The sequence below is a fragment of the Nasonia vitripennis genome, chromosome 1 (genome assembly GCF_009193385.2).
Source record: "Nasonia vitripennis strain AsymCx chromosome 1, Nvit_psr_1.1, whole genome shotgun sequence".
In the NCBI taxonomy this organism is placed as follows: domain Eukaryota; kingdom Metazoa; phylum Arthropoda; class Insecta; order Hymenoptera; family Pteromalidae; genus Nasonia; species Nasonia vitripennis.
In genome coordinates, this window is record NC_045757.1 from 36150424 (window position 1) to 36272319 (window position 121896).

The 121896-nt window shown below is 43.5% G+C and overlaps 5 protein-coding genes across 14 annotated transcripts; 2 read left to right on the plus strand and 3 right to left on the minus strand.

Moving 5' to 3' along the window:
* Positions 1-4862: 4862 nt before the first annotated feature.
* On the minus strand, positions 4863-8262 carry LOC100679684. The gene is made up of 8 exons (XM_032595801.1): positions 7388-8262; positions 6540-7318; positions 6380-6474; positions 6142-6318; positions 5854-6071; positions 5564-5781; positions 5241-5488; positions 4863-5165 (listed from the first exon to the last, which is right to left on the minus strand). The coding sequence occupies exons 2-8, from the start codon at positions 6744-6746 to the stop codon at positions 4952-4954; spliced, it is 1377 nt and encodes a 458-aa protein (XP_032451692.1). The 5' UTR covers positions 6747-7318; positions 7388-8262; the 3' UTR covers positions 4863-4951.
* Positions 8263-9082: 820 nt separating this feature from the next.
* Positions 9083-11282, minus strand: LOC107980910 (glutamate receptor ionotropic, NMDA 1). Its single transcript, XM_016984100.2, has 7 exons — positions 11061-11282; positions 10894-10988; positions 10644-10817; positions 10348-10568; positions 10063-10280; positions 9730-9983; positions 9083-9655 (listed from the first exon to the last, which is right to left on the minus strand). Exons 1-7 carry the CDS (start codon positions 11265-11267, stop codon positions 9367-9369), a joined length of 1458 nt encoding a protein of 485 aa, XP_016839589.2. The 5' UTR covers positions 11268-11282; the 3' UTR covers positions 9083-9366.
* An 836-nt stretch (positions 11283-12118) lies between these two features.
* On the plus strand, positions 12119-16895 carry LOC100123816 (leucine-zipper-like transcriptional regulator 1). The gene is made up of 10 exons (XM_001607496.6): positions 12119-12528; positions 12606-12914; positions 12991-13105; positions 13175-13341; positions 13415-13616; positions 13688-14480; positions 14545-14723; positions 14803-15087; positions 15160-15345; positions 15442-16895. Exons 1-9 carry the CDS (start codon positions 12422-12424, stop codon positions 15277-15279), a joined length of 2277 nt encoding a protein of 758 aa, XP_001607546.2. The 5' UTR covers positions 12119-12421; the 3' UTR covers positions 15280-15345; positions 15442-16895.
* Positions 16896-17021: 126 nt separating this feature from the next.
* Positions 17022-121552, minus strand: LOC100123819 (pleckstrin homology domain-containing family G member 5). Of its 10 annotated transcripts, none has more exons than XM_032595857.1 (22): positions 121243-121552; positions 111788-112127; positions 109991-110466; positions 99380-99461; positions 98429-98516; positions 94833-94953; positions 49997-50257; positions 46464-46567; positions 35227-35366; positions 30438-30514; positions 25055-25352; positions 24175-24320; positions 23560-23871; positions 23336-23485; positions 22999-23259; positions 22675-22926; positions 22226-22443; positions 21541-21756; positions 19759-19991; positions 18804-19030; positions 18184-18690; positions 17022-18120 (listed from the first exon to the last, which is right to left on the minus strand). In XM_032595857.1, exons 2-21 carry the CDS (start codon positions 111975-111977, stop codon positions 18685-18687), a joined length of 3858 nt encoding a protein of 1285 aa, XP_032451748.1. In that variant the 5' UTR covers positions 111978-112127; positions 121243-121552; the 3' UTR covers positions 17022-18120; positions 18184-18684. The 10 variants fall into 10 exon arrangements, with proteins under 10 accessions (XP_032451748.1, XP_031777178.1, XP_032451747.1 ...); XM_031921318.2 differs by having other exon boundaries at positions 111788-112218; positions 121243-121470; XM_032595856.1 differs by lacking the exon at positions 121243-121552 and adding an exon at positions 113811-114839 and having other exon boundaries at positions 111788-112218.
* On the plus strand, positions 86583-89308 carry LOC100123823 (arylsulfatase B). Its single transcript, XM_008217795.4, has 8 exons — positions 86583-87001; positions 87133-87292; positions 87356-87582; positions 87655-87916; positions 87993-88153; positions 88231-88522; positions 88586-88863; positions 88937-89308. Exons 1-8 carry the CDS (start codon positions 86894-86896, stop codon positions 89162-89164), a joined length of 1716 nt encoding a protein of 571 aa, XP_008216017.2. The 5' UTR covers positions 86583-86893; the 3' UTR covers positions 89165-89308.
* Positions 121553-121896: the final 344 nt, after the last annotated feature.

Sequence of the window (121896 nt, forward strand, 5' to 3'; positions counted from 1 at the left end):
CAATGCCATCTACCCCGAATTCGTCGTATGCATGCATGCAGAAAAAAAATCTGACTGATTTAATAAACATTCGACAGTAAAGAAAGAACATGATTCCATATTTGGTGAGAGATAATATGAGTATATATTTTGAAACAACAAAACTTACACAGTGTACTGCACAATGTAATTGAGTATTGTCCCTGACCCAATAGTAATGGCTCATATTAGGCTTTTAAGATGCTGTATCGAAAACAGAGGCTTTTTATTCAGCATCATTTACATAGCATCGAATTAAAGTTGTTAAGACTTCACACAACAAATATAGGTGAAAGAGACTTCCTAAATGGAACAACTGCTCGTCGCACAAAATCAAAGCTCATTTCTATTATCATATGATCATATTGCACGAAATTTAGAAGAGAAAGAGTTTTTTTTCAAAGAAAGACCTTTCAAATTTTAATCACAGTCGTAGATACTTATCTAGCCGTTTCAATATTGATCGAGTTGCGGGTTGGCAAGATATTTAGAAATATTTGGGTACCATACAACTCGCTCGTTAATTGCATTTGAAAACTTGTCATCTTTATAAAGCAGTACATAACATTAATTGTCAATTATGCTGTTTTTAAAATAGCAAAGTAGTCGCGCAGTTTCTCGGTCGAGGTCAGATCGCGTATGAATAGTGGACATTGGAAAGGGCTATGGACTTTTCGGTATAAAATCCTCTCGATTATGCCGTCGCTCAACGCGGGCCTAGTCGCGTCTGATGTAATGCGTCTCATTTGCATAATGTAGGAGGAAAATCATTAATACTGGTCTAGGCTTATACGTGACGATCTTCGAGTTTGGGACTTTTTTTCACAAAAAGTATTTATTTTAGGAAGCGGTCCAGGCACACGTGCGACCACATTTAAACTCGTACAAAAAAGAAAGTAGTAAACGAATTTAATTTTTTTAAGAGGATGATTTCGTCATTTATAAATTTTGTGTACATCAATAATGCTAATAAATATGTTATAACTATTTAAAAAAATATTTTTAAGGATTGATTTTTGATTTTGGGAAAATATTTATGGATTTTCGTAAACTTATGTAAGAGTTTGAACTAGCTTTAATTCTTCGTATGAATATTATATGATGAGAAATGTATCAAATATTACCTATTTTTGCTTAACTTGCAAAATGAGTAATGGAGAACGATGATATCATTGGGCCCTATACATGGAGGGGCGAACTTTTTATATTTAGAAAACCGGGCGAAGAATGCTTGGAGTACGTGACTGCAAACACGGGAGACTATACGTGTTGATCAGCCGAATACGGGAAATATCACGGTAAACAGTTAGGGAACAAGTTCCAAGAAGCTTATTTTATTTTCATACAAATCCCTGTAAACACTATCTTACTATTTTTAGTAAATTTGATTGAACTAATGAATAACTTATTTACCCCTATAGTAACGTATGATAAATGAAAACAGAGTATTGATGTTTATCTGCAAAGCAATGTGAATGAAATCTGTGAGACTTGAATAATTAGTGACGGAATCATCATTTAGTTAGCTTGATGGTATCGAATTAATTTGTAGAATGCAAAATACGATCTGTACCTACTTATGCAATCAAATGTATTGAAAAACGGTTCCGTTATGTAAATTTTTTCAAGCACGTGCCGAAGAAAATCAGTAAACAATTTAATTGATGAGGAGGCATTTTAAGTTTTATTTTTAATTTTTTGGGAATAAATATACTGTAGGATAGCTAACATCCTTGGCTAAAAATAGACTTTTAAAATATTCATCTGATACAATACGAGTTAATACAATCACAAATATTTTTGAATGACGTTGGCTGAAACGTGATTATATATACTTACGTCACTTTCGCACAGCTTGTGGATTCTAAATTTTTTGTTTTGATCTCGCATCAAAATTAATTTACCCAATATTGTGTACTCTACGTAGAGATTTTTTATTTGACTTATCTAATAAACGAAAGTACTTTTTACCATTATAATACTATGAAATTTGGTTGTCGCACTCAGGTTGAAAAAATCTCTCATACAAAACATAACCAGCGCATAATAATTTAACAATTTCCACCCTTACTTTTTTTCGTCAAAAAATAGACAAGCAATTCCACAAAAAGTATAAGAAATGATAAAATAGTTCCCATCAAAAATACTATAATAATCATGTAAACTTTTTCAAAAGTGATGGGTTCGAAAATATTGTTACTATTAGATTTATTCAAACCTATTAAGCGATGTTTTAATGCATTCAGAAGGCCGGATTCAAATAGTTTAAGAATGCTGAAAAGCCAATTTCTATAATTAAATTAGATTTTTATACATAAAACCATTTTATAAGTTATTTTTAATTTTTCTTACCCAAGATCAATAGTTCTTTTATACGGGGTAAAGTTTTTCCTGACACCACCCGCGACGAAAGTATGAAAATATCCTTTTCCAAGAGCTTTAAAAGTACAACCATATTTTTCAACATTTTTTTTTAAATGTTCACTCTCAAATAGAGCATAATTTTTTTCAGTTGTACATCCTATTCTATACATGCGTTGGCGGGTGGGACAAAACATAATACGTTTTGATCTTATTATATTCCTCAATTCATGATTCGGTTCTAAATCCTTTAATGATAATATTTGTTTTTAATGTTATAGTTATATGAATTATAAAGCATTTTATTGAATTAATAATAATAGATTACCTCATAAGTTTGCAAGAATTCATATGATAAATGAACTACAGAATCCTTTTCTGATAGAACGAAATAATCACTTTTTCTGTACAAACTATCCAAGCCATCAAATGGTTGAAATCGTGGTCTGTTTAGCAATACCAACAATATTTTTGCACTATAAAAATTTAAAATCAATACAGAGAACAAACAAGCGCTGCTATTTAAAATTCTGCGCGATTTTTGCATATGCAGTAAAAAGTAACCTGTTAAAAAAATGTTTTATTATTAAGTAAATATATTATAAAAAACATTCAATACTTAAAAAATGCATACTTCTTTGAGTAAATATTCCATGATAGTAAAGCATATAATCTTTGTAGCTAACAATAGAACGTTTGTCTTTTTCGTACTTTACTGTACATAGTTCTGTAAAAACACTTGCTACGAAGAATAATATATGAATAGCTCCTATTGCAGTCCAAACCTCATAAGAAAATAAATCTGATATCCAATGTAAATTTTCTTTATATGATAATTGTATGAACAATCTATAGCTGAAATTCGTATTCGAATTAATTACATTTTGTAAAATATATTTTAATGGAAGCGATATCTTGTACGTGTTACCGGTCATTCCACAGGGGTAAGAAAAAATCAACTACATCCGACCAATACTGATATACTTCTATTCTTGCAATAATATCTGCTTCCGCATGCTCAATATATCTTAAAAGACCATTATAGCTTGATGTAAATGACGGCCTGATGCCGATTCTTTTTTCAGGTACTTTTTTGATGACCAAGCTGTATACCCAATTTAGTGTTAAATAATAAAAAAGTATGATTTTAGGAAGGGTAAGAAAGTTTTCAAGGCTTACATACGTGAAGTTTGCATGTTTAGCCAGAAATGTCCATATTTCTCCAAAAAATCCCGTAACTCCGCTGTTATTATTTATTGCTGTTATTATACCTGAATCCTGTAAAAGATTGTGAAAAAATTTAAATTGATTTATATCTAATTTATTTATTCGACTAATATAAAAATATTCTATGTGTGAATCAAGTCTATATCTCGATTGCGAAGACAAACTGACTAACTTACTTCATGAAAAAGAAGTCGAATAGGCTGCTCATTAAAATTATGCTTCTCTTTTTCGTACGATTCTTTCAATGCTTCGTTTTGTATCCTATTGAAAGGTGCCATATCCATGACGGACACAAAATTTTTACCCTTATTATTGAGTTTAAGACAATTATAACCACACGAATATTTTGTAAAGAATGAAACAAAAAAAATTAACTTATACATCATGAGAAGTTGATGAAATGGCAGAAATCAGAGTACTGAAAAATATTTACAAATTCTTTTCATTGAAACTAATGATTTTTAATGCGCTATTTTACAACAACATTTACAAAAAATTTATTGCTATTGCATATTCTATCTGTATCTAATCTTCGTTTTTTATAATCCAACATAAAAGTTATATCAAACATGCCAGCGTATAATCTCTGTAATTGTATATGGTAAATGGAATTTAATGAGTTTTATATAATTCAAAGTTTAAAACGATCCCACATAAAACTTAGTAAAATATTGAAGATGCGTAAAAATAACTTTGTAAATACTGTTTATTTAGTTTTAGTAAAAACTTAAATCTACCCCTTGATTAATTTAAAATGACGAGGTAATGAGAATTTTTTTTTGTTAAGTCATATTTATACAGTAACCTGTTTTTATAATATATTCTACGTTGCATAAATTAAATTACTACTTTACATTCATTTCCATTACTTTGGAAAATATTTTATTGTTAAAATATATCCATGAAATAATACTTTGCATGCATCACTAAATTCAAAACGAATCTGTATAAAAGTATAACATTTTATACACATAATTATTTAGCATGCATAGTTATTGAGTGAATTGAACTTTTTCGTAGAAATACAATATACTTGAAAGAATCTAACAGTGTTTTAGTGATGTAGAAATTCAGAGAAAACTGTTTTTTCACGTACGTGCTGCGTGCTACAGAGATTCTACTATAGCCCACAAATATGACATAGCTGTCATGGGATCATTCACACTGTAGACTTACATATGGATTTATTTGAATTTTTTAAATCGTAAGAATGGATTATTAAAAGTATATTAATACAATAAGTACACATATATTGACGATAATCTGTTTGGCTTTATTTATAATAACAATATAGAACGTATGAAAAGCATATACAAATCAAATTATAATAACGGTTATTTTTTTATTATTTGGATTTTATATTTCTGAAATATATTATTTTTTCTATTATTATAACCAAAATGGTTGTAAGAAAACCAAAAAGATACATGCTAAAAAGTAAAGAAACTTGATCTAAGGTTATTGGTGAATAATATGATGCAGTATTTGGTAGATGTTTTAATTCTAACCATCTAGTTTTTAAGCGTTTAATTATGCCGTATTCATGTAATCTTAAAATTCTGAAAATTATACGAGTCATTATTACGCTATTCATGTTTAGTTTCAATTTAATTTTAAATAAAAATATACATTACCCTATATTAATAGATCTTTTGTATGCAAAATTTTTGACAATTCCGCCAACAATCCAAGTTTTAAAGTACTCTTTGCCTACTGGGTCAAGCTTACAACTTAAATTTTCATCCAACTTTAGGTACTGACTTTGTAATACAGTGTACTGCTTATTTTCTGAACAAGCTAAATTCCACATATGTTTAAAATTAGAATAAAATTTAATTCGACCTGCTTTGTTAATACGCGTGTAGATTGGCCTATAATTTTTCTGTAAAGAAAGCTACTTAAACAAGAATGGACATCATTGTAGAATAATTATACAAAGTATTTATTCATTGCTTACCGTGAAACCCAGGTGCACGATTGAGTGTTTTTCTGCTAAAATAGTGTAATCAGATTCATCCATTAGTGTTTCAAAATCATCAAATGGTGGAATTAGAATAGTTCGTGTCATATAAATAATGAGTTGCGAACTAAAGGATGTTATCAAAAACCAGGAAAACATACTCATACTAAACGACAGAATTTGAAAATTTTTTTGAAATAAATAAAGCACGTCACCTGAAATTAAAAAAATTTGGACTATTTAAGAAAAACTATTATTGCTTCGTAATAATTACATTATAATAATACCTTGGTTACAAAGTGCACCGAAACTATAGAATAAATAATCTATTGATGAGCGTATTACGTTATGTGGATAGTTTTGGGCGTTTAACTTATGTGACAATATACCTATGATACTGAGCAGCAAATAAAAGATGACAATAAGACACCATATTTTCCAAGAAAACAGATCGAGCATCCAAAAAGTGTTGAACTGATAAGAAGGTTTAATAAAGAACCTATAACTACATAGTACATTTGATAATTAATTCTATAGGTTGTGCATTAACATTTTCTTGTACATTGAAACCTTACTGATCTTTATAAAAAGTAAAACTGAAATCAACTGCTTCTAGACGAGCCAAGTAAGCTTCCATTTTGGGTATTATGGTATATTCTTTTCTTTCTAACATACCCAATAATCCTGTAAAATTTTCATCTGGCCTAAGTTTTGTTCCTAACTCTCGATCATATGTCTTTTTTAAAACCATTCTGTAAAATCATTGGTTAATAGTTAGATAACATGCATTAAAAATAAAGAAAAGTAACCTACGTGAAATTTAAATATCTAGATAGTATTGTCCAGACATCACCGCTAATTCCCGTTGCTTTTGTGTCATTATCATAAAACTCAAAATAGTCAGGATCCTAAAAAATCTAAATTATAACTCAATACTACAATCAGTACTTAATAGAACAAACTTATGTATTACTTCAAAATATGTGAAATGTAATTCTTGTCCACCAAAATTGTGCACTTCATTTTGTCGACTTTTGTTTAATATTTTATCATGAAAAAGTTTAAACTGATTAATGCTAAAAATAGGCACAAAGTTTTTCTGTTCTTTATCCCATATGAAACCATTACTTCCAAAACAACTATTAAACCCGTAAAAAATGACAATAATTAATACATTCATTGTTCAAATTTCGCTTTTATGAATAATTTTTGAGAATCACGTTTTTGATGTTAAAAGCTTCAGATGCTAATGCATGTTTCTGAACGATTATATTTTTCAAATTGTAAGCTTGTCACATAATAATTAAGAAAAAGCACACGTGCAGAACATTAACTACACGATAATGTTAGTTCGTGTTCTGCTATCAACCATGCTATTTGAATTTTATGCATTACGTTACATGCACGATCAATAAAAATTCTTTTATTCTCTACGATTTATGCTTTGATTACTTACATGATATAAAAGTACATTTTATACATGCTTTATTTATACTCTACGTATGTCACTACAAAAGAAAATAGAAGATTTACTTAATTTTTTCACTTTTCTTATAAATAATATTTTCAAAAATCACTGTGAAAATTGACGTGAAAAATCCGAAAACGTATATGCAAATAACTAAGGCCACTTGATTGATAGTTACAGGAGCGTACAAACTACTCCGGTGTTTTCGTTTTTGTTTAACTTGAGACTCAAGCCAACGAGTCTTCAAAGCATTGATTATTCCACATTCGTGCAGCTTTATAATCCTTCAGCAGAAATCAACGTGTTATATCTTGCTGTTTATATTTGTTAACATAGATAATAGATTTTGTTACCCTATGTCAAATGCTCGTTTGTACTTAAATCCTTTAGTAATGCCAGATACGATCGATGTTTTGTAATATTCTCTGCCAACAGGCGCCAGGGTACAGTCGATGTCATCTCTTTTATTGTGTATGCTGTCTAATAAAGCGTATTTTGCATTGTCATCGTAACAAACCAATTCGTTTATTTTCTTGGCAGAAGACAGAAATAGAATCCGGTTCGAATTTATTAGGGGACTATAGATCGGTAGAAATCTCATCTGTACAGTAGAAACTCGAGATCTTAGTTTGCGCATATATTAAGAAAGTCGTATAAATCGCTGAATACATACGCAAGTATCTTTGACTTTTTTATTGGGAAAGCAATGAATGCCGTGATAAAACTCGCGACATGCGTGAAAATGAGTACAAAAGTTCACACGTACAAAGATGAGACTATGAAAGTGTATGAATATTCAATCAATTACGCGGTCGTTTGCAAGCTATTCATTATGAGTGATGCTTTTCAATACGATGAATCAATTTCTAACATACCTTAAAGCCAATATGCAGAACTGAATTTTCCTCTGACAAAATAATATAATCAGTATCGTATAAAGTTTCCAGACTGTCAAATGGAGGGCTGAAAACTGTTCTTGTCATCAAAACTAAAATCTGGGATGCATAGGAAACAAGGATAAACCATGATAACATAGAAATAGAATAAGTCAATAGCTTCGAATTCTTTTCGCAGTATTTGAAAATTAAATCTCCTAAAAAATAATGAAACATGAGTAGGGAAGTTCTCATTAGAACACAGAATACAGCAGAATGGATTAGATAGTTGAAACCTTGATTGCAAAATATTCCAAAACTGTAAAATAATATATCCGCAATAGAAGAAATAATGGAACATGAATTTTCAATAAGAGAATATCTACGAAAATAAATGCATAAAGAACTGAATAATATGTAAAAGAATACGAGTAAGCACCATATTTTCCAAGACAGTAAATCAATCATCCACATGACTTTATATTGATAATGTGGATGAACGTATAATCTAAAACTTATAGGAAAGATTTTATTTTCAACATTTATGAAAAATTGAGAAATTACATTTTTAAGACTTACTGAGTTCTCCATAAAGTTATTGTAAAATCAACTGCTGCAAATTTTGCCAAATAAGTTTCCAGTTTTGGAACAACAACAATTGTGGATTCTCCTTTATGCAACATTCCGATCAATCCACTCTCGTTTCCGGTAGAATCATTTGTTATACCAATTGATTTGATTTCGGATTTTCTTAGAACCAATCTACAAATTTAATTGTATATTAATAAACGTAGCCATGATTCAACACGTTAGATGCTGACTCACGTAAAATTTAAATATTCCGATAGCAAAGTCCAAATGTCACCACATATCCCCGTAACTTTTTCGTCGTTGTCATAGTATTGAAAAAAACTATCCTCCTGAAAAATCAGCAATTGTAGATGATTTGTAAATTTGATGCAGAATGTATGGATTAGAATAACTTACTTCGAAATATGCGATATGCAATCTATCTCTATGAAAGTTGTGTTTTTCAACTACTTGATTTTGTAAATCGTTTTTTTGTATGAGACTAAATTCTTTAACACTAAAAATTGGTAAAAAAGTGTCATTGTTCTTGTTCCAAATAACGCCGCTTATACTTGAACATTCATAAATATTAATGAAAACTACGTATAAAAGTGTAAGCATTTTATTAAATTAAATATTTTCTAAACTCTCGTTTCCATAAAGGCGGAGAAATACATGTCTGCTATCATATGTCTTATATGATAGAGGAAATAGTATGAACGATATTCGTAATCATGCAATTGTACTTTTTTATGTGATTTTTTACGACTTTGAATTATAAGCTATGTAGTCACGGTTGTGATTTGTGTGTAGGGCAAGTTTTTAGCAATAAAATATAGACATTTTTATTTCTCATTATACGTACACATAAATATTTGCTCAAGATATCATTTTAACATAAATGTTATTTTCTTTTTCTCATTTTTTTTCACCTCCATTTTGAAGGGATATTTTTTGATGCATGTACGACATATTTTGTATCGAAAAAATATTACATATTCAATCAATAATAATAAAATAGACAGAGTAAACCCGACGAACAATATAGCAAATATCATATATACTTGACTGATATCAATCGACTGAAAAGGTTTGTCTTCATTTTCCGTTAATTTCCAATTCATCCATCGATCTTTCAGTCCGTCCAAAATGCCTGTTTCTGCTAGCTTTAAAATTCTTTAAAACAATAATGATTTTATCAAAATTTTCAAAAACTTAATTTATTATGATGCTCATTTTTAATATTTTACCCGTTATCGAAACTGCGTTTGTATCGAAATCCTCGTTTGACTGCAGACGCGATCCAAGTTTCGAAGTAAGGATGCTCAGTATGTACTAGTCTGCAAAAGTATTTTCCGTTTGCCTTGTGTAGATCTTCGGAGTCAAAGGCAGCAAACTTTATGCTGTTTGAGAAGCAGACTTTTTGGTACAGTTCGAAAGTGCTAGATGTATACGAAACTCGAGTTGCGTCGCTAGTACGTTTGTAATATCTGGACACTAGCTTCTAAAAGGTTTTCAAAATTGTTCATGTATTAAAAAATACGTATACTTCTATGACTTAAGAAACATGTAGCACATCTTACATCAAAGGCCTCGTGAACCATTGAACCACTGAAGGCAATGACCTCGTATTTGCTTTTCTGAATCAAGCTTCTTAAACCAGTGAATGGAAGAATATATTTTTTGTTCATCATGAGGAATATAGCGTTGGAGCTGAAAGCAATGAGGATAAACCAAGAGAACATGGTTGTGGTGATATACACAATTTTTGATCTGCAGTAATAATGACTGGGAATACCTCCTAAAAAGTGTTAGTTAATTTTATCAAAGGATTGCGCGAATAGGCCAGATTTGGTTGCATATCGTACCTCGAGAAGAAGCAAGAGCAACCATGTAAAGAAGATGATCTTGAAAGTTAGTTTGATGCTGTACACGAATTCCCTTGAGATTTGTATATTTTTCGTATAGGTACCCTACGATGCATATCACTAAAAACGATAGAAGTATCGAGTACCAAAGTTTTACAGTGAATAAATGGAATATCCATGCTTCATCATGCTTCCACTCGGGTCTTATGTATAAATAATATCTGCAAATATGAAGATGTACCGATTGAAATTCAATTTATTTTATAGAATATAATAAAGAGGTATATCTACTGTACCGAACTGTCCACAATGGCAGAGTATAATCCAGTAGTGACAGTCTATTTATGAACACACCAGTTCTGGGAATAACAAGAGCTTTGTTTTGTTCGATCATTCCTAACAATCCCTCAAAACTACCGTTTTTCAACTTCGTACCGAAACGTTTGTCTTCCAGCCTTACCGGAACCAATCTGTAAAAATTTAGTGTGCATCATTACTCAATTACGCTATTTCACTACGCGGGTATGCACTGACTATTATGCATACGTAAAATTCAGATAATCCGACAGAATCGTCCAAAGATCACCGCATACGCCACTTATTTCAGTGTCATTGTCGTCGAAGCTCACTACATTTCTTTCCTGCAAAAAATAAACCAATATACCTGCATCAAACAGTTCCACGCATCCAACTATACATAATTGTAATCTTACTTGATAATATGCCACGGTGATTCTAGCCCTTTGAAAATTGTGATTCTCCAAATCTCGAATCATCCTGGTTCGTTCATTTTTCTCGCTCAAAAAAGACGAAACACTGAAAATCGGTATAAAGCGTTCATTTCCCTTATTCCAAATGACGCCTTCGATCGCGTTGGAAATTTCCGGAGCGTTAAAAACGAGCATCAGAGACAAAAGCATTTTGCAATGACATTTCTGAGAAGCAAAAAAGGGAATGAAAAATTACGCTACGTTGTTGGGTCGATCGCTGTCGGGAATATCACGCCAAGTAAATTACTTCATAGCGTGAACTGCATTTTTTTCGCGTTATCTGATTTATCATTGATTATAAGGGTGTTTAGCGTTACGCCCTCTGCGATGCGGTTGTTTTTCATTTAGGCGTCGCATAGACATGATAAATTTACCAACATAAATTAACATATAAAATTATATATTATTCTTTTTTTTCAAATACATTTCAAATCTCGCGCGTTCATATGATGGCGGCACCGTCTTGTCGCCTTTGCCGTAGATATGAATGAACGTGCCCTCCCACGCAGCTTTGTGAATCGATTAATTTGCGCCCGTCGAAGAAGCTTGAAAAGGGGTTGGAAATTCTTCTCTCTATGGTTCCAAATGACGTCTTCGACCGCGTGAGAAATTCTGAGACAAAAGCATTTTGCAACGGCATCCGAGAGAAAGAAAACAGAATGGAAAGTTACGCTATCGTAATCCGGTCGATCAACAGTCGCGAAAATATCGCGTGGAGAAAATTACTCCACAGCGTGAACCGATGTGTTTTTTTCCTTGTTATCTGATTTATATCGTTAATTGCTAATGTGCTCAGCATCACGTTCATATGAAAACAGTTTTTACGCTTGACGATTTCACGTTTATCATTTTGCAATGATATATCTGTGGTTTATAATTTTTTATAGCATTATTTTACTCATAGACACGAAGATATTTCAAATTTCCCGCCAGCGTTCACCTCACGCGACTAGATGGCGCCACTTGCCGGTCACTTCTGGTCGATGCACTCTCTGTAGAAATGAATGAGCGCTGGCCTCTCCTCCGCTCGCGATGAATCGATTAAGCTGCACGAATCCGCACAGCATTGTCAAAAGTTAGAGCCGAGTACTGCACGGCTATAGTGCCCATCAGACAATAAACACAAATGCCGGATCTCGTCGGGAAGTTCGCGCCCGTATCTGGGCAGAAGATTGTCCGATAGTGCGGACGGAAATATGCCTGGAATATCTTCGTGAGTCGCCCTTTTTGACCGGAGTCCGTTCGATATCTGTTCTGCTCTTTTTCTGGTCTTGGGGATTCATTGAGGAAGTCGATCAGCTGCAATGGATAACATCGCAGCGACCGAGTGTTTGACCCTGGATTTCGGGCCCTTCGAGACTGTGCACCGATGGCAGCGTATGCCTGAATGCTGTGAATTCGTTGGAGCCAGGTATGTTTGTTGTTATTGTGTTAATTTTTTATTTAGATGCTTTGACATTGTAATTAATTTTATTTATTTGTCATTAGGCGAAGTAAGCACACAGTAGTAGCTTATAAAGATGCAATCTACGTCTTTGGAGGAGACAATGGCAAGCAGATGCTGAATGACTTGCTGCGATTCGATGTGAAAGAAAAAGCTTGGGTGAGAGCATTCGCTACTGGGACCCCACCAGCTCCTAGGTATCATCACTCCGCTGTTATCAATGGCTCTTCTATGTTTGTGTTTGGTGGCTACACAGGAGACATTCACTCCAACTCCAATTTGACCAACAAAAATGATTTGTTTGAGTATCGCTTCCCAAATGGACAGTGGACTGAATGGAAGTTCTTTGGAAAGTAAGTGTAGTATGAGATTTCATTCAATAAAAAGTAAAGTTGAATTAGGTAATTTATGTTTGTCAATCTACTTTAGAACACCAGTTGCCAGATCTGCTCATGGAGCTGCTGTTTACGACAACAAATTATGGATATTTGCTGGTTATGATGGAAATGCTCGTTTGAATGACATGTGGACTATATCATTACTTGTAAGATATTTTCAAATTGATTAATTCACAGGTTAATCAATTATTTATCAACACAATATTTGCTTCTAGCCTGGGGATCAAAAAATTTGGGAAAAGGTAGTTCAGTCAGGAGATTGTCCACCTACGTGCTGCAATTTTCCTGTAGCAGTAGCTCGGGAATCTATGTTTGTATTCAGTGGACAGAGTGGTGCCAAAATTACCAACAGTTTATTTCAATTTCACTTTCGAGAAAGGAGGTAATTTTATTACTTTATACTGATAGAACGAAAAAAAGTTGAACAGCTTGTCATTAAGATTTTAATATTTTAGATGGACAAGAATTTCTACTGAACATATATTACGTGGTGCGCCGCCTCCACCGGCACGTCGCTATGGTCATACAATGGTCAGCTTTGATCGGCATCTTTACGTTTTCGGTGGTACTGCAGATTCTACTCTACCTAATGATCTTCACTGTTATGATCTTGACACTCAAACATGGCATATTGTCACTCCATCTTCTGATAGCGAGGTATAAACCCTTGAACTTATAAGTGATTTTTTCATTTTTGTTTGTCTTATTCTTGTTGTTGTTTTTTTTAGATTCCATCGGGACGTCTTTTTCATGCAGCAGCTGTCATTGGCGACGCAATGTTCATTTTCGGTGGTACAGTCGACAACAACGTGAGGTCGGGCGAAACGTATCGATTCCAATTTTCTTCTTATCCTAAATGTACCCTACACGACGACTTCGGTCGTCTGTTGAATTCCCGTCAGTTTTGTGACGTCGAGTTTATCGTGGGCGAGGACGACACAAAGATCCCGGCTCATATAGCAATGGTTGCAGCTCGATCAAAGTTTTTAAGGCAGAGGATTAGACAGGCTAAGGAAAAGCGACAGGAATACCTAGAGGAAGTTTATGGTGGTGAAGAGATTCCAGTCAAAGACCTTCCAATACTTGAAGTGAAACTAAAGGATGCAGTGCCAGAGGCATTTGACATGGTTTTAAACTACATTTACACTGACCGTATCGATCCAACGAAGAAGATCGAAGATCCATTGAGCAACAGAATAGTTTTGCTTATGATGGATGTATATCGTTTGGCTGTGCAATTCAACATGAAACGCTTAGAACAGCTTTGTGTTCACTACCTTGAAGCTACAATAAATCATGCTAATGTTTTAGAAGCACTGCATAATGCTGCAATGCTTAAATTATATTTTATTAAGGAGCTTTGCTTGAGTTTTGTTGTAAAAGACAGCAATTACAATCAAATAGTCATGAGTCAGGAATTTGAGTCTCTGGATCAGCCATTGATGGTTGAAGTTATCAGAAGAAAACAGATGCCGCAAGCTAAAAATTTCTTCAAGCAGTATGATTTAGGAACTGATATGGGTAAGTTGTGTAATATGATTTGGAATCCAAACTTTCTTACTGATTTCTGTATTCAAAATTATAGGAACAACACTCGAGCAAGACATGGAGGCATTTTTAAAAGGCATAGGGCAAGAATTTTGTGATATTACTCTATTACTTGATGGAGTGCCAATACCTTCGCATAAAGCAGTATTGGCAGCTCGTTGCAGTTACTTTGAGGGATTATTCAGATCGTTCATGCCCGAAAGTAACACGGTTAATGTACGGGAAATATTTATTCTATCAATTTATCGAATTATCCCGATTAACAACTATAATTTAATGAATAAAAACTTTTCAGATACAAATTGGCGAAATGATTCCATCATCAGAATCATTCGGGTCACTATTGCGATACATATATTACGCCGATGTTTCCATGCCTCCAGAGGATTCTCTATACCTCTTTACGGTCCCAGTTTTCTACGGATTTACAAATAATCGTCTACAGGCTTTTTGTAAGCAGAATCTCGAAATGAATGTAACATTTGAAAATGTGATACAGATCTTGGAAGCAGCAGATCGAATGCAAGCCGTCGATATAAAAAAATACGCCTTGAATCTCATCGTTCATCATATTGGAAAAGTAATTAATGAAATTTGATATTAACAAATAGCTCACGAATGACATTGTTTTTTATCTTTTATCTCATCGCAGGTTGTACGATTGCCAAGACTGAAACAGCTGACTCGTGAACTTTTGCTAGACATCATAGAAGCCATGGCAGACGAGCGCAGCGAAGCGCGAACTTGTCAGGATATGTCGAATCACTGCTGACGCATCTCTTTCACGAGCCAACATCGTTCTCGTGATTGGAAAGTTTCAACGCCCACGACTTTTCAAGTTAGTCTTTTCTAATGTCAATTTATATTTGTTAACCGGACTAATCTCTCAGTTCTGTAAAATAAAAATTACATGTCTGTTCTTTACGTCACCTAGGAGCTCTGCCGAGTTAATTTTACGTTAATCGGCCGCACGATCCTGTTCGTTGGCGATTGCTACTTGGATCAAGCAACGCCACTGACGAGCTGCTTCGTGGATGCTCAACAGCAGACGCTCAACATGGCGAAAACCCCAACGTCCAACGACACACAAAAACAACGTCCTCTCGGTGCTAAGCGATCACTGAGCGCACAACGATGCTCTGATAGGCAAGGAACTCTTAGGCGCACACTTTACGCTTTGCCCGACCTGGGTATCAGAAAGTTGTTTTTGTAAGAAGATGACAGTTCTCAAAGGTCATGTTTTCTATCTTGAGAATTTTGATCTGAATCTATTTTTTTCTCAAAAGAAGGTAAAAACGGAACTACGTTTTTGCTATTTTAGTATAGTTTGGAAAAGCACGGTTATTATTCAACTAGAAAATGAGTATTGTTGTTAAATTATATTTTATTACTGTTAATGTTATACATTATTCGAAAACTTTGCAAATCATGATATTAAATTTTTGACGACTGAGATTTAATTTGTTTAAATATATGGCGAAAATGTAATTATGAAGGAGTTATTCTAGTAGAATACTGCGAATGAAAAGTAATTTAGATCAAAAGTCTTGATATTAATCAATGAATAAGCAAACACCAGAAACGTAATTTAGGTAGACTCAATGTTTCTGTCTTTTTTTATTTTTTTACATAATACCTGTATGTATAATTAAAGTTTTTACGAATCATAACTTTAATTTTTCAAATAAATTGTTTATAGGAAAATATTAATTTTATAGTTATCTTTACTATATTCTGATCGTTATTACGTTTAAAATTCGAAAATAGTTTTTTTTACGTCAGTTCTTATTGTCAATCAATCGTTTTGCGTTAATCTCAATGGAGGCATCTCAATGGAGTTCAAGGTATTGCTAGAAAGTGGCTGTGAAGCTTTTGCTGTTTAGCTTTAAATTATCTTATACTTTTTCTAGCATTACTAAAAGTAGTTATTTAAAGGAATAACTAATAATTTGTGCGAAATGCAATATTTAAGTAATATATATATATATAAACTAAGTTCGATAGAATATGAAAATTCATAGACTTCAAAGATTGCTTACCGTTATTGTATGTATTATAATCTATATAAAAATGTTGAATATATATATTAAGTAAAGTATCTGTAAAGAATTTACCTGTAGAAATTGAACTATAGTAACTCAGTTCCTTTGAATATATTCAAAAGTAAAAGGAGACATCGATTTCTTAATTTCATCGATCGAATTTTTAAATGTATAAACTACATGACGCATCCGTTGCAATGTTTTACTTGTATAAATGAGTAACTTTGTTTAATAAAATGAATGGATAAAATTGTATTTTGAAAAAATGTTATAATTGTAATATGTTTAATAACGAACATTTTTTATGAAAAGTGAAAAATAAAAAGTTTTTGTTCTTGCCAATCGATATTTGATTCGTCTACTTTTGTTAGATATGAAATAAACTCAGAAGTCCTTTATACTCAGTACCTACCTTCAATGGGAAATCAAAAGGAAATAATGAAGCAGATTTTTTTTATTAATAAATTATGCGTTATATTTGCAATCTTTATTTGCTCACAATCTTACGGTCCATTGTTCATGAAACATTGATTTCAATAATCGTTAGGTTGTGCAAGCGTATTTCCTACATCTGTTACAATCTCTCACTTTTTCTTATTTCTCTCTCACACATTTTCTCTATGGCTCTCACGGAATAAAAGAACAAAAGCCGCAGCCTCGGGTAAAAAAAAATTCCTTTGGCACGCGCGGACTTTTTTTCCATTTAAAAATGAACCTCTGTTTGCTTTATTTTCGTCACATCTTTTCTACGTAGTAGACATAATATACATACGCTCAAAGTACCAAATATGACATTTCTTCTAGTTTATTTTTTATCCGTGACATAGAGCCTATATATTCATTCCTCTTCATAATCAAATAATTTTTTAATTGTTAAATAATCTGAAATATAAATATCGTGAACAATGTGTGCGACGAGTTGTCGCAATACTCCAAGGAACTCAATTCTTCGATTTGAACATAAATATAGGTGTGTAACTCGTGATATAATACATATATCGTAATAATCAGCGACTGGATAAATATATATAGATTATATATCGATCATTAAAATCACAAATTCAAAATGAACATATTACTTTTTTATCATATAGTAACAGACTTGACTTTCTTTATTTGTTTAACTCTTTATTTGACGATCACACTCGTAGTTCCATTCGCTATGAAGCATAGTTTAAATTTCTCTAAGAGTTTCTCTAGGTTGATTTTTTTATTGTTATAACTATGTGTAAGATTCGCGTTCGCTAGTTATTACACAATAAATTATGCTAAGTAGGCCTTTTGTTCGTCGCTTAAGACTTAAGAGACTAAGTTGCTTTGTTTTTTCATTAAATTTTACGAAGAAAACCTGCGCTTGACGAACGATGCAAAAAAATCGTCTTGAGCCGAGCTTAGTCCACGTTCGTTGAAGTTGCCATCCTCGCGATGATGATCCCCCTCGTGCGTTCTTCGGAAGAGTTAGAAAAGTGTTATCGTTCGCAGCGCTTCGTAAAATATTGTAATCGTTATATTGTAAGTAACAGTATAAGAGCTGTCTTAAAAATTTAACGTTGTCTTCGAATGGCCCCAATCTGAAAGACATGAAGTTTGAGTTTGAATCAATGATTAATCGACAAAAAATTTAAAATGTTTACCGGTTGTGGAATTCCTCTGGTGTATCGCAGGTTCAAAGAGAACAAGAGACTATACACACGTGGCAATCGGCATTGCGCCGCCGCTGGCGCTGCCGATCGCCAAAAAAATCGTCGTTATATTTCGACGCTCGAGCCGACCTACCGCACGTCCCCGAGGAATCACCACCTGTTAATCGTCGTCGCCGTCGTCGTCTTGAATCTAGACACGTGGGTGTGTGCAGCGCCCAAAATGTTTCGATTTCAATGACGACGACGACGATGACGGAGGATGAGGAAACGAGGATCGTGGCGGTAGCTCTCGCTCCGCTTCGTTTATTTCTGTACAAACACGTCCAATTGTCGAGGATAATTGTTGGCGAATAAGCCGAGGCTGATAAAAAAGATCGTCGACGCGGAATTAGCCGCGACGAAGATGATGATCGGTAGCGATGACGGCGCCGATGAGGCGCGGCATCTTCCAAAAACAAGTTCTCCAGACTATGTACTCTTTGTCAGTTCTCTTCACTTCTGTAAAAAGAAAGCAAAGATTCGTTGTAGTCTCGTATATTTGAAGAAAAAAATCGAAATTAATTTACGATTCTCATTTTCACGGCAGTAAATTAAAAAAAGTCTCGCAGCACCTTTTCCTCCGCGATGCTGCTGGTCGAGGCCATCCTGTGCGATGGTTCAAGCCTCCTGCGGCGCTCCTCGATGGCCTCGGAGTCGAGGCTGATGGTCGTCTGCAGAGTCTGCACGACCGAGGCGTTCACGTGCCTGGTCTTTATGAGGGGCGGATTGCGCGATTGTGGAATCGCAAAAGCTCGCCTCAGGGCACCCCTAGGCGGCGACGGTGGCGGATACGAGATGCCTGAGGAAAGAGACGGGAAAAATGCCGTTTTGCGTTATTACCCGAGTTTTTAGTAATACTGGAGGTGCGAAAGCTTTACGGAAGGCCACGGGGTGACGAATTATTTTTTTTATTCTTTTATACAGTGTTGCTTGCTTTGCTTTGAATTTGTAAGAAGCTCGTGTCAAATTGCTGGTGTGTTTGCAATATTTGTACGGAATGTTATGTTTTATCGTATTTCGAAGGGTATGCGCGTGTGTTTTCATTCGAAATGCGTAAAAGCCGACTTTTCCGGTAAAAAAACGTGAGCTGTATTCTTCAAAAATTGGGTTTATTTGCACTCGCAAACATTTATGTACGCGCATACCTCGTGCGTGTACACAGTCGGCGAAAAAGTATTAAAATAAATACGCTCGAACTCACTGTATGAATAATCATCAACGACCAAGCCGAGAGCACGAGAATACTTTAAATATTGAAATAAAAGGATTGGATAAGAATTTTCGTTTCTTTGTTGAACAATATCGGATCGAGAATTACGGCTGCATTCCATTGTCGGCTCTGCCAAGCTTGGCTACTCTAATAACTACCTTACATTGCAAAATAACTCTTCTCTTCGCCATTGCGTGCAAAATAAGCGATATCACAAACCTCGAGTCGGTAAAAAATCGACTTTTACCCATTTAATCATACACATAGGTAAGAGATAGAGCGTGTAAAAAGCCATTAAAAATCCAAAATCGTATTGCCTTTTTTCTTAAATGAAAATTCACCTCGATGACCGGGAGACAAGAGGGTGTCCTTGCTCTTAGTGATCTGGGGCACGATGAGGAGCGAGGATGGCGGCGTCGGCGAGACAGTCGACGTCTGCGGCGAGGTGGCCAGTGTCAGGTTGGGCAGCGACTGCCCGAGGCACGAGTAAGCCGGCACCTGCACGCTCAGTGTGTTCGGCGTCGGCGACTTGTTCAGTAGAGAGCGTCTGCTGTTTCACGTGGTCACAACAAATTCATTTTCACCTGCTTTTTCTTCCTCTTCAATGTTTTACAACTATGCGGTGTACTCTGGTTAGGAGAGGAAAGAGATCGTATGTGTGCGTTTGTAATTTAATTTAGTCGGACTAATTGAATCGCTGTCGATCGAGATTCGAAATAAAACGGCCAAAGGCGGTCTAATTTAAAATCACGCAGCACGTAAAGCAGCCTGATTGATGATATTGAAAGGTGGATTCATCGAATTCTGTGTGAATTCAATTCCTTTACTTATCGCGCACACGATATTTTTCCTCGTTTTCAATTGCGTGTTCATAGCGAAATCAAATGCAAAGCTTTGCTCTTTATATATTGTACGTGAAATCGAATGTAAAAGTCATGCTTTCAAACAAATAGAGGTCTTTGCGAGATACTTTACTTACATGCAAAAGTCGAGTGCACTTAGATACTATAATAAAATATCACTCGTTAGAATGAAAAAGTAAGGAAACGTAAGCTTAATAGCATAATAGTAGAATAATTTATTCGAGAGTAAAATACGACGTGTTTGATAACAATTCATATTTACAATTATATGATACATCGTTTTCACATAATATCTACAATAATATAAGGTAATGGTTATACATAAAAAAATGTTACGCTATGTATTACTTTGTAAACTTTATAGTATTAAAATAGATTATGCATCCTATGACTAAACTGATTATTTACGAGTAAGTCAATTGAATCGTACACATTTTTCAACTGGAATAACAATAATAATACTAATGTAGATAACAGCGTCAATAATTAACAAAAAATATATAGACGTACATAAATAAAAATGCGTTTGCCCGCGATATTGAGTGCAAATAAGAAGAAAAAAAAGTATACGCATCAGTATACTTTGATATATAAACAGGAACGTACATAATATAGGTAGAGGAACATCGATATTCAAGTAAAACTAACACCCTTTCAAATAATCTACCGATATAGCACAATATCCATATAAAATACTTTGTTCGTCCGTTGTTCTAGTTCAATCATCACAAACGTGCATAGATGAATCCATTAAAAGAAAACGACTAATCAACGTTATCGCGATACAATAAGACATTATAAACTTTTGTAATTGTACACAAAGTCTTCAAGACTTGTGTCGATCACCGCTCAGAGCATAATATGTGATGTTATACGTAAAAACTAATACTCGTAAATTTTTCGTCTCTTTCTTCGACAGGCGCAAAAAGAAGCCACTTCTCAAAAGCAACTACGAGAGCATCCTCGAGTACAGTAATGAAAAAAATAGCTTGCCAACTACTCCGTATTCTCTAAGAATCTCTAATATAATCTCAACCAAAAGAAAAAGTAGGTACACGTCCTATTCGCAACAACTAAAACGGAAGCTTCACGTAACGGTACAGCTAAATGAGGAGAAAATCTAAGACAAACGATAGTAATGATAATAATGATAATATCAAAAAAGAAAAGAGAAGAGACTAAGAAGAAGAAGAAAAAGCTCAGGCCGAGTGCGGAAAGAGTCGCGACCGCTGTCACCTGATCTGCAGCTGGCGATGGTTGTGTCCGGCAGCGGCGGCGGCGGCGGCCACAGCAGCCGACTCGGTTCCTTCCTCGGACGAGACACTGGAAGCTCTGGGCGGCTCGGTCGTCTCGACGCTCACATTGCGGCTGGGATTGTAGGACGGCAGGAAGTTACTGCCGCTCGGCGAGGCGCCCTCCATCTCCATGCTGCCGCTGCAAAGGCACAAGCTGCTTTTTAAGGCGAGGGGAGGCTGTCTCGCGAGCTCCGGCTTACGATAACGCGAACGCGCGCGGGGACAGGGTCACTATAGACTAAGGGAGATTAGAGCGACTTTCTCGAGAGATATGCCAGCTTTTTTGCGCACACTCAGAAAAATCAAAGGGCTTGCAGATAATCGGACGGGTGCAGTGTGATGTGCTTGTGAGGCTCTCCGTGTGTGGTCATGGGGCTCGTTGGGCTGTGTGTGGGTGTTTTCTACTCGATTCATGCTGGCGAAGCTTCAAAAGCTTCGCCTCGTGGGTGCAATCTATCGTGTGAACTACGTTCGATCGTTTGGCATAGCAGTAATCGGTCGATTGTGGTCGCAATCGAGGGAACGTGCATCGAGTTTAGGCATTCCGTGAGTCAAGTGTGTTCCCGGCAACCGAAGATATTGAAAAAGTACATGGCATGAGCAAACGTGCTCGGCGACGAACGAACCTGTGGCTGTGCGCGAGACTGCTGACTCGGGAGGCACGACTGCTTCCGCGCGGCGTCCTCGGAATACCCTCGCTGAGCTCGTCCATGTCGAAATCGCCGTCGCCCAGGTAAGTGCTCGCCTGACGGCTCACCGAGCCCAGTGTCAGCGAACTGCCCAGCGGTGGCAGTTTCAGCATCGTCAGCTGCTGCTGCGCCTTCCTTATCGACTCCATCCAGGACTGCGGGTGGAATGCAAATGAATCGTGTATAAGCAGTATGTTCAGATTGGATAAGGACGAAAACAAATATTTTTCCAAAATTAGGCAGTGTACTCTCCCCATACAATAAAGCCAGCCTCCGGAGGAGCATCAGCAATGCTGCCCACACACGTGCATCGGGCGACCGCAGTTTACGCAGCAGTGGGTATACAACGTATATATGGCGGGCATAGAACAATGCCGGAAACGTACCTTGGCGAGCTTGGGCTCCGGTGCGCTCAATACGAGAGCCGCCGATGCGGCGCCGTACTCGTTGAGGTAGACGAGCCCGAGGCTCGACTGTTCCTTCAGCTCGTGAATGCGCACGCGGTCGACGACCAGCGGTTGCCGTACTATCTTGAGACCGCCACCGGCTGACCCCGAGCCGCTGCTCGACGAGGCTTTCTTCGTCGATTGCTTGCAGATCAGCAGCATGTCCGTCAGCAGGAGCACGTGCACCTCCATCTAGCATAATATTATTGTGCGTATTGTTTACGAATCGGGACGGATCGTATGTGATTGATCCTTTTTTCATACCTTGCTGGTCGCAGCGTCGCGGAGCTTGAGGTCACCCTCCCTGAGCAGCGTTCTGAGCGCGTCCTTGGGACAGCCGGGCATCGGCGCGGTCATGATGTCCAGGTTGCTGTGCAGCTTGATGAGCTTCTCGAGTTCCTCGTCGCGCGACTCGACGACGTCGTAGCTCTCGAGTCTCGAGGCTGCCGAGGCCAGTCTCGCCGTTTCTTCGCTCCGGCGCATCGCCGCGTTCACGGACGCCACGAAGGTGTCCACCGATTTGATCTGCGGGGAATATAGGGCTTTACGTACTACTCGAGCATCGAAAATGACTTTTTAAATCAAATTTCGCATGTTTTACCATGATGGTCAGCTCGGCTCGCTGCTCTTCGTGCTCCGTGTTCTTGTGCACGGCCTTCAGCAGAAGCGAGTATTTCGTTATTCTCTGCATCGGCTTGACCAGAATGTCGAGTAGCCTCAAGCGGTTGCAGTCTTTTTGCGTTTCGCACCACTGCACAACAGAGCCGACGTTAAACCAACCGCAATACGATCACCCTCCTCGGATACATCTCTAATAATACTCACCACGAGGTAGGCCGTGAACAGGTCGTTGTCGTTGAGACGGTCTCGGCAGTATTGCTGGCACTTGCTCTGCTCGGAGCAGTACCTCGTGTAGGGGGCGAATATCTTTTCGAAGCTTTCGAAGCCTTGGAGTAGGTGTCCGGGATCGAGCGGCTGCCTCGTGCTTCTCGCCGCGTCCAGCATCGCCGCGATGTGCTCAGTCCAGAATTCACGATTGGCCGCGTAGATCTCGGGTATATTGCTGAACAGCCGCGTCCTGTCGACCTCGCTCAGGATATTCGAGGCCTGCAGGCCGCACAGACAAGCCATGAAGAGCTGCGGAGAAGAAAAAGTCGCTGATTTACGCTCGTACATAATATCGCGCTTATGCTATACTCGCAAAACTGCTTAAACTCGAAAGTGCCGGCGTGTGCGGAAAATGAGACGAGCTTTGCTGACGGTCGAAATTCCCGAGGATGTAAACAATGAAACTTTTGCGCGACGCTCGATCCTCTGGAGCGTAATTAAACTAACACTCCGGGAAAGTTCAAAGTTGCCGGGACGCGCGATGATTTTTCGCCAGTGTGTATAGCTGTGTGTGTATGCGCCAAAGTGTACAATAGTTTCGAGAGCACTTACATCGGTCACGACTTTGAGCGTTTTAATGTAAGCCGCTTCCGTCTGCGCCAACTCCCAGAGGGCCGTTTGCTGTTGCTGTTGCTTCTCGCTCAGGAGCTCCGAGTTCTCGACTATGTCGCGCCAATCGTTCTCCAGACTGAAGAGCGCTGTGGAAGATACAAAGATAGTGGCAAATTCAATTCCAAAATATTATTATTATTATGAATAACATTCCATATATTATATCTCCACATCGTTTTCGACCCGATGAAAATAGTCCGCGTGCGCGAAAAAGAGGGCTGATGCGGCTGCAATTACACGCAGAGGCTGGAGCTGCGCTAAATCGAATAGAAAAGAGCCTCGGTCGACTGCATTCTCGAAATTGCATCGGATTTCCTTGCGCCGCAGACCTGAGGCGAATTTTAATGCTTGTATTTTTACTCGACCGAGAATCATCGAAGTATTTATGCTTGTAAGGAGGCTTTCAGGAGAACAAGCCAACTCGCAGCACTTTACGTATTTCTATATACGTTAAGAAATCCCGTTGGAGATAAAATCATCTCTCGCGGAGCGAAATTAGATCGTCGAGACGATCGGACCCGTGTAACAATTGGAATCAATTTGGAACGGAAGCCTTGTCTTTCCTACACTCCTCCGCAGGCAATCGCTGATAAGTACTACATCGTTAAAGAAATTGACTTTCTCGAACGTTGATTACGCTGAGCAGTGTGAGTTAACTTCAATCCATTAGCCTTCGCAGACCTTCGCCTTCGTATAGACCCAATTGCAAGCGAGTGAAATACAGGATTTATTGTTTTATTTACTTGCTACGCCGAAAGCTCGAGCTTCAAGGTTTTGGGAGAGTAATTATTTTTGCGACCAAAAAATTCTTTCGTCTTACCTTCCTCGTTGGCAGCTAGCTCGTAGGGCAGCTGCGACTCGGGCAGCCTCGGCACCCCGTGTTTCGTGTAGCCGTTGAGCTGCTCGACGAGGAGCTCCATCTTGGTGCCCTTAGTGTTGGTGAAGAAGCCGCTCCAGCGCTGCTTGCTGGCCTTGAGTCCCGCAGCCCCAGCGACACCCTTGGCCGAAGCGAGCGCTGCCGCGGCAGCTGCACCCACCTCCGAGTCCATCGACGAGTCCTCCGTCGAGACGCTAAAGAATCGGCTGCTTCGGCCTCTGTAGCTCTGAGAATCCGAGGGCTGTCGTGAGTATTCGCATGAGTTAGTTTTTGCAATTTTTTATAGTACACTTTGACTTATTTTGAAGTATAGCTTTATTTCATGGTAACATTGTTTCATCGTTGAACTTGACTCATTAGTCGGCCTGCTTATTGCGTCTACGAAAAGGTCGAACCTCCTTTGGACGCCCTTGCGTAATTGTACTTAAAAGCTTCGCCTAATAGAATCCTAATTATTACGCCTCCGCGATAAATCTTTGACTGCGAGCTGGCGATGCTTTTAGTTCGCGTAATCGGCGCGCCTGAATATTTCAGGAACACTTAAGACGCGCTTTCGTCTTTGAACTAAGCCGATAATGTTGTTTCTGACTTTCCACATTTGCCTTGGAATAATTATCCTGATTCAGACTTTGTGCTTTCGTTACAGAGCCAAGGGTGTTTCATCTTACATTTGAATCGTTTGACCGAATATGTTAATTTCGAAAATTTGTCGTCAGCTGGTAACACATTAATTTATACGGCATCAAACGATCGACTATATAACACCATAAAAATCCACCCGCAATTTTGTGGATGTCGCGGAGAAACAGGCCTCCGTCGAACTATCTCCTTAATTAATAGACACAGCGGTGGTACAATCGTAAAAGAGTATAATCGACGAGTGCCATAAAATTATGATTCACAGCTCGTTTTACTCCGATCGTAAGAAAGAGCATTAAAACTTTATACTCGCGCGCGAGATTTCGAATTCGTGGAAGCGTAAGCCACTAATGACTTCTTAATTATACCCTCCTGCATCGCCTCGAACTATGTTTCCAGTAATCTCGAGATTTCTTACACGGAGTCTTTTATCACGATGCAACACAACTAGTCCTTCCAACGTCGATCCACCTATATATAACTACAGAGAGAATATTTTGAGGACGAAGTTATGGAACGCGAGATCGATCGAGTACAGTCAAAGTCTCGCGTGATTGCCCAAGTTTCGCGGCTGCTCGCATAACTCTCATTAAGTCAGGAGGCCTGACGCTTTAATGGGCATTTAAGTAATTATAGCTCGATAATTATTTGCGCAGCTATAGCGCACGATGTGTCTTATGAATGTATAATATGCGAGAGGAGACGAGAAGAGGATGTTCAATTTGAGATCGATGGTGGAGGATTTCCAAGTACCTACCTCACGCTATAACAAATCAAGAAACCGATCACCCGGCTGAATCAGCCCAACATAATACCAATCCTTTATCCGCCCACCTTATTAGCGAATTCTCGCACTTCTCAACGAGTTCTTATCAATTTCCCACACTCGAGGTTAGAACTTGCCTCTCCGAGGGGGAAAGTGACTCGCTCGCAGTTTTTCCAGCATTATCAGGAAATTCCCGACGCCCTCACTAATGCAGGGACACGCGTAAAATCGAATTATGGGATGGCGAAGTCGTTGCATGCATAATGCTCCCAGCTCATACGTCGACGCAGCGTTTTATATAGGCGAACTCGCTCGCGAGACTTTACAAGGGAAGAAAGTTTCAGTCGTGCCTACGGTTAGCTTCGTGTTATTCTCTACGAGCGAACTTTACGCTATGCAGGGAGAAGGAGACTATGCCTTGTACGTGAGAATTTTTATTCTCGCGGAAAAGACGACTTGTTTAAACGGTCGTGTGTTGCGCTATATCGAGGCTCGTATATTTTGTGCGGGAGACGGGAACGCAGGACCGCGTTTGATGAAAAAGCCAAGTTTCGGTGCTGTACAGTGCGGATTTATCTGTTTCGAGTTTCGAGGAGGTTCGGCAAGAAAGTCTTCGATTATCGGACCGTGCGGATTTAAGAGGAATAACTGCATTAAGAATGAATAGGCTTCTTAAAACTTTTATTCCACATTGAAGCGCGTAAAAAGCCTCTCAACGCTGTACTTCGGCGATCGAGTCCATCAATAATTCTCCGTAGCGCGTAAAATCCTTGCATCGAGATTGCGAAGGTGCAAAAAAAGCCTTTTACCCGGGCGGAATTTACGGTGTATAAATTTGATCTTTTACGCGGGCGTAAATTCTCGAGAGCGTTGATTTTTACGAGCAATCTGTATCGCGCCAAGAAGACGGCTCTTACTTACTTGTAAAATATGCACGCCGTAAAGAATTGATTAGTAGCCGCTGTTGTTTTATATAAAAAGCCAGAATATTGTAACTCGGAAAAGTTGATTAATCATGCAGTTCTATCGGTTGTATCGCACCATGGAGCATCAAAATTTTACGAGATTCAACTGCACCCAGTAATGAGGCTAATCCGGGATCAACACGTTAATACACAGTGAGCCATTCAATTATTTAGGTATTATGCGCTCGTAATTAGGCGAGTATAGTTTGCGCGCGTAATTTATCAAAATTACGTTGCGACAAAGCGTGCAAGTTTGACAGGTTGGTTAAAGTACATAATGCTTCAACGACAGTCTTTATCAGTTTGGATCAATGACTTAGAAAATCATCACCCGAATCAAAGTCGTTCAAGGTTTCAAGCGCAAAAAAAATAATAGAAAGGAAAAAAAGTATACCGAACGAGATATCGCGCTCGTTCATAAGAAAAACGTATACGCGCGGGTGGAAAGTATTCACGATCGATTCTTATCTACCTCGAAGCTGCTGCGCGTACATAATTCACACAGGGGCGCGTAAATATAGAAATGATCGGCTTCGCGCGCGGTTGTATCGGGGGAGGAAAATTGGCTTCGTAACGCGCGCTGATTTACCGCGAGTTATATGCGGTGCGGATCGATTGAAAAGGAAAAGAAAAAATTAGCATCAGGGTGTGCTGGGGTGGCTGTGAATTAGGGCTGGGTGATGATTACGGAGGAACGCGGCGATCGAACGAAGTGCTTTTGAATTGAGCTCGCTAGGAATTGTGAGGGTGATAAATGTAGTCGTATTTTATTTCTTTCATAAAATATAGATACTGTGGAGAAATACGTAATTTTTAGGTAGCGGAGATTTCGAGTTTCTATAAATCCAATTAAGTTCTTGGTGCACTTGTAAGCATTTCCTATTACGCGAGGGATTACGGAAGAATAGCTTGAGCCTTTCTAATCTACTTGGTTCGAATCCATATTTCAAGTAAAAAGCATGATATAATCTTCTTTAAGAATTTCAGATAAAAGCTTTTTTTTGAAAAAAGGATGACAATTGTGCGACCTCAAAACTCGTTTAATGCGTCAATTACAAGCTCTCATTCGTTCATCGATCTCCCAGCCACATCATCAAGAACTTTAAAAACAGATTCCAAAAGCATCGTAAACACTGCGATCCCTCGCAAAAACTAAAAGCTTTCCTGAAATATCGGCAGAAACGCGAAATTCCTCTCCTCTCTATAGAGCCCCCGAAATAATAAACCTGCACAGCCCCCGACTCGCAAAAAGCTCGCCTCCAGGAAAATCAATTGCGCCACATAGAGAGCGAGAGAGAGAGAGAGAGAGAGAGAGAGAGAGAGAGAGAATGAGAGAAAGTTTATCGCGCGCGGCAACTTCCGAGAACCGCACACGAACTCGACTAATCCGCGCCGCTGAACAGATCCCATCTTTGCACGCGCTTCGGATAAGGGATCTCTCTCCGCAGGCGCACCGACTATATATAAGCGTCCAGGCAATTAACAATGGAGACGCATGCGGGTTGTTGCGCCGGATTTTTCACTCGGTGCGAGTTGACTGGCGGCTCGTTCGCGATAGGGGGTGAAGGTTGCGCGTTTGTTTTCTTCTTTTTAAGAAGATACTTTTTTCCGGTACACGTCACGCTCCACCTTATCTATCTAAAAATAGCGCGAGTTCCGATCCGAAGGAACGCGTACGTAACGAGTTTGAAATACACACTCGTGACGGCATACGGACAGGCGGGCGTGAATTAGCATACGTATTTTTTGTCATTACAGCGGCGTCAAGCAAGTACCGAAACATTTCCATATGTATATATTCGGCGGAACAGCGAGAGCGAGATAACTTGGAAATGTATTCGGAAATCGCGATAGCACGAGGCGGCGGGGAATTTTTGCATATTCGCATAAACAAAACTCTCTCGGCATTCTTCTGCAATTTTATCTCTGTCCCGAGAGTAATTATACTCCCCTTTCGCGTCGCTCGCGTATATCGATCGCAGAGTGTTTCGAGTAAACAGCGAGGACGACGAGGTATAGGGACTATACGCGTAACTTCCATCTTACATCAGAGTCTGACATGATCCCGGCTCTTACTACTTGGGAAATCCATTTACGGCTACAATGAGCATCCGGCTTTGTCTCTGAAATATCCGCGAGATCGCAGAAGAAAGTCGCGAGAACAATTAACGTTCGCAATTAAAAGAAGCTTGATAACTGCTGGCTGGAGTTTTTCAAAATCACACCATCCGCTCGCGTGTCTCCGCCTCCTAACTCTTGGAAGACCCTCACGTGTGACCTCTTCCTCCTCCGGCACTTCTCGCCGCGTGAAAACTCCTCACGAAAAAGGTCTATATCGAGAGAAAGCGTCGACAGCTCGCGGAGCACTTTCCTTTTGAAGGTCAAGGTCTCCAGCGTCTCCATTAACCCATTAATTAATGCTCGAGTCGAGCTCGCTCGCGAGATAATTGGGGAAGAAAAATGGCCTTTTAGGTTTAGGGAGTTCTAGTTGAGAAGCTTGTGCTTTGGAGTTAAAAATCGCTGGTGAACTTTCGTTCTCAACTGTGTACACACGTTTTAGATGTCCCGAAAAACAAGAGCGTCAAAAACTGGGCTCGCGCGAGATGCTCCGGAAATCGGAGCATCGGTACACACACCCTCGAACGAGCTAACAATGGCGTTCCATATACCCGACTCATCGCGCATAATGTTCTCTCGCATGTTATTCTCGCGTGCGTTCTATATTCGGCCGATTGACGGCTGATTCTGCCGCTCGTTTTAGATCGCGTGTCGTGTGTTTTGGCTTTTCTTGGTGCGTCGACGTGACTGATAAGATTTAGGGGAATGTGGCGGCACACCTTTTTTTATCGGCTGTCGGAGGGTAATAAACTCTGTTTAATGTAATATGGCGAGCTATTCTTCGAAATAAGCCGATAGATCGTTTCGGAATTTATCATTACGATGGTCAAACACTTACCCCTCCAGTTTTTCGAAAGGAGACATTCTGACTGCTTCTCTGGCTGGCCGATCTCGAGCTCGACTTTTCGTCTTTGGCTGTAACAGAAAGCGATAACCGGAGTTATGAAATCTGGCCCAACTGCTACACAGTCCTATACACAAACCGCAAGCACGTAACGAAAATTTTTTACGTACACAATAAAAGCCGATTCCCTCCCTCTCTCTCTCTCTCTCTCTCTCTCTCTCTCTCTCTCTCTCTCTCTCTCTCTCTCTCTCTCTCTCTCTCTCGGCCTAGATTCGAAGATAAGCGTAACATCCATCAAACTCAACGATCCGTTCGAGCCCTGGATATCCGTCATCCTCTCGCGCATATACCTCCGTCGACTCTCGCTCTCACTCATACATCATTAAAAGCACGTCGCGCTCGGGGTCGTTAACCCGTATTCGGTCGCCGGCGCGCAACAATAAAACGAACGGCTTATCGGATCGACAGCCGTGTGGTTCGACGTAACTTCCGCGTATATATAGCATCGGCAGGTGTTAATTCGCGCTGGCATGCAAATTCTGAGCAGAGCGTTGTGCGTTGTTTAAGACGAAGGACTGGTGATGGGAGGTGTATACGAATCGATTCGTTCCGCTTTTTGTCTCTGGATGTGTGGGCTGGGCGGAAGAAGCCTAGTTTTTTGGTGCTTTGGTTAGTGATCGCGTTGAGGTGAAGGTTTGCTTTGTAGCTTATGCTGTATATTGATTCGAATAAGTATTGTATGGATATGTTTAAACGATGCTGTTACAGGAGGATAATTAAAATTTATAATTTACGCTTGACCTCCTTTCTCCCCATAATTATAATTTAGACTTTAGGTAACATTTAATAGATATTAGAAAATTTATATCTGTTCTGCACCGAAATTCGCCATATGGTTGAAATTAAACGCTGAACTAATTTTGCGTTATTATTATGCTAGCATAGGTATTACGACCGTTATATTCAGCCGTGTATGTAACAGGAATTATTGTCGTAAGCAAACTTGAAACTAGAGCTCAAAACATAAGCAGATAATTAAATTAAATTGGCTATAGCTGTATAATTACTGCTTCGAACTTCAAATTGAGTCTCGTATTTACAAGGTAGTTGAAACAATGACTAATTCAACACTTGAAATACAGTAGACAAATTGAATTTATCTTCAAATCATGTGCAATATACCCCATCCTACTTTCTACAGGCTGACCACTATAAGTGTAAACACTGCAGATACGCTCAACATGAAACCAATTTATTTATGACAATGCAATTTCGTCCAACTAAATATACGCAGTACATTATTCCGCACAATGGTTAAACCATCCCGTATCGTACTTCGACGGAAGCGCGCTTTTATGTTAATGCTCGGGGGCAGGCGCGGCTATACTTTCGTCCAAATCCTCTCGTGATTCGTAAAGCTCTAGTTGAAATAATCCTACGTACGATATAAATTAATATTTCGCTCGCAAACATTTATCCACTGCGTTGAATCTCCAGATCCTTCTGCAGCAATTAATTATTCGAAATACCCACTGCGCCGTTTTTTTACTTTCTTACTGCGGCAAAGCCTAAAATTAAATTTTTGAATCGCGTTACCAGCAGCCGCACGAACGACGCGATTAATATCGCTGCGAAATACGCGGCGCGATTTGGCGCCGAAAGCCCGTGAACGAGTTTAGCGCGTGCGAGAAAGCAGTGGTGCAGATAAGTGACTGCTCGGCCGCCCGTACTGCGCCACTTTTCCCGGCTGTTTACTGGTCCGCCAGTTTTTAGGCTGAAGCTGTATGCGAGTTTTTTGAGATTATAAATTTTGTCTAAGTGTAGGCAGTAGGGAAGTATCGTAGTAAGCTGTTCATTTTTTTACTGGAAATATTGCTAGGGATGGATCGGACTTGTTCGGCTTTTATTGTTTACGCTATGAGGGTTGAAAGTCGAGGATAACTGGATATTTCGAAATCCTCAAAATCCTTCTCGCATGGTATGCATACTGCGCCGCGATGTTTCCAGAAAAATTGCTCTACATTGTTTTTCACGCCGTTTTTTTATTTTAGCATTGTCGTCCTTTATCCGATTGCACGTAGCTTTTATACAATACCCAATAACACTTTTCATCCATAGTCTCTCCCAACTCCCAAACATTCACCTGCCTCTAATTGGGCCTTTCAACGAGAAATATAATTTCTCCTCGTCAGAATTAAAAACCTCCAAAAAAAATAAAAAAAACTAAAAAGGCACCTTAACTTCAAGCTCTAAAAAGCCAAACTTCAATAAACGCACACGCCTTTCGACCCGGCGCTAAAAAGAAACTATAAACATACACACATTTGATTCGAGGGGAAAAAATCGCGGCTCAGAGCCGATGAGAAATCTGGAGCGCGAGCGAAACGAACGAATTACGCAGCCTTGACTCTTGCCTCTGCATTAACGACCTCCAAACTCACGAGAAAAGAAAAATCCATGTGGAGCCCACGAGCGTGTACGCACGAGACGAACTGGTCTTGTTTCCGTTTTCTTCCTCTCTTCTTTCGCCTCGTCTTTTTTGCAAGCATCATACAGTGAGATTGCTTACAAGGGCACTCGCGTGTGCACCGGGGAGCTTTGCTCAGCCTTTTTTCCGCGGAGCTTGTCGGTGAGAGAGATTTGCAGAGACGAAGCTTTTGAGAGGAACTTTTTTTATCGGCGAAGGATAAGAAGCAGTCAATGTGGGCATTTTTAATTGAGGATGCTCGCTTGTGGGAAATAGGAGATTTATAAAGAGCGAGTCGTCGGCGGAATTTGTATTTACGTAAAAGAGCTAGGAGATGAATAAATGAATACTTTGCACTTGCTATAAATGTATGCTTGGCCTCAAAGAAAACCCTTGCTTTACTTTATACCTATCGTGTTTATTTTGGTACTTTCGTTCGAAGTACACGAGTAAGTGAGGATTGGCTAATAATTTGATAGAATGTATTTCGCCAAAGAGCTTTAAATTTTGTACAATTTTTGCATTATTCAGACTACAACGTGAATCCTTTAAATTGATGAATATATCAAACCCAATTTCGCAGGAAAGGTAGCTTGACAAAACAGAGACATAATAAATCCAGAAATGAATTGATTCTGGCATTGAATCAGTCCAGCGTAGCGTGAAGTCACTACCTACACCAGGGGTGTGTATCGACGTGTTATCTATTATACACATACTAGGGTTATACTCTGTATACTGTTACACGCGACTGAAAGGAGTTCATGACGGATTTTTATTACCGGGACATAAATGGTCAATACGGTGGCAATAAAGCCTCCCCGTTGTCTCGTAACGTTTTTATCGCGACCTATAAATGGACAATCGCTCGCAAGATTGATACAATTTGTAATGCCCCTGCAAAAAAAACCCGTTTATTAAACTTATATTTAATATAGTGGAAAACACGTTTACGACGTCGGCCAACCGAAATGACTTTACGACACTTTTTCACGAGGTGAAGAATGTTTCGGCAAAAAAACGCAGTCTCGTAAATACACCGTAAACATCGATAAAAAAAGTGTAATTTCATCAGCTCGTCGATATACACGTCGAATGAACCAGCCTCATACGTCGGAGTAGGAAAGAGGAAGTCGAAAGGCTGCGCGTCGCTGGGGAAATCAGTGCGAAAACGCCCAGAAAATCGCCAGCTGCCTCAAGAAGCTGCGAAAATTCTCGCTACGCGTACATCGAGTCCCTGAAGACGCGCGGGCTTTGATTACCAAAGTTCCTTCCTCGTGTGCCTCAAAATAACGTTGTCGTTCTATCAATTTCCTTCGATCGCTATTTTGAACAAATACATTGGTATACTATGCCAGGTAGATGTAAATCAGGTAAATACGTATTTTTGCGTGTTTTTCCGCCCTCTTCAAGCCTATACAGGTTAGATTATTTAGTTGAGGATCTTATTCTAAGCCGGATGATCGGATTTTTCGGATACTACTGAGCAAGCGCCTCATTAACATCGCAGAGAACGAGTCAGCTAATTAAGACCGGTGTAGGGAAGACAAATTTTTTCGGAGCGTTAACAACGATGATCCCGGAGTGTGTATACTTGAGAAAGCTCTCGAAGACTCGCTAACAAGCCGTGGCGAAAGTAAATCTTATTACGCGCTCTGTGTAATCCCAAGCATGAAATTCGTTGATCAGGATGCAACGACCGGAAAACTGTCAACATTTTTGTTAACACGCGGACAGCTGATTAAAATGTTTTCAAAAACTTTTTATATCGAACTGGACCTTTACCATTAAACAGACATTCAGCAAACTCCAATCCAAAGTCCGATTGCTGAATCAACGACATTATAATCTCGATTCGTTGACTCAAGGCTGAACAAATTTAGACGACTTGCGACGACGAACAATCTAAATTATCGGTCCCTTAAACTTCGGGATTTCGTACGCAGTCGTCACTAAACAAAGTCGAAAGTCTTCTCAGACATGTACTTTACCTTTTTACGCCCCGCAAACTTGACTTTAGTTGGATAGACGGGATAATTAAATCTGTCAATTAACCGAGACGGAACGGGATATCGAAAGGCCGCGATTGCAACGCCGATAATAGATCTTAATTTAAAGCTGGGATATATAGGAAGGAGGACGACACTGTTGACTTCTCTTCCCGACGACTTTCAGCGACTGCTCGAATTACGCGATTGCACTATTGTCGCCGTCAATTTTTTACAATGGAGAATCTTGATCGACGATGAGATATCGATTGTACGTGTGGCTCTAATTTAATTGTGCGGGTTAATGAGTGAACGAAAGTCGACTTACCAGTTATTCGTAGATGCTTTCCACCTAGGCAGGAAGTTTCGGTTGTGTGTAGGGGTAAGGGGGCCGCGAAGGAGTCGAGGAGCACGTCCACGCGCGACAAATCAACGCCTCGTCGCTCGCAGGCTCCGCTTAACACCTCCCTGAAAATTCAATAATTTCATCGATTAGTACGAACTTACAATGATTCAAAGAAAAATGTCACTGTTTCAGGGTAAACATGTGAAAGGTTCAATCAAAATATGGATCCAAGCCAATTACGGGCCATCATTGCGATAAGTTCTAACAAATCAGACAAGCGTCAAATCTCGACGAAAGTTAAGAATGACAAGATCAACCATTTCAAATCCAGCGGTCACAATTAGAATTTATAACCCTCTTCCCTGACATGAGTCAATTATCCAAATTTGCACTCTGTCTCGGCAGAAAATTGCCCTCTACCACTAATACTAGTACTCTCCGAAACTAACAATTAATTAGCGGCACTTATATCAAAAAGTTGCGCTTAAAACCGCGCGTCAGTGCGGCCATCGTAGAGGACAAGCTTCATTAAAACTCTGGGAGAGTAGCAGCATAGCCATTGTTGGATTCTTAATGAATTCGCTGAAAATAAAATGCAAAGGTGCGATAGGAAATAAAATTCGAAGAAAAAAATGCATAACGAGTTGATTCACGGGAGCAAAACGCGCTTGCTGACCTCGATTGTATTAACGAAACTGCACGTGACGCGTTTTGGGACGCGCGATGGTGAAACGAATCCTAATTTGAGCATGAGCGCGAGTTGTAGAGCTTGCGGGAGTCCGGGTTAACTTGCTTTTGTTTTAGCCGTTGCTGAGGCAGGTTATGTTTGTGCGCTCTTTTTTGTTGCTTTTATTTTTAATAAAATTTGATAGGTGCTTTGGGTTTAATTTGTTAAAATGTTGTATTATGCAGGGATATTTTTAAAAACTTGATTTTTAATGGGTGCAGTTTCAGCTTAAATATTTCTACATAGTAATTTGTGATTAAAAGTTGATGGAATTAAGTAGACCAAAATACACTGTATCGATCTGTGTTATTATTACGAATATCTAATTATGAAATCGCTGATGCTTGACAGAATATTATTTTAATATTATCATTTATGCATTGTATGATAATTATTTATAATTTGACTATCTAGCCTTGAACGGATTGGTCAAAAAATAATCCAAAATAATAATCGCAACTATATAAAAAAACGTTTGTTTTTTGTTCCGTCACAAATGAAGTTCAAAGTGGACAGCAACAAGCTTCAAAGCCTTTATCCGTGAAATTTTATCTACGTCTCGCCGTGTCTGAAAGCTCTCTAGAGACAATTCACTTTATGATTTTTCGTAAAAAGGAAAACAAATATACGTCTGCTAAAAGGCCGTCAAACGCTCCTTTAAAAGCTCGTCAAATTTCTCTTCAACGCGCCGTAATACCCCCGAGGATGAAAGAGAGGGGAAAATATGAGCGGGAAAAGCGCAGGCGTGACATTGTTCGCCTCGTTAATGTTGCATTGTCGACCGCGCGCGCGCGTACGTGTCGTTGAATTTCTACAGTGCTCGAATTCCGCCGCTTAATCTTCGCGAGAGTGACTCAGCGCAAATCGTCCAGAATTTTCTGCGCATCCTCCTGTTTTTCGCTGAGTGTTACAGCCATACACGTGGGATTATAAGAGCGGATTCAATTGAGTCTCCGGATGACTCTATTGCGTTTTCGGCTTAATCCACCTCTTCACCATCGTTTTATATTATTAATCCGAACGTTTCTCCTCTATTTTCAACAAACAGTACAAAAGCGGTATGAGCGTTATTCTTGACTCCCACAACGAATCCATTATCCAAAATCTGAGACAGCGAGTAGTGCGAATCATAGCCCCCAGTACATCATCAAGCTCCCATCCAGCGTCAGAGCTTGCGACGCCTGCAACGAACGTCCCGCGAGTTATGCGTTCATACGCGTGCATATTCGAAGTATCGCTCGAGCGCGCGCACATAACGACAAACAATTCGAATTAAATCGCCCCCGGGCAGTAGTGGCAGCCCAATGGAATATGAAACTGTGACGTTTAATTCGCGCGCTCGCTACCCGTGAAAGTTGCCTGCGCGCTCTCAAGCTTTATGCTTGCGTCGTCGGACTGGAATTTTCGACATTCGGTACTTTTTGCGTCGGAGGTGTACGCGTGGAAAATTGATTGCTTTTCATGGGGGATGAGTTCTACTTATTTTTTTAATTTTACTCTGCGAATCAGAATATGGAATTAGTGCTGGCGAAACTCTCAGAGAAAGCTAAAAGAATAATAATTAACATTTGCAGTTGCAGCATGAGTGGCAGCCCAAGTAGCAGGCCCAACAAGACAGTTTTGGTAGAGGCGACATACCTCTATGTATGCGTTGGGTTTCGTAAATAAGGATGAGGGAAATCAAAAAAGGCCTGTGCGCCACCTATTTTTGCTACCCAGAAACTTCAAGCGGTACACGACGGGTATGAGGCCAGTTCAACACTGGCGCTGCTTCGACTGATTTCGATTGCTCGCAAATTGTTAACGTAACGAATTTTGTTCGAATACGTTATTAATGAACACGTTTCAAACATGTTTGTATCGCAATAACGCATCATGATATATTGACTATAAAAGCACATTTAGTGTTCAGTATAATTAAAGCACTTCAAATGGTTGCAATATGATTTTAACTTCGTGTCGTAATCAATACTGATCAAAGTTACATACGTTCCTTTCAACGTATTGTATTATTGATCACTTCATAAAGGTGAGTGCAATGAATCCTCTCTTAAAAAAGTGATGGGCTTTGTTGTGAAGCATTTAATTGAGAATCAGTCGCCTGGTACAAGAATTAAGGAACGCGAATCAGAAATACGGATTTTATTACATAACCTACAAATGCTTCAAACTGTTAGCGCTAAGCAGGCAGCAAAATTTAAATGTTAATTATGACATGATAAGGAGTGCGCGAAGCGCACTTAAATTTCCTAGTTCGAGTAAAAAGCTCATGTACAATGGCTTCAGTCATTAATCGAAATGAAAGCAACACAGCATAAAGTTTTTCATTTTTTCCATTCAATTGAAAAAAAATCTAAATTATTTTGTTTCCGAAAAAGCTCGTTACATATTCGACCACCGCCAAAGATTTACAATGCCTTATAAATCTCTACACGAGATGGCGATCATCCTTCGCAAACAACAATCGTGAAAATCCTGAGCCCAGATAAGTATAAGACTGACCAGTTAAAAGAAAAATGAACGAGGCATCGTTAAAAAATGAAGTCCCAGTCGCGCGCATCGCTAGTTGGCGCAGATTTATGCACATGTGCACGCGATCCTGGCGTCAGCGCACGCGGCTCCGTCAATCAAGAGCAGAAGGGCCGCAGCCTTTGTTTAAACTGATAGTGCGGAGGGTGTAACAGAGGATGTGGTGTAGCAACTCTTTTTAAATTTAAAAATGTAAATAGTATGTTCATAAACATCCCACTCTTGTTGACAAATTATTCGTCCAAATTTTTGTCAACTCAAAACTTTTACCTGCTTCTATTTTCAGTGCACAATTTATCCGCGCTCCTGTAAATTCTAGCCAGGCAACATTAAAAATAAATAAAACCGTCAACGGCGCGGCGCACGCAGACTGGAAACATTTACAAGCTCACTTATCCACCAAAGGGGGTAAATGTGCGTTCCGCTAAATTTGTCGACTCGCGCGTCGAGCTTAAAATAGAAATAGCGATTTAACCATCAGGAATCCGGTTCTGGACTTTACGCGCCCGACAATTCAAGGATTTTCGCCTGATAGTCGGATAGCACACGATGATTCTTTATTTGCGCGCGACTAGAAAAATGTACAGCTACGGTTTCCTGGTATATTTTAGAGCGAATCGAAATGGTTGAATTATTTTTTCGGTATCGATCCTTTCAGAGGATATGTGATTTAGTAAGAGGGAGATTAGATTAGATTAGATTAGTTTTATTTTGCGTACATTATATTGTACGATTATAAGTTTACAGTGTTACAGTTAGAGAAGAGAAGAAAAAAACACAATACAATAGATAATAGATTGAGGCATGTTTACAATATGTGTAGTGAGAGAGTGAGGCGATAGTGAAAGTGGAATGAGCGAAAAAGTAGGTGTGTGTGTGCGTGGACTGGTACGATTTATGTGTTTTCGAGTTGAAAAAAGTGATCCCTAGCAAGTTTTTTGAAAGTGACGGTGGATGAAGTGTTTCCGATGTGTGATGGCAGGTTATTCCATAGGTATGAAGCGCTGATATGGAAAGAGAGAGAGAGAAAGAGAGAGAGAGAGAGAGAGAGAGAGAGAGAGAGAGAGAGAGAGAGAGAAAGAGAGAGAGAGCGGATCAGAGAAGAGCTTCAAAGAGAGGTTCCAGCAGGTTACACGTCGGTTTGCTTTTCATCCTTTGGATTTCGCTACGGGTTTTCACGGACAAGCCGATGTTCAATTTTCCGGAAGCTCTTTACGCTTTTAACGGAATATGTATGTACGCGCGTACGGAGTTATTGACTTAGCGGGCGGTCGAAAAGATGGGAAATATTTACTTCGGGCTTCGCTGCCAATATTGAAATTTCGCATTATTGAATGGCGAGGTGTATTTCTATGTTTTCAAATGAATATAGAAGCATTTAATGAAATTGAACGACCCTTTGAAAATACGCTTTCTCGTATTTTTTATTAAATTTTCGTCGAACGAGATATTGCATTTTAGTGCATATTGCAGATCACACCCTTATGCACAGAATCGCATCCGAATAAATCAAATCTATCAAGATTCAGACTTGCGAGAAGTCAATTTTCGAGCAAAAACTGGGTCAAGACATCCGCGTATCTTCGAAAACATAGCGCCACGCTCGCTCCTATCGCGCTATTTCGAATAAATTCTCCGCGTTTATCGCGTTTTAATGCGAAGCGCCGAAATTATTCCTCTCGCTCGTTGCTGGCTGCAGCAAAAAAAGGAAAAGGGAAGAATACGGCGCTTTAAATCGCGAAAACCGAGTGCCAGCGACACGTTTTTCACGAAATTAGATCACTCGAGATATCGTATCTTGGCAAACATGTCGCGCGAGTTTCCAAACACGAGCATTAATATCCGGCTGTGCTGCTCCTTTCGAGATCAGCACATCTGCCCACGAGAGTATCCTTTCGAAACTCCGGGAAATCAGTTCTGATTATCTTCTTCCTTTCACGTCGTGATTGATAGCCTCTTACGCTCGGTGTTTATCACTTCAGGTGAGTCGCTTTGAAAAAAGTGCGCGCGTGGGAGGACGAGAGGATGCGTGGGATTCAAAAGCTTGTATGTGGGAGGGACGACGAGCCGCAGCATAGCTGGTCCGTTTCATGTTTATTGAATTTCCGCGGGCATTAAAACGCGATAAATCACGTGGCGTGACATGCGCGCGGGTTCGTTTAAACGCGCGCACGCGTTGGTTGCAAGGCTTCTCTTTTCCTTTCAGTCGACCCTGCGCGTTTTTATATCGCTCGAATGTTTTTCCCTATTTATCTGGCTTTTTGCCCCGCGATTTCGCCCACGCTCGGGCTAATTCGATAGCGCATCTGTAGAGTTGAAAAATTGATTTTTAGAATACTGCAGTGCGCTGTAGATTATTATCGAGATCTTGTGAATTTCACTGTCGTGATCAGCCAAAATTTGTAGGAAAAAGATATCGAATCTCGGATATAACCATGAAGTAAGGCTCCGACATATAACCGATAATATCCCTTATCGTCATCGCCATTATCACAGTAAACATTCCATTAAGCAATGCCCAACCATCCTCCCCTCGGCTCATCTCACGCAACGCGCCCCCCATCAATTACTTCTACTCCGGCTCGCAATAATACTCAGCCAACTCGCCATAAAGTAAGCGCGTTTCCGTCTCTCCGATTCGTCTACTTTTACACGTAGCTTGAAAAATTCAGCTCACGTTCTCGAAGTCCTTATTACCTCGTATCCTTCTCTCTTTCGCGGCGATACAAAGCCTTTGTCTCCCGCCGTGCTCCTCTCTCTGCATATCGCACGCGGCTCCTTTCAAGCTGTGCAAAGCCGGCGATATCCGTCGTCGTCGAAGAGAGAGAGGCTCTCTAACGAAGCTCGTATCGTAATACGAGCGCCGGAGCTTGGCGGCTGCCGTCGCGCTGCCATCCATCGCGATTAACGCGTGCGCGTTTACAGGGGTGCCGAGTGACTGGTTGTTAGCCGGAGGGACGAGCCGGACAGTGACGTATTGGAGCCGAGTGTGTATTGTTCGCTACTGGCCGAGGAAAGATGACGCGGAAACGGGAGGAGAGTGGATTTATAGAGTGCTGCTTTCATTCTTTTTTCTTCGCCGAGGCCTGACTACATCTCGCTCGTGCTACTTGCTGGAGTTTCGGTTTTGTGGTACACGTTTAGCCGAAGATGGATCTCGAAAATTTTTCAAAGTTTCGATTCCGATCGGATCCTCGAGTTCGCGCGGCGATAACCGTATATTTTTATTTCCACTTTTATGGTCGCATTTGCGAAGTGTTGTATTTCACACTTTCTTTCCGAAAAGATCGTCCTTTTGTCGTTGTTGCGCACCTTTACCAGGTAAATCCATACACAGTTTTCGTATAAAAATACATAGCGCGTTCGCCTTTGGCAGTCCGGCGATAAATGTAAAAAGTTCTTTTGTGCGGAGATTTTTATGACGGCAATAATTCAATGTACAGCGCAAATATTTTCAAACCCTGTCGAGAGATATGAAATAAAGTTGAATTAAAACCACTTCCCTTCTTCCCTAGTCTTGACTGTATTTTAATGCAGTTTCCGTTTTCTGCAAACACAAAACGCGATTGTTTTTTCAGCGCTGCTTCTCTTTGGCCGCTCGAGTTTCAGACAGCGCTGTTCAGTCATCGCAATTCAAATCTCTTTGTTGTATCAATTTCATTAGGAGAAAATGTCGCTGTATATAACAAAAAAAAAATTCCTGTTTCGAGCAACGTGATCCCGGCACCAGAAACAAATGTCGCAGAAGCAAACCTCGCAGCCCCGATAAGCCAACGTTCTATTTTCGCGGTCTGCGAGCCGACGTTTTAAATCCATTATGAGAGCGAATAAAGAAAGCGCTATAAATGAAACGACTGCGGGGAAAAAGCGTATCATGAATCTTCGCCGGCCGCAGTAGCTTTTACTCTCTCGAACAATAACCGTGTTTACGGCACTCGGAGCTCGATGACTCGTTTGAATCTCGAGTCTATATAACCCGCCCCTTTCTATCTTTCTCTCGATCGTTAAAGCCATTCGCGTGGAGGCACGTGCCTTTAAAAAGCCGTCACTCGATATTGAAGAGCGCGCGTCGGCAGAAAAAAAGGATGTATGAAAAGAGTCGCGGGAACGGAAGCTCGCGCGTCGATGAATGTGCTTCTATACGGCTCGATTCCACGAAATAAAAAGGGAATTCCCAAGTCTCTCTCCACGCGAAGAGAAAGCTAACTTTCCGCGGGGAATTTTTTTCCATCGACGTGTAACTGTGGATTTTTTTTTTGCCCCAGCTGTCGAAGACGCCGAAACGTATAGCCGAGTGGAAGAGATGTTCGGTATCTAACTCAGCGTGTAACGAGAACCGCGTCGCAGGGAGAAAACGGGCGAATCGTGATTTACGAATATGGGAGGATTCCTTTTTGCCCTTTTCTCGCAGCTCTGCGCGCCGTTGGAGTACATCTGCGCGGGTGCCACTCTCTGTGTCTACTACCAGCCGGGAAAATCGGATTACCGAGCTCGTTTTAAAACTTTAATTAGCCCGGCACTGGGCAATTATTTACTCAGAGCGAGCTGCGAGTGATTAAGGCGGCTTAATGAGGATTTTTAATAAAGTGCGAAAACTTTTCTGTTTGTCGATGTTTCAATCAGTCGAAGCCCGCACTCGAGCCGAAGCGACAATCCAATATCCCTCGTCAGCGTTTTCCCACTGCAGCAAGTTCTCATTGGACTGTACACACAGTCGTAAAATCCTGACCACACGAGGCGGCTGATAACGATAAAGCACTCCGCGGCATCGAAAATCCACGGTTCGATCCCCTCCGCCGAATCCAATTTCGGCTTCTGCCGGAAAGATGTATTCCCGATCCTGTGCTGCAACGATGCCGGAATTTATCGCGCGAATACGTAACGGGGAGAGGAAAATTTTTAAGACCGGCTTTTTACGATATATGACTCGCAAGCTTCCAAGTTTTATGCATCTTGCAAAGTACCGGCGCGCGAGTAGAGCCGCTCGGATAGCCCGAAGCTTTTAGCCTATTTCACGCGAGTCTTGTGTGACACGCCCGACTTGTTTTACACTGCGGTGAGGGATTGTGATCGAAGAGCTGCTCTGCGCACTGCTTCGCTGATTATTTTTCGAGGGACGAGAGGGAGATGTCTTGTGACGGATGCTGTCGTGGATGCTCGAATTCGTGTTCAAAGAATTTTATTGGAATTTTACTTCGCGACTGAAGTTTCTCGTCCTATCGATGATGGCAGAAGTAAATGTCAAAGTGATAAATGCTACGAGATAGTGTTCATAAAATACATGTCGGTTATATCATTGCAATTTTCCGAACATACACATACATCAAAGACTGCGAGTCACATGAGGATTCAAATGACTCCTGCGTAACTTAGTATGGCATTTATTCGGGGCTATCAAGTCGTTAAGACGTCTTTCTGTAAATAGGAAAATCGAGCAGTTTATGCACGACTGCGCAGTTGGTTCCTTGTGCATTTTATATACAAATGTTGGTCTTCAGTTAAATATCACGAAATTTTTTCAATAAAATATTCAATAAATGTTGGGGTCATCGAACATTTTCGTTCTAAAATTAAAATCTTACATACATTTTATGAAAATTCTCAGAATGAAACAAATAACTCACTGGTTTCCACGTCTATATCTCCAGAAAATTCGCAGAAAAAAGTATATCATCTGGGCGCTCAAGAACATGATTGATACACTGCATCAAGAGGCATATCGTTCTCTCGTAAGGACCTAGATACGTAGCGGGCGAAGAATGAACAAGAAGGCGATGTTGCGCTCGTGAGAAAGAAAAATTACAGAAACGGAGGATGAAAGAAGCGCGAGCTAGTGTTGGACTGTATACTTATACTTATACAGCAGCAGGAAGAGAAAAAAAACAGCTAGACGGTTGGAAGTAGAAAGTTAGGAAAGATTGCGAGAGAGATAACTGAAATGATATCATTGATTCTTTTCATTAGTACTTCGAGCGGAGGATTTCAGAGTTTCTCATCGGTTTTACAGTTTGCCGATACTTCAGTTTCCTCCTGCATCTTCCTTTTTAAATAGTTTCATTTATAAAAATCGCTTTTCTTCCGCGAACTTTCGCCGAGAGAATGGACACACGGCATACATACACGTTTATCCAACTTTTCATCGTCCGTGATTTATGAGTTTGGTTCTTCGTTTAGCAGTAGCAAATAGCAGTACTGCAACAACGAGTCATAAATCAGCTGACTTCGTGTAACGTCGACAAATCAAAATTGCCGCGAGAGGCCGAGTAATTGTCGACTGCGCAGACGGCTTTCGAATTGATAACCAGAACTTCATTTTACGGGATGCCCATCATTCGATTAGGCGCACATGGCCGTGTAATGCGATCATTACGTCAATCGATTGATCACGTCAGGATTGCCCCACACACAGAGAGATAGAGAAAGCCGAATCGGATTGCCGCGGGATACGCTCGATATCGATTTAAAACTCCTCTAAAAATAGACCTCAGCTCTAATCGGGTACGATCCTCCCATTCGCAGGCTCCAATCGATTCGGTCACGTTTTACTTGTACTACCGCTGACATAATTATTAGAAACCAAAAAAATTGAAAGCAAAAATCTCGTAGAACAAAACTCGCGAACGCGAACTCTCGGCGGTACCGAACACGGCGCAAAAAATTGAGATCGATGAGAAACGTGACAAAATAAAGAGCATCACATCCTCGGTTGCGAATCTCCGAGGCAAGATAGAAGGAGACGAATCGCGGGGTCGGGAATAAAAATGACAAAAGCCGCGCCAGAGAGGAAAGCTCCTCCTTCACCATCGAGACCCAGACGAATACAAGGCAGAGAATGTATATATGTACGTATCCGCGAAGTTTCAAAAGCCCCGAGAAAAATAGCCCATCGCTCGCGGTTATGTACGTCGAGGTGTCAGGTAATGGGCTGTCGTGCGTCTATTCGATGTGACCCATTTCAAAGAGATATATACGAAGGTAAGAGTTAGTGGTATCGCTGTTGCGGCCAAAATGAATTTGTCCATTTGGTCTGGTTTATGCGAGCCGTTGGAAGAGGCTCTCGTCTATATACTCCATCGTAATTGGGTATCGAGAGGAGGTTAATGTTTCTTTATTTCGCGTTTTCGTACAGGCGTTGCGCCAGTGATTTATTCTGATGATCTGCGGTAACTGGTACGGACTAGCTCGCTCTGCAACGATAATTCACGGACTGGTGAACTCGTTTCCAGCGGTAATGTGGCTATTACGTTGACTTTGCGTCCGCGTCGTTAGTTTGCTTATATTTAGCCTAGATGACGTTTTTTACCTCATAAGCTTGAACTATATATGTGTACCGTACTATATCGGTATAATCGCTTAGCAAGTCACCAAAATCCATCCTAAAAGTTTGCATGTACTGGATGTAATCGAGTATAAGTAGCCTGAGAACCTTGAACTCGTAATGGGCTGAAGTCTTCTCTGACTAAACGCTCAATCATCCTTTTTAAACGCGAAATACAATGTCTGCCCATCATGCCATCTACTGAGCTCCCATAATCCGAGAAAGCATTTCAAGATGTTCGACAAGGAGCCGCAGCGAGGCATCATCCCTCTTCAACCGCTGTACGACCGGCTCTATTATAATTAGACGCATAGCATAGCTCTCTCGACTTACATCAAGTAAGTCACCGGCTCGTCGATTTGTGATTTTAGAAAGTTTGATCTAGATTATGGTTGAAATTCGCAGTTAGGCTTGAAATAGGTATAGCCAACGAACACGTGTTGTAAATCAGGAGCCTGGTATTCATGCAAACGCTGACGTTACAAACGGCTCTTAGCAGGTGTTGTGGTACTCGTGCCGCGAGTTGACAGATTCATCAGAGTAGTCATCATCCAGTATCTTTCTCAAAGTTGGACTAAGAACAATTTGAACGAATTTCGGTTTGGATCGACATTTTGAGGAGGTACATATGAATCATTTACTTACGCAAGATACGTTCCCTTCGTAGCAGGTAGAAATTCTTCGCGGTCGATGGTACACGTCTCGTCTCCGATCTCGAAGCTCACGCTGAAGTATTCGCTGCTTGATACCTGCAACAGAATCGAAAATGACGTATAGAGCGTCGAACGATTTCATACCAGAATTTTCAAATCAATTAAAACCATCCTCCAGAAAAAACAATCGAATCCCCCAAAGAGAAAATTTCAAGCCCCCACTTGAAATGCGAAACTCCCGCCGATACTCCAAAATCTATGCAAAAAAAGCGCTGTCTCGAATTCCTGCATAATTCGAAACGGATATATGCAAAGCGTCGCGCTAATACCATGAACTCTCGACCCTCGAGCATCATCATTGCGGCTCGCGAGTGCGCGCGTCATATCGATTTTCCTTTTGTCTGCGGCTCGCCGAGGACGTTCCTAGAAATGGAGCATCCGCGCATACACACGCAGAGGCGTCCCGTAGGACGTCCACGCGCGGGCATAATTCAAGTGTCACGGGCAAAACCCTTATCCCTGATCCATTGCGCAAAGTACCGGCCCTTTCGATCATTGTGTTTGCGCGTGTATGCATACGTGCGGCTGGTAATGCGAGATGGAATGCGTTGTGCAATAATTAATTCGCCATGGAATTCGCGCGATGCGTTAGCCTTAGCGAGAGAGCTGACGAAGTTAGTAAACCGCTGCGCAATGGGGTGAATCACGTGCGGTTGATAATTCGTCGAGGGGAACGTAATAATTGTGTGGTTCAACTTTTTTTAAAAAAACGAGCTTGCAAAGAAAATTAATTCTTCCGAAGCTGATGCGGAACTCCGACCGAACAATTACAATGGTCGTTGAAGTCTCTTGAAATGAGGGGAGAAAGAGAAGAATCAATCAGCGGAACCTCGTCGATAATCCATGCACAGGACGACGCTATTAAAATTCAAATCGCTTATTCCGTCTATTTCTGCTCGCTCATCAAACGACCTCTTCAGCTCTGTATACCCCTGCGCACGAATCAAGTTATCGGTAGTTATTTATCGATTCGAAGAAAATCTTTCAATGGCCTCGCGGGACAGCGAAATTGCCGCCATTTCCGCGAGGACGTGGCGAGCGCGGAGCTTCTTGATTTTAGTTTCGAGAGAGCGAGAGACGTTCCTCGATAATCTTTCGGGACCACCTGTTGTCGTCGTAGTCGCTCCTTCGAGGACCGACACACTGCAGCCACTTTTGGAAAGCTTCTCGAATCTTTTTCTTCTTTCGAGAATTAGCGGACTTCTCGCGCCGCGTTAACTCGCCTAATGGGATTTTAGATTAAAAATTTGAATACGTTTGCGCGACTGGTAAAATCGTGAATGTAGGCCAGGAGAAAAAGTAGAAAATACGTATTTTTCAGAAGTACGGAATTCAATCGGCGAGTGCAGCTCGCAACAGGAAAAGTGAATGCAAAGCCGGCGCAGGACGAATGCGCGGAAAAATAAGCGATAACTCGTGTAGCTCCGTTGCGAATCCTCGATGGATTACACGCTCGATGACAACGGACTCCGGGGTTTATAAGCGGAATCTGCTCGTTCGACGCGGCGCTTTAGCAATTCAAATGCGTCCCCGCAGCACGCAATCGCTCGGCCCATATTCTCGCGAGCGGGATTTCTTGCTATTCTTTCGAACCGCGCGGTTTCGATGGAACGTAGACGCGAATTGTCCATTTACTCGTTGAGAGGGGCTGAAGGGCTTAGCTTTGGGTCGGTGAGTTTTCATTATGTTCTTCATCGAGGTAGCATTAATTTATTCATGATAAGATTTCATTTGTAGGATTTGTGGTCTGCTTTTAAATTCATATAGAGATGAGCGTTGCCAGTGAATTCTCAAATTTCTGGACAAATGTACGTTTTCAATCCAAACTTCATATCCTAGCATTTGGGAATACATGTGCCCACTTCTCTTTCGATACATTTCAATAACACTTTGCAGATTTACTCTCAACATATTGGATTGCATATAGCGTGCGTTCCTTCTCGCTGTAAAAATGTTCAAACACAAAACTTTATATCCGAAATAAAAGCGAAACTATGTACACGTGTATTCTAGCATTCTCACGCGCAACATTTCAAATATATTCATCCCTCGTATCAGACGGAAAAAGCAATCTCGAAGCCAACAGTCGTCCAACGCAACTGCGCGCGCGCATACACACACACGCACACACACATAAATATAGCTCTCTATATGAGCAACGTTGAAGTTGGCCGGTCAATTAATACGTCCTTTAGCAGCGTCTGAGTCCCCACAATGTGTATACGCCACTTTACGCGAGGTAATAAGGTTAACGACGCCATGTATTAGCGGAACGTATATACCTATCGTGGTCGCACACTTATGGACACCGCGAACTATGTAACGACATTTCCAACGGAATTTCTGCTATACGCGGACTGCGCGAGTAACGCGTATTTGTCGAAGCATTGTTCTGAAGCAATAATCGATTCCGTGTGCTCTCGCAGGAAATGCGGCTAATTTCCCTTTCGCGATTGCGTCACCAGTGCTATGACTTCATTCGAAGCATCGGAATTACGTAAGAATCGAAGTGACAACTTTTCGCTCGAGAATATCCTGGCGAAGGAAGAAAAGCTCGCGAATAAAAGCGAGATTAAACAGATCATAAATCGGATCGGTCGCGCAACAAAGACGATCTTCACATTCCTTATACCTATACGTATACCTCCGGCGGCGAGCTTTGGTCACATATCTCGAGCGATAAAATCCACTGCGCAGCCTCGTACATCTCGTATCGGGCGTAATTTTCAAGCAACCCGTTACCCGGAACTTGACTGTTTTACATTCCAGGATCTTATATATTCCAAGAGGAGAAGTAGAAGAAGCAGAAGAAGAGCGCCCACGTCATAAAACTCGCAACGTACAGGTGTACGCTTAGGAGGCAAGTCGCGGGATCCATACCGCGCGCGACCTTATAAATTTACTGCTACTGAAACTCATAAATTCTGCTTTACCAAGACTCGACGTTCCGTTTCGGTTCGCTTTTTTTCTCCCTTTTTTTCTCTCTCTCTCTCTCTCTCGTTCGCAATGATACCGTCTCGATATTTTACCGTTTTATAATCCGCAGCCGAGCGCGGCATATTCGCGGAATACTAATGCGGCTATGCGCTGAATTTATTTTGAGGGTATCGAGTTACAAGCTCACGTCCCGATGCAAACGACTGAAACCTACATGTGCCTGTTTGCTCGCGCGCAATTCCGCGAGTTTTTTTGTTTTCGGATCGAGCGAGCTAATCAAAATGAAAAATTACCGTTGCACGCGCATTTGCATATTTATGCGCTAAGGCTTTGTTACGCGAGCGCGGCGCGCGATTATTTTGGGTTTTTGAAACTCGCAGATGGGCCGAGAACGGCATTTGCATGAAAATTTCAGACTCGCGCGCGGAATTCCATTTGCGATGGGCGAAAGCAAACGTTTTTCCAACCGCAACGCTGCAGCGCGTCGAAAATGAAACGAAAATGGATGAAAATCGAATTCGAACGAACCTGAGATCGGGAAAGCTTGTGTCTCGTCCTGTTGGGTCTGGCGCCGTCCGTCGACGCGGCATTGGGCACGAGAAATCGCGGGCTGCACTCGTTGAAGTGGTGGTGCGTCGTCTGGTGGTGCGGACTGTGTTGTTGCTGCTGCGATGACTGCTGCTGCTGCGTCGACGCCCCACCGCCGCTACTGCCCAGATGGTGGTGGTCGCCCGTGTCCAGCATACTGCTGCCGAGGGCGTCGAGCTGCGTCAGCGACCGCGAGCGCACCTGCAACACAAGTTATGGGATGATTAGATTTTGCAGGGAGAGCAAATCGCCGTGAGAATGAGATGTTTATTTTGGAAGGAGCGAATTCAGTTATAGGAGGGACGAAGAGTCTTTCGAACTTATCGAATATATTGGATTCGGCACTCTATCGATTGTGTGTTTCTGTAAATAAAAGAAAGCTCTCGCAGTATAAACATCTAATTTAGCGGTAACAGATCTATCCCATCCCAAATGAAATCCCAAAGCCGTCACAGACGCGAAATCAGTCCTCGCACATCCAGTAACGTATCCTCTTGAAGCCTCGCGCGTCGCGCACGAGCGCTGCATCAACACCGGTGTCACGTCGTTGCCTCAACAGCGGCCGCGCACGTGCAAGCCGAGTCGCGAAAAAGCGAAGAAAGAAAATATAGACTGGAATTTCATCCTCTTGCGGAAATACGAACTCTCGACAATTTGCGTCGCCGTGACTCCGGCTAAATGACAGTTAACCCACTGCGCGGATAACGAAAAAACAGCTTCCCTGCTTGGGAGAAATAACGCACGTACGCTGCAGTTGGTATAACCCTCAGGGGGTAGGTGTGGGTGTACGTTTCTTATCTTGTTATACGTTCGTTTGGCAAGAGCAACCGGGCACTGCTGTGTTTGTCGGGCTTTTTTCGCGCGGCTGTTTGCTGCTGCGTTAGGTTCATGTGGGAGTCGACGGATGAGCTGGAATTCGTGAGCGGCCTGCGTAAGAGTGATACTAATTCCCTGAAATAACGGCTAAATTGCTCCGGATATGAATTCTGGAAATTGCGTTTGATATTATTTCACTATGCAGGAGTCCAGGCATTTCCAGAACGTAATCGTCCGTCGCGTGCACGTTTTATTTTCGAGAATCCGCACTATTCCGACTCCAATTAGAGCGGAGGCATTCGAGAAGATACACTTTCGCTCCTCGAAAGCTTGCAAGATCAACATAAAGAAAGTCAAAATCGATTGTGCGCGAGAGTTATACGCTCCCAGCCGCGCGTTAATTAAGAATCAATAAAGAGAGCTAAACTGCGCTGAGGGGCTGGGACTTCTTGCAATTTCACTTGGGAAACTGCGCGCATGTTTTCTCGCTCAAGACTCGCTAATTTGTTTATCGAGCCGAACTATACCGTGCGCACGACCCTGAAAATTGTATAAGTTTCGCGCAGTCGACCGTCTGCGACGACTTAGCGCGGTAAACTAAGTCGAAGAAATTTGGATAGGGACTCGAAGTTCTCGAGTGGCTTCCGGATTTTTAATCCGATTGATAGGAGATTTAATAAAGTCGATTCTACGGAAAAAGATGAGGAACGCGGCGAATCGCGCTAATGCACCGGGCGAGGAAACTCGAAAAAATTTAATCTACGATGCGCGCGATTTCCATTTACACGATCCTCCAATTGGGACAAAAATACGAAGGAGGTGCTCGGGATCTCCAGGAGGGAACGTGTGATTAACGGGAAGACGTACAAGACGGCGGGACGAGCGAGCGAAATTAGAGGGGGCGTCGAAACAAAGAAGAGCGAAGCCGAAGAAAAGACAAATGGCGCCGCCTCGCGTACAGAGAATGAAATATGCAAAAGGATGATAAAAGACGTCGGCGGCGGCGCAAGACGTAAACGTTGGGACACAAAGGAGTGCGAGAACAATCGCGTGAGAGCTGCTACGTTTAGCGAAAATTGAATAAACAGTGCGAGGGGGAGGGCTTCAAGAGGCGAACGTGAGTTACGGGATGAAATTTCTTCGAATTAGTTGCAGTGTTTACGACGATTCAGAAGTGTGTGAAATACAGTAGTGGAAATCGCTCAAAAGCGAAAAACTTTGAAATTGATTCCAGGCAGCCGAGCAGCTGACGTCCCAAAATATATCTAAGAAGGCATAAGGAAAGCCGCGCGCGGCGGGGGAGAAAAATGAAAAAAGTTCGAGCCCGAACTTTCACCACTGCAGCGCGGGGGAAAGTTTAATTCGTGAAATACTTGCCACTCCGAAGTGCGAATTACCTTCGCGGGATAATAAAAGTGCCTCTCTTACATCATACAAAAATCGTCGCGGCTCTATTAGCTGGTAGAGAAACAGTCATCGAAACCGAAACACACTCGCGCTAATGAAAGCCAGGTATAATGGCTGCGTCTTCAGCGGAGAGATCGTCTATTTCCCTTGGCTTTGTCGTCACGCATCGTCCTACACTCGCACATGCATATGTACGTGTATCGATTCAGAGCTGCTGCAGCGTTCCCTTATCGCAGCTGAATGCGCACGTATGTAGGCTTATTCAAATCCTTCATTATCGATTCAGCGGACGAGCCCCTCACGTGAGCGTACGTGAGCCGTGATAAAATTAACGAAATCATTCCAAGACGGCATTTGCGGAGGATTTTTTTTTCCTTCCAGGGGGGATGGGTTAGATGTGGCTTATCGAGTGCATCAGCGCAGCAGGTTGTTCGGCGAAAATTGTTTGTCCTCGATAGAGCGTTTGCATATTGACGTAGATTTTCTATCGGTATAATGCACACCCAAGGCCATTTTTCGCTGTTTGAATGAACGAGAGGGGCTCTAATAAAATTCGATCATCTTGATACGACAGATGTGCACGTCGAAACAGTCCAAAAGACACACACGTATATCAACTCCTCAAACTCGCGAGAACAAACAAGACTCTCACTCGTGCACACCGTCGTCACAAAGGCTCGTTAAAAATCATCACCTACTCCAGTCGCTCTCTCCTCAAGTCCTCTTCTCAAGCTCCCCTCTTAAAATAATTGCTTCACTTTTGCACGCCCCTCGTCATTATCATAACAATGTGACTAGCTGGCGTTTCTATACTCGCTTTCGTGCATTTAATTAATAATGCCGCCGCAGTAGTGCTGCAAGCTTTGCTGTGTAAGAAAACGGCGCACAGCTCGAGAGAGAAACTGCAGTGTTGCTCTTTACGTTGTTGTTTAGGAAGCCGGGCTAGATTAGCGCGCTTGGGGTTAACCGCGCGGATTCGCCGATTTCGCGCGTATGTTGGGTTGCTCGAGTTTTCGCCGAATTAGGACAATTAGTCACGCTTGACCGACTCCTATTTTTATTTTAACGAGCAGGGCTACGAAGTTTTAATGCATTCGCTGTAAGTGGCTTGAGCGGCAACTCCATTAGGGCGAATTTATACTCTGGTCGAGCATCGACGCATCGATTCGTCGCTTTTAAGATACATAGGGAGTAACAACAAAAGCCTCTCGCGTATACATCTCGGGTGGCCGGAATCCAGAGGAAAAACAGGTCTGTGGGGCGTAGGCAAAAAGTGTTGACGAAGGCGCGCTTAATGATTCTGTTTGCGATGTTTTACGCTGCTCCGAAAAGAAGCCGCGTTGGGGTGGCCAGTTTGCTTTGGAAAGTTTAATGGAACTTTTTGAACGATGAAGAATATATAAGCATGTATTTTTCGGTGGAGCTTGCTGGAGAAAAAGTTTTTCGTTTGTGCGAGGTAAATACTTTCATAGTTTGATTTTTCGCTGTTTTATTTATGCTTGAAAATGCGTTTCACTGGAAAAAGCAATTATTCCGTGCAACGTTTTTACACAAAAAGTTTAACTTGTCTGTTTACAGCTAGATTGTTCTGTTGGATCAACAGAAAGATTTCACGCTGATTAAGTTGACTACTCGATTGTTTGACTTCGGAACAAACGCAGTAATTTTAGAGCGAAAAATCAGGTAAATGAAAAATTTTAAAAGATCTCGATATCGATATAACAAGACTTGAATGAAATAAATCTCAAAACGTCTCTCAAAGCCTCGCTCACCTTCCAAGTTTGTTTTCTCTTTTCCGCCCGACACGGGCGTAAACTCTTTCGGAGCATTGATTTTCAAAAGGGGAACAAAGGACACTCGTTACTCTTCGTCGGCCCGAAATATCCGTCTCTTTCGCGCTCCTTTCCCTTTCTTTCGGGCCCATACATCCTTATTTTAATGACACGTCGTCGCGGCGCGGTGCTCGTTCCACTTCAAGGCCCGTTTCCTCTTTCCTCTACCTTGTCGCCCTGCAAAATCGCAAAAAGACGAGTTTCTCTTTAGTTTTTTTTCGCACGCCTGGCGACAACATTTCATTTTTAAAGTTGCCTTTGTTTGTGCGCCTCTGTTTATGTAGTTTATTTTCACCTTTTTACGAAAAATTTCTTCTTTTTTCGTCCAGGAGCAAAATTCTGATAATTTATGGACTGGAAATACCGATCTTAATCGCGGGGTTGATCGATATGAATTATCATATTACCTCGACAAACTGGGGGAGAAGAGTCCCGGAAATACCGGAGTATATAATTTGCGAGTGTGAGGAGGGAGTGTAAGAAATTGCATCATTTGCATTATATCATGATTTATGAATCCATTCTTATTACGTCGACTCGCTTCAGCGCACTTCATCAGCGTATCGATGACATAACGAAATTCATTTCAATATTCGCGTGCAGTTGTCGCACGAACTATAACAACAATGACTATTCAAACAAATTCTAAACCTAACGATATTATAACTAGGCTTCCCTTTTTCCAAGCGATGCTGCGTACTCCAGTCTATTCGCGCGCAAGCAACAGCTTCGCTTGATTAATGGCGCATTATTGTTCGATATATTATCCTGCCTTTGTTGCTCCTAATGAGCTCGAAACCGCGCGGAATTTCGCGTCGGAGGCCTAGCTTCATCGATATACACGCGGCACGATGATTAATTGACGATTTTTTTTTTCATTCCACCGGAAGGCCGGAGAAAGAAGGAATTTTTTCACCTCGAAAATGAATATGCTAATTAAGATGAGGTCGGGAGGTGAACGATCGGAGCTTTCGACGGGTCGGTTGAGAAATTTAATTATTGTTGGTAACTCATTAGTGCAACAATTGTGTATAGGCCAGTAACGAGATTGGTAATTATTTGCTGGGCCATCACAGCGTGTAGAGCATCGTTGATTATTCAATACAAAATTGGGTGATTATCGTGTTAGGGGGCGATTACACAGTAGGAAATGAAACTCAACTATAAATGCTTTATTCGCCACTGCGAGCCGCATAATTGATCCTAATTACCGGTGGATCTGTAATTACGGTGCTTCCTCGCTTTATACTCAAATTCAAACATTACGATTCAAAGTTCAAGAATGCTCGACGCAAAACTCACTACCCACTCGATCCAAAAATAACCGAAGACAGCATTGTCGCGCGCGCTTAGGTGCAATATAAGAAGAGAAAGACACGGCGTTCAAAAATCACGACAGCGGCACAAAGAGTATCCATTGGCGGCTCGCACTTGTGCCCTGACCTCCTCCACTGTATCTCCCAAGCAAGATCACGAACAATGTCATATACGACGGCCGGTGTCCATTCACCGGCCGCCTCTTCGTCCTCACACGTCGGGCCAAACAAAGCGTACAGCGAGCCGAGTCAAAAATAGGCATCGACGTCACCTCCTCTATTATCGAAGGGCTTTGCGCGTCTCTCGAATGATTAATGGTAGCGAGAGATATCATTCCCGCTGAGGTCGAGAGGATCGATCTTGAGAGCGATCTTTCTTCAAGCTGCAGCGGAGGAGGAGGTGATTTTTCAAAGGGCTTCAGTGGAGAGACTGCTGGACGATTTTAAGCCGTGGATTGCGTCCGGATAGAGGAATAATAATGGACGCATTAGCGAGTACTTATTTTATAAGCTCGGTGCGATTTCCTTCTTTAACGGCGTACTCAAAGCGTTTTTATTTCTTTGGTGATAGAGAGTGAATAAACGATAGCGATAATTAAAGCGCCGCCTTCTGTCGCGTGAATATTTATATCAGGTTTGGAAAGATCACACCGGCTTTTCATCGAGGAGGACAATGGAGATAAATTTATTCAACGATTCCAAGGACGAGGTGTAATTATATATTCTCCGAAGACACAATGCAACATTGTTGACGGTTAATAAGTACAACGCTTCAGTTCAGCGAATCGCTCTCGGTGTAAAATATTAATTGACATACCTCCGAGATACGGTAATTGGCGTCGTAGTTTCTGTGTAAAAGTCGTCGATAGGACCGTATAATTGATTACATCAATTGAAAGCAGGAAAGGCGCGCGGTCCGTTTAATAATATCGCGATTCCGCTACAATTCAACAATAAGCTTTGTTTATTAAACAACGGCTCCCGCAGTTTTTCCCGCTAAAAAAGCTTTCCCCCCACCTCGCGCCAGGAGCTTAAAGCCAAGGCTTCGTTACGCTCGCGGCACGTAAAACTTGTCAAAAAGTAATCACACGAGAATACCTCTCGCGCGCACAAATACCGCGCGAAATCCTCGCGTTGACTGACAAAGGAAACGACATGCCGCTGACTTATCGACAAGTCGGTAGGAGAGAGGGAGTGACGCACCGGAGGCTTTTTTTCGCAACCTACGTGCAGGATGGAAAGCTCTCGCGTCTTGGAGATGCCGGATTACCAGGAGCAGCCGGTTTTAAAGAGTTTACCCGAGGCTTAAGAGGGCTGGGATGTATAGAAAGCGCTGACCTAGATCGTAGGACTGTGTGGCCAGTGGGCGATATTGCGGGGTCGCCTTCTTCTCATCGCTGGTGCATAATTGAGAATGAAAAATTCGGATTAGAAATGCCGGACGTTGATTAGCTGCGTGTTGAGGACTTGCGGAGATTAGATGATTAGCGTTGATGCGCGCGTGCCGCTGACGTTAATTTTGACTGATGGCTCTTGTGAAATTTAAGCTGCAGTGTGTGCAGCTCGTTTGCGTAGCGCATGTATCCGACAGACAGTGTACAGCTTTATTAACAAATCTACGTTGCTGTGAAATTGTTTAAAAATCACACGCGCATTGCTTGGTCCGAGTCTTCCATCTTCGGCGTGATAAAAAAATAAGCTCGCAGGACGACTTTTTCACTCCCGCCTCTATTTTTCTCCCAACGCGGGGGCGTCGTAGAAGAGAGAGAGAGCGAGAGAGAGAGAGAGAGAGAGAGAGAGAGAGAGAGAGAGAGAGAGAAGGGGACAGCCACTACGGTGCGTTATTGCCATCAGGGTTGAGGAATACAGCGTCGGCGTGAGCAATCGCCCTCTGGAGTTAATAAATGCCCGCCTGCTTAGAGTCGGGGGCTCGGATTGCAGGACGCGTTCTAGATGCTTTTCTATTTCTTTCGCTTGTTCAATCGTATTTCTCATTGGGAAATCGGCTATAAACCAACTCCGATCAGCATGTCTGACGCATGCGGGACCGTCACTACTTATCCGCCCTTCTGAACATCGTCAAATTCCGCGAAATCCCGTGAGAGCCAAACACAAATCCCGCAATTTTTCGTCAACGAACAACAAAGCAACTTTCAGAGCGAGCAGTATGATGTCCGGGTTCCGCAGGTACATCCGCTCACGTAATAATAATCGTACCGACGCCAGCTCGGTCACGTTCACGGCTCTGCGTTGCAACACACGCGGCTTTTACGCCGATTTCGTCGTCGCAGTCACAGCACAATACGCGTCCGTTCGTCTCCTAAGACCAGTAGCCGGCCCAAGTTATGACCTCCGAGCGCCGAAAGTATATATAACAGTAGGTATAGAGGGGTGCCAGAGGAGTGGTGGGGGGAGGGAGTAAAGTTTCCCGAGCGGACGATAAAGCCCGGCGGCGTCGAAAGGTACGACTGCCGCGATAATGCCTCGACGTTGGCTCTGGCCTTGAGTTACTTCCGCTCCGGGACTTTGGGAAGTTATAGAAGAGAAAGTAGCTGAGTGATATGTTTGGAATCCTCCGAATTAACATTCTTTCGTGGGGAGAATAACGCCGTGCTCTGTTTTGTTGCGGAGTTTCCTGTGCATCCGGCCGAGGATGAAAGCCTTGTCTTGTTGAATTTACTGCGTAGGCAGTTGTTTATTGAGCTCGAGTTTTATGGCGAGGATTGAGAAACAGCGGGATGCGGCTTTTCGTTTATTTCTTTATTTATATATTTATTATGATATTTATGAATGTAATTTAAAAATAAGCAAATGAAGATGCAGCGGACGATTGCATTGGTCACTTCCTCAAACACTGCTAGGACAGGCTCGACCCCTCTGTTTTTTTCCCCTGATTAGACATATACAGCGTTCGATTAACAAGCGACAACTTCCGGAATAATCAGTCGCGATTTGCATATTCCCACCCACTAATCCCCTTAAAAATGCAAAGTCCCGAGCGAACTTTCCTTGGCAAAGAGAAACGCAGCTCTCCCGACAGGAGTAAAAAAAAAATTGATCGCGTCAAGTCACCGACCGACAGCGCGTATAATTTCGCAAAGAGCAACTGCAGCTTCTGCTCGTCAACAATTAATAAACTCGAAATCGACGTATACGCATCCCGAGAGGCTTTCGCTCGAGCTCGACGTTGACGAGATCCCTGTCTCCCGCGGGACTAGTTACTTTTCATTCTCCCTCGCACTTCGCTAATGCGTCCTGACACTTTTCCGGCGCACGCGCGGATTTTTCCGCGTCGGATCTTTATGCACGGCAATTTTTTTTGCCCCCCTCCTCCTCTCAACCTACTACTACTGGCCGACGCGAGATATTTATTAGCCGGAGGGATTCGAGTTTTGCGCGGCAGCAGTTGTTTGCCTCGGTGCAGTAAATATTTTCGGGGTCGAGAGCGTTTTGAATGCGGGGCTATATGCGGAGAATGGATTGTCGGAAGGGGAGAGGTGTCGTTTATTACTTTAACTGAATATTTTTCGGGGTTGTTAGATTTTAAGGCGAGGGCCGTTGATTTAGTGCGTTGTTCGGTCGCTGCGCAGTTCTCCGAGTGTTCTCGCGCTGTTTTGAATAATTTAATCGGGATGCATTAAATCGCTTATAATATTCAGTACCGGTCACCATTGATCAATTTCAAGCTGCAATATTTATGATTAACATGAAGGCGCATAAAATAAGTTGAGGACGACGTTGCAATGAATTATGTTATCACGATATCACGATGGAAATTTAGCACACGCACGTGTCGACGGTCTTGTATTTTGCGCACGCGGCTAAAAACGTACAAAGCGGAAGGGCACATAAAGTATATCATGAATATGTGCTCTACGAGTGTAATATATCTCGGCGTTTTTTCACCATTTTGTCGAACAAAATGTTGTTCATTTCTTCATTCTTTTAAAAACATTGTGGCAAATTTTACGATGAAATGAATTCCAAATCATAAAATTACAACAATATTATTTATTCGTTCAACAATTCTCGAAAATTACCATTCACAGAAGAAAAAGATCAACGCAATCCAATACTAATTTCAATGCAACGCTCTTCCCCCCTCTAACACCTCCTTGACGCATTCGAGTCACATCGACTGCGTCTTTGACATTGCGTAGGCGGCCGCGACAAAGACAGCGTCACCCTCTTGCACAGGAGGAATTCTATACGAGAAGGTAAGATAAAAGCAACGAGCGATGTTTACACTCCGACGCTTTTCATTACTTCGTATTGAATTCGACGACGAGGCGTTGATGACGTAGTGATGGACCTTTCGCTGGGGTTTATTAATAGGTGTGGCCGACCCTCGGCTCGTTTCTTGGGTATACGTTTCCGTTACTATTTTCGACGCTGCATTGGAGATTTGGGGAGTTAGGGGTTGGTTTTTAGGGAGATTCGTTTGATTATCGGGGATCCGTCGCGTGGGTGTAGGTTGTCGGAACGATGTTTTGCAAAGAAGGGGATTAGCGGTTGGAGGTATTATTTTAGCGAGGAGAAAATTAAGCCGGACACGTGGCAATCATTAATATACAGACCGAGTAAACGAGTCTCTCGACAGCTCAATCTCAGTGTATATGTATACGTTTATGCCCCGAAATATCGTTTAATATAGACAGACGCGTTGAATTTAGTACGAACGTAAATATTGCGTTAGTTTTTTTTACGAACAAGTATAAAAAATAAGTTACACCTTTTTATGGTCGGTTTCAGTTATGACGTCTCCTCTCACTCCCCCCAACAACTTTCGCGCTCAACGAACTTTTTATACGCTGTTACTATTTTTTAATTAAACTCTTGAAGAGTCGGCCCTTTCCCGCCAAAGTTCGGTTGCCCTTCCGCGAGTGAAAAGCTGTTTAACAGCTAGCCGCAGCAGAGCTTGCGAAGTTTGCCCGATTTCGACGAAAAATTCGACGCCCTTTACGCAACCAATTCCACTTTCCGCGGCAATTTCCAAAGACAGATATTGTCCACTGAAAAGTCTGCCGTAGTTCCGAGTGACTCATAAAAAGTGCAGCTTTAAAGCGCGCATAAAACTGAATACGCGACCACCGGGGCCAATCAGTCGAAGCTGCTGCGGCTTGTAAGTAAAGTAACCTCGTTTCGCGAAAGACCGGCACGCCACTCGACTCGATAAGACGACGAGGGGCTTTCAAGATTTCCGCCTTTGCCGCGGGTCAACCGATGCGTGAATCAAGCCATTATCGCCTCTCTTCACTTTTCCCTTTTCTCTCTACATATATAATGCATGTACGCGTGCTTGGCTCTTTCCTCGTAAGACCGGCTACGTAGGCGGAGGCGAAAATTCAATTTTTAAGGGTACGAGAGCGCGGTGTATTCTTTATGCGAAATGTTTTTTGGGGTCGACGGAAGATATGGAATTTAATTAAGCCGGGTTATACAGGAGGACGCGTTTGTTTTAATAATAAACGCGTGAGAAATACAAGCTCTTCGTCGTTACTCCGAGATGGTCATTTTTTTCGTAGGGGAGAGAGAATAGACGAAATTGTTGAAAATAATTACGCTGAAAGCTTCGATCGAATAAAATTTTAATAAAAGAAGGGAGAAAGTGCGGAAGCCGTATCTTGGCCCGTAAATATATTCGCGATGCGCACCTATTATATTCTTCGGGATTTAAGCTCGAGGCATTACCTAGGATTAAATTTTTTCATTCGAGAATATGCCTCCGCGTTACATCCGAGCGTCTTTGCGCGGATATTTCGGCGGAATATATATTCACGTAAGAGCTGGATGCGTCTCTATGGAGACGAGCCAACGAATTTCGTTACGCAGAGCTTTTCTTGTCGTCCAAAAATTTCGGAGTAACTTTAGGATTTTAATAAAAAAAAATTCAGTAAAATCTGAGAATTGTTCGCGCACTACGTCCTATGCTTGCGCAGAATCTTGCCGGGAATAAATTATAGAATTTTTTCGGACTGATAATTAACACAGGCTATATTCAATAATAAAAAATGTTCCATCGACAATACAGTCGGGCGAAAAATGCAACTCGCCCAAGTGTCGGAATTTATTAATGAAAGACGATAATCGAGGCAAAACTATGTCGATAGAAAAGTTTGCGCGCCCGGCCCGCAGCATAGCCGCTCGGAATTTCATAATAGAAACGAAGGCGCCGAAAGAAATAGCCGTGGGAGGGTGAAAAACACCTCGCGGGCAGACGTTTGCTCCAACACCGATTATTATTACGAGATTTTTAATGGCTATTCCCGTATTCATTGTTCACGCTCGTCTGACTAAATTCCGACGTAACATACTGATTCCAGTGGAATAGCGGCGATTAAACGTCAAGTTATCGCTGAACACACTCGGTAACAAACGCATCTCCTCTTCATTATACATCGTTACTGTTGTAAAGTTATAGTGTAATCATCTGCGGCTAGAAGTTAGTGCGCAATTCCGGCAATAGGCGATGCATATGTTAGCAACTTGGCCTGAAGTGGCAGTAGTCACGTATATCGTGTATGGATTAATTCGACGACGAGGATTTCCAAACTACAACAAGCCAATAAAATAATAATAATAATACGTCGAATCGATCGATATTCGCCCATCACGACGACGTCAATCCACAAGACAGAACGTCGTCGACTTCCCGTTCCACAAAGTCCACAAGCGGCCTTTTTCGTCGGAAAAAAAAATAACGAATCAAAGCCAGGCTAACGAATTCAAAGCAATCTCTCAGCAGCGCCTCCATTAACTTTCATCGAGGGCAGGAATTCGGGCTGCAGCCGTTTAAATTCGTTGCGCTCCTCATCCGCGTCCGATCGGTCGACGCGTGACACGCGAACGTGACTGGCGGCGACGTCCCCGCGAGAAAATTTCACTCCGAGACCGAAAAAGTCATACGCCGGCGCATATTTTGCATTTTAAGCGATTCAGCTGGATTTCAAAATTACCTGTCTTGCGCGATCCATCATGCGCCTGGACGGCTTCACGATTTTTCCCGAGGAATGAGCTTTTCCCGCTTATTGTTTGAGGTATTGTTCTGGGCGGAGTTGGATCGTGAGAGTGAGTCGTTCTTTCGTAAGCTTTGCGTAGTAGTCTACTCAGGAATAATTTATATGCGTACAAGTGTATACGGGGGAAAGTTTCGAAAAAACAAAGTACAACTTTTCGGAAAGGCTCGTTTCGAAACTTCCCTTCGGCTGTATGTAAAGCTTTGCTGCGGGAACTTCAAAGAAGTTTGAATATTGTATTGAAATTCTCGCGTCAAGTACTTTGAAAAACGCGTCAAAGGGGATATAACATTTCCAGGCCGTCGTCTTCTTGACTCTTCGTCTTTTCAACCAAAAATATCGAAACATCCCTTCTGGCAAGAAACGAATATACGCGTAACCCAGAGCTGCATTTCAATACAAATAAAATTGCAATGGCTCAAAGGGCGCGGAAATTGATCTAAATAAATTTACAACGAGAGCTGATCCCACTCGTAAAACTCGATCGTCTTTCCCTCTTCCTCTCGCAACATATTAAACTACTTTACGGGGCGATATTGAAATCTGAAGGGGTAAGCCTTGGGGAACTATCGAGGAAACTCGCTGCGAGACTTTAAACTGTAAATTTAGCAAAGTCCTCCCGCTATTCCTATTTGACATTTTCTCGAACCACTGGGCAATTCCTTATTTCTTTCTTATATAGCTTCGCGAAGGATTGAAAAAGATGTCGATATGGCGAGCCGTTTTCTCCTCCGCCGGTGTACATAGCTACGGAACTGCAGCGATGGACGAATAAAAAAACCGGGTGAAGAAGCGCAGCTTTGCAAGCCAAATGCCCCGAGAGCCCGAATGTTATTCCGGTGTATTTCGTTAATATTTTTTCCTCTCCGACGCTGCATTAAGTTCGGCCGGGTGAATTTCAGTTTTAGATCGTCTTTTCAAACTCGTGGCGCTTCCGTATTCCCGAGGAAAAAGGAAAGTTTCGCACGAGCGAGTTAACTTCATCGGATTACTCGGTGACAGCGGTGGGATTAAACCGAGAAAAATACCGATAATCCGAAATTACGTGAAACGAACGACTGCCGTTATATCTGCCGATACGCGCGAGGGGTAATCCAGTGCGCGCTCGCGTAAGCCATTAACCTTTCCCCTATCCGTAGACGCAGTTGTAGCGCGGCATCATCTCTTGCGCTATACTGCAATCTTCTCATCTCTCCTCTCTTCTCGCCATAACCATACGCGTGAGGAAACAGCTCGCTTAAATAAAGCGCCCGTGTATGACGAGCGCAGGGAGAGACAAGAAAATCCTCCAGTGCAGAAGAGAGCGGAAAATAGCCAGGGATATTGCGACCTTGTTACACCGCGGAATCTTTCTCTGTCGCTTCGAGCTCTGCAGCGTCCCGTCTTATAAACGGGTTTTCTGATAACGAAAGCGCGCGAGCGGCTGCTGGATGGCTCGAACTCGCGGGCGGTTTTTTCAAAACTTTGTTATTTGGCGCGCGCTACTCATTTTGCATGGGAGCCGCTGGGGCAGCTGGTCTGGTTATTACGTTCGTATATTTATGGACGAGGAAGAGTGTCTTGATTAACGGGAGTATGCTAGAAAAAGTTTTGTAAAGAACAATTATTGGGTAGTTTTTTCCGCATCACATGCAAATTCAAAGCAACTAGCTATCTCTCCGAAACATAACGTGTACAAGATGCGGAATACCCCTCGAGAAGTCCAAGACGACCAATCGACAGATAAGGACCACCCCCGCAATCTACCCAGTCCCGGCAACTCTTGTCTAACAATGCAGCATTCTTAGCCTCGTCGCTATAAAGCCAAGGACGTCGAATCGCCTACAATAACAGCGTAAACTCTGTCGCACTACTCGGGTGACCGAGCACTTCTCGAGCTGCGTTTACGACTCGCCGAGTTTCGACCATCTTCCGCCGCAGCCGCGTCACGCTTTATCGGACGCTCGAAGTCTTTGGCGGATTTGCGGATTTATGGAGCTGCGGATGGGAGAAATTTTATGGATGGTTGCGCCGTATTTCAGCTATCCGAAGTCGAGAATCTATGGGTCGTTCGTTACATCTTTCACAGGTAAGATCGGATTCCCGGGCTATGTGCGATTACCAGCAGTACCGATATTTATTTAGTACGGAGCGCGTTTACTCGCTGCCGAATAAACGAATACACACGGAGCATCGGCTTTCGTCATCAATTCGATTGGAAAATCGTCGATCTCTGCTCGTAACATTGGCGCATACACTTCGAGCGTGGAATTCCCCCTCTCCAGGAATTCAGGACTCGGCGCACTTGACCGTACAGGCGGTTTACTCGTTAACGCGATAAACGCGAAACTTGCCCGACGTTACGTTTGCGAGCCGATAAAGTTCGAAATGCGAGCGCACCTGCAGTAAAGGGATGAATTTGCAAGCGCGGACTCGAACTATTGGCAAAGATCGCTTTGACGCCGACAACGTTTGCTCGCGACGTTGTTGCTTAACTTTTCCTTTGACCAATTACTCTATACTTCTGCCTAATTTATCTTGGAGTCAATTAGTGGTATAAGAGCCGAGTCCGGTCAGCCAGACTTTATCCCAAGAAAGCCATCGTCGTCGTATACTCCGCTCGTCCTTTTTTTCTGCCGTCTGTGCATTCCTCACGACGACGGGACGCAAATAGACGGACGAGAGGGAAGAAAAAAGGCTCTCGTGTTACGCTGGGGAAAACAGACGAGACCAGAGAGTCAGCCGGGGAATAAGGTTATCAGAGTCAAGGATGACGCTCTCGTGTCAAGGGTTTTATGTGCGGCGACTTTTTTTCGAGAGGCGGGAGACTTGTTTACGTACACTATGCGTCGGGCTGATGGTGGAGCTTTTTGGTCGGGAGACAATGATCGCGTATATCGTAGTAGAATATTTTCATGGCTTCTTTCGAGCAAAAATATAAAATAACGCGCAAGCACTTCCCAAGATTTACCATTCTCGCGGATTCGAATTTCCGACCCCATAACCCTTCGCTCGTCGTATAACAGCGTCGTGAAAGCCGTAAACGGCTGGAAAGTGTCGCTCGGCACTTTGGCCGCTGTTTTCGCGCCGCTTAATAAAAACGATGATTGGCGCGCGGCCATTCGAGTTCAACGCGGTGGAAGAAGCGGAGAATCGGAACGAGGCTATTTCGGATGGATATAAGGACTTCTTACCTATATCTACCTCGGGGATATTACGCGCGGCTGCCTCGTAATTTCTAATAAAGCCCTTTATCTTCCCTGGCGGGGAATTTAATATTTCATCGATGTTTACGCGGCGAAAGTCATAAGGAGATGCTCCGCCGTGGGCTTCGGGCGTTTATTCCGTTGTGCGCGAATTTAAGTGGCTATTTTGCGCTGGTATATAGAATTGCTATATCGCTCGGTGAAACTCGTGGCTTATGTGGAATTATGAACTGAGGCGCAGTTCGTTATTTCAGTAGATCGAGTGGTTTTATAAACAATTAAACCGAGCGTGAAATATGTATTTTATATATGTTCACCTCCAGTTATTCATTAGCGCTGCAGCGACCCGGAGACTACGAGCATTCATCATATCTGATTGCCCCGAAGCGGAGAACACCGCATATACACACTCGCGCGTTTCTGGGGGAAAACATTATGAAGCTATATGCGCGAGACTGTTTTTCATAAAGCTACGGTAAACAGATTTTCGATACACAGCGCAGGCTATTGCTCCGCCGGAGGACGTTGACAAATGCGGGCTCGTTATTTAATTTAATCGAGCCCGTCCGATTAACGCGGCGCAGCTCTGCGCGAGCTATTAGTCATTTACGCGGCGAGTTTGGACAATCGCTCATTTAATTTCACGGCGATGATATTATTCCGGGCGCGAGATGTATCTGCACCTCTTAATCAGATTCATGAAAAAGCAATAGCTGCTTCAATTAAGCTGTATACCGCCCATACCGAATAATTAACTCTTCGCTTAACCTGCGCTAACAATGTTACCTCAAAATAGCATATCACACACTTGGATAAATATAATCCCGGCCAACAATCAAATTCCGTAGGTACACACACAGTCGGACTTTTGCATCGTGGGTCTATATACATAAGTCCAGCGTGGCAGCTTTATTTGATTGGCCGACGCGCTGGAGGGCTATCCCACTGGGGGATTAGAGCCCAGGCGAAGCTTCCGGCTGCGATTTACATCCGCATAAATCCAATTTGAGATCCAAGACGAGAGAGAGAGAGAGAGAGAGAGAGAGAGAGAGAGAGAGAGAGAGAGAGAGAGAGAGAGTCAACAGAGGAAGTTAAAGCTAGCCTGCGGACGATGGGCCTTAGGAAAGAATAAGAGAGAGAGATAGGTGAGGAAGGAAAATATTGGAGGTGAGAATTGCGCTGGGATTTTCACGTATTCCGTGAGACGCTTCTCTAAAGGAGATGGATATCGTGGCTTGTATATTTATTGCGAATCTCCTAGCTCTCTATACACCATCGGAAAGTAATTAAAAGGGCTATCAATCGCGTTTGGAAAGAGCTATTTATTATACTTGGCAAACTCCCGTGAGCGAAAACCGAAGATCCGGCTTTCATTACACGTACCCACCCCGGCAATTACAAACATTTTCGGCAGCTTCCCTCCGGGAAGCTTCGCGCGAATAGTTTCAGTTTCACCCTCCTCCAACTTGGTAGATTTTACGCCCTCGGTTTTTGTCGCCGTGACTTTTAATTGCCACTTCACCGTTAAATCCTCTCTCTTACACCTCACCACGCCAAAAACTCGAGGGGCAGGTGCCAAGAGGGAGATAAGTCGCGGGGAGCAGTAAAAAGTCCGCTTTACGAGAGTTTTCGCACAGTTTCGCTCGCAAACAAATCTCACGAATCATCCACGCGCGAGTATACGGTTTTTATAGCAGTTCGGAAAGTTCGCGGCTAATTTTAAAGCCGAGGGTAATTGGACTGCGCGTCATTGTGCACGGTGTTTCGGGTAAATGACTCGAAAGAATGTATAAGCGATGCATTTTTCAACAGTCCAGGGGCGTGGGCGTGGTCAGATCCTGTTTCGTCGACAAAGGTCGTAATTAGAAGTAAGTGCAGAAGCGGCTGCAATGCTCAATCAAACTCCCTCGTGGGGATTCTGAAAATCTAGAGCTTCCCGGGGTGAGATACGTCGCGCGTATACTCGACTCAGCTGTCGCCCTCGATAAAACAGACAAGAATATAGTCCAATTAATTCGTCGTACGTTATAAAAACGTATAACGGAAGCTCGATTCCGCGGAGCTCGAAACTTCCGAAAACTATAACAGCCCAAGGCAGGGAGAAGCTTTCAGTTGCAGAGCCGATCCCTCGCGAGCTTTCGAACTCTCAAGAATTCCATTCCGCTGCGCACACTCGCGAATGCGAGATCCACGTTCGTTTCTATACCGACAGCGACGTTCGAAATTGTTTCCCCTGCCTCTCACATACGCGTACACTTCGCACCGATAGTCGCATAATCGAGCAAACAAAATATCCGTGCATAAACAGAGAATTCACGATGTAAATTTTCACGCCTCGCTGTTTTATCGGCCAACAAACGTCGCGCGAGGCATTAACCCACTTATTGCTATTCGCGAGGACGACAACGGTCCGGAGATGGAGATTAGAATTATGCAGCTGCGAGATTAGATGCGGACCATTATTCTCTCGAAATTGCCGGGAGCACTCGGACATAGGTGCTACTGCGAGGCGGCAGAGGGTATAGTGCGCTGGCTGCGTAGAAGCGTCTTTATTGGGGTAGCTTGCATTGCTCGGGGGGATAAATAGTTGGCGCTGTTTACGAGAGTGTAGGTATGGATTTTTTTTTTGGGTGGGTGGGAACGATCTATGTTTCTATTTTTGCTTCGCGTTTAAATTTTTGTCTGACGTCAATGGGACACAAGCTGTAAACTGTCGATTGGGCGGAAGAAATGACGTAAATTAACGAGATAAGTGACAATGGGGGTTTGATATTTTTTCGTGATTGAATCACGTCAATCATTACGTCGAATAATTCACGCCACCTGTCGATGGAGGAAAATTCTCTCGAATAAAAGCTCCCTTTCACCCATTACCATCTCAAAATCGACCGCAAAAAAAATCAACCGCACCTCTCGACAGAAAAAAAAAACCCGATGTTTACACAGACTGGTGTAACGCTCTTTCGCCCTCCAGCTTCGGTATAACAAGCTGCGACCGACTCTTCCTTTCTCTCTCTCTCTGTCAGTCGTAATTTCAGCAACCATCGGTATTGGCACACAACCGACACACTTTTTCCGGCTCCGCTGTACGTTCATATTTCGCGTCGACCCTTTGTTTCTCCGATAAACGCGCGCCAGGACGCATCAATTGCGAACAAAGCAAATCAGTGATTTGTATGCGGCTTTTTTCCCGCTCGCAGGCATTAATCTCTTCGGCTCTCGGGCTCGAACAATTAGCTCTGTTCCCTCGTCTAGGGATACCCTCGCGTTAACGAGTATTTTTAACCCCGCTCGAAGGGCCTGATTCGCTGGACTTCTCAATCGAGTCGAGACGATGTACACAAAGATCGAAGCAGCTTGACTGGGAATTATTCAGTGCGTTGGAGCGTGGAAACGTCGCTGCAGTTGCGAGTGATAGCTCGAAGCGCAGGGGAAAACTCGTTCGCTTAAATTATGGCGATGAGACAAAGCTTTTCCGAGCCTCCTGTTTCTCGTAAACTGAACGAGAGTTTTTCGAGCCTTTGATACTCGCATTCGTTTTCGAAGAACTGATCGACCCGCGTCGGAGTGAAAAATTAAAGCCGTAAATTGGTATCTCGAACGTCGGCTCGGGTTACTTCTAACCTTCGCTCGCGCGCATATTCAGAGCGGAGAAAAATAGTCCGCAGTTAATCGGTAATCAGCGAATTATGCAACGGGAAACAGCGCAAAGTGGCAATAGCTTCTACAATCGCGAGCCGTTCAATTACTCGGACGCCGAGCAGCGACGTTATCTCGTCGGGGCTAATCGTATAATTACTTCGACGAACTGTTTGCCAAATGCGACGGCGGAGTTCACTTTGATAAACTACTTTTTGAGTATTTTGAATTTTCGATAAATGCCCGACGATACCAGGACTTATCTATTCGCGCTGCTCTTCCCAACGAGTTTCCAGAGATACACTTCGCCAGTCGCATTCTTGTCACGATGAAATCATTATACACCCCGCGCTATTTTTGTAATTCCATATGAATTACGTAACTTTCCTTATACCTTCCCACCTGCACGTGGAAACTCGGAGCGAGTGAGAGAGGAACAAAGATCGTAGATGCCAACTTCCTGAATGCAACCCTTTTTGCGCGAAACGCACGGCTTAAATGATGCGCAAATTTTAAGCAGCAGCATCAAAGTGGTAAAACTCGATTTTGGTCAGACCTGAGCTTCCCGGTGTTTTATTCTCCTAAGTAAACTCTCTTAAAGCAGTGGAAAACGCAACGATACACGTTGCGCATAAAACGAATGAAAAACACGCGCGATCGTTATCGCAGCCGAAATGGTCCTCGACGCGCCGCTGGCGGAGGCAGAGAAGAGAGAAATGAACAAAGACCCTCGCGGCCGTCTCTGGCCTCGGGCCAAAGATCGTAATGCGTGCAAGGGGGGGTTGGAAGACACAATATCTGCTCGTGCGAGGCGCCCGAGTGAATTGCGAAAGCTGCCTTCTACACGTGTGGCTTTTGGGTCAATCGCGCGCGGGGGAGATGAAAGGTGTGCATTTTGAGGCTTCTGTGCGTTTACTTTTGTACTGAATTGTACTGAAAATACTGATCTCTTTTTATTTATCGCAGCGAGAACGAAGGGGCTCTTGTGCGCGCTGTGTTCTTATATATGCGATTTAAAGAGTTTTACCTCATAAGGGGGGAAATAAAGGGGGCAACGTAGAGAATGCGTGAATTGGAAGAAAAAGATTGCGCGAAATGAAAGGGTGAGAATGGAAGGCAGGAGAGAAAGAAAGGACGGTGGAAAAAAGACGGTCTCTTTTCCCGACAAGACAGCCGAGCACACGATACTGTCGTATAATATCTCTTCATTCTCTCGGTGTCATCCTTTTTTTAGCGTCATCCAGCGGTGTGACGTCGTTTCCTCTCATCTTAGAGCCTGTTTTTGGTGGAATACTCTGCTCCCGCTCTATCGCGCGGTTATTTTTAAATTCAACGCGTTAAATGCTACCGTGAGCGGTGTTTGCGCTATATTTTTATGAAATATTATCAAAAGCATGTTTGCGCGCGCGCTGGGTGAGACGATCGTTGAAAATACAAAGGACGGAGCGTGGGACTCGATGCTATTCTAGGGGCTAAAATTAATACGCGTCATATTTTCATGCCTCAAAACATGTTTGCAGTAGAATAGAAGCCTAGAAACCACCTATTTTATCCTGAATTCCGAGGCGCGCGCGGACGTTTATTTTCACAGGGTCTTCCAACTTTCCATATCCAAACATTTCCCCTGGCATCCTACTCTCAAAACACACTTAGCCCCGAGGCTTACTCTGTCTCTCACTTTTCTCCGCAAAAGCGCACCTTTAAAGCCACTCCTCGAGCTGTTGGGTCCCGGGCTACTGTTGTTGCAGCGTACGAGTCGTGCAACGGGCGAATATCGAGCAGTCTAAATATTTCAGCATCGATTTCGGCGGGCGGGTTGTAACGGAAAAATGTCGAGCTTTCATTACGGTTTTCGACACTTTGCAAGGGAATGGCTTTCCGATAGTTTGCGAGAGACTACCCTTGTCAGCGGGTTTAATAGATAAAATCGAAGGGGTGTTTAGGAAGCGACTCGCTCGTTTTATTCCCCTGTTAGAGCTTGCATATTCAGCGTGCGTAACGGGGTTCGGCTTTGATTATAAATTCTGTTTCCCAGAATTTTCGCGTGTACAGTTTTGAGCTCATCGCGGATTCAATAAGCAGACGGGCGGCAAAAAGACGCGAATAATGTTATACTCGGAGGCCTTTGCATGATTTATAAGGAAGTTGAGAAAGCCCGTCAAGTTCTCGCTGTTTCTCCCCTGCCGACGGTACAGCGAGAAAGTAAGCAGTTGCAGCTTATGAAGATAGTCTTTGGAGTGAGCTTGAAACAGTTGCTCGAGAACTTTCCAATACTCGCGGCTCCGATAATTCGCAATGAATATTACAGACTTACAGACTTACTTATATACAGACTTCTGCGAGTGACTCGTAGAAAATACCCTCGCTTTATCATTACGAGTCCTTGCACAACCGGTTACGACTCGTGTTTCTCCCGTCGAACTTTTCATCGAGTCTAATTAAAAAAAATAACCGCCTTCAAAAAACGAAAAACACGATTACGAAGAAGTAACATCAGCAACACCCGGTCCACGTCCCTGCACCGCAATATCCTTCTCCAGCAATCAAGCCCCGGCGCCTTGAAACAAGTCTCGCCGTATGCAGCCTCCCGCAATTTAGCCGCCCTCTCAACTCCAGGCCAAGTTTTCGCCGAGTGCATCATCATCACCAGCGACGACGACGACGACGCGTGATCTGGGTCAGCGACAGATGTTGGGCGCGCGCGCGAAATTGAAAATCCAAAACTGCGACAATGCTGATGAAGCACAGACCAGAGATTAATTACTCCGTGGGTTAGCCGGAGGATAATTCCTTGAGGATTAGTACACCGCTGGCCACAGCTGCGCCGTGTTATGTTGAGTTTGCACGCCTGGCGTCTCTGTGTGTTGTGGTTTACGGGGTGCTGTATACAGTGAGCCTGCCGAGTGTTTCCTGTGGCTTCGCGCAGTTTTTTTAGGAAGAACGAGGCGTAATTAACGAGCTAATTAAGACGGGTTTTAAAAGCTCGCGAAAAATGCTGGCTTCGAAGTAAACAGTACCGCGAATCAAGCCTGCGCGCACCTAATTCCGAATCGAATACTGGCAAAAGTGCGACCTACATTTTCCCGGCGTGGCGTCGCGCGAGGCCATAATCATAAGCAATTCATGCTCCCGCGCAGAACATAACTGCGAAGCTTGTCTCGCAGGTACGTAACAGACGTAGTGGCGCGCAATTTTCCGAGATTGCCGTTGAGATGGCTACTGTGCTCCTGCGTAAATATGAGAATCGGACCATTACGGCGCCTCGAAAAATAAGCTCTATTTCTACATCAGCGTTTCTGAATTTTTCATACCCTGTGTTACGTCGAGTGTAATCCTCGCGGAGTATCAGCTCGGCTGAATGATTGAGACGCCGTTCCGTGGACGAGAATAAAGAACTAACAAATTCAGGGTTCGATGCCCACGCGTTTTTCTCGCAAAAATCCACGAGCGCGTACACCAGAGCCATTAATCTTCTCCGAGAGTGGTGTACAGATTCGGAGGCTGCCAAAGGCTCGCACAGTCTTCTTCCAACGGCGAAACACATTATGCTGGACACAAAAGCCCGAACTGCTTGCCAGGAAGCATCGATCCTCGCGTTTATGAATAATAGAGAGGACGATCGGAGGCGGGAATAAATTCGGCGCCGTACAGCTTTTGCACGTATGTCTAGAAATATGAGATTACCTGCACGCGTCCCATCGGCGGCGAGACCACGAGGAAGATCCTCATGGTGGCCTTGAGGAAATCATCGTGATGTCCCTGGTGCGCCGCCGCCGCCGCCGCCACGTGGCCGGTCTCCTGCAGCGCCTGCTCGCTAATGCTCGCGCTGCCCTGTGTCGTTTTCCTCCGGACCTTCCTCCTGATGCTGCCGACTAGCCGTCTCCAATCCTGTCCGCCGGCGGCGCTCGGCGGGCCTCCTCCGCCCCCGCCCCCGGGCCCCCCCTGATGATGGCTGCCCCCCTGGACTTCAACGGCATGACCAACTGTGACTGTGCTGACGGCAGCGCTGGCAGCGGCGGCGGCGGTGAGCTGTGTCTTGCTGCCGGAGGTTGACGACGAGGAGGGACTGAGCTCGCGGCTGGCCCGTCGGCTGAGGCAGCTGGCGCGGCCCACCGGAGCCGCACCTGGGGACCCTGACACCGTGGTGCTGCTGGTTCCTGGCGGACTTCCCTGCTGCTGCTGGCCGCTGCCGCCGCTCAGCCGACGCACCAGGCTACGCAAGGTACTGCCCGACTGGGACTTGCGGCTGGAGCGACTGCTGCTCAAGCCCTCCGGCGAGCCTCTGCGCCAGGCTTCCACACTTTCGGCCTTGCCCAGGTTCGTTGCTCAAGGCATAGCCACTGATAGCCGCTGTCCTCCCTCTCTCTCGCTCGCTCGCTGGTGGGCGCTGCTGCGGGTTAACTGCGAGGAGGCATCCTGTCAGCTCGGCCACATGCTACGGAGGCTCTATACCGTGGACTCGAGGGAGGGAAAAGAGCGAACTTCTAGGGCATCGTCGCGAGAGACAATGCGGCCGCCGGAATCTCCTATAGTCCCGCGAGTGGGTCAAGGTCTGGCCAGAGAGTGAGAGAGAGGTAGGCCCGATGTCGCGCGGGAAGATCGATCGAGGCTCGCCTCACCTCGCGCGCGAGCTTCGATCGCCCTGCGCGATGGTGCAGAGGGAAGGCCGACGATTAGCGGCGATGCTTATCCACGCGCTGTTCTCCTCTTCCTTGGGTCTCCTCAGGTGCTGATCGCTCTGTGCTGAGTGCGGGCTCGTGCTCTCGGCATCTGTGCGGAAAGTGAGAACGTTTAGTGAGACAGATGTAATAGACGACGTCATGTTACGCGTAGCCTGCGGAGAACCATAGAGTCACGATCCTACATACGGACGAAAACTTCCCATTTGAGACGTACAGACCTGTACACATTATATACCCAGTTCAGAAGCATCCCGGAAGGACACTCGATGCGTCCACAGCGAACCACCTCAAAGGGACACCGCTGCAACTTCGGCAGACTCTGCGCGGGGCTTGTAAAGATCGCCGACCAATTGCTCAACTTTTCCCTCCACCCACCCGAGTTTCGAAGGAGGCCGACTGCGAGAGTTTCGAGCGCACACACACTCGGGTCACGGACTTGTGTCACGGTCGCGGTATAGGCGTCTCTATCCGCCTGTTCTACAAGACGTGCAAGTGGGACGGCTCTAGGGATTGTTATTGTTTAGTCGATTTTTCAACTTTTCTCTCGGGAAGCGCGCTTCATTTGCTTTTCGAAAAAAATCAGGCCTCTTGCAGCGCACAGTGTGCTATTACCCACCAGCGCTAGATGTGGAGCGTCGCTCCGCGGGTAATAACTATTTTCGCTACGGGCTAATAATAAACGGCGAATGGCGTGCGGGTAATCGCGCCGTTCTCACCGTGTGTATACATAATTCACAGATCGGCAAACTTTTAATTGCGCAGGCGCGCGCGTCTTTATCAAAAAGTATCCTGTACATCATAATCGATCGCGGCGTGACGTGAAACTTTGCTCGTATAATACATACAGTGTGTGAAAAGACTGGTGTATGATACGCGAAACAAATCCAGATCAGCTCGTCATTCCTCGTCATCGTCGAGCGGGAAACTTTTGGCGCGTCAGTTACGTTTTTCGGTTAGCCGCTTTAATCCGACTGACGATGATCGTGAAGACGTTCGTTACACGGGTGTACTGCACCGTTTCGTATAAATAACAAGAGGTGCGGAAATAGAGTCGTTAAAAAGAACCCAAACGGTGGACCCCTTATCGAAAAGTGTCGGGCATTTGCATTCGCGCATGAATTTTCATAGAGCTTCGCTCGAGCAAAAAAGCCAGCGACAACGTCGTTCGAATCGGCGAAGCGATCGTTAGCGTTCATCCGTTTCTGCGATCGTCCCATGCTAAAGAATCGGGAGAGCTCGAATTCGGGTCAGCCTCCGGGCACCTCGAGAAACCCACCCCTGGCTAATTGAAACTTAATTGAAGATTCGCCACCGCTGCTGCTGCCTTTCGTTCGTAAAACTTGCGGACGATTCGGGGAAAAGCGAAAATTGGCGCGAGTTATTGAATTTCCGGAGGGACCCAGAGCCGATACGCTTTCCTGTTGTCTTTATCGACCATCTCGAGCAATCGATAGTATAGCCTTATCAAACATCCGAACGAGCTTTCGGTTATAATCGAGGCATTGTAAACTAAATCCTACTTCTGGAGCACTTCGTTTAAAGGCACTTCAAACGCGTACACAGCCTAGTTATTACTTTACGATCCCGACGATAAATTACCCCGAAATTCAGCAGTCTCATTTAACGCACTGCCACAATTCACAACAGGAGCTTTCCAGGTCACGAGATAAAGCATGACTTTCATAGCGGGAGATTAGCGCGACGTGGATAGCAGCGAAGCCTTAAAAAAGAGCCGGGCAATGATCGTGCAAGTCAAATGAATCACACTCGGCCTCAGTAGTAAAAGCCGGTTTACGCCCGGCGGCCCGCGGGCTCTCGATTCTCATAATATGCAGTCCTTCGACTTTACGACTACAAAGACGCGTCTTGAATTTCGAAAAGGCTCCGATGAAAAGGGGGGATTTTGAGTTTTTTTTCATCGCGACTGCGTGGGACGTCCACGAGGGGGAAGGGGGGGGGTATACTTGTGCATTCACTGCGTGAAGTTTGAAGACTAGTTTGTTTTCAGAGAGAAGTTTATGGGGAGTATCGGAGTGAGTCGGAATTATGTTTTGAATTTTTCCAACTTTGCGTAGCATTATATACGTTGTTTTCGGAGGTAAATTGAAATAGTCGCGTGCTTGTTAAACAAAAATTGAGAGTTATGTATGTATATCTAGTGCGGAAGAAAAGCGCTTTGTTGTAATTATACGCGATTACGCAGCAAAAAACATTAATCTCAATTTTGCGGAACGCGCGATTTTCTTCATTAGTCGGCCCGGTACATGACTTATCCGGAGGGCTACAGATGGCACAAATGGGATTCCGCAGAGCTCATTTGCCTCGCAAATGATCTCGTTTCCGAATGAGAGCGCGAATTCATTAAAAAAAAATCCTCAGCTTTCGCGTAATTTTGTATTTACATTCCGCATAATTGGCCGGGGCACACGGCAAAGACAAGGTAAATAAATTTTCGCGCAGGAAAAAACGATTGTGCGAGGCAGAGCTTCAAAGAACGCGCAAGCGAGAGTTGCTGTATTTTCAGCTGAAAAATTGGAAAAGGGCAACTCACTCCGTGTGAGCCAAAGTAGCTTTCGCGCTTCAGACTCTTCTTCCAGAATCTTGAAAGAAAATTCCAGGGTGAAAAGGTTGTAGCCTCTCCGAAGAGAGCCGAGCAGCAAAATTAATTACCCAATCGAAAATCCAATCGCGCCCTATGGATTCTATCCGCCGGGAGAATTCCGTATAACGCAGCTATGGCTCTCATACGGCGAGTCGAAAATTGGAAATGCTCGCGCGTCGGAATTTTGCTAACATGCCGGTCACGTATATGCAGGTCGCCTTTAGCAAGTGGACGGATGCGGGAATGCCGATTATGCCGCATATTTTGCTCAAGCAGTCGTGCGAGCCTTGTTTGTGTCTGCTTTGCAGACGAGAGCTACTGCACTGAAAAAAAACACAGTCGTTTCTGCTGTAAAGTCCGGTAGTTTTAACCATTCTGCCACCGTAACGACTGTTCAGTAAGAACAACGGTGTGCCACTGGTAGTTTTGGAACTGATTCTTTAAAACTGCTGAACTCTACGGTAATCTTGGCGAGTCTTCGTACAATGACGGATTACTGGTGCGAGTTCATTTAAAATGGCTGTTTTTTTTTCAGTGTGAGAGCCGGATTTGCATTTTTTTCCTCTCGAACAGATTTCTAGGTTTTTTTATACACTCCATCGCATCGTTAGTAGGATTTAACGAACGTAATAATGGGGTTTGTTAATATCGGGAAAGGAATCAATTTCCTCCGACCATCGATAATCCTTACAATTCCGCGGCTTTTCATCAATTATCATCTAAAACAGATACATCATTCAATGATATCCCCCCGTCCGCTCGCACTTAGTCATTCGCGTCGCATAATGAAAGCCGCTCGCAATGATAAATCGTCGCGCAGCTGTGCGTTATAAAAGATCTTCTTGCGTGATTCCCAACGCGCGTTATTCAGCGACTCTTATCGCGCGCGCATCCAATCCTATGTATCGATCCCAACGAAAGGGCGGATATCTATTCAATTAAAAGATAACAAAATGCGCGAGAGTAAATAAATAAACGATACGAGGCATTCAAAATTTGAAGCGCACTGCTCGCCTGAATAATGAACTTTCTCCCCCCGAAATCGCGGTTCGGAGCATCTTTCCGTCAGACAGGGCCTGAGCTTCGCGAGAGACTTCCTGCGGTGTGTACAGGGCTCGAGCTTTCCCTGTAGCGCGGAAGCATAATGGTTCGGCGAGCGATCGATGGATCGTCGGGGTGAGATAAGCGCGATAAGCTCTTCCTCATTTACGACAGATTACCTTTACTTCGACATGAATTTCTTTTTCGCAGAATTCGGGAGGGGTGTGCTCGAGGCGTGGAAAATTAGAGGCGTGAATGGAAGGATTTCTCTCTCTGGGTGTGATGGAGTAAATTTCAGCCGACCCGCATTGCATTGATTTACCGATTACGCGTAGCGCGTTACCGATCCAAGCAATTTGCAACGTAACAATGGCAAACGCTTTATTCCGACAAGCTCTCTCTCTCTCTCTCTCTCTCTCTCTCTCTCTCTCTCTCTCTCTCTCTCTCCGTTGACGCTGAAAGCCCTCAATTATAAGCGTTTAATCTGATCGATTTAACAATGACTATTAAAACAATTAAACTAAATTGTCGCCACGATGCTGGCTCGTGATAAAAATAAAATCGGATTACCCAACAACTGGCGAATTGTCAATATTCGCGCGCGTATCGAGCGCGAAAGGGGAGAAAGAGAAGCATATCGCTCGCTGCGTGTACGTATACCTACGAAACGACTGGATGGACTGACCTACATTGCTTTTTCATCGAAGAAGTTATAAAAATTACTTCAGCTGAAGTGTTTTGTTCATACGAAAGTTTAACTTTATTTGTAGGTGGAAAAAAATGGTAAACACTCACTGGGCAGCATTAACCAAGTACACAGACCGGAGCTGAATTACGCCTGAAAAAAATCAATTCGAAACTTCTTACAACCCTCGCGCGCGCGCGTCTCGCATGCAAGCAAAAGATTAGCTCAGTCGCCCCCTAAGTAAAAAAAAAGCTCGCCATGCTCTCGGCACGTTTTGTCGAAGCTGAAATTATGCAGCATAATACGAAAATATAAAGGAAAAACAACAAAGGCGATATATATACACTCGCCCAGCGGGCCACTTTCTCACTCAACGGCCGGCGTAGTAGACGCCAGCGGGCGAGTATTATTAAAATGTCATTTGAGAAACGAGCCGGTATATTTTACGCTTTTTCCGAGAAAAAACCGTCCCGCAGGCTGGTGGAAGCGTCGCTACCCGGTGTATCGCGATACCCTGATTAGTCGCACGCGACAGCCGGGCGGCTCGAAACTTTTCATTGACGCAACGCTGCAATTTTAATAATGTTTACCCGCGCGGTATGGTTAATATTAAATCGAGACATCGTAGAGCACAGGATAAAAATCAAGCGAACCAAGTCAGTACCAGTCGCTTCTTTCCCCTCCGGAAACGGTGTCATTTGTAGTCTCTCTCTTTCATAAATTTCGTCCTTCGCCCGCGAGGAAATAAGCCGTTCGCAGTTCTCTGCAACAGATTGATCGCGGCGGCTGTATAATGCGACTCGAAGACGCCGCGTCGTTTCGAGCCATTAGCTACCGGCTATGCAGCCGATCGATGCCGTCTTCCGAGGGGATGATTCGCTTTTTTTGCGGAGTTTTTGTTTTTTCGGCGGGAGAAGATATGATGTATGAAAGATCCGGTCGGACAGAGAGTTTTAAATGCCGGTCAATTAGCCATGAATGGGGAACGTTCTTGTGAAAGGATTCCTCTTGCGGCTAATGACTGAATAATTTCCTCGAGGAAGATCGCGTTGAGGAGCCGATAAATCATCTTTTCATAGAGTCGCGTAGGTGGGATGGATTAATAATCCTCTTGATTACGCCGAGCTTTGTGCAGTTTATAATATACTGACGATAATTTCGCTTGAGATTTTCTTTTACGGTTACGGAACGAAAGCATCTCAAGACGAGCCAAGTCCTTAGCCGTTACTGTTATGCCTCGAATTTTTTCCAAGGCTACTTGCCAATACACGTCTCGGCCAAAAGTATACTGCATGGAATATCCAAGAGAAACTTCGTCCTTGTGAGATTACCAGCATCAACGATTTCCTGATTGTATGTACATTCTCTTTTCACAAAAAAAAAAGAACTTTAATACCTCCTCAAACGATCCGTACCTTTTTAATCAAGAATTACAACATCCCCACTTAATTGAATTCAAATATTTATTTTCAATCTCCGATTATTATCAATGTAAGTCGGCGAGTGTAACAATGTTATCAGTTCAAACATCGTTCGCCCTCTAATCTCGAGCTCACATCTCCTCCTCTAATTAAAACCGAAAACTCTGTGTTCGCCTCCCTGAAATTCCTCTCCCTCTCATAAAAAGAAATACAGTCACTTTAACGGCCCACGCGTTCGCGAAAACGCCTCATAAATAAACAAAAGTCGACCTTCGCGCGGAGGAGGAAAAAAAGTAGTCGAGCAATTAAGCTTTTACGATCGCTGAATTCCGGAGTCGTGTCGTCGCGCACATCCTTTAGAACGAGCAGCCGTGTCTTTTACGAGAGCGAACCGCCAGATGAAACCGGAGAAAAAAGCTCAGGAAGAATTGATTTTTGAACGGCCGAGATGATTGCGAAACGTCCCGCGTTTCTTTCTCGCGGCTGTATTGCTACTTCGTAATGATCGAGTCCCCGGGAATTTTAATAGGCGAGAAAGACTACTGTTGCCACCGAGATATCGTCGCGTTTGTGTATCGAGTTTCTAAATTTAAAAGGGAACTTGTTTTTACGCGAGCGGAAACGCAGCTCTTGTTTCGGATTGTCGTCAGCGTTCTATGGGTTCCTTTTTTATCTCAATTCAACACTTATAACACTGAGATTCTGGTTACGGAATGGATTTTACAATTTCTTTCTTGTTAGAGGTGAAATAAATCACGCGAAGGCGGATCGATCCTTAATTACTCACGAAAAGGGAAGGCGTACCGGATTACGAATACTACGTTGATTTAAATGCATATTGAAGATTTCCACGACACAATAATTGATACATCGCGGTTTTAACAGATCGAGGTCGATTCACGAATTCCTTAACGTAAGTAATGGCATAGCCATAGCTGTCCGGCGGAATTACACGGATTTCAAGCGAACTTGGATACAGTAAATGGAATATTTATTCCATTAAAATTGATGATCCATCCCCGCGGCAAATACGAAACTATTTACTATTCCTAGAGTAGCTGCGCGCGGCGATTAAATTCGAATGTTCATGCTTAATTTAACGGCCCCGTCGTAACTGTTTTAGATACACTATCCTAGGCATCGATCGGCTGCATCCATGCTTAATACAAGGGGCACCTTCGAGACAGCTACTCGGGATTTCGTTCAAGTGTTATACGACTCCCGAGAAACTCGTCATGAGAAACTTGGAGTTTAGCACACTTTTAAACTGGAACGAGCTGATGCGAGTCAAAAAGATGTGCATCGAGTTGAGCCTTGAAAAAACAATAGCAGTTCCGACTCTTTCCGGAGAAATCTGGTCCGGAGTAGAGCCCGGAATGTACGCGGAAAATTTATTTTTAAATCTGTCGGCGGGATTTTGACGGCGTCCGATTCTCAAGGACGTGACGTTGCTTAAAGCCGAGCGTGACGAACGACCGGTGCCGGGTCGGTTGATGCGAGCTAGGAAAATACGCCGAGAGGTATTGAGTCAGTCAGTGTTGCACCGGATCGAGTGAATCGATCCGATGCTACTTGAGTTAGTTTTTTTTTATTCTTATTTTCTCGCAGAAAACAAACCCTCGGTTTTTCAGTAACAATCTTACACACACACACATCTTTTGCGGCGATCGGAAAGAAAAGAAATCGCGAGTGATCCGAGGCGAAAGCACTTTAAAAAGAAAGTTAAACGAACGTACGCCGAAAAGTGCACGGGCCGTTAAGCCGCCTGTGAACTTTCCCAGTGGATTACAGTCGAAGGGCCGTTTCCATCGTTGCGGAACTTTCATCCCGGACACAGTTCATGGCTCTACACTCTCGACAATGGACACCCGTCGACAACTCGCCGTCATTGTTTTCCCTTCGTCCATGTACATCCTCACCTATCTGCGCTGCGTCGGATTATACATTGTGACGCAAGTCGCGCTCTTTCCGAATTCGCGCGAAGCGAATTTTTCGCTCCAGGTAGAGAAATCTGTTTTTAAATGCAGCAGCTGCTCTCTTTTCATTAGAATGTTTTCATTCGGGCTTTTATCCCGCGACGCACGGGATAATTGTTTCTTCGAGCTTGAAACAGCGTTAAACTCTTGGATTTATTCTCTCGAGAGAGAAAGAGAGAGAGAGCTTTTCCGTGTTACTGCATTATTCATCGTTAAATTTATGCCTCGTCAGAACCGGACGTACCCAGTGCTTAAAGGAGGATAAAAAATGCACAGCGCACGGGTCCGAGGTATCCGCATATGCGTCTTGCACCGACTGCGCATCGGGTTATGGCATCAGTGCGAGGCGTCGGCGCATGAGATCCTAAACAGAGGGAAGCTGCTGCAACCGAGACATAATCGTAAATCCAGGCTATTTCTCTCGTTCTCTCTCTCTCTCTCTCTCTCTCTCTCCCATTGCGCTGCACAGCCGGACTGGCCTATCACCGGAATGCCCCACGAGACTCTGTTATATGCTGTGTGTACGTAGGTATAGTTGCGATTTTGGTTTTATGCGTATAAGCTGCGATGGCGGAGCTCTTTTATTCGGGGAGATTTACGCCTTCAATTTTCAGGGGTGCGCAGTGCTTTGGGGATGCGTAGAGTGGATTTTTACGCGCCGAATCGCTGCGCCTGGGGATTTCTTTTACGGCCGGTAATGGATAACCGCAGTTGACACAGTTGGTGCCTATTTTGTGGCTGAATTTTGCTTTTATATATTTCCACGTAAGCAGGATGAATCGCAAAGAATGTTCAATTACGAAGCGGCCGGGCGTTAGCCAAACATATCGTTGGAGAGAAAAAAATGAATCTCGTCTCGCAGCGGTAGCGGTGATATCGCGTGCGACGAGCCAGTTTTAAAACTACTACTGTGTTTACACAACGTCGAGAAGAGCTGCTCCAAATTCTGTAAAAATCCGAGTACTCGTTCGCGCGTCTCGAATGCAATTACGCCGCGCCAAATGCTTCTGATGAGAAAGAGAGAGGGAGAGACAGAGACAGAGAGAGAGCGAGAGAGAGAGAGAGAGAGAGAGAGAGAGAGAGAGAGCAGACGGTGCAGTTTGCGCGCGCGAAAATGTCTCGAGAGAGGGAGATTCATCCTGTTGGCTGTAACGGAATAAAGCCTTGGAAGAATTCTTCCGGGGCTGGCTCTACGGGAGCGATTTTTTGAGAGTCAGTTGCGAGGTTTCATTCTGGCCATTTGTCGCAAGCTGCGACTTCTATTTCGAGCAGCTTTTTCTAACTGAAGTTGCAGATATTGTCTCCGAAAGGTGAAGCAGCGAGTGAGAATAATCGATGAAACGTACTTCTCTTTGAATTCTCGATGAATAAACAAATATTTTCGCGCGGGCGTTTCAATTGAATAAACATTTTCATGCGACCAGTCAGCATAGTATTTCTGTAAATACAGTCAACAATTTAATCGGCAGCTCTCGCCTCTCATAAAAAAAGAGTTTTAAAAGAGTAAAAAAAAGTGATGAACTGCCGTGAAACAATTGAGCCGATATCAGAATATTCAGCGTTGAACAAACTCGGCGCAATCCAGCTTCCATTTTAATACTCTAAACTATCGCGCTTTATTATCTCCCGCCAGTCGCTCTGTATGCGTATGTGTATATATATATATATATTATATATATATATATATATATATATATATATATACACACACCTCGCACGCGCACGACTTCCGACTATAGACTCCCAGTCTCTCGGAAACGCGCTATACACACGCGGCAGAACTGTTGAGCAAGTAGAGGGAGTATACCTTTAGGGATCGATGTCTCGAATCGATCGCGGCGCTCGTTTAGCCATGATAACTCGTGATTTATGCACGAGCCTGTTTCTTCGCTCTTACGTGCGCGCGAGAATTTACAAAGCTCGCGCGAGAGTTTCGCGCTTTTACGTATGCGAGGAGAGACGTGTCGTGTATCAGGTGAGAGTCGTTTGTTGGCCGTCGCGCGGCTGTTCGGTTAATTCATCGATGGTGCAAGTGTAGGGAGGGGGTATGTTTGGCGTTAACAAATATTTTGACGAGGATGGGAAAAGCGTAGCTCGAGTCGATAACTGTTTGCTTGTTATGGTATTGCTCGGTTTTAGTGAGTGAAAAATGTGCGAATCGATTTTTAGGGGACTTTTTTGGGAGGTGTGCGATTACGTGGATAATGGAGTCGGAGAAATTGATATTGCATTTAGGGGGCGGATATTTATCAATCGGGCAATCGGTTCGAAGCTTTCAGAATTAAACGAAAAAAAGCGCGTTTGAATTCAACGCTGAGAATAACGGATACGCCAGAATGATAATGTTCTGTAAAATATACGAAAACGCTCGACTGAAGCGATATTTTTCACGCGCACACATCACCCAGATACCGCGCATCCGTACAATTTAAATGCGAATGCGCGCGTATAAATTTAGAAAATATTCCGCGCATGAATAACTCATTAGTGCTCTATAGAGCCTACCCTGGGGGAACGTACTTGGCGCGTACGGTATTTTCCTTTTAATTGCAAAATTGAATCCCGCATTTTGTTCAACAATGGAATCGATGACTCCATTTGTGAGTACCGTAAAAGTTTCATAATAAATCGAAACGATGCAGTTCGTATTAGCGGATAATACAAGCCTTATTTAAGCTGACGTCGGCGATTTGCGCTTCTGAGAAGCGACTCTCAGCCAATAGGATATACGTTGTACTAGTTTCCGCCAAATTATCCTGTGCAAAGTTTGCGAGGATCAAAGTTCCATACACAGAGGCTACAGTCGATTGATTGAATCAAATGCTTTGGAACATGCGTACCGTATACTATCGGTAATTTGCATTCGGTGTACGCTTAATATATGTGATGCGATATTCGGTATAACGTCGTTTGTCACGGATCTAGATTTACTGACGCATCATTTGACATCCCAACGTGTGTAATGTAAATATTGTAGAGTTTAAATTAGACTTTTATTTGTTTTCGAGGTATTGCATGCTCGAGTGAAATGTGCACTATTTACTTTAAAATACGGCTAAATCTGTGTCCAAACGAGGACATGAACCACAAGTAAACGCTACCAAATCCCACATCTATCGTGACTTCATGGTTCTCCACATCCCCACCAGTGATCCACGTACAACATCTATACACGATAATTACCTGGATCGGCTCATCTCAAGCTCCTCTGCCTCCTCCTTCTCGTCACACCGCAAGTGTCCCGTCCACTAAATCACCGCACACAGTCATTCACTTAAAATTTCTACGTCAATGAGCAAAACTCCTCGGTCCGTGTCTCACACTCTCCCTTACACCGCAATAACTTCCCTTCTATGCAACGCAGTGCTGTTGTATTGTTATTGTTTTTGATACCGTATCCCGGGGGCGAGGGCGACGTGATCCTGCCGCCTGTGGGTCGCGCGTCGCACTGCCACGGGGCGCGCGAAATTTTCGGCGCCAACCCCCGGCTGTCGCTGCTGCCGGCGGGGGATGACTGAGCTCGCGCATGGTCAGTCGTTCCGATGCTATACTTACCGCTCACTCTCCGCCTAATGCATCTTATCGAGGGTATAGACGCCTACTATGATCGTTGTTTGTCGAGATGGGAGGTTTTTTTTTGCGGAGGTTTATTAGAGTCGTGGCGGGTATAGGTGCTGAAGTAGGCATCTAATTGTTCGGATAATGATTGAAAGTGGTGTTGACACTTACGTAATGGGATTTCATTTGGATCGAAATTGAGTTCAGCTTACCTGCAACAGAAATGGGATAATTAGGGGCATGTAAAAATTATTATGAAATAATTGATTATTTTTAAAACAACGAACTGAGACTATAATATGAGGGTGATGGAATTTTTTACGTAGAAGATTATTCTTTAAATAGATACGCGTAAGCAGGCACACGAGTACAGATATGCGGGACGAATGGATAACCTCGTTTCGAAGTCATAAAAATATGCGGTACAAATTGATAGCATCGTTGTTTTTGCAGCTGAAAATTAGTATTCATCGCATAACTAAATTTGCGAATCTAATTTGCAATAATGCTTCACCAATTGCAAAAACACGTTGAAATTTTTATTTCGCCGAATTTTTATCCGAGACTATATTTAAAAGAAAATAATTGTAGAATAATTTAATATTTAAAAGTGAATTTTTTTTCAGCGCATTAAGATCTTAGAGCGTCGCCCAAATAACTCATAGACTAATGTATAGGCATACGTGAGATTACGCCTCGCGAGCATCCGCTATTCATCTTCTCCAGCTGCGCAATCCGAACTTTCGCGTATATAGGACGAAGGAAAAATTAATTTCGGCAATCGTAAATCAGAGCTTCAATTATCGCAGCCCTGTCGTCTCTTTTTTTTTTTAAAGCCCATGTACAAAAGTTGGCATGACGCTACTATTAGCAAAAGTATGATGTATCGCTGTGCTCGATCTTCGGCCGTTTTCGTTTGAATATTTTCCACACGCCTCGCAAATTAGTTTTTCGATTTTCAGCCAGATAATGTTTTTGTTTGTGGAAAAATGTAATTAAACTGAGCTTTAAAAAATATTCCGTCGATCCCCTGTCTTATTCGTGCTGCCAAATGAAAGTTCTAATTTGATTTTGGAATCACCAGGAAGATATGCAAGGCATTTCCCTGAGACCCTATACGAGGCACGCACGACGTGTAATAAAACTTTACACTTGTGCCATTCTATTTGAAACAACCGGAATATGCTGTACATTTCTCAGGGAAAACAGCACGTGAGATATTACATTTATCAGTGCAAATTCAAACTAGACGTAATTCGAGCGCGCATTCGGAATATTTGAATGAATTCCGCGTGATACGCAAAAGCATTTCTTAAACCAATTATCCGCTCTGAATTAGAGCGTCAAAACGGAAAATTCAGAGTGCGTAATTTAAATATTTAACACATTTGGAAGATTCTTGCTTGCACTGAGTAGAATGCAGTGACCCCGGCACAGCTGTCTCTTTGTTAAAAATCTGGTTTCAGGTGAAGAAACACGTATTTTTTGTTCCGAGCGATGCCGATAAGTTTATGCGCATGGTAATAAAAAACCGGTTGCCTTATTAATCGTGAGCGACGATGACTAGAGTTAGTCGGACGCTGCCGTGAAAGCGAGTCGGAGCGTTTTTACAGCGCTCGATAGTGTCAATATTTGATCAAGTGTGCACACGATTTGCCGAGATGGATTTATTTCAGTACTTATGGTCGTTGTTCAGTTTCATCTTAACTCCAATTTTCGGTCCCATTTATGGTCAACCGCACATAGTGGTGATAATAGCCGACGATATGGTGAGTGATTATTTTTTTTCAAACGCCACTGTTTGAACGTTGGCGTGCTTTGACGTTATTATCACAAACTTCATTATCTCGCAAAATCCTTGAAAAATTCCCGGGAAATTAAATTTTCTCCTTGCACTTAGGGCTGGAACGACGTGGGCTTTCACGGCTCGAACGAGATACCCACTCCGAACATCGACGCGCTCGCCTACGGCGGCGTCATCCTGAACCGGCACTACGCGCTACCTACGTGCACGCCTTCGCGGACGGCCTTCCTCACGGGCCGCCATCCCATCAGAATGGGTAAATATCAATTTTTCTTATTAGCCTCCGACTCCATTGCTCTACATTACAAGGCGTATGTAGGCTTGCAGGGCATTCCAATGAACGTCGCCGAGCCTCGGGGTGTACCTCTACACGAGAGGCTCCTGCCGGAGTACCTCCGAGAATTGGGATATGTCACGAGACTCGTGGGCAAGTGGCACCTCGGCTATTATACCGATAAGCATACGCCGACCAGAAGGGGATTCGACTCGTTCGTCGGATATTACGGAGGGGTTATCACCTACTTCAATCACACGGTTACGAAAGATGTGAGTTGATTGACGGGATATTGGAATTGTAGTAGATCGATCGCTTTTCAAAGTGCAATGTTGGTATCGCAGAAACACACTGGAATCGATTACCATTGGGATACATCGGGAAAAATTGAACCGTTCGATAACGATCAGTACGTCACCGATTTCATTAGCGATCAAGCAGAGGCTGTCATTAAAAATCATGATAGGAAGAAACCACTGTTTTTGCAATTGGCACACGTCGCTGCACATGCGAGTGAAAATCGAGATCCTATCGAGGTTCGCAATATGACGGAGGTCAATGACACTTTGAGTTACATCCCGGACATCAACAGAAGGAAGTACGCAGGTGATGTATTTGTTAACTCTTTAAGTATGTATATTTTTGATACATTCAGGTGCAGGTAAAACTATCGTTTTTGCAGGAGTCGTCACAGCTATGGACGATTCCGTTGGGAGAGTCGTGAAGGCTCTGAAAGACGCAAACATGTTGAGCAACAGCATTATCATATTTATGTCCGATAACGGATCGCCGACCGCTGAAGCTCCTTACACAAATTACGGCTCCAACTATCCTTTGCGCGGAGTAAATATAGCTTCTTTATAACAGATTTGTCCAACGCACCGAATAAGTCGTAAAGGAACACGCTCTCTTCGTTTCAGATAAAAGCAACTGTCTTCGAGGGCGGAGTTCGGGTACCAGCGTGCGTCTTTTCGCCCCGATTGAAGGACCGATTCCGCGTCTCCGACGAGCTGTTCCACATAACCGATTGGTTCCCGACCCTCTACAAACTAGCCGGTGGTGACCTCAGCAAAATTCAGGATCTCGACGGTGTCGACCAGTGGTCCAGCATCAGCGGTAGCCAAAAGTCCAATCGCGAATCCCTCCTGGTAAACATAGACGAAGTTTCAAATCCGGAAGCTGCGATATCCGGATACTACAAGCTGATTCGAGGTAAGGGCTTGGATACGTAACTGACGAAGTAGGTACATCCTCAAACGTGTGAATGAATTTTAGGGATAAACAGATACGACGATTATTATGGCAAGGACGGAAACGATTACTCGCCTAAGACCTACGACGTGACGGGAGTTTTGTCGTCGTTGGCCGGAAGGGCTATAGCAAGTTTGGGGAATCAGTATCTGCCGCCGCAGAAACGTATAACCGAGCTAAGAAACAAGGCGACGCTGAGATGTGAGAAGAAAGATGATCGTCCCAGCTGCCGGGACACGTGTCTCTTCGATATCGTTAAGGATCCCTGCGAGACGACAAATATTATTGATGAACATCCCGAGGTACGGGTCGCGCGAAATCTCTCCTAGTCTTCTATATTTCATTTAACGATTGGCTCGTGATATTTTTCCTCAGATGGAAATCGTTTTGAACACCTACATCCAGGGATACAAAGCAGTGCTGATGAACCAAACGAATACCTACATAGATCCGGCTGGCTACCCTGAAAACTTCAACGGCTACTGGATGCCGTGGATGGACCACGAGTACACTCCACCGAAAAACAGAAATAAGTCGGCCATCTGGTCGCCTTCGGTATTCTGCGAGGGTTGGCCGATCGACGATCCAAGGAGCTGTTTGTGAAGCCCGAATGAACTGAGAGATAAGAGAACATGAATATTCACGCGTTTACTGATGATGATTTCTCGATATCGCTACAAGACTGTCCATTTATAGCTAAGACAAATAAAAGAAGAAGCGGAAGCAATTTTTCATTGGTCAACAGCAGCAGCATCGATCTTAATACCCTACGCAAGCTCCGCCGGTCTCCCGAACGAATTAAAACAGCCCCCAGCAACGCACTTCCTTCCAGATAAACCGCAATCCCACCAGCAGCGTCGTGTCCCGAGTCTTATCGAAGCCAGAACCGTCGTCCGTTCGGCTACAACACCGCAGAACGAGCAGAGATTCAACGATGGCGCGCGATATCATACCTTATCCTCGTACGGCCGCCGGCCATTGTGATGCATCCCTCGTTACGCTTTTGGCGGTGAGCCCATCGCGCGAGTCTCTCTCCACGCGTCGTTGTCGAGACATTGTTCGAGGTTGTTAACCGGTTGAGCGAGGTAAGCGCGTGGGCAGCCACGAGATCTGCTCGCTGCCTCTCTCTCTTCCTTGCTTGCTCGCACCTATACGCGGACAAGAGCGAGTCGGAATTCCGAGCTGCGGACGAGTAGGAATTAAGCGCAAGGTCGGATCGATAACGCTGGGGAGTGTGGGTACACGAGGATGGGGAGGAAGTGAGTTTTTGCCAGAACTTTGCCTTTTTAGTGTTTGGAATTTTAGACAGTAATTTTTCAAAAGCAATTAGTAAAAACAAGTTCATTAACATGTTTACAGATCAACTAACGCTGTAATTGTGAAAAAACAACCAGTTGAAACTCGTTAGAGCGCCTGCACATGAAATGTATACGCATGATAGAGAGATCAGAATCAAGGCTGGATTGCGTGTCGCTTGAAAAACTTGGGAATCAATAACCGGCTACAGAACCGCGTTTAATATTTCATCGACTAATTACGAGCGACGACCTTTCGCTCATAATCGCTATCTAATCCTTTTTGAATAGATGATGCCTTAGTCGTGTCAACAGTTTACACTCTTATCTGATGCCCCGAGGCGCGCGTGATCAATTCCGTAATATAACTCGCTGTGGTGTAAGCTAGAAAACGGACTCTTCCGTTCATATTTTACGAGCTCTGAAAGTCGGAGAGTATGAACGAGGATCAGAAAAAATTCCGTTAACAAACACATTCGTACCACGGAATTAATGCGACATCCCCCCAAATATTAAAGCGAGAAATTGTGGACTAGATTGCACTGTTATTGCAGTGCTTAGTTATCAAACGCGCGCTCGGCACTTAAATCCGTGTCGCAGTTTCATTTCGCCGCGTAGAGGCGCGTCGATTTTTCCCCTCGACGAGATTAGACGTCAGCTGCGGCGTCGTCGTCGGGAAAGAAGCGACAATTCAATTAAGGAAGACGTTCGCCGCAGTAAGGGCAGCTATCTGGTGTATAAGGGAGACACGAACCTCCTTTACTTTTTTTTTATTCCACGCTCCATTTCCTATATTTACGATGACACAACCTAAGTATAAAGAAGCGTTGCTTCGATTCGCGACGGATGAGTCGTCGTTACACAATAAAGCCGCTCGGGGGTTTTACGAGGCGATATCGATTTTTTAGATTGCGGCGATGCATTAACGCAATGGGGGAATGCGATTCGAAATCAACCAGTTTTATTTTCGCGGTAGGTAACGCGCGATACTGTTAAGGATTTGAATTTCCGATCGGTATCGTTAATAAACAAAATAATCGCATGGAAAATGCGTCAGACAGTGTAGGTGTCATAAAAATATACACCGCGTGACTCAATAACAATTAGTTTATGCAATAAATAACCGCTGAAATTTCAACGCGAGTGATTAATTACATTCAAGTCCACAAAGGAAACATTACATCGGCGATAATGGCTCCGATACATATCTCTCGCGGATAACCTTGAGCCAAGGGTGAGCTGAATATTCCTGCGTGAACATTTTCAAAAAACACGGACAACAACCATATCACAAAAAGCGCTCGAATCGATCATTGATCTTTTTTGCGCGCGCACAGCAGCTCCTGCCAATCAGCATTTTTCGATACAGCCGTGCTCATCCAGCCATCATTCATCATCGGCGTGTGGGCTACGACTGCACGCCTATTATGTCGCGACGTCATTCGCCCCGCGCATGGATTAATGACGCGAGCGTGTGTGTTATACGCACGCGATCCGGAAAAGCCTCCACGTACGTGTTATACAGGCATATGTATTTAGGCGGAAGTTGCCGGGGTGGTGTATAGGGTAATCGAGTTTTCCGGAAATTCAGAACGCGACCGCGAGAATTCCTATCTTTCACGGCTCGCGGCACTTCGATATACACTAATGCGGAGTATGCGCGGTGACCGATGAGCTGTTCGTGATGTTGAGTTTAGGTGCTGTATCGATTGACGAATGCATCGATCTGAACTTTGCGTCATCTGTGCAGGACGTACGAAAGTGACGCGATTTTTGTGACTCTGCAGTACAGTGTATTCGAACTATTTTGGATGACTGGTTGGAAGATATACTTTTCTCGGAATGATGAGCAATGTTGGTTCGGGGGAGTAATCGGAGATTATTCAGGGTAAAAGTTAGTCGGACGCGAATAATCACGTGGGCCAATCTCGATCGAAGTTCCGCAGTCAAAGGACCTCCCGAATCGGAGCCTCTTTGACGCACATGTTTGGGGCTTTCAATATATAGACAGATGTACACCTTCGCTCGTCCGTTTCCAATAGTCCTTTAAACGAGATTGCTCCGTAAGTCATCGCGCACTCGAAGCCATTACCTCTACGATTATTCCTGATCGAGTGATTAAATTTTCGCTGTTTATCATAACAACGAACATTTCGAATCAAGCGAACCATACAGCATTGCGCTAAACTCACCACAGTACAATCAAGAGGATGGCAAAGCTCGTCAGGCAACAACAGACAGCTTTAGGACAAGCAGCCAGCCTTATTTGCCGGCAAGTGCATCCTGTCGAGGGGAGGACGTCCTCCGAAAGGGAAATCCGGCCAAGGCAGCTCGTTAGCGGTTGGGCCGAATACATTTTGTCAGAGACACGAAGGGACGTTGATGCTAGCTGACGCATGCTAATCAACCTGCGCAGATACTTCCGGGATTTTCACCTGGGCGTAGATAGGGTTAAAATGTTTGCGCGGCCTTGCGATGCATTTTCTTTTCGAGTAATAAATATCAATAGCGGCTGAAAGCGGATCGCACGAATTACAGATTTTTTCAGACAGGATTAGAATGTCGTGGAAGTTAGTAGGTTCGTTAAAATAAACTTTCATTCGCTGCGGAAATTCACTCGCGTAAAGAGAATTATGGACGATAAAAACTTGTTCCAGCTCGCTTAAATTTACGTCATAAGAACTTTATTTCGAGGAACTGAAATTTTACAAATTGAATTCGAAAAGTTACGCTATACTGGATTTCTTTAACAGCCGTTTAAGGACTACGACCCTTTCGCAAAAAAAATCTCTCGTCACACTAACCGGAGTAAGGTTCGCATTCAAAACTTAAAAAAAGAAAAGCTTGTCGGTTGCCAGGCCAAAATCAGCCTTTAAAACGCAACCCACGAGCTAGACAATACGCGCAGACAGCTCGACAGAGACACACCGGCACAGAACGACCACCGAGCGAGTATACACGGACAAAAAAGATACGTAAACAGTTCGAGCGTAGAGGAGCATAATGAAGAAAAGCAGCAACGTTGCGCGAGGGAAAGAAATGGTTAATACGAGAGAGAGAGAGAGAGAGCGTGTATATATATATATATATATATATCTCCACGTCCATTGAAGTTGCGGCCGCGCTTGTGTCCCTTGTCTATTTTCAGCTGACAGCACGCGAAAGTCCCTGTCGGGCGTCTTTGCGAGCAAAGATCAAGGGTTTAAATGCATTGACTTGTCTCGCGAGAATTTGGGACAGTAGCGTTGTTGTAAGCTTTCCTCTCTGAAAGTTGCGTTCTTCTCTTTTTTTTTAGATCTTTATCGAGTTTGCATAGTTTCGGTTGGTCGATTCTATTCCGACGTAATATCTGCAATTCGAAGATTTGATTATTCAAACATCACTGCAATCGAATATATTATGTGGGTCTGTTCGAATATTTGAATATAAATGTAACATTCAAGAACGTAAATTGGAACGCAAGCATGAGTGAGAGATAGCTGGTGTAACTTCATTTTATACACAAATTTACCGAGGATTGCCTAAGTCAATTTAGTTTTAATCGGATCTCGGACATATTTGCGAAATGCAAAATCCTGCTCCACCGCATTCAAAAGCTTTCATACTCACCCTTCTAATACGCTTAAATTAACGACTCCAGCAGTAGCCTCTGAGAATTTTTTACCTCGTCCATCTCTCCTGCAGCCGACATTAAGCCTTTGAGGATGCACCGGTCGCAACTTTGACAAGAGGGTCTCGAGCTCTGCTTTTTGCGCCGGGAGGCCAGCATTATTCTTGCAGCGCTAAGTCGAGCTTGCAAGCGTCTCAGTTTTTTCCGCGGCTCGCTTCTCTTCGCCCGCGTAATTTCTTGTTTCTCGCGAGTGCACGACCTTCTATGGTTTTACCGGGAATTAGAGCGACGTCGAGGAGTAAGTGAATGCGTGCGCGAGTTTTGTAACTTAGAATATCGTGTAAATATTTTTCTCTCATATATCGAATGGAAAACGAAAGTTGAATGCGCGCAGGATTTTCGAATCCGATCCGGCAGGAATAACAGCTCTTAAGTACCATGTTTTACATTCTAGCTATGCACGCGTGGGCAACAAGGAGAGCAATTCCAGAAAAATATTGACCTTTCGATGTTCGCCCGTGTACGCCTGGGTAATCTTTTTCCATGGCTGCAGCTGACACGCAACGGGGTGTTCTCTCGAGAATTTTTCTCTCCTCGGAATATTATGCTTCTACGAACGGATCCCCATGAATATTTACATTATGCGAGTATCGACTGCCAATATTTCAGAAGATGAGACGGGCGCGATCCTGACTTCGCTTTCTCCTGTATAGCAACTTTCAATAAACGTCTATAGCCGAGCGGGCTGCGGATACCGCGAATTTGTCATTATCCCGAATTTTCGCGATACACCGAAATTCGAGGAAAAAGCTTTTTGTGCCGTTTGAGGTCGCATCGGCGGAATTGCGCTATCGACCTGATTACAAGAACTGCACAGTAGTCGCAGCCATCTAATTTTTACAGCACATGATGAGCTTTCGCTAATTTGAATGAGACGTTGTAGTTACAGTCGTTCCATCGTTGCGACGTCTTTCGCGAATTGCAATCGTCTAAGGGTGCTGGGGAAGGTCGAGCTTTTAGAACGTAATGCACACGCCGAAAATTTCCATTGTACTCGAGGCAGTTCCACTCTACGATGTGAAGAACCGTCGAGACCCTATTTTTCTCGCGGTGGCGACTACTATTGTTCGCGAAATATTTCGAAATTATGCGGCTTTTTCCACGAGGTTGTTGGCGTAAACGAGAGGCTCTGCTCTTCATTGCTTCAGCGTACTTTTTAAAGAGGGTTGCTTTTTTCGTAAATTATTTTTCGCGCGGATTCTCTCTTGCTTCGTTTCGCGGGTTTCCCAGTAGTTAAGGTTTGATCGATAATGAAATTTGTATTTGAGAGCGTACATTGATGGAAACTATACAAGATGAAACTTACCGACTGGCTGCCACTTCGCTTGCCACTGGAGAAGCCAAGACCGCGCAGGACCGACAGATTTCGTGCGCTCGTTCTCAAGTTGCCCCATCCGTTCTTGACCTGTTGTTCCATCCACCTATGACTGAAATCAAATTTTCATGTTCACCTCATTTCGATAATTGGCTTATAAATAATGCGATTCAAAATCATGCTTATCACTTAATTAAGTGCGCAAAGTTAGCTTCCAGATAAAGAGTGTATTTGCCCATCTCAAAGAAAACAGCGAGTCTTCATTAGCGAGCGATTCAATTAAAAAATTTTGCCTTTCCGACTGTGATCTGGATCGATGCCGTTTCCCGCCTATACCTCTGACTACGCGGGAATCTACCGAGCTATTGATAAGTACATGCAATTGGGAGAGATAGAAAAAAACGGATGAGATGGGAATGAATCCAATCGCCTGGAGAGAAATCATCGCGTCTCAATCGACGGCGAATTAATTACTGGCTTCTCTCGGGTTCGATTTTGCCGCGGAAACCTCGTGCTAATGGAAGCGGAGTCTCTTATAGACCTTTGGTATTATAATCACGTCGCGACAACGAGCGGTGGGATTATCCACACGGTTATATTGTCAGAAAAAAATGCGTGTATTCTTATGTAACGAATCAGTGAATTACGCAATGGTCTACGAAAAAATCTAGACCAAATTAAACGCGTTAGTATTCCGCGCTTTGTTCTTCCCGGCCGAATTCTTGATTAGCCAAAATTACGCTAGCTCCTTTGAGGAACAATACTGCTATCGAGCGCTATTCAATTTCGGCCAATATGTGTCCATGTTTGCTTGAGTCGTATAGGTTAGTCCTCTGGCGGTCCTCGTTTACCTCCTGTTTGATCATTAAAAACATTCAAAATGACAGAGCAAACGCGTACTTATGTTTCATTCTCTATTCAATAACTGGTATCATCAATGAACTACATGGCCATCTCAAAAATCTCGTATTAATTACAGAAGTCAGCGTTATTATATGAATCGCATCGTTACCGCACAGAAATCGCCCAAAAATTAAATAATGCAAATCTCTTATTCGCCGCACTAAGATCCCTAGCAAACGGGAGATACAAAAATTCATAAAATATTCAGTCTAACAAAGCGACGTCAAGTGCCCGTGGGATTTGTTAGCGGCCGTCGCTCCAATTCGCGCTGCAAAATTGAAGCTGGACTTCGTAATAAATAACGCCGGGAGGGTAGAAGTCGATAGACTCACACGTGCGTAGTCACCGCGCGCGCAGGCGACAAATCGCCTTTGTACTCCTGCGGGACACGCGCGATGGCGAAACGACGAAGCGCCGGAGAGAAGCGCCGGCAGCTGACGTCCTGCCGGTCTAATGAAATAAACGTGACTGATGTCTGGAGCACATCAATCGGGGAGAATTAAGAGGGCAATGTGGAGGAGGTGTAAGTGACTTTGGAATAAGAAGATGCTTGCTATTTTAAACTTTTATTGAAGTGAGGTGATCGTTTGTTGAGCACAGTTTTCTCAAAAAGTACAATAAAAATGAATTGTTTAAGATCGGTGAGTTTCTGTAAATATAACGTTAATGGTAGTTTGCGTCTGGGTATATCTGAGATAATGAGCCAGGTGAAAAATGAAAACAAATACGAGCTTTTCGTGCCGGTCGTCGCGTGAATGAGCTTAATCAATCGCCACTCACACTGTTTCACGCCGGAAGTCGACAATCGATAAAGTAACACGTTAAAAAAGAATTCACCGCACGGCGTTGGCGAAAGTAATTGAGTTTTAATGATTTCACAACGAATCCGATAATTTTACAATAAAAAATCTGTTGAACATGTTTGAACTATTTTGAGGTGGGCCAAACAATTTTTCGAGCTCTCAAGCTTGACTCTGGCTGAAATTATTTTCTAGCAGTTGCTTGAACACAAGCTTCAGGAGGAAAACTTACGGCCGAGGCTAGAGTCGATTCAGGCACGTCGCTTCATGCATAAGTGAACGTTGCAAGCTACGCGTGACTGCATACTGGTCGTTCTGATCCAGACTATTCCTGCTGCTTTCCCGAAATATCTGCATTGCTATATCGTATCCCACGTAATATAATTTTTAATTTCTTCGTATCTTGAATAAATATAATACCTCTATAGGATAAGCAGCAGAATAAAGAATTTGTTTGGAAAATTTTAATATCCGTTAATTTTAATAATTATTGCACAATTTTCGCATCATAAGTTCATATTACCTCGAGCATACACGTGCTACTGCATATAAGAGCGATCGAATTAGGCCGGAGGAGTTTCGCGTTCGCACAATTTCCATCTCAAAAGCGAGAAAAGCGCACCTAAGAGAAAACGATATAGTGCAGGAAGACAAAATCCTATTAATGAACTTGGAAGCATATCGACTTCTACCTTGCACTATCCATACATAATAAACGCGATATTGCAAAATTCAATCATTATTGTAACCTACTTTTCGAAAATCTCACTAGCGTACATAAGCATATACTTGTTCGCTTCATACACTCACACACTCGTATGCTAAAGATCAGCGAGTATAAAAGTAAGAAAGATTAACTGCCCTTGGACAGCCTTAGGACCATTAAAACTTCTGGCAGCGCGCCCGATTGAACTTTTCTTAAGCTCCCTTCGCGGCCCTTTTTCCATTGAAAGGTAAGTGAACATTTGGAAAGAGCAAAGATGGATAGCTGATTGAGACAAATTTCTCTTAAGTTTTTCCGGTATGTACAAGAATCAAATCTTATGTTTTATTTCTGAATCCATCGTTCCATAGTATAATATATAGGAGAACAATGTTATAAGAGGATTTGATTTGGGTATAATATGAAGTACGTAAGACTACAGGCACAACTTTTTATACAACATATTCTAAATATAACTTTGATCTTAGAGTGATACATCTAAGAGAAGCTTTCTTTAAAGAAAAGAGTTTAGTGATAAAAGCTAACGCGAACACAGGACGCGCATTTTCATTTCGCGAAAAGTTTCCGACCATACATATATAGAGTTTCGGACATACTGCACTTGGAGCTTTTTGGCTTTCCAGTTCACAGATCGCTAGAGTTGCACAAAAACTTGTACCGCATTATCACCCTCTTGGAATTTTCGTGTCTCAGACCTTTAGCTTTCACTCGCGGTACACACATTCATTCAGACTCATGCTCACAAAGTGTAAAATAAAAACGACGGCATCTAAAAGGAGGCTGCATTTTAAAAAAATTACGGCGTTTGAGGACGTGCTCTACCTGTTTTTTTTTTTTGCATTGGATAAGGAAAGCCTTCAATTAAAGATGATAACTCTAGTTTTATTTAGTTTTAAATTAGTACAGGATTCGCTGCAGTGATTTCAAACTATCCTCTTTAGAGAAAAATGAGAGTGACGCAATCCACGAATAACGCTGAACAACGAATTGGCGATTTTTTGACGATAAATGCACCGTGTGACCGGAACTATAATTAAAATGTCGATTTTGATTGCCCATTGCGTGTTTCTACCTCTCAACGTCCGTGGTGTTGACAAAATTATCGGAGTTTCAAGCATATTCAAAATTTAAAATATTATTATAAAATTAAAATGTCTTACCTTTTCCCTGCCTCGACATCCTCTGCGTCAATTGTGTCGCGTGTTAGCACCGGAAGGCTACTAGCCTCGCACGGAGGCTTGCTTAAGTCTATAAACAAATAATATGAATCGTAAATTTAATAAATACAATCAATTTAATAAGCTCATGCATTTAATACAATTTTCCTCATTTCAAAGAATGATAATTTTACTCGTAACCAAAATACAACCAAGGAATTTAACTGCGCAACATTTACGAAAAAGCCTTGCATCCAAGTCTAAAAATAATCAAGCGTCTTTTTTTATCCACGACAATTAAAACGACACCTTTTACTCGTTCTTCAGCTATAACGAGCAAACGCCCCCCACCCGCAGTATAAGATGAGCTGCGGGGGAGGAATTTTAATTCAAAACTCCTCCCGTCTACAGCGCTTTGTTATCATTCGCTGTTGAGGAGAATAATGAGATTGCATTTACAAGACAAATTCCTTCCAGTATCCAGGACGTTCGTGTGAAATTACGAACGCGCGTAATCTCGGTTAAGCTGCGTCTGAGTTTCTTTCTCTCAGGGTTAGGAAACAACGGTTAGGAAGATGATATGATCTCGTAAAATAAGAAGAAATCAGAGATTCTTCGTTCAATGCTTGCAAAAAGAAGTCGCGGTTCTCATTAGCAGCGACGCATCGTGGAGAAGAGAAGAAATTTCGCCGATTTCGTCTCGATAACCTAGAGCTTATCCAGGACCGTGGTTGTGGACGCATCGTTTGTTTTAATGAAAGTGTTTCGTTGCAGACATTAAGTTGATTAAAATTTTTTTTATTTTCCGAGGGAGTTTTACGCGTGTAGCTACTTTTACGCTGATGCGTTAAGATTAATTGGTTGTCATTGAGTTAATTATTCAACAGAAATTAGAATGTGCAAGAATAAAGTATCTAGACTTGCTTAAAAATAAATTTGAGAAAAAGAGCGTACCTATCGAAAAGTCATAGTGATCGCTGTGTCGGCCATAAGGTGCGGAGATACCAGCATTTGCTCTTCTCTTTGGTACAGCGTCCTGCAAATACACAAAATGAAATTTCGTTAAAATAATAAACGCAAAAATAAATCGCCCATAAATCGAAAAGTATCGCGGGCAAACATCAACTCCAAATCGAATGCATAATCAAATTCCAATATTGTTTTTCCATTAAACTCCGCTCAAACGTTGAAAGAGAAAAACAATAATAACAGTAAAAATCAATCATTAAATTCGGATACGTCATATCGTACAATTTTCCATATAAAGACGTATCGACAAAACCTCGTAAATGCGCATAAATGTTTATTACGCTCGATCGTAAAACCAAAAAAACAATAACTCATCCCCCGGAATCGCATTAACGAACATCAATTTTTACGCCCGCGTATGCGATTACCGACGAAAATGGAAATTCCCCTCTCGCCGTTGCTAAAGTCCGAAACACGTTCCGGCCACTAAAACCGCGGCCGACAGCGCGTCCACAAAATAAATCAAGCCAACGTCCGAGGCTTCATCGGAATTAAAATCTAAACGACGCGGAATACCCCGCGTCATCGAGCTTTTTACGATCGGGAATAGAGAGGAAGTGCAACTGGGTTAGGAGAGCGTGTAATGCGCGCGACGCGCGGCTGCCCTTATCAGCGAAGTTACGCGGCTGGCCAAATAGTTATGGGGGAAACTCGGAACGTGTTTTCCTCGGACCGTTTGTCCGGTGAGAGAATTGCGCTGCTGGTGAAGGAGAGTAACGTGGATTTTCGAAATGATCCCGAGGGTTTACGCAGGGGTAGGATAATCTAAAAAGGCTTGCGACAGTTTTGGAAAAGCTCGCTGAAAACCGAGATGTGAAAGTAGAAACTGCCGTCAGACGCTCCTTTTTTCCAACATCGGAGCACCGTAAACCCAATAGAGCCGACATCAGATCTCACTCCGTCAGAACAGGGAAAATCAGTCAAAGCTGCGTCCCTCGCTGCCGCAGAACCGAAAACCTGCTATTCCCTTTCTCTGAAATCTATCCCCTTATACCATCGCAGCTATACCACAGGCGCGTTCCCATGTGTGCCTCCCGTCTCTCGCCCGTCGACGGCACGTACACTCGTCGCGCGAGCGTTCGCATGTAAATGCAAATGGCCGTGTGTAGCGCGTCGTTAAACGAGCCGCTGCAGGTCGAAGTTCCATTTGCGTGGGAGACTGCAAACATTAACCCTCCTGACGTCCTCTCGCCTTACTTAAACAGTCGCCGCAGCTGCGTCGCGAGCAGTAGACCCACGGGGACGATTACACTTATTGTTCGCTGTCCCAGTCTCTGGGGCGTCTCGCGAGGATGAAGTGTGTGCTCTTGTGTGCGTGTTCTTTTTCGACAAAAGCAGCTTCCATTGTACGCGTCGGGTCAGAGGGCAGAATGGAGAAATTTATTTTTCATTGAACACACACACACACACACACGCGCGCGCGCGCGTGCACGCGAGCGATCGCGTATGGGACTTTACAATTTAATCTCCTGTGTGGCTGTAAAGCGAAAATTAAATTTCCGGCAAACAGCAATCTTGCACGGGGGAACGCGAAATCTAAATTTAAGGCGCTCAGCGCGCGTAATTCGCGATGTAATGATGGTCGTGCGTGGTATGTGTGTTTCGGCGCATCAAAGGCGACCCGCACGTGGCCCGTGGGCGATGCGAAATCCTACGCTGCTGATGCAGCCTACGCATATATCGAATGAAATTGAAAACTCATCTCTGCAGGGTTCACCCTCGGATAGCTTTTATTTTTAAAAGCCAAAGAGCGTATTAAAATGTCACGCGGATGAAATCTATGCGTCGCTGCTTTTTTTTCTTCTCCAAATCGAGTTGGAGGGTAGTGTAATTTGGGCGGAAGCGACTTCCGGTTTGATTCACTCGACGAGCGGAGGCGGCTGGCCGATGGAGTTTGGAGCTTTATTGCAGATGAAAGCGATGGGATTCGCGGGATAAAGGTTTTGCGAGTTTTTTGCGAATTATCTTCCAGATATTAAAATTCGCACACTAATTGTGCAAGATTAAAGCTCGAGATTATGGCTGCCTCGATTTTTAATAAAGTTTGCGCTGAAGACTGCGAAGCTATTAGCTTTGGCCGCATTAATCTCCATGAAATTACTGAGCTCTTATACTTCTTGTTTCGAGCTGCATTATCGCCGCGGTATTATTTAAATACGGCACATAAGGATTACATTAAGCCTCAGAAAGTTTAAATTATATGCATATCATCGATATTCGTCAATTTTAAAACTTTTGTATTATTTTCAGTCATTCGCGATATCGGACGAAGACTGATTAGTATGTTAATGAGCTCCGTTTTAATGGTATTTCAATCCGGCTGATTTGATATTCATACAAGCCTGGGACATTTTGACAGATGTTCGAATTACAAGATACTAATTACGGATTCAGCGCGTCACGGGATCGTATCAATTAGTATTGTTCAGCATTGAAATCGAAATATCCACTGTCAAAGATCAAGTGTGCAGCCACGTGCCGTTAAAAAATCGTCATCAAGCATCTATGCAAGCTCCACTTCATTAAATCATTCCTCGATTTGAAATTACCATCCAATTCATTAACCAGTCGCAATCTAGATCCTCGGCACACCGCGAATAAGCCATTCAATTGATAAATCGCGCCGGCAGCCCTTTAAATCAAGGAATCGAATCGCGCCGTCCCAAAAAGTCGTGCGCAAAAAAAAGCAGCGGCGATATCTTTAAACAAGTGCAGGCGCCGGCGAATCGAACGGCCAATGTAAATAGGGGCTCGTAAATCCTATACGTTCGACTGCTGGAAATTAGCTGCTGGTCGAGAAAAAGTCGCAAATATAAATAACGCGGCTACGGCGGTGGATTCGCGCGCTTTTTTTGCCAAGAGCTTAATCGCTTGGGAAAATCGATGGGAGCGAGTTTAATGTCGTTGATCGTTCTGTGGTCGGGCAATTTTGGCTGCGGGATTGATGGATCGGGCGGAAATAATTGCGGCGGTCGTGCTCGGGAGGAATTAATTTGGAATGCAAAGTGCGGCGGGTTGTCCGATGTTCATCGGTATAATGAAGTAACTCTTTCGAACCGACACGCTGAAAGATCAACATTTTGACGTTTACGGAGAACCAGAGTTTATTATTTTTTAAGAGATCAAAGGAACAAAAAGCTTCCACAAACGCGAACTGCACACTCGGTAAATTTTTCAAACGTGGAAATCCCATTACTCCCTCGCGAGCGTAAAATTTCTCCGTTCTATAAAAAGAAATTCGCCCACGAAAAAAATGCCGACTAACCCCATCGTGCTCGGCGTGTATAAAAAGCAAGCACGCTAAAAAAGGAAAAAAAATAATAATAAACAAACAACTCCGGGCCCGAATACGAATCCAAGGCAAGCGGACGAATGAAACTTTCACCCGGCGAGCACGCGCGAAAAAAATGAGAGTGCCTCATGAAAAATCCAGCAGCTCGAGCCTCTCACCAAAAGTCGGGCAGCGATCTTCGCAATTTCGCCGGCGAACGTGTCTGTGTGTATGTGTGTGTACATATCTTTCCTGCGGTGCGACGACGTCTGTAATCCTCGGGACAAGATGAGGGGGTGTACGTTCCACGAGCGTCTGTTAACTGAAAGATTTTCTCGCCGGTGTGTGGGTGTGTGTGTGTGTGTTTCTTTTTGTATTTTCCCTTTATGGTTTCTTCGTCTTTTTCTCGTTTGCGAAGTGTATGCTGCAGTATATTTCCGGTAATACAGCGCACGGAGAGGCTTAAGGGGACGCTTTTCATTTTATTCTGATTCGCGGCGCTGTGCACACTGCGATTTTCCTCGATTAGTCGGAATTTCATCAGGCGATAATGGGCTTGTTATTTAAATGAGCCCGGGCGCTTTGTTTTTGATATAATAATAACGGCGCGTCAAGCGCTGCCGGCATAATGAGATTGATTCCAATTGCTAAATAGTTTTTGCATCCGAAAGGAATGGAATCTTCTCTCGGAGCCTCGATTTTCCCAGAATTTTCGATGATTTTCACGAGATTTGAAATGAAATGAAGAGGCTCGGATTAAAGATCTCGCGACGCCCTCCCGCAACAACTTATCACTTTATTTACGATTGCGACGTACGAACGCATAGCGTGAATTACTCCCGGTAACGGTGCAAACTTTGACTTCCGTCTTCTCCCTCTCTCTCTCTCTCTCTCTCTCTCTCTCTCTCTCTCTCTCTCTCACTCTCTCTCTCTCTCTCTCTCTCTCTCTCTCTCTCTCTCTCTCGGCGGCAGCGGAACAACGGCGGCATAATTCACGCGTTTCTCCCACTCGACAGGTTACATCGGTGCCTCTAACTTACGCTTCGATCTCTCGAGTGCGCCCAGAAGGAAATTGCAGTTCCGAAATTTCAATATAGCCAAGATACAGCAGCCGATGATATTTCGCGGGATGTGCAGGCGTGCGTGTCTGTGTGGGTAGATGGAATACGAGCTCGCGGTATTGAGGGTGTATGTGTGAGGTAGACTTGTGCGCAATTGTGTCACACGCGGCGAATCGTATTGTTTGGCAGTTGATGTTCTTATAGTACGCAAAATCACTCGAAGTAGTGAACAGTTAAAAGTTTAACGCTACCAGCACTCTGTAAACAAAATTAATAACTCTGATCCGCAGTACTTCATAAAAGCAATAAATCCCCTATTTACGTACTACGAGTGGAGCACACGAACGGACGCGACTCTCTCCCCCGCATCAGCTTTGGAAAACTCGCTACTGCCACATTGCGCCATCCTGATAAATAGTCCCACTGAATTCAGGTCGCACGATCCTTAACGCGCCTCCATATATAACTGCGCACTGCTACAACGGCGAGGAGTCAGCCACTCTCAAGAATGAGCGATAATGCGAGAGAGAGAGAGAGAGAGAGAGAGAGAGAGAGAGAGACGCCTATTTTTCCTTAATCCCTCGCGATACTTTAATCCATTTTTCTCGCTGCTCGCCAGCGGAATCCTTGCTTCGTCAAAAAAGTTCTGCGCAGTTTTCCGCTGAGATGAAGAGAGAAAGAGATAGCTTGCCTCGGTGTCTGCGTGCATCTTTCATGGCGTGGGGGTGGATGATGCTTGAAGTGGCTTCATGCCCGAGAGATTTTTTCCGGAAGTTTGAGAAAGAGCTGCTGTGCGCTGATGATGAGAGGAGGAATTTTAGGCGGTCGGATCGCCGAGGGTATTTTTCGTAAATAAGCTAGGCTGGTGGGGAGAGAAAGAGTGGAAGGTTCGTTTCGGAGAAAAATTGCGGTCTGCGTGCGTTCGCTCAGTTATTTTGTTTTTAGAATGGATTAATCAAGTTGCTGAAGTTTTGAATTATTTTTAGAGCGTAGGTGGATGGCGTGGTGCCTCTTACAGGATCTAATTTTTCAAGCGTGTTCGATAAATCTCGATATGAATTGTACAGAAAACAGAATTTAATGATATAATATAAAATGGTTTGCGAAAAAATGAACGTCCTGTAAGTGCTCATAGAACCGCAGTACCGGCTTTAGTGCAAACCTAGTCGCTCTAAGTGGCCAATTTGGATTAATCCGCGGCCAGATTCCAAGGCATGTAATCGTTAAGTTTCTATTAACCCGATGATCTGCTGGCAATCTAATACCTGTACACTTAACTCCCAACAATTTCAGGCGGTGCTAACCATTCCACCCACGTTGTCGCCGTCTCTATTGCGTTTGAGCTTGATAAGCATACGCGCAACACACACACTATACCCTATAACTCATACGCGACACTTTCGAACGACGTCCCGTACAAGAAAACTAAGCTCGCGCATTATTCAAATTGCCATTTAAAAAAGTTCGTCGCGGATAATAAATCCTGGATCTCAGGAGGAAAGCGACTGTCCGAGAAAATCCACACATCATCAGAACGAAATGTCGCCGGAACCGTAAAAAATTCAGCGTCGCACATATACACGTAAATACATTCGCGGGAATAGTCGAGCAACGCATTAAGAGATTATTGCGCGATTATACCCGGTGACTTACTCTTTCTAACTGTCCTCCTTTCCCTCGAGACCTCCACTGCACGAATCCGATGCGAGGATTAAGCGCCACTGTTTCGCCGGAAAACTTACAATAAAAAGTGCGTCTCTCGACACGTCGCTCAAAAAAAAAAAGAACTACCGGAGGGAAACACAGCACAGAAACGCAGCACGTACGTGCGGATGCAGGAACGTCAGGGACTGCCGAGAAGCGGAAATCTGATCCTTCGATATGAGCACGGGTATTTCCGCGCAGGATTGCTCGAAATAAAAGGATTTCGCTGTTACCCCGGCGACTACTTAGTGACGCCTCGTTTCCCGGGGCGACGAGAGAATGAGAGAGAGAGAGAGAGAGAGAGAGAGAGAGAGATATTTCCCTTATTGTTGTAATCGCCGGTGTTTCGGTGAGGTATGCACAGGATCGAGGTCGAGGCGTCCGTTAATGTATTCTCTCGAGTTATGTACGCGCTGTAAGAACGCCCTGATAATTTTTATGGAAGAGATTCGCGACGACGGCGAAAATGTAATTAAACGAGTAGTTATACGAGGGGAGAAAAATAATTAATGCGAAAGCTTCGCCGAAGCAGAGTACGTTTTTCATCGGCGATATTTTCAGGCGAAGCGGAATTGCTGATTTATAGCAACGGATACTCGGGAGTTCAATCATTTCGAGCGCTTCTCTCTCACCCGTATAAGTAGATTGAGTCCGAGTCGGGCGAGACGACGTGCCAGTTATTAATGTGAGCTGGTCAGAATCGGACGGTATCTGCGTTTCGCGTATTAGCATATCCCGGACTAATTATTTTGGATACGGCGTGTAATGCTCCAAGCCAATGACATCCAGTTAATTTTCTTAATAGCGTACCACGCAAAAAGTCCAGCGCCGAGATAGCGCAAGGCATCTCCTCGGGAAATAAACTCATTTTGTAATTACTTCTTCAATCAACTTCCTCGCGGTTTATCACTAAAACTCCCCAGCCAGGGAGACTAGCACGCAAATTGCAATCTGCATTAAGTCTGAGATTCCGACTTGGAGCGACTTCAGCGAGAAATTATGTTTGGGTCGAATTTTAAGCCGACCGCCAACTGACTGCTCCCAGCAATGGAATGTTTCTTGTTAATTCCGACTGTGCGTATTGTATGTTTATAGAATTATGGATAGAAAACTTTATTTAAATTCATATTGATTTAGAGCGACAGTCGATGTAGAAAATTTATAAGGCAAGCTTCTATTTTCACTTAATGCTATAAGGACACTTTCTCAGCTGGCCACGATCCGGCAGCGATTTATACGGCTTATCCATAAAAAAAGCTCGCGATACACTTGCTGATTTTACGGCTTGGCTTTATCCAGTGCGCCAGCGGAGAATCCAGGTAAGAGTCTCTCTAGATCGGTATACGTGCAGTCTATTGTGCGCAACGAATAGAATCAAAGTTCCCAGGGATAAGAAGAGGAAGAAGAAGGAAAGAGTCATCGTTATTCCGGAAGCGTGCCGCTGTTGAGCTTTTGGACCCAAACAGAGAAGATGCTCAAGATCCCCCCTTTTTTTAATCAGCTTTTTCTGCGAGATGCAGAGGATTCTATTTGCCTAAGATTGTTCGCAAGTCTTTAGAATTCGCTGGATGTGCGTTCCCGTGTTTGGCATTTTTTGGATACCTCGGAAGTATTTCAATTTGTTGAATTTAAATTGTTAAAGGTAAGATTCTAAAGTAAGCTAGCAAAGTTTCAACCGATTCGTTAAAAATTGATTCCAGTTTCTTTATGAGTTGACTTCCGCGATGAAATTTTGATTCCGAAAGTTCCGATGATCACCGTCTAATAGATCCTTGAAATTTTAATTAAAAAACTCTTACTAGGAGTCGGATATGAAAACTTCAATTATCGCAGTGAAAAATTTACCCACAATTATATAGCAAAACGAAATCATGATTACGATCTTGAATCCTCTTCTCGATCTTCACATACTCTATTTTGGTACAGAGGTTTCCTACTCGAAAGTCATATACCCTCAAGCGCCAAATCCGAAAAATCCGATTTCGCGGTACAAACGGAAGACAAACAGACAAAAGCTTCGCCTCTTTTCCGAGGGCCGGACAAGAAACAGAGAAATATGGGAAAGCTACCTTTAAAAAGCCGTTTGCACATCTCTCGTTCATCAAGAGCGAGCTCATTAAACGGTTCGAGGCATGCAGAGCTTTACGCAAAACGAAAAAGAAAGAGAAAATCCGCTTTCCCGAGTGAGGACGCCTCCTCGTGACTTCGAGCTTTCGACTGCGCTGCGCTGATATGACGAGCCGAGCTTGCGTCGGAGTTTTCCTCTATTTGTGGCAAGAGGTCGCATTCTTTTTGCCGTTCCCTTAATTAAATTTGAAAAATTCCTCGATTCGATGCGGTTAAATCTGTGCATTTTCTACGCTGCGATGCGACGATATTATTTTCGATCATATCGACTGGATAAATTTTCAAACGGCGCTGCAAGCTTTATTTCCCTTTGATTAATCGAAGTCTCCGGGAAAAAAGCTCGAACTTCGTATTCCACGATTCTCCATAGGTGAAACCACAAACCGCTTCCGCGTACAGCCTCCCTGTATGTGTGTGTATCGATGCGACGGCCAAAGGGTCAGTAGATATATATCCGAGGGCAACGACGAGACGGGGTCGATATTTAATTAACCGGTGCGCGCATGTATGTCGATGAAAGTCGCGCGTGCTGTCGGTAATTCGATCTGCGAAGGCCATCAAGCGTGGCTTACGCGATTATTCGGCGCGGGAAATATGAAAATTCGCGGCTGGATCTAGCTGGCTCTCTATGAGCGGCTTGCTTTGGATGGAAATGGCTCTGTAATGTGGGAATTTCGAGCGATTTAGGTCTTTGTTCGGCGGAGAAGAGTGTGTTATTCTTTTAGGGATGTTTTGTTGGGACTTTGGGTTAAGTAGATTACACGCAAAGCGAAATTATTACTGAAATCCATACTTGATGCTCGATGTAATATCACAGAGCTTCTATACGCATTGAGGCACGTTGCTAATTATTGATATCGAATGCTACATTATTAGCCGAATATATGCAACCGATCGGATAGAACTATTATTATTACATCCAGCTGCAACACCAACGATTTTGGCGTGCTCAGTCGAGCGTAGTTATGCAAGCCTATTAGGATCGTAATATGTCGGAAAACGGTGAAATTCGGACGATATACGTCATATGTGAAAACCGTAGTTTTGCTTAGTTTCTCTCGATTTAGTACAATAACGCTCGCGCGAAGTATATGAATAAATCATTTGAAAATGTTCAAAAACGCGTAGTAGATTCGATTTGTCAAGCGCACATCGACGTTATTTGATCGGCAGTGAAGCAAGATCATCAAACAAATATCGAGAAGAATCTATACACATGCAGTTAGCTCAGTGACCCAGAAAGAATCGAGATTCATCGAGTTTAAAAACTTTTCGAACTCGGCACACATGCGTCTCTCATCGACTTTGAAAAAGCGAACACCTCTCCCGGGACTCGATCACGCAGAAATTATCCAGGGAGGAGACGGGTAATATTCAAGTGCATTTGCAAAAAAAAACCCTAATATGGGACGCCAACCTTAAAATGAAACCCGGGCTAATGGCTGTGCCATCGGGACTCGAACTAAATCATAATCTTCTAATTGAACGATCTTTCATTTCCCCAAACTTTCGCGATGTAAAACCAAAGCGATCAATTTCAAAGTTCGTCGATCTATGTATTCGCTCGGAGGAGAAAAAAATTTCGTAATTAAGAAACAATATATTTTCAGCTCAATGATCCAGATAACCTCGAGATCCATCGAGTTCAAATACTTTCCCAAGTGCTGGCACACGAGCAATTCCTCCTCGAGAAAGCAATAATACACGAGCGCGGAAGATGAAGAAAGTTCCTATCGAATTTATAAATTCCTCGAGAAATAAAGCGAGCTACGCGCGGGGAAACAAAAGAAAAGCCGCGTGTAAACAGTCTGGCAAAGTTAGAGAGGGTGTGGAAAATGTGTCCTCTGCCGGAGAGCGGAAGAGCCAAGCCAAACTCGAGGATATCCATCTCGAGCGAGTCGAGTCTCAATTTTGCCGACTCCAGGCATATCGAGTTACCCTGCAACAGACGGGGAATCCCGATGCAGCGAGAATTTCAATCGAGTCTATTCCGGAGGGTGGCATACTACGAGCCTCGGGCGTTTCGACTTTTTTCGGAGTTACTCTGATCGATTTATGATCGTATTTTCGCGAAGGATTATTCCCCCGGCGCCGAGCTCCGAGGCATTAACGCTTCTGCATTCGGAATTCGGACGGTGAGAGGTGAGAAATTTAAGGGAGTTTCTTTTGGCGCAGTTCCAATTCGCAGTTTATTTCGTGGAAGGGAATAAATTTTCGACGGTGCCTGAGTAGCCTCGTTTGTTACTACTGGCGCGGAGGTGCTTCACAAAAGCAGATTGAATTTTACAAATCAAACATTATAAATCATCGATGCTTTTCATTATTCCAAACCCACCACCTGTGAAAATACCCAAACGAAAAGTCATCTCTTACAGGGCTCTTCTCCACGAGGCTGTGCGTTCTGGAAACAGGCTTCCCTTCGCAGTAGATCTGCTCCTCCGAGGCGGCGAAAGCACATCCAGGCTTTTCCTCCGCCTCGTGCTCAGCGAGCGAGCTGAGACTGTTGTACCACTGCACGGATCTCGTCCTGAAGGGCTTTAGGCTGCCGGCGCTCGATGGCGGCGTAGGCCTCCTCTGTAACTGCTGGTGCTGGTGCTGGTGCTGCTGTTGCTGCTGCTGCTCGAGTCCCTTTCCGAAGCTCATGCTCCGCCGGATCGGCTGGAGGCCGCGATTGATGGCCGCCGGTAAGTCGGCGCTCCCCCTTAGCAGCGCGTTGAACTTGCGCCGCAGCGAGGGCTTGCGGTCGAGCTTTGTTTGATCTTTAGAGCCGGTCGAGTCTTCATGCTGCTGCTGCTGCTCTTTGTCCGTCTTTGAGGCTTGAGATTTCAGAGGATTTTGCTGCTGCTTCTCTAGAGATGGATAGAGAGGGATTAATTTTTTAGCGAGAAGTGAGAGCATTTTTGGCGACTTTTTTGAATTGCTAGCTGAAGAGAGTGAGATTGCGCTTCTACATGGCATAGCGTATTACCCTTTCGAGTATTTCTATTTAGTTAATAAAATGACGAACACGATTTGGAAAATATTATTCTAAACACGGTTTCATAGAAATCGATATGTACACAGCGAGCTTTATTGATTCATAGAGCAAACGTACAACTGAATTTTCCGAGCTTTACTCTACTGTTCATGTAGTTTGTTGTTCTGTTTGACCATTAGAACTTACGTTTCTCTTCGTATACTCAAAATTCGATTACCCTCCTTGTCAGTTTATTTTGCCGGTATGATAACCCGTTGTAAAGCCCCGGCTATCCTCTATTCCAGCTCAAATCAATCACTTTTTTAATTAAAACCTCGCGATAACACTCCGGACTTCTTTTATGTACACCTTCTGCCTTAACTATTTAGGTTCCTGAATGTGCTCCTCCGCCAAACGACAGTAACAAAGCGCCGAGTCGAGGAATGATTGACTGCTGGCCTACTTGACTTACGTGCAAACTCTTGAAGTCTTATAACCGGGAAAGGGCTGAACCATCATAGATAATTTTTCAAGACTCATGCGCCGTACTACTGCAGCTCAAACAAATTTCTCATGCACGAAAGAGAAAATTACTCTATCCGCGATATTCAAAGTGCGCCGATAGTATCAAATTGAAAGTAGTGCAGCTTTAAGATAGGCGCGCACTAAAAATAATAATCTTGGATCTTCCTCGGCGAGTGAGGAATGCTTGTATAACAATACAAACGAAAACTTTCTCCAGCGGCTTATCTCCGCTCGGTAATCGCCACGACTCTATTACCTCCCAGTATAAGTGTAATGGGACAATAAAAATGCTGATTGGAGAAAGAGGGAGAAAAAAAGAGCACGGATGGACTCAATGGTCGAGATAGCGATCCCGGTATCCTCGCATCAAAAGCTGCCTCTCTCACTCTCTTTCGCTCGCTCGTAAGGGCTTCTTCAGCTATAGCGTGTGGAGCCTTCCGTGGAAAACGATGGTTTCAACTTTTAGACATACCATTGAAAATTCAACTCTTATACAACGATTCCGCAGCTCGATATCTTCCGACGTAAGTAGCTCGAAAAAAAACTACGGATTATCGATTCGCAGATTAGATAATAATAGAAGCGGCCATAAACGCTAAGTCTACGCTTAATAATTGAACACAGCGAAGCGTCAATCCACAGAAAGCTCCACAACGAGCAGCCGCAATTCCCTCAAGACACACACTCACCTGGCTCTTGTCGTCGGCTCGCGGACGACGCCCTCGAATCCTTTGACATCTTGACGGGCGCAATCCCCTGCTGCTTCTGCACCACACTGGCTTCCTCCGATGCTCTATTTTTCAGAGGCCTCTCCTCCGCACCAACTTGCAGGCCGTTTCGCTTCTTCAGGCTCTTCTTCGCCTGCTTCGTAAGTGTCATGGTCTTGTCTCGTTACACTTTGCCACGCACTTGCACACCCACTGTTTCCTTTATTTCTCCACGTATAACTTTTCACGCGGATGAATATTTACGCTGCATCGCAGCCGCTTCTTTGTTCGGCGCACTGCACACCACCACACTGTGGGAGCACTTTTACCGACGATGAGTTATAACTTTCCTTCCTGAGACGACACTCTGCCCTCGCGGAGGCGATGGCTCTTTGCTTCGCGTGGACGGATCGCTAATCGAGAGCAAACGAACTGTGAGAGACGCGGAATGTGGATATGCCTATGCGTGTGTGTTTTTTCTGTATTTTTTAAGTTAATTTATGCCTGGGTATAATTTTTAGAGTAACCGATCGCTCGTTTGCGCTAATGACTCTCTGTTTGGCTTCGATTTCGAGCTGTCAGTGTGTGTGTGAGTCTGTGTATTGTCGGAAATTGCAGTGTTTGCTCGGACGATTACCAGAGTTATTATACTATTACGGCTATCGTCGCGCGCGCGCAGCGTTTTATGTGTAGAGCTGGCGGCTTAAGCCGTCATGCCGACTGCTCCGTGAAATCACGTGCCACTGATACCGTCTGCATTGTCACACTTTAACGAAACAATCTTCGGGATTATCTTATCTCGTGAATTTTAATTTTACAAGTCGACGCGCGAACACCGAGCCGCATAATCTATTGGATGCGTATAACGCTGTAATTTAGTTGTACGCTGCGTCGAAACGAGTTGAATTTTTTAACAGAAACTTTTTTCAAGGATAATAACAGTATTTTTCAGTGCTATAATTCAAGTGGACGATACTCGTTATTTTTTAAACTCAATAGAACCAGCGGGAAATCGAAGCCCAATAGAGAAACTCGACTCGAAATCGAACGCGGAAGTATACTCGGTCCACTCGTCGCCGAAGAGCAACAACTCGCCGAACTCGAATTAATTAGCCTCTCTCACTATCGAGACTGGAAAGCCAACTAGCTCTACACACACAGACCGCGAGAGCGATAAGAAGAAGCTGTTGATGTTCTATATAGCAGCTATATAACAGCGCAGCCTCGATAATCGCGCCGGATTACGTTACTTGTCCCTAGACGGATTTTCCGCGCGCAGCAGCAGCATCAGCGGCAAAAATCATGCCCCGAAGCTACTATTGTGCATCAGCGGAGGCCGCGCGAAAGTGGCCAATTATCGGGCGGATAAGGAGAGGATAAGTTCGAGCTTGTCATCTCCCGAGCGAGTGATCAGCTGAGTCGACGACGAGGATTACACTCGGAGGGATACATAAGTCCGCTTGAGCTAGTGATTTTTTGCGGGGGATTACGGTTGTGATTTATCGACGACTGTCGGACTATGGACGTTCGCGATTTCAGAATGTCAATATAACGGTTGTGGAATTAGTCTGTAGAATGACTGCGTTCGCGCGAATATGAAGAATCACTATAAATAGAGGTGATGGTGCATCGATGTTTCTGAAGAGTCGTTTAAAAACGCGTCGAGTAGCGGCAGTGGATGAATTAAACAATTTTGAAAACGTCACGTATCCTGTTTTCAGCGTTATTATTGCCTCAATTTAACAGCACTTTTTATCGCGAGAAACTTTAACGAGACATTGTTCAATCACCGCCGACTCCTTCATTCGCACCGTTAACAATAGCGTCCAACGAACTCTAAATCAAATCTCAAAATTCGGCCATGCATCACCGCCAGTTGTTCAAAACTCTCCGCACATATACACATCCCGCATCATCTCTCAAGTTGCATCGAAGCGGCAATTACAATCCAGCCGCCCTTTGTATTACTCCGAACCCGCACTAAAATTCAGCAATCCACTCTCACCTTATGAATAATCGCACCTCGACATCGTGTATCAAAGCGCAGCCGACCCCGATAAATAATCCGCGAACAAGGAGGCAACACTTCACTATATCATACACAGGATAAACCGAAAAAAAGGGAGAGGACGTCACACCGCAACAGCTGTCTTCGCAGTTGGCTGCCGAAACAAACGAGCAATCAGCAGATTGGCTGAACCTGACATTGAGACTGTGTGTACTCGTACGAGGTGTACATACTATACACGCGGACTCTACCGTCGCAATAATAACGAATCGGCGTCCCTGAACCAGCGCAGCTTCGCTCCCGGTTTATCGGCCCGACGCGCCTGCGAACCGGTTATCTAACGACTGTGTAATAGGCGACGCGACGTTTTGCTCCGCGGATATGCGCGTACACTATACGCCAGCTGTAATAGACGGAGATGGTAGGGAGGAGCCGTTCGCTTTATTGGATTTTCGCGCGAGTCGGCGGAGAGATAGAGAACAGGGAGGAAGGGAAAAAGATCGCGTGAGTAAGGTGCGACGCGCGGACTAATTCATGGCCGAGGGAAATTTGTGTGACGCGTCTATGCGAACCCGAAATTATTAGTCATGAATATCGGCCGTCTGATTTAGTGTAGATATGATCGATCTGAGTCATTATTGAGTAGGCTGTGATGTAACTATCGAGACCGAGCTGTTCTCGAATTCAGAGAAAAAAATCGTTAGAGTGAGTGTGCGAAAATTAGCGGAAACAATCGCGCATTGTCCAAGCGACTAAAAATATAACGATAGTTCCCGAGATTTTCACAAAGAGAAATATATACCTCTTCGCTATTTTCTAGCGCAACACACGTAAAACGAGAAAAATGAAAGTTTGAGCGGTGCACTTTTATGGATAGCTCTCACGCCGAGAGACTGACACGACGCCGCATCAATTGTGCAAACACCGCCTCCGACAATCGCAACCTCGTTACTCACCGCGAGGAAGCCGGGAGGAAAGATTTTCTAAAATCAAAACCTCACCTCACTATATAACTGTCTACCTCGTCATTATCTCTCGACTAGCGCGCTTAAATTCAAACGAGCTCATTTCCACAAGAACCCATAAAACTACAACAATAAAAACTCTCCCTAGCCCCCCCCCCCCCCCCCCCCGCGGCGAATAAACAGAAAAGCAAGTCTGAAGACTCGCACTAGCCCCGCGAGGGCATTACCAGTAACTCACAGCCCGTTATCGCCGGCCACTATCGGACCGAGTCATTGCTTCTGAAAATCTCCCGCGCCTGTGCGTGCGCGAGAGCCGTAAATTTCGTGGCTCCTTTTCTCTCTCTCTCTCTTTATCGACGTATACACCGCGGCCACCTACAAGCTCTCGTGTATTATTATTGTTACACGTTAACGCCGCAAATTTTTCCCGTCAAGTCATCACCGATTTCTGCCCTCTGCGTTGCCGTGATTATCGCCGACGGAGAATCGCAGCGCCGTTTCGAGCGATTAGCCCGAGAGAGCGCGCGCGTTAAATTTAGAATAATCAGGGGTTTCGAGGGCTTGAGTAACGGTTTTGTTTTAGATTGCAGGGCCTCCTGCTGGCGTGGGGTAATGAGAGCGGACCTGCGGAGTTAATTTACGCATAGACTATTCGAGGATTGCGTACGTACGTGTTTCGAGTGTGCAATGCGCGGAGGCTAAATTAGAAACTTCTTTTTAATTTATACGCAAATGAATCGCGCGCTGGAATTTCTTCATTAAAACTATCTTATGCGAATTCGATTCTTTATTCAAACCCTGTGCTGTATAACGTGTATAAAAAAAGGCGCGTGGCGTGCTCGAAGTTGTTTTAGGCAGGCCGTGCAATAATTTTACTCCCGAGCAACGATCCGAAACGCGTCAGGAAAGTTTATCAATAAAGCATTAACGCTCGTTGTTATAAATGACGCAAGCGGTCGGGAAAGAAAAAACTGTTTCGCTTGGTTGTCAGTTCCGCCGTGCACTTTCTTCGCCTGCATTAAGATCGTCTTTCTCAACGTTTTAATAACGAATCATTACAGCAAGAATTGAACGATCGAGTGAACTTACCTGTAAGTGAAACCTCGATCACAATTGTACGATCTGCCTCGTCTGAAGAGATCAAATTGTAGTATCGCTCACTGAGCGTTCTGCCACAGGAATTTTTAAAGAATAAACATTTTTATTCTTTTGTCTCACTCGTTGCTATGGAGTAACAGCCGTTGACGCTTCATTAAAAAACCGATAATCTTTGTTTGATTTTTTACGCAAAAAGTAAGTGGTAATAAATTGATTATGGCTAGGTTTACATTTCGATATTGCATCTTTTTTAAGTAACGTAAGTATTGAATTTACGCATGCTAAATTCTCGGTTTCCGACAAAGATGGTTCTGGCGGTATATTAGACTGTATTACATTGCGACTAAACGTAATTTTATAACCTCGTACACAAGAGAGAACGAAACGGTCACTGGTCATTTTTTGCCAAGATGTCTCGAAAAATGCAATTCGACCTCCGATATTACTCATGTTATCGATTACTTCTTCCTGTAGTTCTTGTTTTGGCTCCGATTTTTGTATTGTTGTTTCTGCCCCCTCGGATAGCGTGGGTATGTCGTGTTGCGTCGGAGGGGGCCCCGGAAGTTTAAATTGGCTCGTTGTTTGGGTTGGTTCCTGTTGTAGTTTTTTGGCCCATAATACTTGTCGAAGCTCTTCTCGAGACGGTTCTATTTTGCAACGTCATTCCCAATCTTCTCGACTTCTTTGGCAACCTTTAATTTTTCGGAAAAATTATGACCAAAACGAAAATCATCGATCTCGGTTTCGTCAGCTACGCTGATCGCTAGTTGTTTTAGTGCTGGAGATATAAGCGCTCTTCTGGGTATCGAAATTTGATTGTGTAAATCTGTTAATAATTTCCCAGTATCGCTTATTAGTTCAAAAATTGATTTTTTTACATCAGCGATATCTATTTTATCTTCCGACAGCAATTTTGATAATACGTTAGCTATAGCTGAGAATGCTGAACATAGCTGATTTTGAATTAATACTTGAGAATTGTCTCTACGTTGCATCGCTTTACTAACTCCTGATTTAATCTCTGAATTCAATATTGAGGCTTTAAGCGAACTACAATTTCCCGGAATCAAGTACTTTTTGAATACATTTTCTTTTGATTCTTTTGAGAAACCTTTCTGGCAAATTTGTTGCCATATTTTCGCAATTTCTTCATGCGTAGGAGATCCTGTTTCCAGTTCTTGGACGGACTCGCCCAATAAATTAAGCAATTCAGGGTTTGCTTTGGGCTGATTTTCGTTATTTGAAGAGGGCTCACCTGGTTTGTCCTTGGACCTTGATACCTTTTTCTGTTGTTGACCTTTGTCTCGTGTACTTCCTTCAATGTTCGAAGGAGAAGGAGAAGGAGAGCGTGATGTGCAGCTTGACAAACTCCGCTTTGACGAGCGTGAAAAACTGCGCGAACTGCGACTTACGTACGATCTGCTGCATCTAGCAGAATACTCGCTGGGACTCCGTGACGATGGGCTGCTTACGTCATATCGTCCACGACCCGGCGAGCCTCTCGGGTGACGCTCGTGATCGCTTTCGGACAAGCATCGTCCACGATCCGGCGAGCCTCGAGGGTGACGCTCGTGGTCGCTTTCGGACAGATATCGTTCATGCGTACCGCTCTACTTTCTAGGCTTTTTATGCCTATGCGCAGATGAGTAACCTCTGGCGTAGCGAGAACTTCTTTTCCCATGTAAATGATTTGAGGTTCAATGATTACGCTGACGTTTCCTCGATTCGTGCGGGCTTCTGCTGCGCGAGCGTCGTCGAGACTGCTCCGGAGTGCGATGATGAGAGCGTCGACGTGGTCTTTTATTTTCTGATCGATCAAGACTTCAATTTCTTTTCCTTTTATGAGAACTCAGGGTGATGATCAGAAATTTGCAGAGAGTGAGTAAGGTTAAACGTGTGGCTTTCAACGCACAGGAAAGCGTAATGAAGCTTCAACAGCTGTTACTCCATAGCAACGAGTGAGACAAAAGAATAAAAAAGTTTATTCTTTAAAAATTCCTGTGGCAGAACGCTCAGTGAGCGATACTACAATTTGATGTTGAGGACGAGGCAGAGAAGTACAATTCCACTTCGTCTCGATTAAAAGCCTGGTTTCGGAATCGCAGTTCCAGGCGCAATTCAGAAGCCCACATCCGCCGCACGTTAATTAGTTCGGAGCCGAATCGATATCAGTCGAGCAGACGTTCGCTATCTTTATGGACGGTATATCTCAACGGTATAAGAGGTGGTCCGCATCGTCTTTTCCTGTCAGCTGCGATCCTGGTAGCGCGGATCGCGTTCGAACATCTTCGGCTATTTTCGGTCGAGATCGCACTCGCGTCACTCTTTCCCGCGCGCGGACTACTGTCCAACCGATGAGAAGTGTCGACTCGGTGATTCATTGATTGTTTGAGTTGTGAGATAATAGAGTCCGGAGTTTTTGATGAATCGAGGATACCGCGACGCTTCCCTTGTTTTATTTATTTTTCATACGTGAGACACAATAATTTCTTAATTTTTACTGAATTTGAATTAAAGCATATGTAAAAGTTTATCCCGTGCATTAACTGCTTGAGAGCCTGCAGTGCCGTAGTGCTGAGTCACGCAGAACTCGTCAGCTTTATTAATGTTGCACCGGTTAGTTCTCCGCGCGATGATACTACTATTCATATGTCAGCAAAAGTTTTTTACCCAGCGACTATATTAAGGAAATTTTTAAAGCCTTGAATACGTGCACTTTATGCAAAAAATTCGTACACGACTGCACACGCGCTTCAATCGGCTTACTCATAGAAGAAACTTGTTTTCTTTGCTCGACGAAACAATCGAGTCATCACTTTTTTTAAATACACTAACTGATCTGCCTTTCGTGTCTGTGCGCGAGATCCTTCCTTTTCAATTAAAAACCGCGCAGTATGGTACGAGGTATACGAGATCTTTAGAACAATCAGCGATAACAAGCGAAGATAAAAAGGCCATCCTTAATAACAGACCATTTAAATAAACGCATCGCAGCGGCTCACGCGACGGTAAAATTGAAAATTTAATCTGAATCGAAGACTGTATAGGCAGCAGCGAAACGACCGCCTCTGATTTCAGACCTCTTGTGCACATTTCACTTCAGCATTCACTTAAAAGAGAGAGAGAGCTAGAGAGAGAGAGAGAGAGAGAGAGAGAGAGAGAGAGAGAGAGAGAGAGAGAGAGAAAGGAGCAAAGAGAGGGAAAGCCCAGATATTACGCGGAGAAGTAGTTCGGCCCCGCGGGCGGCACGCGACGCTTCCATTTCCGCGCGGCGAGTTAAAAATAGTTCGCTTTTAAAGTCGCCGCCGTGGAGAGCACGCGGCGTTTATAAATTGTGTAAGGAAATTTCGATCTCCGCTGTTGGAGAATCCTTCGCTATTCGGACTGCTATCTCCGCTTGATGTATTCGAAACTTTTTGTTAAATGGAAGAGCTCGTGTTTATTCTTGATAAAGTTTCGTGCATGTATAGGCTACCAATAAAACGCAATAATATTTGAAAATTGAAAAAAATTCAAACGTATCTTGGAAGCTTATCACACACGCGGTCTGAGGAGATTAATATATGACACGATAAGATAGGATCGGCCGTGGTACCGACCTTTTTTATATGGCCAACTTGAGAGTTTTGCTAATTGTAATTCGCAGCAGGCACGGACCGCGCCGCAATTATGCATACTTTCTTTTTGTGAAAAAGGCCGGTGCATATCAGATGTGAATAGTAAAAGTAGAAAAAGTTTTAGCATAGAAGATCAAGATTGTTGCTTTTTACTATATATCATCGTTCATTCTAACGATAGCGATAATTTCGCAACCACAACAAACTACACACAGCCCGAGCTCGGCCGCAGCAACAAAAACTTTCCTTGTTATTAAACTGTCAGCTAATTCCCACTCAATAAATAACAAACATCAGGAAGTGTAGCGCCCTCACCTACATTATATCTTCAGGAACAAAGCGAGCGTTTTTATTTTGCAATTGCCGGTCCGCGAAAAAGGCCTCCTTACACACGGTTATACAATAGGTGAAATTGAAGCAACGTCGGCCTTCGCACTCTCTGACACACGGCAAGAGAGAGAGAGAGAGAGAGAGAGAGAGAGAGAGAGAGAGAGAGAGAGAGAAAGAGAGAATAGTATCAGAGAGAAGAGTACGTATACGCGCGTGTACACGACGCGAGGAGCGATAAATCATCGGACATAAAAGTCAGCTGGTGAGCACGCGCGGAGAGCAGCCGCCAATTTAAATGCCGCCGCGGCTATTGGCGGCTACGCACTCGGCGCGAATGTGGCGCGGACGCGAGAAAGAGAGAGAAAAAGAGATGTAGTTTTTGGTAGCGGAATGTTTCAAGGTGATGCGCGTACGCGGTGTCTATATATTGAAGGCTGTGGAGCGACGTTCGTTATAATTGGTGGTTTTTACTCGACTCTTTGATTTGTTGCACGGTGCATTCACGGTAACGGCGTATAGCTGAACTCAAACTGATTCAGCATAAAATGCATGAAATCGGCTGCGCGACACCTATCTTCGATCGTCAGAAATTAAGGACGGTCCATTAAACCAAATCGAAATCAAGTTCCAAAACATCGCAAAACTCTCGATACAATAAACATATACTCTATACACCCACACTCCTATTCCAAACAGCTACACACGAGAGCTCAGACTAATCCGATTCGAGCGAGTCCTGGAAATAGCTCCGGTCGATCCGCAAGTTCTTTTCCCGGCGAATATCGTGCGCGCGGAGCCGCGCTGCAAAGGCGTGCAATCGAACGGCAGAAGCCACGCTGGCAACTTTCGCCGATAAGCGCTGCAGCTGGTGTTCGCCAACACGCGGCTATGTATGCTTATCTGCCGCGCAGCGTCATAATATGCATGCATAGTTCCGGCCGACGTGCGATGCTGCGCACCGTTCCGCTCTTTTCAGACGGTCGAGATGCTCGGCTCACGTGTTTTCCTCGCTTTTGTTTGAACTGATTGCGTTACAGTCAGCTTTGATTACTTTGTTATTATGACGCTTAATTGAGCAATTACGGGATGCAGCGATTTTTTTCTTTTCTTCGGCGATTATTGCAAAACTTCGACGCTGATAAAACTTCGAAGTGCGTCGTCTAACGGAGTAGGTTACGCGATGCATCATAGTAAGCGCGTTTTTTTTCTCCCATCTGACAGCGCGCAACCTCAGCCGTCGCTATTAAATCCCAAGGATCAGCGTCGTCGGCTCGTATGCGCATGAATAAACACTTTCATAAACAAGATTGCGAACGGCTCGAAATAAAGCCACTATCAATTTCAAACGCGGCCGACCAAACAAAACGGCGGAAAAACAATCTCTCACATCGCGCAGCAAAAAGACCATCGTCTCCTTACGTAACGTAGGCGTCTCTTTTCAAGGAAATCACACGTCGCCTCCTCGTGTAATCCGGGCTAATCGTCGCACTGTCACAACTTCACTCGTCGATAAGCACTTGAAAAAACTACACACACACTCGCGCATATAGGGAGAGAATATCTCCCGGTGCTCATCTGCCGCGAAAAATCGCGATAATCGTATATATCGCGCCGTGTATCGATCGACCGGCGACGAGCAAAGCCGCGGCTGCACTGACTGGCGAAAAAAGCCGGCGGCGCTGCAAAAATTCCCCGAGAGCGCCTAACTAAGCAAGAAATCGCTGACTGCCTGCAGAAAGAGCGAGAGAGAGGACAGGTAGGAGCTGGCATTCGGGCACTTGACGCGCGGGCGAGAGAGTGAGAGTGCGAGGTGGGGGAGATAATACGGGAGAGGAGGTCTACATTGTGAGTACGCGAGGAAAGTCGAGCGCGTGCACGTTGTGTGTATACTTGCAAGAAACAAGCGGAGAACAGCTTTGGTAGCGATGCGAGGATCTGGAGAACGGTGACGCGTAATCGACGACATATTATGTTGATGTGTGCATAGTCGCGTAAGCTTGGAGATATCTTAATTGCCGGCGGCGGTGATGAAAAATGAATCGCGAATGTATGAAAACGAAGCGCGTGTGGAAG

Bases quoted from the DNA above. Each gene is read 5' to 3' on its own strand.
- LOC100679684 (XM_032595801.1), bottom strand. From the start codon at position 6,746: ATGAATGTATTAATTATTGTCATTTTTTACGGGTTTAATAGTTGTTTT. The intron at 5,489-5,563 runs GTAAGCAATGAA...CTTTCTTTACAG, and splicing joins TCGTGCACCTGGGTTTCACG to AAAAATTATAGGCCAATCTA. The intron at 5,166-5,240 runs GTAATGTATATT...TATAATTTTCAG, and splicing joins AAAAGATCTATTAATATAGG to AATTTTAAGATTACATGAAT.
- LOC107980910 (XM_016984100.2), bottom strand. From the start codon at position 11,267: ATGCTTTTGTCTCTGATGCTCGTTTTTAACGCTCCGGAAATTTCCAAC. The intron at 9,984-10,062 runs GTAAGATGTGCT...AAAACCTTTTAG, and splicing joins TGGTTCACGAGGCCTTTGAT to AAGCTAGTGTCCAGATATTA. The intron at 9,656-9,729 runs GTAAAATATTAA...ATTGTTTTAAAG, and splicing joins AAACGCAGTTTCGATAACGG to AATTTTAAAGCTAGCAGAAA.
- LOC100123816 (XM_001607496.6), top strand. From the start codon at position 12,422: ATGGATAACATCGCAGCGACCGAGTGTTTGACCCTGGATTTCGGGCCC. The intron at 14,481-14,544 runs GTAAGTTGTGTA...TCAAAATTATAG, and splicing joins TGATTTAGGAACTGATATGG to GAACAACACTCGAGCAAGAC. The intron at 14,724-14,802 runs GTACGGGAAATA...AAAACTTTTCAG, and splicing joins CCGAAAGTAACACGGTTAAT to ATACAAATTGGCGAAATGAT.
- LOC100123823 (XM_008217795.4), top strand. From the start codon at position 86,894: ATGGATTTATTTCAGTACTTATGGTCGTTGTTCAGTTTCATCTTAACT. The intron at 87,293-87,355 runs GTAAATATCAAT...AGGCGTATGTAG, and splicing joins CCGCCATCCCATCAGAATGG to GCTTGCAGGGCATTCCAATG. The intron at 88,154-88,230 runs GTAAATATAGCT...TCTTCGTTTCAG, and splicing joins CCAACTATCCTTTGCGCGGA to ATAAAAGCAACTGTCTTCGA.
- LOC100123819 (XM_032595857.1), bottom strand. From the start codon at position 111,977: ATGACACTTACGAAGCAGGCGAAGAAGAGCCTGAAGAAGCGAAACGGC. The intron at 94,954-98,428 runs GTAAGACATTTT...ATTTGATTTCAG, and splicing joins GATGTCGAGGCAGGGAAAAG to TCATAGGTGGATGGAACAAC. The intron at 22,927-22,998 runs GTATGAAAAAAG...ATATTATGCTAG, and splicing joins GCGACGCTGCGACCAGCAAG to ATGGAGGTGCACGTGCTCCT.